We start from the raw sequence: 144,179 nt of genomic DNA, 5'->3' as shown, positions 1-144,179 counted from the left end.
GAACAAAGGCAGTCCGGTTCGGCTTTGTCCAAGAACTTGCACTCAGTCGATGCACCTGGAAGTTGGGGTTTCGCGAAAGTAGAGTCGTTTCCAAACAGATTTTCCACTGGTTTGAAGGCTCCAAGGTTGTGCACAAAATCTTCTTTGTAAGCAGGGGTTCCACCATAGTTACTTGAAGACGAAGTCTTTGAGGAAAGCAGGGCCCTGTTTGTTCCAAGGGTCAAGTTTCTTAAGACTCAAATAGCTATTTAAATGACTAACACTTTCGTATACAGTCGACTTAGTCAATTGTCCAGCTGTAAAACTCCACTGATCAGGTGGGCACAGGCGGGCAGTGCAGTCTGTAAAGTTCTCTATTTAATAAAGTCCTTTAAAAGAATTCTTCGTACGGCTCAATCTCCTTCTCCCAGTTTAACTCTTCTGTTGCCGGCAAAGACTTGGTTGGTTTCTGGTTCCGGTTCTGGCAACAGAGCTACAGGTTGAGCTGTGGCAGCGAGTTTCTAGTTTAGGTGAGAGAAAGAGAGAGAAAGACTGTCCGCTGTTCCTTATAGTCTGTCAGATCAATAGGTGATTGGTCCCTGAGTTCTTGAGATTGGATTTCGGTTTCAGCCCCCAGTGTCCTATTGGAGGGGGGCTTGATTTATGACTGATGTCAATCCATGCCATCTTTTGGAAATGCCGGTTGGCCTGGGTTCGTAGCTCTATGTCGGGATTTCGGCTGTCATCCACTTCAAAGAGCTTTTATCACCTACAGGCCCCTTTCTCCAGACATCTCATAGCAGAATTCCAACCTATTTGGCCTCTTCTCGGTGCCATCCTCCCCAAAACTGTCACTTTGATGTAAACCAGTTCCAAGCTGATGAGTTAAGGAAATCTGATAACTTTGGGGGGGAGAGGTCTTCTTTAGATCAGTGCTTCAGCTCAGAGCCCAAATGCTCTTATCAAAATACACCCAACATAACGCTACAAATTATTATTGTCATCAGTGGCTCAAAGAAAATGGACACCTAAATTTAACACCTGCTTTTAGCTACAGAGAGAGCTGTGTACCATAATATATGCACTAAGATGAAATCAACACCATCAATATATGTATAGTGTATATACAGTGAGGGAAAAAATAATTTGATCCCCTGCTGATTTTGTACGTTTGCCCACTGACAAAGAAATGATCAGTCTATAATTTTAATGGTAGGTGTATTTTAACAGTGAGAGACAGAATAACAACAAAAAAATCCAGAAAAACGCATTTCAAAAAAGTTATAAATTGATTTGCATGTTAATGAGGGAAATAAGTATTTGACCCCTTCGACTTAGTACTTGGTGGCAAAACCCTTGTTTGGCAATCACAGAGGTCAGATGTTTCTTGTAGTTGGCCACCAGGTTTCTCAGGAGGGATTTTGTCCCACTCCTCTTTGCAGATCCTCTCCAAGTCATTAAGGTTTCAAGGCTGACGTTTGGCAACTCGAACCTTCAGCTCCCTCCACAGATTTTCTATGGGATTAAGGTCTGGAGACTGGCTAGGCCACTCCAGGACCTTAATGTGCTTCTTCTTGAGCCACTCCTTTGTTGCCTTGGCTGTGTATTTTGGGTCATTGTCATGCTGGAATACCCATCCACGACCCATTTTCAATGCCCTGGCTGAGGGAAGGAGGTTCTCACCCAAGATTTGATGGTACATGGCCCCGTCCATCGTCCCTTTGATGCGGTGCAGTTGCCCCCAAAGCATAATGTTTCCACCTCCATGTTTGACGGTGGGGATGGTGTTCTTGGGGTCATAGGCAGCATTCCTCCTCCTCCTGAGTTGATGCCAAAGAGCTCGATTTTGGTCTCATCTGACCACAACACTTTCACCCAGTTCTCCTCTGAATCATTCAGATGTTCATTGGCAAACTTCAGACGAGCCTGTACATGTGCTTTCTGGAGCAGGGGGACCTTGTGGGCGCTGCAGGATTTCAGTCCTTCACGGCGTAGTGTGTTACCAATTGTTTTCTTGGTGACTATGGTCCCAGCTGCCTTGAGATCATTAACAAGATCCTCCCGTGTAGTTCTGGGCTGATTCCTCACCGTTCTCATGATCATTGAAACTCCACGAGGTGAGATCTTGCATGGAGCCCCAGACCGAGGGAGACTGACAGTTATTTTGTGTTTCTTCCATTTGCGAATAATCACACCAACTGTTGTCACCTTCTCACCAAGCTGCTTGGCGATGGTCTTGTAGCCCATTCCAGCCTTGTGTAGGTCTACAATCTTGTCCCTGACATCCTTGGACAGCTCTTTGGTCTTGGCCATGGTGGAGAGTTTGGAATCTGATTGATTGATTGCTTCTGTGGACAGGTGTCTTTTATACAGGTAATGAGCTGAGATTAGGAGCACTCCCTTTAAGAGAGTGCTCCTAATCTCAGCTCGTTACCTGTATAAAAGACACCTGGGAGCCAGAAATCTTGCTGATTGATAGGGGATCAAATACTTATTTCCCTTATTAACATGCAAATCAATTTATAACTTTTTTGAAATGCGTTTTTGTGGTTATTCTGTCTCTCACTGTTAAAATACACCTACCATTAAAATTATAGACTGATCATTTCTTTGTCAGTGGGCAAACGTACAAAATCAGCAGGGGATCAAATACTTTTTCCCTCATTGTAGATTGAAGTATTTCATTGTTAGTTATCACATATATTGTGTAGTAATTGTTTTCAATACCAATTAACACTTCATTAAATACTTGTATTATTTTGAGTGTGTGTAATACTTAAGTGATGTGAATGAGAAGTCTGTCTGAAAAATAGACCTGACATTTTCCCATATAACCTTATTGTAACCCTACCTTATATACTGAAACATACTGAAAATTAGAAATTAATAGAAGTATTAGTATTGGTATTAGTATTATATTCTTAAATGACTCTGACCATATAGAAAGTTAATAACATTATTTGGCCCTAAACAGAGTCAAAAACATCTGAAACATTCTTCACCAAACTTACAATTCTTTCTTTGACTTTTTTGCAGATTGAATTTTGGATATCAAATGTGATATACTGCACAGCATAAGTAGACCATAACAAGGACATTAGATTGAGCTTTACAGATAGGTTTCATTGTGAAGATAGATGTTTTGTATAAGTAACCTCTTTGTGCGGGATGCAGCCATCCCATTTATCTCCAAAGAGCAAGCCTCACTGCGGAGTGTGTCTATAGAGTGATAACTATGAGAATCAGTTACTATCCCATCAACAGTTACATAACCGTTATATGTATTAAGATATATTGCAGAGGTAAAAGATAATATTAGGATTTAAAGATTAAACTTGACATGCTTTAAAATATTGTACTGAAAAATAGACCTCAAAGGGTAAACAAATATAGGTAATCCGAAGTAAAACAAAAACCTTGTTTCATCTTTCTTTCGCCACTTTTTCTTACCCCTTCTGCCCCATCATAGAGAATTGCATGCCCCAAATTATTTCTAAATTATGGCCTGCAAATCTCCATAACATTTACTGCTGGTGTCCAAAAGTTGATTTAAAAACAGGTAAATCCAGTGTTGTTTTTCTGCAGTATATGCTTGGCATAAGTGAAGCAATGCAATTCTAAATGACGTTTGTATAAAGCTAATCTAAAAAAAAAATGCATGAAAAGTGGAGTGGCTTACTTGAATTTCACAAGGTAAAGAAAAAAATATGGCCCCTAAAAATTGTGATTTAGTGGTCATATTTGTAATCATATTGGAATAGTCTTGGGTATTTGAATGTCCTTGTGGTATTTAGAACTGAATGGATTGATGCTCAACTTCTGAGTGAGAAAAATGTAACAAATTCTATTGTATCATGAATAAGATCAATGGATACAAAAAGCATTATCGTGATAGAGGAGAGAGAGAAATCATGATGCTATATATATATATATATATACCGTGAGGGAAAAAAGTATTTGATCCCCTGCTGATTTTGTACGTTTGCCCACTGAAAAAGAAATGATCAGTCTATAATTTTACTTGGTAGGTGTATTTTAACAGTGAGAGACAGAATAACAACAAAAAAATCCAGAAAAACGCATTTCAAAAAAGTTATACATTGATTTGCATGTTAATGAGGGAAATAAGTATTTGACCCCTTCGACTTAGTGCTTGGTGGCAAAACCCTTGTTGGCAATCACAGAGGTCAGACATTTCTTGTAGTTTTGCACACATCTCAGGAGGGATTTTGTCCCACTCCTCTTTGCAGATCCTCTCCAAGTCATTAAGGTTTCGAGGCTGACGTTTGGCAACTCGAACCTTCAGCTCCCTCCACAGATTTTCTATGGGATTAAGGTCTGGAGACTGGCTAGGCCACTCCAGGACCTTAATGTGCTTCTTCTTGAGCCACTCCTTTGTTGCCTTGGCTGTGTGTTTTGGGTCATTGTCATGCTGGAATACCCATCCACGACCCATTTTCAATGCCCTGGCTGAGGGAAGGAGGTTCTCACCCAAGATTTGACGGTACATGGCCCCGTCCATCGTCCCTTTGATGCGGTGCAGTTGTCCTGTCCCCTTAGCAGAAAAACACCCGCAAAGCATAATGTTTCCACCTCCATGTTTGACGGTGGGGATGGTGTTCTTGGGGTCATTCCTCCTCCTCCAAACATGGCGAGTTGAGTTGATGCCAAATAGCTCGATTTTGGTCTCATCTGACCACAACACTTTCACCCAGTTCTCCTCTGAATCATTCAGATGTTCATTGGCAAACTTCAGACAGGCCTGTACATGTGCTTTCTTGAGCAGCGGGACCTTGTGGGCGCTGCAGGATTTCAGTCCTTCACGGCGTAGTGTGTTACCAATTGTTTTCTTGGTGACTATGGTCCCAGCTGCCTTGAGATCATTAACAAGATCCTCCCGTGTAGTTCTGGGCTGATTCCTCACCGTTCTCATGATCATTGAAACTCCACGAGGTGAGATCTTGCATGGAGCCCCAGACCGAGGGAGACTGACAGTTATTTTGTGTTTCTTCCATTTGCGAATAATCGCACCAACTGTTGTCACCTTCTCACCAAGCTGCTTGGCAATGGTCTTGTAGCCCATTCCAGCCTTGTGTAGGTCTACAATCTTGTCCCTGACATTCTTGGACAGCTCTTTGGTCTTGGCCATGGTGGAGAGTTTGGAATCTGATTGATTGATTGCTTCTGTGGACAGGTGTCTTTTATACGGGTAACGAGCTGAGATTAGGAGCACTCCCATTAAGAGAGTGCTCCTAATCTCAGCTCGTTACCTGTATAAAAGACACCTGGGAGCCAGAAATCTTGCTGATTGATAGGGGATCAAATACTTATTTCCCTCATTAACATGCAAATCAATTTATAACTTTTTTTAAATGCGTTTTTCTGGATTTTTTTGTTGTTATTCTGTCTCTCACTGTTAAAATACACCTACCATTAAAATTATAGACTGATCATTTTTTTGTCAGTGGGCAAACGTACAAAATCAGCAGGGGATCAAATACTTTTTTCCCTCACTGTATATATATATATATATATATATATATATATATATATATATATATATATATACACTCACCTAAAGGATTATTAGGAACACCTGTTCAATTTCTCATTAATGCAATTATCTAACCAACCAATCACATGGCAGTTGCTTCAATGCATTTAGGGATGTGGTCCTGGTCAAGACAATCTCCTGAACTCCAAACTGAATGTCTGAATGGGAAAGAAAGGTGATTTAAGCAATTTTGAGCGTGGCATGGTTGTTGGTGCCAGACGGGCTGGTCTGAGTATTTCACAATCTGCTCAGTTACTGGGATTTTCACGCACAACCATTTCTAGGGTTTACAAAGAATGGTGTGAAAAGGGAAAAACATCCAGTATGCGGCAGTCCTGTGGGCGAAAATGCCTTGTTGATGCTAGAAGTCAGAGGAGAATGGGCCGACTGATTCAAGCTGATAGAAGAGTAACTTTGATCGAAATAACCACTCGTTACAACCCAGGTATGCAGCAAAGCATTTGTGAACCACAACACGTACAACCTTGAGGTGGATGGGCTACAACAGCAGAAGACCCCACCGGGTACCACTCATCTCCACTACAAATAGGAAAAAGAGGCTACAATTTGCACAAGCTCACCAAAATTGGACAGTTGAAGACTGGAAAAATGTTGCCTGGTCTGATGAGTCTCGATTTCTGTTGAGACATTCAGATGGTAGAGTCAGAATTTGGCGTAAACAGAATGAGAACATGGATCCATCATGCCTTGTTACCACTGTGCAGGCTGGTGGTGGTGGTGTAATGGTGTGGGGGATGTTTTCTTGGCACACTTTAGGCCCCTTAGTGCCAATTGGGCATCTGACCATGTCCATCCCTTTATGACCACCATGTACCCATCCTCTGATGGCTACTTCCAGCAGGATAATGCACCATGTCACAAAAGTCGAATCATTTCAAATTGGTTTCTTGAACATGACAATGAGTTCACTGTACTAAACTGGCCCCCACAGTCACCAGATCTCAACCCAATAGAGCATCTTTGGGATGTGGTGGAACGGGAGCTTCGTGCCCTGGATGTGCATCCCACAAATCTCCATCAACTGCAAGATGCTATCCTATCAATATGGGCCAACATTTCTAAAGAATGCTTTCAGCACCTTGTTGAATCAATGCCAGGTAGAATTAAGACAGTTCTGAAGGCGAAAGGGGGTCAAACACAGTATTAGTATGGTGTTCCTAATAATCCTTTAGGTGAGTGTATATATATATATATATATATATATATGCAGTACCTTTATTCACGTTTCTGTGTCAGTGCCTCAGAGTTTCATACATTTAAATTAGGATTTTTTCCCACTTATATACACACCTCAATTCACACATTTTCAAGAGGAAAATGTTTTTATAAAAAAAAATATATATATATATATGTACATATATATATATATATATATATATATACATATATAAATTAAAAATACAAAAACTGAATAATTGGTCTCCAGCCCCCGAAGTTACTTGATGGAAGCACTTTTGGCAGCAATTATAGCTGGGAGTCTGTTGAGATAGGTCTCTACCACACCTACATTTGATAGTATTTGACCATTCTTCTTTATAAAACTGTTCAAGCTCTGTCAAGTTCCTTGGGGAGTGTTGATGGACAGCAATCTTTGAGTCATGACACAGATTTGCAATTAGATATAGGTCAGGGCTCTGACTGGGTCACTCAAGGACATTACCTTTTTGTTCCTAAGCCACTCCAGTGTAGTTTTGCCTGTGTACTCTGGGTCATTTTTATGCTGAAAGGTGAACATATGTCCCAGTTTCAGCTTTCTTGCAGATGGCAGCAGGTTTTCCTAAATTACTTTTCTATACTTTTCTCCATTCATTTTCCCTTCTATCCTGACAAGTGCCCCAGTCCCTGCCGATGAGAAACATACCCATAACATGGTGGTGCTGAATGAAGGTCTCCCTAAGATGTGTCCAAATGCTTCAATCTGTAGCTTCTCATTTCCATGTTTGTTTATTTATTCATGTATTTATTTGAAGGTAAATATAAATCTAATATTGGTGTCTGCCAAAAGGTTAAGCAAAGCTTGAATGTCATTTGAAGAAAATCAAAATTGCTGCAGGGTGAAAAATAAGTAATAAGCCAAAATCTGTGTGTGTTCTTGGAAACTCATAGCTATGATATAATGATATAATTTGATATCTGAGCAGTTGCCATATAAATGTTTTGGAGCAACCAGTAGATACATTGACTTTTATTTAGTATTAAAACTTGTAGGAAATAATACTGCAATGGCACTTCTTTTTATTTATTTTTATAGAAAATATACTGTTCATGTGCAACCTTATAATTTATTTCATGGACCATGTAACATGTTGTTAAAAACATGTAAAGTTAAAGAAAATGTGGTAAAGTACTGCCTGCATTGTTGTTTTCATGCAAGCATAATCAATCACTAGCATTTGACAATATATCATGCAATTTTGTTTATTGTTACCAAACATGTCTGATTTTGGACAAAACCAATACTTTCACTAATCATTCATAATGTGAAAGTACATTGTAACGTGATATTTGAGATATTAGTGTCTCAAACTACTTTAATTATATAATCCTGCAAACAACTATGACTCTAATTTAATAATTTCCTCCTGACATAATACAAGCTGATAATGATATCTCCTCTTTGATGTCTCACATGCATGTTGATCTCACATGCATGCATTCTGATGAGACGCACATTAGTAAGACTCAGGTCTGCATCTCATCAGAAAACAAATGTGTCACCATGCACACATTTTTATTTATCAGATCTGTTAGACATTTTAGAAGAGGATGAATCAATTCAAGGTGAAACAACTTGTCTTCACACTTCCATATTAAAGAAAATGTAATAGAGATGAGAGCCTAGGGATGTTTTAAGGTATATATTTTTTCATCATTAATCATAAAATTGTCAAGATGGAATGCAAATGCATAAGTTTCCCCTTGCATGCAATATTCAGAGTTAGGGTTATTGTGTGTTTGGTATTAAAAAAGAAGAAGAAGTAAAAAAAGCATGTCTGAACAGTTTGCTTATTATAACTTATTTACCTCACTTATTACAACAGATAGCTGGTATCTTTACAGCTCAAAAATGACATGATAATTAAATCAAAGTTTAGACATCAAAAATACAGTATAGACCAGACAGAGAAGGAACAAAGAAGGAATTAAAGTAAATCTTATGGAAAGTTTTTTAGTTTTTTTCAGAATGTAATATCCCAAAAGATCAAAGAACATTTAGTTTGTGCCCTGTAATTTCACATTTGAGTTCCTCTATGATGACTGTTTAATCAGATTCTGAAATAAATACAGTGCATATGTACACTGCCTTTAGGAATAATTCACCCCCTTGGACTTTTTCACATTTTGTTGTGTTACAACCTGAAACTTTGATGCATTTAGATGGATTTAGTTTCCTTTCGATTGTTAAGGTTTATTAAGATTTGCATTTCATCACATGCCATAAAACATGTGTCTCCAGGTCTATTTAATCATAATTACATGTCCCATTTGTCATAATATTTAATTTAGAATTAACAAGATATAAAGTAAACACACATATGTATTTGAATTCCACTCTAGTTTCCAGTTTGCTCATATCAAAGTAGTTGATTTCAGTATCTAAAACACCACATCTCACATCCAGAAATACCCCTGAACTCTACTATCAGCCGGTATTGTTTAAAAAGTCAATTACAGATAAGAACAGTGCAGTCCCTGAGTACATCACACACATTTCTGAGGACAGAGAAACCTATCATTCAAGACTTGGTAGTGCTTCTGCATTCATAGAAAAGTTTAAACCAGAGAGCTCTATGCTTGGCCTGGCCCGCACTGACATGAGTGACACAGACTCCATGTAAATATGCTGATTACTTAGATATTCAGTGTAAGTCAGAACAGTCACTAAGACTTAAACTATATCATTGCCAGTTAAAATATGCCTCCTACAACTGCACCTTTCACATGCATGTCTCAGAGAAGAGCATCAGTTCGGATTACAACTTCACAGGTGCTTTTATCATAGGCTGTGCCTTTAATTCATTACTTAAAATAGCTTATATATTTTAAGGTAGACATGAAAGATTTATTTATTTCTTCTTGGAGTTTTTGTTAGTTTTGCAGCAGCTGCTTTCTGATGTCCCCCTGCCTTTCTGAACTTCAAGTCTGTCATTAAGACAGGAAGCAACTGACGCCAGCACTGCTGATTAGAAGATACCTTGACGTATATCACAGCTGGGTGATGCGGATCAAATAAAATATATAGTTTTATACAGCAGTGAAGCCAGATGCATACTAAAAGCTAATAACTTACTGTTCTGCATATGGAATATGTTTAGTTAAATTGGGCACTTCACAATAAATAATTTGTGTTTATATTTATATATACATATATATTTACTGGTGCCTTCAAATGTTAAATGTACCTTATACTAATGTGCATGAGAGGGATTCAAAATAATTATAATATCTCCATTAAGTTTTTATATTTTGTTACTACCCATTTCCTACTCTTACTTAATTCTTACTCATTACAAAAATGTTAATGTATATGTCTTTAGACCTACTAGAGTTTATGATGATGATTATTGTTATAATTATTATGTTATGGTGGTGATGATTGTTATTGCCAACACAAAAATCCAATTATTTGTGCATCTACTTAGGTTGAAACTGATTGCTCATGAGTGCCTGGTATTACTTCAAGAACATTTATCTGAGAGACACATAGAGGAATCTACACTGTTATATTTCAGCACTGACTGTCTGGTAATTGTTGTATGTAACAAGACTGATTAGCTGATTAACAATAGCCATTGCATTACAAACCACTACTTATCTCTCTGTTCTTGGCAGGATTGATTGGACAATTTCAATGATTGCGCATGGCTCGAATGCTCAGATTTGTCGAGTAATGACACCATGTTTGAGGGTCTCCACACATCTTTCAAGCTATGGAAATGCTCTGGGATTTTTAAATATTTGAGAGAGAGAAAGAGAGAACATGATATTACCTTTTCAATATGATAAACTGATAACTGATACTGAAACTGATAAGATCACACATGTTAGCTGTCCTGGGCATGGTATATTATGTTACCTCTAACCATAGTTCCTTTATAGAAACATTATTTTGTATTTATATTTTATATATATATATATATATATATATATATATATATATATATATTATTTTTGCACTTCAGTAGCAAATACATATTTTAAATCTTTCCATAAAAAGTAAAATAACATCAACACCACAATTAAATTAATAACTGCACGGTATGCAGAGGAAGCCAAGTTGCCCTCTTGCTATAATCTCTCAGGGATAAAACTTCAGATGAACATCCACAATTTCTATAAATTTATTAAAATATGGCAAAGAACACAAATCTATGAACAACAAAAATGGATGGATGGATGTTCTTCATCAACAATCCTCTAGTTTCTGGATTTGAGAGCACAAGTGTGCTGCCACTAATCTCGATGTACTTCCTCACAAGCCTATTCCTTTGATACTTGAATCTGTTTGGAAAATTAATCTGATTTGGTGGTAATTTCCTGAGAAGCTGTTTCTATATCGACTCTACCGGGTTGCCATGGTTACTAAATGTGTGTGATGTTTTGCCAATCATTTTCAAACCCGATGGAACGATTTATATGTGCACGCTGCAGATTTCAACAATGGGAAAATAAATTTATATATATGTGTATGTGTATTAGTTTTCATTCAGTTTCTTTGGTCATCTATAAATACAAATATTTAACAAAGAAACCTTTAAATATATTTGGCATGCATCTCTTAACAGCTCTTAACATCACTGACTTGCAATACTGAATTAATGCATTGCTTCATTTAATCTTTCAGCACAATTTGTGTGGAGAGACAAGAGTTAGTATGTACACCTAATCACCTGTGAAGCACTCAGGCCCAGGTTGGATAAACACTTAACGCTAAAACTCCAAATATGTTAACATCAGCATAACACATATTTTTGCTTTCTAAGTCATACAACACAAAGACAATAATCCAACTAAAACTGTCAGATTTGTAATTGCTAATGTTTAAGGTACATTTTAGAAGGCCTCCATTTGTCTTTTACTGATGTTACATGGTCTTCAAGTGGTTACATTAGGATCCTGTCTTTTCGTCATGCACTTTTCATCACAAACATTTCATCACCAGTGTCATCAGCAATGTGCATATTCAGTTACAAATTACACAAATCTGTAGTGACGAACTGACACTGGTGATGAAATGTACTCGCTGATTAAATGACCTGCTGATGAAAAGTGTGTGATAAAAAGTCGTAGGCCCCGTTATATTATCCTAAAACTTTTAAACAGACATTTTTTGGTAAACCCTTTGCACAGTGATATCTGATATTTTTGTATTATTATTATATCAATTTCATGCACCCATTACAATCAAATTAAAAATATGGTCTTCGAATTTGGTAAACATAACTATAAACTCCTGTTGACTTTATTCTAAAGTTAAAACACACAACATCAAACAAACAACAACAACATTTTCCAAAGTACATGCACAGCTCAGATAGAGGGATCATTTCCAGTCTGAATATGCGGTTGTTTCAGCACAATAGAGAACAAAGTCCCTAAAGTGTCAATAGCAGCTTACATTCAGCAAAGATTTTGGTCAGGCCTAAAAACTCTGAAGACACACTGTACTCTGTGCTTTCCTTTTGAAATCTAAAGTTTCCTAAAGATCTGAAACAGAAAAACAGCAGTTCTCATAGAACCTGTTATAGACAGAAACAGTGTGATTAATTCACCCACCTATTAGGTTACTACGCACAATAACACCTGACAGCAGGGGATGGTAACAGATAAATAACAACAGGGATGTTTTTCTTCCATGGAAATCTGAGATTGTCAGAACAGTGCCTTCATTGCTCAAAAGAATAGTGTGAGTCTAACATTACTAATACTAATGGAGGCACTGAAGAAAGATTTATGATCAAGCTATTTTAACTATAAAGAATTGTCTTAAAACTTGTTTTTGTTTCTAAAAAAAGTCATTACTCATAGAAAATTTCTCTGTGGGTATTCTGACGCATCTGATATAAATCATGATCGCATTTAACCAAATAATATCACAGAGCTATTTCTTCAAGAGTTTTGATCTAGGGCTATGTTTTGAATTGATGGATATTGTGATCTTGCCAGATTATTTAAATTTCAGAGGGATGTGACTGTTTCATTCTTCAAATGGAGATCAGCAGTCCCTGAAAGCTGTTTCAAATAAAGCGATTCTCTTGTGGTAAATTATTTTGGACATAGAAGCTGATCCTCTGCTATCCTGGACCTTGCGTTTTAGACCCAGTTAAGATGCTGTTTTAATAGTATAGGCTGCATAATAAACACATCTTTCTCTGAACACCCTACGTTTTTTTTTTCCTCTTAATCCATACAAATGTCTTCTAATTAACTACATTTCAGTAGCCATGCTCAGGCAAGCCCTCTGTACAATAAATGTGTTAATGTTTAGGCAAATAAGCTTTTTCCTTTTCCTTTTTTTTAAATTAAATATATTTTCTTAACTCTGTTTATCATTAAATCAGTGGCATGATGCCCCGCCAAATTATTTCAATTTTTCATATTTTGTCAACACCACGTTGAAACATTTCAGTAAATACAATTTATCAAAGATGATCCCTGGGGCGTTTCTAGACTTCAAGTTTTAGGGGGGCTTAGAAACAGTGTCCAGGATCGGGGTTGGGAGGGTGATGACGTTGTTTTGCGGAGTTACTTCTTCATTCTTGGATTCTTTTGTCATATTATTTTTAGGGGGGCTGAGCACACACCCTGAAAAACACTTTGATTATTACATGTTCTTCAAAATGTCATTTGTTTTAGGCATTTTATTTTATCTGGCTTATCGGTGGCAGTTTGAAGCATCGGATATATATTGTGCCAATATAAAGTGGTTTTTTTTAACCGAAATGTCATATTTCTGTGGTAATGTTCTGTTTTTATTAAGTATGCAATCTGTTTAAAACAAAATGTAATTAAATACAAATATATATAGGCATTGTTGTTCATCTCCGGTGCTGTTGTTTTATAAGGCAGTGGCAACGTGTGGCTATAAATGTGTTTTTACCAAAATAGTAAAGCTATTCAATGTTTTTGTGTAACTGGTGTACAGCATAAATTGCTGTCAATCATTTTAAGTTTGGTACTTTATTATTATTTAAGTGTCCAGGTGCTTTACTGCGTTTCAATTACTAAACTTAAGCTGGCAGAGAAGGAAAAGTTATTATTAATACTCACTCCAGGCACAGATGTCTTTGTGCAGTTGTAATTTGTACAATTATTCACATCCTTCACAGTCTGCAGTGGTTTTTTAGTGACATCAGTGCAAGTGTACATTCAGTATTTGCTGCACACATGAATGGCAACAGCACTATTATCAGACATTCAGTATTGGACTGAGCAAAAATGTGTTTGTCCAGCATATCTGCACATTTGTTCAAAATCATTCATACAATAAACATTCAAATCCAGTAAACCTTGGACTGAAATGTTTTTGCTATAGGCCTATCTAACCCTGGTCGTCTTAGCATTTTATATTTGTATGTATTTATCCAATTACAATAACAATAATAATAATTTAGCTAAAACCAACTTTTTGTAAAATTGCTTCAGGTATGAATAAATCTGGAGGGCGCTGTACATTAATAATTAGTACAATGTGGTCTGCTACTGTGGAGATGCAGAAATACAAGTAGATATGACTAAACTCTTATTATTGTTTGTTTTAGATCCTTAACTCTTAAAAAACAAAAAACAAAACAAAAAAACATAAAATATATTATATGTTGAGCAAGGATGCAAAGCAGAATATTCATTTTATTTTTTAAGGCCCTGTGACGGAAGTCTCCCCTGAAGCTGCAGCACCAGTGAGGGTCACACAGGTAGGAATTGGTGATTATTGTTTAAGGTGACACAGTTAAAACTGAAATAGCACAACAAGACCAAATAAATGATTCAGTAATAAAGTGGAACCTTGTGAAAAGCTTTAGTTGCAATTACATTGACTTATTCTTATATTTTGAACAATGCAATGCACACCATTTCTAAAGTAAGGACTTTTTATATATAACAAGTTTAATTGTGCCAAAAGATTGTCTGGCAAGAGATGAATATATGAATGTAGATGAATATATAAGACATAGTCCCACTCCACCAGTGTCAGATGACTGCACTTACACTGTGTTTTGAACCAAGCAAAGATGTTTTAACAGTAACTGGTACCAGTGCCTAGAATACAATTGAATATGTATGTAGGGCAGAATACTTACATTTTAAATAACCTATGTAGGATGTAGTTAAAGCATGAAATACCAACCATCTGCAACAATCATAATTTTCCTGCAGTCCCTCCCCACCCACATTTAGCTGCATGACGCCTCTGATAGGCAGTGGAATAGTCCATTTCCTCTTGCATGACCTTGCTAAGGCCACTGCAGTCTTATCTAGGGATGGTAGTATTGCCTTAGCATTTAAATTATTAAAATGATAGTTACTTTGTGACACTGAATAAACACTTAATTTTCTGCTATGTTGGCCTGATTTCCTATGATTTCCAACCCTGGTCTTGGAGAACCTGCTACCCAATTACTTAGTTGAACTACTAAATTAAGTAATACTTTGCTTACATTTCACTTTTTAAATTGTGTAACTGATCAAATGATGGTTCCCAATGATAATACGTTCCTTATACAATTTCATACTTAAAACCACAACTGTTTAAAATAATGAAAAGGCTCTGATTTAGGAAGTTATTAGTTAAATTACAGATAAATACAGCACAACAGGCATGACAACTAGAGAGAGCTTCAAAGCAACACAGATTCACCTCCATTCTTCACAGTGAGGATGACATTCTCCTTCACATAAACTTTTTCTGCACAAAATATACTGCTGGTGTGCATGCATAAAAACAATGGGTTTGAATTAGCTATAAAACATCTGAATTATTCACAAGTCAATTGAAACCATATTTTTGTGGACTGTGAAGCATGGGGGTGGAGCTGTTTTGCAGTTCTGGTGCCCTTGTAAGAACTCATGGGTGGATTGTTTCCAAAATATACCAGGATATTGTATTTAATAAATCTGGCATCCACTGTCGTATTTTATTACATTATTTGATTTTATAAGGCTCAGTGCTTAGGTAGACAGCTAGGGGACCCACATTTTAGTCAGTAAGCGGAGCACAGACTGAGGAGAGTTTGGATTTTAACATTTCTCTGCAACAATACAACTAGAACAAAAACCAGAAGTCACAGAGATACATCCTAATCTAAAAGATTAAGAGTCCAGGGATCCTCAGTAAATTACTTGGCAAAAACATTTTGCACTGATCTATGGACTAGCAAGAGAAAAACACCCAAGATGGAGTTAGCTTCCCACAAATGATCCCAGTAATGAGACCAACAAAGCCGAGCCCCTGTCTTCCTATTTCAAAACTTGGGAGCATCATCTGGTAATCCTTGTTTGTGAAAAGCAGTATTTGAGATCAGAAGATGTGTGAATTAAACACTGCATTGATGGGTTATTTCACATTATGTCAACACAACAATACTGAATAATAGGTTAATTCATTTGTGTCCATGCTGTACTTTCAAGGCCATCTTTGATGCTTTTCAAAAACAATAAATTATATTGCTCAGCTTTACAAAGCACCCTTATCTGATCCGCACATATTTGAACATGCAATGTGAAAGTAGCCAGAAGTGGATTGAACACCTGCCCTATTTAATATGTAGCCTTGCAGGGATACGGATATTTGTTTCATATTCACCACTACGATTTAATTAAAAGGAAATGTAAAACGATTGTTTATTCTATGCAATAGCAACCTTTATTAAATGTTTTTATATGATGAAAACCATGATAAATTATGATACCAACTCTTTATCTGTCTAAATGGATGATTATGAAGGGAAACTGGCACTGTTCCTGCAATTATGGTTGTATGCGTCTTTGCGTGTTGCTGTAGTGTATAAGTAAGATGTATAGCACTCTTCTAGATCAATTCTATCATATAAACAACTTTTAAAACTTTAAAATGTAAATCTTACCAGATAATAGCAGATGTCAAAAGCCAGCTAGTATGTTCCTTTGCGGTTTCAGGATGTGGTCTATCATAACTTCCTGGATAGTGGAAAAACTATAAAAGCACTGGATACACAGTACTGTGCAAAGGTTTTAGGCAGGTGTGAAAAAATGCTGTAAAGTAAGAATGCTTTAAAAAATAGACATGTCAATAGATTATATTTATCAATTAACTAAATGCAAAGTGAGTGAACAGAAGAAAAATCTACATCAAATCCATATTTGGTGTGACCACCCTTTGCCTTCAAAACAGCATCAGTTCTTCTAGGTACATTTGCACACAGTTTTTGAAGGAACTGGGCAGGTAGGTTGGCCCAAATCTTGGAGAACTAACCACAGTTCTTCTGTGGATTTAGGCAGCCTCAGTTGCTTCTCTCTCTTCATGTAATCCCAGACAGACTCGATGATGTTGAGATCAGGGCTCTGTGGGGGCCACAGAATATCGCAGCATTGAGGAGACCATTCATTCTGACCAGATCCCCAACTCCATTTGCAGAAATGCAGCCCCAAACTTGCAAGGAACCTCCACCATGTTTCACTGTTGCCTGCAGACACTCATTCGTGTACCGCTCTCCAGCCCTTCAGGAGCAAACTGCCTTCTGCTACAGCCAAATATTTCAAATTTTGACTCATCAGTCCAGAGCACCTGCTGCCATTTTTCTGCACCCCAGTTCCTGTGTTTTTGTGCATAGTTGAGTCACTTGGAGGTCTTCCATGAAGGTCACTTCTGACCAGACTTCTCCGGACAGTAGATGGGTGTACCAGGGTCCCACGGTTTTCTGCCAATTCTGAGCTGATGGCACTGCTGGACATCTTCCGATTGCGAAGGGAAGTACGCATGATGTGTCTTTCATCTGCTGCAGTAAGTTTCCTTGGCCAACCACTGCGTCTGCGGTCCTCAACGTTGCCCGTTTCTTTGTGCATTAGCACCTGTTTAGTGTAATTGTTTAAGCATACACCTGACTATATGCCTACAAAATCCCTGACTTAGCATGTGTACCTAGAAGAATTGATGCTGTTTTGAAGGCAAAGGGTGGTCACACCAAATATGGATTTGATTTAGATTTTTCTTCTGTTCACTCACTGTGCATTTAGTTAATTGATTAATATAATCTATTATCATGTCTATTTTTGAAAGTATTCTTACTTTACAGCATTTTTTCAGATCTGCCAAAAACGTTTGCACAGTACTGTATCTTCCCCCGTGAGAAAAAGGTTCTTGCCCAGAACAGGTTAATGTATATGTATTTGCAAAAATAAAGGTTGCTATTGTGTGCCTCTTGCAAGGAGAAGACATGCCCTGTGGTTATTGTAATATGGATATATGTGCATACGGGATGCAAAGAAATATAGCCACATAAAGCCAAATATGATATATTATTTTTATTATTTTTTAGCACACTGACATGCTATGGCAGCACAATGGACAACACCACTTCAGGTTTATTTATTGAAGTGGAAGCTGAAATGTGATGCAAGAGATCATATGGCAATAATTCAGATCAGCCAGAGTCTCCTGAAAGCAAATGCAGGAGTCCCAGAGCAGCTTCGATGGTGCGTGCAGCTAGCTGGCATTGGAGAGCAATTCATGAAGCAGAGCAATGAGAGAAAACTCCCAGCCTGCATTTTAAAACAAGTCCAATACTGGCTGTAGTGCTGAAGTTTGCAAAAAGGCATAGTACCAGTATATCATACTGATGATTTTTCACAGTGCAGTTGCCACAAGAATTAAGTGCTCCAGTATCTTACAGGCAGACAGCTACCTCAACAACAATAAAACACATTCAAAACTTGTCTTAACTAGTATGATATTAATTATTAAAGTTTTAAACTGATCGAGCACAGGTTAAAGGTCATAAAGTATTTTATGCAGTATTGATGTTTATAATACATAATTTTTAAATCATATTTCTGGATGAGGTTTTACTGATGTTACTTTAGATATATAATTATATGTGTTTATTCTATTTAATCCTGTCAGTCAAAATTTAAATTGTACACAAGTGATGTGTGTCATTGCCTAAGTAGCCAATAATGTATAACTCTGCCATCAAAATACAATTTTTATACTGTTATTGTAACTGATCAAAATAAATAACTATGGCTTCTGTTCCTCAAGGAACAAGCGCATATTTTACACACAAGTTCCTAGTATGTACATACTGTAAGTTATGTGCTGTAATTTAATACCAGACTCAGAACACAACAAGCAGTTTGTATAACAGGCTCTCAGTTTTGTCACACAAAAACCCTTGATAACATCTAGAAAACCCTTCAATTGTCTAAAACTAAGATGAGAACAAAGCAAGTACAACTTATGCAGCCAGTGTTAGCTGAATGCAATCCCTGCAGACACACAGGGGACAACTCCTCTCTACTTCAAAAGTTTAATAATTAACAGTTTAGAATTTACAACCAACCTAGGGCAGAATAACTATCAACACCCAGCACACTTTTACTTCACATTTCACAGAAACTGAGTTCATATCTTCTGACTCTGGAAGGTTATCCAGTTCTCATCTTGTTACAATTGACTGCAGGGAGAGGTGTGTGAGTGTAAAGCAATTTTGCAATAGAAACATTCATAGTTTAAACCCATTCAATATTGTGGTAGCCTAACCTGAAGCTTAGAATACTGTAACATTTCAGTTGTTAGTTTTTCATTAATTGATTAATAATCATGGATGGGGTTACATATCCAACTTTGAAGCATAAAATGGATAATTGTACACTACTACATGTCCACATTATTAACATTCAGTTAGAGTGAATACTGTCATTGGTAAAGTTTTTATTTGGAAGTAGAGATGGTTGTGTCCTTTGATTGTGCTGTACGACATGCCCGTTTTCTTAATTTCAAGATGATCAAGCAACTAGGGATAATGTGTGCTTTGTTTACGGATCACACGTCTTTCAGTTCGTTACACTTCAGGATTGTCTGGACAAGAATCATAAGATTCACCACGTGATTTTGTGTAAGACATTATAATGTTTGCTTGGTCGTGCATGTCTGTAGAAGCATCTTCAAGCGATGGCAGCAACAGTCTGACATGAGTGGCTTGTATGGAGAGTTCTGAGGAAGGGTCTAATTGTTTCATTGTAATATAATGGCTCTGACATAATTACAGCAATGCCTTGTTTGAGGACAGATGTCAACATATTTATGCAATAGGGTGTTTCTTCTATCAACATTATCACCTCTAATAGTGAGGTATTGTGGTAAAATATTAAATTGCTTTGGAAATCCTAGAAAGGAAGATTTTAATCTGTTTCATATGACATATGTTAACATGCATGTGGATAATTATCTATTTTTAAAGTTATACAAGTCTTATTGTATATTTGTCTCTGCTCTCTCTCTCTAAATAACACATGATAATTAAGTTTTTATTCCATGTATTATCAGATACATTAAACCCTGAAAAAAAAACACCGAAGACAAATTTTACAATTCTGTTGTAATCCCACAAATAAATGTGTTATTAGTAATACTCATTATTCACATAAAACTAGCATAACACTTAATTTTTTAAATGCTGGCCAAAAATCATTTACTTAGTATTTGTGCAATATGACATTTTGCATATTAATGATCACATAGAGATGAAGCTTTGTGGATTAGATGTTAATTCACAGAACTGGTGTCATATATAAATCTTTTTGTCAAGTGTGTCTCCAAGTATAGTGACAAACTCAGAGCCAAAGCAAGAGATGGCTTTCTCTCATTTGATCTCTTTCCAGCTCATTGAATGCTCTTGAAATTTACCCAACCAATTATTAAATTGAAATTACTAAAAAGAACTGAACTGACAATTTCATGTTTTTTAGTGTATGTTTTTGGGTGTGTAGGTATGTCTGTTATGCCTCAAGAACTATTGTTTGGTTTGGCTCACATTGGACCTGGCATTTTATTTTGGGAGATGATGTCACCCTTAACATTGTGCTCACCTGCTGATGTCTGCTTACAGGCAGTGGCAGTCAAAGGGTCAGGAGCTTTTCCCTGTGGAATGTCTCGAAATGCAAAAATGAACAAATTCTGCATAAAAGTTCATTTTTAATAATGATCCGTCTTGTGCGTGTTTCTTACCCCTGGATTTGCAGAACGTGATTGGTGCAGTCCTTATCTCTGAGCATGGGAGGAAATGTTCAAACCTTTCACGACTTCACATTATTCCATAAATTAGCTAGGAGAGTGGCAGTTTTGATTTCTACAGGAAACACCCTCTATTGTTCAGAACCAGCAACCAACACCCTCAGAGATTTCAAAAATGTTACGCCAAGTACCAGCTTCAACTTTGATTAGCTTTTACACTCAGTGCTTCCCTTCCTACAGGAAGGCTGTGTTCTTTGGTAACATGATTGTGCCAATTCCCAAGGAGTTCATTAGTCTGTATAACACATTTTTTAATTTTGAATTACATTGGAAGCATTTATGTTCTTACTTAAACTAGAAATGGCATTTGCATTGCTAATGTAAAGCCCATTAATTGAACATACATTTGAACTTATGGCTTATTATATGTAGATAGAAATGTTGGTAAGTTTAACTAAATTGTGTCTTGTATCACAGCCTGATCAAATTAGCCTAATACTTATTTTAACTAGTTATTAGCAAAATGATATTCTTCTAAGTTGGCATGTAAGTCTTGGATAATGGCGTCTGTTATAAGATTTATCATAATTTTCGCTCCTTAGAAGAGGGTATTGTTGGTATTTGCAATCTAAGCTTCCTTAAACCTGCTAAACACCTTCTTCAGTCTGTCTAATTATGTCTTGCAGTACAAACAGGGATCTAAAGGGGGGTTGTGGAAAATGCTCTGTTTTATGAAACGCTGTCTCCCAAACACCAAAAAAACATTATCACAGATTGTATTATGCTGGGAAATGGGAATATAATTCTATTGAAAATACTTCACACATTTAGTTTTTGGGAAAAGTGCTGCTAGTAAGAAATAGGCTGACTGATTTAAAAAAGTGTTTTGGATTTTGTCTTTCTAAAACTAAGAAAACAGGAATACTTTTCACCATACCATTTCTTTTTATTTTTTAGGAGAAGTGAAATAACCCAATCTTTTTGGAATCGAAATCCTTTGTGCTTTTGGCTGCCCTTCAAAGACTATTACTTTACAGGTCACATGTAGGTCATGTCCTAGCAGCTTCCTTTGGTTAATTACTTACTTAACCATTTCTAAGATATAATAATAGGCAGGTTTTAGAATATTAGATTGTGTAATACTCTTTGTTGCCATATTTAAATTAAATTGTTTACTAAAAGTCTAAATTCAGCGTGGGTGGCTTCTAAAAAGTATAAAAAAGTTAACTAATTAAAAAACAAGTGACGTCTATATGAATTTCCCCATGGAAGACAAACTTGAATTGGGGTTGTTATGTCTAGGAAAGATTCTATTTGCAGGCCTCCCGATCTGTCATTACCTGCACTGTTTTTGGAATCCACTTCAATCCCTGCTTGCCTGAGGGTGAAAGAAGAAGGCTTTGTTTTGACAGTCTGCGCAGACTGCCTTTGGTCTTATTTATCTCCTTTTCTTCGTTGCCTTACCGTTCGGCAGTATATTGTAAATATTGCACCTACATCAAACAGATTATTTTATGTGCTACCACTACTGCAGTGGTAGGCCCATCACGTCAGTTCGTTTAAAAAGCCATAATTTATTTGAGTGTGGGTGTTTCAGTCTGTTTTAAGTTACACCTATTAGAGGGATTGGATTTTGAAGGCAAGGCTACAGAATCTGTAATGCGGCAAATAATTGATTAGGAAAACTACATAATTGTTACCTACATTGTGGTCTCCTTTTTGAAATTTAGTTGCATTACAGTTAAAGTTGCTCTTTATTTTAAGATTTGGCTTAGATTATTTTATTTAGAAATACAAATTAAATAATAAAGTTTAACATTACAAAGTATAGAATGAACATGAATGAAGTTTATGACACTACAAAATAGTTTTGTCATTTTGATCATTTCTCAGCTCAGACAGAAAATGGCTAAAAGTGGGGGTAACAAAACACTAATAATGCAACAAAGCATGTTTCTAATGGTTGCTTTCATCATAACAGTACATTTTATAGTTTTTTCTTTCTTTTCAGTACCTGAAAGCTTCAAGATAATTCTACCTGTAATCTTTTTTTGTTTTTTTCTGTACAAGTACTTTCTCATGCAAGTGAAAGTCCACTTATGGTTGTAAAGCCAGTGGCAAGGGGAAGACTGACTGCAGCTCATTAGTGATGATCACTAAATCCTTCTAATTGCTTTTGCACACTAAGAAAGATTAGTTGTTGACAGGTGTTGAAATGTGCAATGACTTCATACTTTGATTGAAATCTGAATAATTAAAAGGATTTCTAAAGATGTATTAGTTCAACAGTGCAAACAACATGACAAAATGGCATAGAGTCCTATGTAATTGCATGACAAGTCTTTAAAAACTCATTTTCACTATTTACATAAACATAAAGAGCTCAGTAAAACCACAAAACACATTTTTGAAATCTGTTTAATCTTTTTCTTTTTTTCTTTTAAAAAAATTGGCAAGTTTATGTTATGAGTGGATACAAGTAAAAGCAAGAATAATACCAGATATTAGTCTACAAAATACATAAAACATCAATTAGAAAATGTTAATTAAATGTGTGTAATAAACTTACTCTACACCTCATGTAACACGGACAGTAAAAAGTGGTAAAATTAAGGTTTAGGATTGTTTTGATGGTGCACAAACAGGATAGTTTAAATACAGAATTCAGTTATAAATGTTTTGTTAATATAATTACTTTTGTTTGGCATTATGCCTTACCTTCAGGACAGAGAACTGTGTGTGAAGGAATTATTTGTCAATATCGCCCGAAATAAACAGTCAAGCAAAAATGAAAATTCTTCAAAATCCTACCACAGGCTCCAATTCAATTCAAAATATTTTCATATTGTCATTTGAAAAACACTATCAGATATATTTCCAAAGTAAATCATGTATTGAGAATAGAACATTTCAATTAAAATTACATACTACTATGACTACTGCATGCCATATTTGAATTGGATTTTTTGATCTACCTTGCAGCTACAGGTAGAATTGTATTATAAGTATATCATTTGTATTATCATATATTTGTTAACCTTCAAAAGGACAGGTGCAATTCCCTTATATTTCTAGTTATATAATTTTAGTACCACCTTTAGGGCATTTGTGTTCTCATTTTAGAATAAAGAATACATAGACTGTGGACAAGTGAAGGCAGGATTAAATTGTTCTTGTTTTTCACATCTATAGAGGGAATATTTTAATTCCTGCAGACTCAGTCATATAAACCCCAGCATTAAGGAAAAAACCTGTAAATCCACACAGCAGGTCTCATGCCATCTGTTGTCTGGGAAAATGTGGTCCTAATATTTAGCATTTTTATATCACATTAAAACCATTACTGGTTTCATTCCTGATATTGACAGTCTTTTTATTTTATTGTAATGCATGTGTTGAGTAGAACTCTGTGAGCCAAAGGTATACATAGTGTTAAACTACATTTTAAATGTTGAAATCGTACTGGCATATCCCCATAATTAAGTTAATCTTTTATTTGTGGAGACAGAGGCACGTGGCTGCTTCTTCACTTTTTGGAACATCAGGGACCCTCCATACCCTACATACATATACTATGCAGACATTTTAATGAGGCTTGGAATGAGATCCCAAAAACCCTTAATCCGTCTGGGTTAGCCCACACCTCAGGAAAATCCACTGTGGTTGGGAATTGAATCTGACAAAAATTGCAAAGGATACAGTGTGGGATGAAAATGCGACAATGTATATTCAAGTAGGATATAGCCCAATGACTGGAAAAAAAAAAAAAGTATTTATTTTTGCAACGAGTATATGAAACTCATTGACAGACTCCTCACTTAATATTAAGTCTAAGGCAAGTTTCACAGTTTATAAACTGTAGCTTGTGATTATAATATGGTTTAAAGCATGTGTCTACAGCTGTGCTACACAAACCAGTTATTTTGGCATTGTCATGCTGGAGGCCTGAGTTACCGTCTCTTCTGGGGCTCACAGCAGCTGTAAATCTCTAATAACATAACTTGTTGTAAGTGTCAACAGAACAGAAAACTAAAATCTTAAAGAATTTAGATTATATCGTATAAAGTTCATAACTGCCATGGTACAGTTACAGTTTCCTATTATTTTCACTTATTGGTGTCTTATTGGTAAAAAAAAGTAAGTACAAAGAAGGTTAGTTGAACATTATTTGCTGAATAATTAAAATTATGTTCTCTTTAAAAATCACAAACTGGAAAAGTAGTAGATACATATGATTCTGACTCAAAACTCAAGTACTGTATCTTAAAATGAGAGAAATTGAGTAAGCCATTATAGACAGCATACACAGGCAGGCACAAAATGTGTTGTAGGAATTCAAATACTTGTTATTGAGCTGATCTGTGGCCTCCGATTACCCTGTGATTGCTTTCTCTCTATTTCAGGCAGTAGTCGGCTCCTTTACTATTTTAACCATTAATTTGTATAAATAACTTTTTACATACATACTTTCAGTTTCAATGTAGTTTAAATATATATATATATATATATATATATATATATATATACACTCACCTAAAGCATTATTAGCAACACCTGTTCAATTTCTCATTAATGCAATTATCTAACCAACCAATCACATGGCAGTTGCTTCAATGCATTTAGGGGTGTGGTCCTGGTCAAGACAATCTCCTGAACCCAAACTGAATGTCTGAATGGGAAAGAAAGGTGATTTAAGCAATTTTGAGCGTGGCATGGTTGTTGGTGCCAGACGGGCCGGTCTGAGTATTTCACAGTCTGCTCAGTTACTGGGATTTTCACGCACAAACATTTCTAGGGTTTACAAAGAATGGTGTGAAAAGGGAAAAACATCCAGTATGCGGCAGTCCTGTGGGCGAAAATGCCTTGTTGATGCTAGAGGTCAGAGGAGAATGGGCCGACTGATTCAAGCTGATAGAAGAGCAACTTTGACTGAAATAACCACTCGTTACAACCCAGGTATGCAGCAAAGCATTTGTGAAGCCACAACACGTACAACCTTGAGGCGGATGGGCTACAACAGCAGAAGACCCCACCGGGTACCACTCATCTCCACTACAAATAGGAAAAAGAGGCTACAATTTGCACAAGCTCACCAAAATTGGACAGTTGAAGACTGGAAAAATGTTGCCTGGTCTGATGAGTCTCGATTTCTGTTGAGACATTCAGATGGTTGAGTCAGAATTTGGCGTAAACAGAATGAGAACATGGATCCATCATGCCTTGTTACCACTGTGCAGGCTGGTGGTGGTGGTGTAATGGTGTGGGGATGTTTTCTTGGCACACTTTAGGCCCCTTAGTGCCAATTGGGCATCGTTTAAATGCCACGGCCTACCTGAGCATTGTTTCTGACCATGTCCATCCCTTTATGACCACCATGTACCCATCCTCTGATGGCTACTCCAGCAGGATAATGCACCATGTCACAAAGGTCCAATCATTTCAAATTGGTTTATTGAACATGACAATTAGTTCACTGTACTAAACTGGCCCCCACAGTCACCAGATCTCAACCCAATAGAGCATCTTTGGGATGTGGTGGAACGGGAGCTTCGTGCCCTGGATGTGCATCCCACAAATCTCCATCAACTGCAAGATGCTATCCTATCAATATGGGCCAACATTTCTAAAGAATGCTTTCAGCACCTTGTTGAATCAATGCCACGTAGAATTAAGGCAGTTCTGAAGGCGAAAGGGGGTCAAACACAGTATTAGTATGGTGTTCCTAATAATCCTTTAGGTGAGTGTATATATATATATATATATATATATATATATATATATATATCTTTTTGGGAAGGAGAAATTCGATAGCCCTCCAGCACTGGACAGAGCCCATTGATCCCTCGCTCCGAAGCCGCAACCGGGAGAGCGTCCCCGCGCCATGATCACCAGAATGCATCACTATCAAGTGAAGGAGCGAATCTTACGTCCCGAGAGCATGGTGCCCTTTCCTGCAATGGCAAAAGAGTGCACATCTTCCCAGATTTCAGCTCTGAGGTTTCGAAACACCAGGCAGCTTGTGGAGGGGTGAAAAAACAACTTCACGATACGGGCATATGGTACAGACTGCTACATGCCGCACATCTCCAGATAACCTTTAACGGAGCCCGATTTGTATTCAACACCCCTGAGGATGCTGTGGCTTTCTACAACGACCCCCCCTGTGTACTTATGTGTGTAACATTTACCAATAATACTACTATATATGTTTTCTAGGTCTGCAAACAATGTTTAGTGTTTCTGTAGGAGCATGAGTATTTGAATGTTACTCAACCTGTGCAAGATGCACATTATTGTTTTTGCCGTTTTTTGCTTGTGCATACATCTCATTTGGGGAGGTGTTATGAGGGTGGGCAGCTCCTCTTTCGTAGGAGCAGGGGTGGGACTAACAGGGTTTCTTTATTTATTCTTCTCTCTCTCCTGCCAGTACACAGACACCGATATGTCCCTTTCATTTCAATGGTACAGTACTCAGAAAGACTAAATGTTATTTTATCCACTATTCATTTATCTTCTTCTCCCTTTTATAAATGGTGAATGGAAGGGTGTCTTTGGGGGACCACCCTGTGAACCTTGTAACTTGGAATGTCAAAGGGCTTAATCACCCAGTTAAAAGAAATAAAGTATTACACCATCTTTTAAATTTTAAAGTATAGCTTTCCTCCAGGAAACTCACTTTCGGTAAGCAGTTTCGCATTCGTAGGGGATGGGTGGGGCAGCTGTTCCACTCTAAATTTTACACCAAGTCCAGAGGGGCAGCAATACTGAAAGATATCCCTTTTACTGCCAACCAAGTAATCACTGATTCTAATGGAAGGTATGTGATCATGACTGGTAATCTCTTTAACACCCCTGTGATTCTGGCCAATGTTTATGCTCCCAACTGGGATGATGATCAGTTAATTTCCAAATTACTGTCCTCTTTTACCAGACATTCACACCCACCATTTAATTCTTGGAGGTGATTTTAATTGTGTGCTAGATCCTTGTCTTGATCGCTCATCCACAAAATCTGCCCCTCTGTCCAAAACAGCTTTAGCCCAACGTTCCTTCCTTGACCGGTATAAGGTAGCGGACCCATGGAGATTTATGTTTCCTACTGCTAGGGACTATTCTTTCTTTTCCTCTGTACATCACTCTTTCTTCTGCATAGACTATTTTCTGCTGGACAATAGGCTTCTTTCATTGGTTAAGTCTTACTCCTATCACAGCATTGTGATTTCTGACCATGCTCCAGTTTCAGTAGAGCTTTCTTCTCCTGGTAGTTATTTTTCTCATAAGACATGGCAGCTCAACCCCCTTTTACTTTCTGATGGAGAATTTGTTTAGTTTATTTCTTCTGAAATAATCTAGATATTCCTACTATCAACCAGCATTCCAGATTTGCTTTAGAGGAACCAATCTCTCTTCCAGAGATAGAACAAGCAATCAAATCCATGCAAAACAACAAATGCCCTGGTCTGGATGGATTCCCTGTTGAATTTTTCAAGAAATTCTGTTTTACTTTCCCCACTGCTTTTTTCTGTTTTTAAGGAATCATTCTCATCAGGACTTCTTCCTCCTACACTTTCCTAAACAAGGATCCTCTCCACTGTGGCTCATATAGGCCTATTCCTTTACTCAACGCTGATTTTAAAATCCTCTCTAAGGTGTTGGCCCACTGTCTCTTTAATCTCTTCAGACCAGATCAGGGAAGAAGCTTGTTTTCTAATTTACGCAGAATATTTAGTATCATTTACACTTCTTCTTGTGTCTCTTGATGCTGATAAGGTATTTGATTGCGTAGAATGGAACTACCTCTTTTGCCACACTTGACAAATTTGGTTTTGGTACTAATTTTATTTCATGGATTAAGTTGCTATATTCTTCTCCATCTGCTTCTGTTTGTTCTAATAATGTGCAGTCTGAGTACTTCCCTCTCCATCGGGGGACTAGACAGGGTTGCCCTCTTTCTCCATTACTCTTTGCTGTGGCTATCAAACCTTTGTCTATCTCTCTCCGCCAATTGCAAGGATTTGATGGAATTATACGAGGGGGTCAAGAGCATAAAGTATCTTTACATGCAGATCTTATATCTTCCCTAAAACATATTTTATAAATTTTGGACCAATTTGGAAGACTCTCTCTGGTTATAAACTAAACTTACCTAAAAGTGAACTCTTCCCCATTAATACAACCACCTCACACCTATCCTCTATGCTCTGTCCTTTCAGGAAGGTGTCTGGCAGTTTCAAATACTTAGGCATATCAATTACACCTGCATTTTCTTCCCTCTTTAAGGCCAACTTTTCCCCTTTGCTTAAACGCAGTAGACAAGACTTTTTTCGCTGGTCTGCTTTGCCCCTGTCACTTGCGGGTCGTATCAACCTGATTAAAATGAGTGTGCTTCCTAGATTTCTGTATCTTTTCTAGATTATCCCCATTTTTATTTCCAAAAGTTTATTTAAATCTCTAGACAAAATTATCTCATCATTCCTTTGGGGGAATAAAGTTCCTCTGACCCAGCCTGTGACAGATGTAAACAGACTCCTGCATCTTTAATCCACATGTTCTGGTCCTGTCCCGGGTTGGTTACACTTTGGACATGTATTTTTAATTCTTTCTCCCAAAATTTCCATTTAAATATTGATCCTAACCCACTAACTGCAATATTAGGAGTTTTGCCAGGAAATACAAACCTGACAAAACCTCAATCTGATGCCATAGCTTTTGTGTCCCTAGTAGCAAGACGCCTTGTACTTTTGAATTGGAAACAGGCTGCTCCACCCTCCCATTCACATTGGATCAAGGAGGTTATGCAACATCTCAAATTAGAGAAAATTAAATTTTCATTAAAAGGTTCCGGGTTTCATAGGGTATGGTCACCTTCATGGGCTTCGCTGTGTCCCAGTAAAATCTCAAGTTTGAGTTTTAACAATTTACTTTATTTGTCAGTGCATTCATTTACATTGATAATCCCAGAAAAAATAAATGGATCTAAATGCAATGCAGTAACACAATCAATGCTTGTAAAAGCAACGCAGTTTAACCAAAAACACAAACTGATGCGTGCGCACAGAAATCCATGTCCGCGCGCCTGTGTGCTGCTATAATAGTATCATTGTGTAACATAGAAGAATACAAATGTGCAAGAAAGTTCGCTCTCCAGTTTTGTTCTTTGCATATACAGTGTATGCCTTTTATGCCGTAAAACATGTTGAGAATGTTCATGTACAGTGTGTTAAAGATACTTAAATAAATATTTTCATATAGATTAATATCTCTACATGTTTACCCTTCCCAGTACTTGTTGCAGTGTAGGAATAGTGGGTTAAGCAAGGGAAGTTTGTATAGTGCATTGTGTTGCACACTTCTTGCATGCAGCAGGCTTTCAAGAAAAAAAAAGCGATATGAGTAATGGGGGGCCTGTGCCCCAGTAAAGCTTTATGTCTAGCAATGCCCCTGTTCACCTTTCAGTACTTTAAGAACTTGTCTATCCAAATTTGGACATAGGTAACACATTTTTTGTGCAGGCTTATTTATTTACTTATTCAGGTTTTTTTTCTCTTTTTCCTTAGTCATCATGTATTATGTGTTTCTGTCCATTTATGGAACTTGATTTTGTATTCACTTATTTATGAGTTAATCTTTATTCATTTATGTATACTTCCATATGTTTAACATTACTTTCTGTTTTAAGCTGAAAAACTAATAAATATATATATGTATTTTTTTAAAAAAAGTTTGCATAAAGCACAGCTTTTTTTTAATACTTCATTGCAACATTCTTCTTGTTTTTCAATATGCCATGTGTTTTTTGTGCTTTACTGTTTCTTAACCAATATCAAAAAAGGTTTGTTGTGAGTGTTAACCAATCAAAAAGCACTTTTTTTGTATTGGTAAAAAATAAATAACCCGTCAGTTTTAGGAGATGGGAATGGCAGCATGCTAAAAGTAATCAATAAATGAGAGTGCTTTTAATGGACTCAAATGAGGGATGTTTTGAACATTTTACTGCTTCTGAGACCAATAAAACTTAATTAAGCATTTTTTATTTCTTTTTTGTAAACTTTTAATTGGACACAACTTTGGCTGAGAGAAGAGGTATATAAACAAGTTGTCAATAAAAGTTGTCGTGACACTGTAAATCAAACATTGAAAACAAGGTATTATAAATAGCTACATAGCACTTATATCCCGGAAAACCCGCACCCATGGACATTTCAGAGCTTTCAGATGGCAACATTTCCCCACTAGATTATTTTTTCTACAAATGAATATTATGTTTCGAAGGCGAATATACCATTTATTTGATCGGAAAGTACAATAATTATTATTTGTGTCATTAACATTAGGCGTTTGTATACATGGTGACGCCCTATGATTCCAGAATTGTGTAATGTTTCCTTGCTAATCCGGTTGTAAAACAACAGCCACCTTTATTTCTTGCAAATGTAACACGGAAATCTATAAATAAAAGTAATACAATGTGTGGTGCAGTCATGTCTGTTTTAGTTCTACTAAACACATCTACAAATGGAAAGCATGAAATAGTGTCTTGTGTCTGTTTTAGCAGAGCCAGCAGCGCATCCGCGATTACCGAACCTGGGTGAGAGTGAGCGTCTCAGTGAGCAGTTATATCTGAAAATAAATAAAGTACCCAAAGTTTGTTATTACTGGAATTGCATTATTTGTAGTTTATTTTTAAAAGGGTAATGTTGAATTAATGCTGTCATTTTATCAACAACTTTCCATTAAATTCATTCTTCAAAATTGCCTATTTTTTTTCCAATTTTCAAAATTTTCCAGAATTTGAATTGATCTGTTTTAACAATTTTAGCAATTTTACATTGAGTGCTATACATTTTATACAATATATTGATTTTATTGATAAAGAAAAATCGGAAATCGGCTTCCCCCCCCCCCCCCTTTTGTAATTGAATTACTCAAGTTACTCCATGAATAACAGCCCTAGAAATGTGTATCCTTTATTATAGGCTACATTAATAGTATAGTTTAAATAAGGCCTATATTTGATTAGTCACTGATTATCAATATAATTATTTTGCTATATATGTTAACAATAAAGAAACTTCCTATATGTACAGTTTTTTGTTAATTTATTAAAAATCTTATTTTTCTTCATATAAAAGTAGTCTTAAAATAGATCTGATTCATTTTGTTCACACTACATATGATGCATATGCTAAGTAGGATACATATAATTTTTAAATTCCTTTAAAACAAAATTAACAAATTACTGATTTCATGCAAGGTTGTCTGAAGTTATTATCTTCTAAAAATGTGGTTTTGTGAAGGATTTGTGAACACACTCTTTATGTATGAAGTTACTAATGTAATATAGCTTGCATTCAGGAATATCATTTATGGGTCATGGGCTAGATGTACTAAGGGATTGCACATGTTTTAACAGTCGTAAACCTGTCAAAAACAAGTCAGAAATGTTGGGTAACGTACTAAACCAGCACAATTACTTTTTGTGGTTTAAGAACTGTATTGCGCAAATAATTTGTCTTTGCCATTAAGCCATTAATTCTGGGCATTTCTGTGAAAAGTCACAAAAAAATTGTGGAGATTTGTGCAAATAAGGTGTAAAATTTATTTAAACTAGATTTAGGCTGTGTTTGAATTAATTAAAATGCAACTATGAAGTACATAATGAAGGGTGGACGTTGGTGGCCATAATAAGAGGGGTTTCAATCTGTAGAAAACATAAATGATCCTTCAAATTTGACCATGTGATTGTCTATTAAAAATGACAAATATGCTTTGTTACTCCGTATATTTGAGAACTTTGGATCCTGTCCTCCAATTTTAACACATAATAAAAATTATAGCAATATAGTGCACACACAAAATGACAACATGAAAAGTGTAAATAATAAAATAAAATTCAAATAAATGGTATCTACAAGAGCAGAATAATTTTATACTTAAATATACTTGCATCAGTTAAGAATGGCCAAAGCATGTTTTAAACAATTGCACTCAGGCAATGTAGGAAAAACACCGCAACCCTACCACAATATAAAAAACATATTAGGAACAAGTAAAGGTTCGTCAGCAACCACACAATTATTGAGCTACTGTAAGGTCTAAAAGATTTTCCCTATCATCAGAATGTAGAAGTTGCTACTCAGCTCAGTCTAAATGCCCTCACAATAATATAGCTAATATTTCAGCACGAAGCAGGACAGGACGACAGGGACGTGGATGCAGACAGAAGTCCCCCCTGGACCCCTGCGGTGAAAACTGACAAGCTCTCTGCCATCTTTTAATCCGGAGAGACGTTTCTTTAATTTAAAGATGTGATATGACAGTAAACAAATTAAGCCTAAAATCTTGTGTGTATTTAAGTTGCTTAGACTTCATTTCCCTTAACTTTCAATGCTAAAAAATATATTTTTTGTTAAAGACCAGTCATCTCCATAATCAGTGAATAACATGGCATTTGCAGCATTACTTACAGTATAATTAAAATTATTTGTTTTTCACAGTGGTCGGGCCTTGTGGAGTTTCCAAGCAATTAAATGCAGAATATTGCTAAACATAACAAGTGCAGCAGGGGCATTACTTAGAATTATTATTGTGAACAAACTGAAAAAACTTGTATGAAATTAATTGTTTGCTTCGCTGATTGATTTGAATAGTCATGAATGGGTAGACTACATCTCATTAAAGTTATTGCACATGAATGGACTGGGGGATAACAGTAGAAAATGAATAAAAGGCTGTTTTTTTATACATCTCAAGTTCAGAAATTATTCCTTCATCTTGAAAAGGTTTATTTTGAATAATTATGGAGCCAATGGCCTTGTCCATTGGAATACATTGTGCAGTCTTTGTGCAGTTGACATATGACTAGAAATATAAAGAAAATCAAGTGTGCTAGGTAAATGGCAATAAGGGCCATCGCCATTCACATTTTTTGTTTTTCTTGTTAGGGCCGTAAATCTATTTAATTGACTAAACGTTTAAACCCAGAGTTAATCGGACATTAAGCCACTTATACGGACAAACAATTTATGTTTCAGTAATTTTACATTTGTATATTTTACTTGCATTATTTTATGATGCACATCATCGACGATAATCTTTTTCATTTGCACTTTGCGTCTCATGGGGGCGGAGGCACATTTCCCACTCAAAAATTGCAATATAAGTACATTATACATGTATACTACTTTTAGCTGAAGTTGTTCTGAATCCATAGCTACAGAAAACATTGTGGTTCATAGCAAAATAATGTTGTTTATAAGCTACATGTCTAAGTCTCTGTCCTCTAGGCTCACAGCTGTGGCTCTGGTGCAGAGTGAATACCACACCTGAGTTCCAGGGCTCTCAGAGGGTCCTCTGGATTGGCTAGATATTCATAGAGTCACGGTCTGTGATTGGGTAAAAACATATAAGATCCCTAGGGCAGATGACAGACCATAGTAATGTCCTTTCCATTAGTCGATACCATGCCCATGTTCTGCAGTTGCGCATTGGATTGCAAATGCCAGGAAAGACTCAGTTAACAAACTGCACATGGGTCTTTTCAGCCAAATCTCAGCTATGCAGCTAAAAAATAATGCATGTCTCCATCACAAATCGTTTCCCCTATCATGCCTCAATTTAGGGTAGAAAGGACAATTTGTCACTTTAAAAATAAAAAAAGTGTAACAAATGTGTGTTTTCAGTTATTGTTGTTTGTGGATGCTCCGTGGCAAGAACTTCAAGTTCACTATTTGTTAAAAACAAAAAACTAAAAATGATCATATTATCAAAACGCTGGATCCCAGTAAAGCATCCTCTCCTATCATAAACATACTAAATCATTTTACAAACCTAAAATAGCCTACAATGACAGAATTAAGATGACTGTGATAGGAAAAAATGCCCAAATGTATTTTATTGTTTAATGGTCAAATTTAGACTGACACTTTATTCTCAAAACACTTACTCCTGGATGACCGAAATTACACATTGTATTTGACAGATAAAGCTTTACCCATATAAGTTTATATATTTTTCAATATGTTGAAAAATAAAAAGTAGCCCTTTATGTCTGCAGGTGATACACTTGCATTGAGGTTCAGAGACAGTTGCTATGGCAATGTGTTGATGCTACAGCTGTGATCTACCTGACACACTTGCACAACTCGTCATTTTAATATCGCCCAACCCTACAGATGTAGAAACATGAGGAAACACACTCTTCTTTTTGTCAAGTTGGGTTTAAACATATGCTAAATTTTTTAAACTAAAGTATTGTTTATCCCCATTTAATATTTAAACATTTATACTCTTACAGCCCTACTTTTTGTTCAAGTCATGTATGTGTAAATTAAACTGGTTCCAATTACATTAGTTATATAAAGCATTCCAGTGATTTGTCAAGGGTGTGAATACTTTCGACTGCCACTGTATGCAGGTCTGTATAGCTATACACACAATTATATACAAATGATAAGGGACTTCAATTGTATTGATAAGTAGATAATGTGAGACAGCAAGCACTATGCACTTTTCTGTGTCTTACATTCTCGATCTTTGAGTAGTATTTGCTGAAGCAACTTGAAGCATGGGGAAAAATGACTAATCTAGAGCAAAGGGATTGTATACAGATTGCCATCACATAATCAAAACTCATATTCGTACAGAAGGTTTAATTAGATCTCTTTGTTACAATGATATAGATAAGGTTATATCATTATCTTTGGTATCTCAGGTTAATTGCTTTCAATAGGCTAGGCCACAGTTTGTCCTTTCCTTTTGCACTAGCATATGTGCAGGTGACCCGTATATCACCCTGCAAAGCCATTTGGTGATTATCAAGATTGCAGTTGAATGACACTAGCTTTATCTAACAGCCTGTCATAGCCACTTAATCATACAATGATATAATCTTCCTACCATTGGATTTATTTAGCCTTAGGCTGGGACAGTCTTCCACACAGCTGCACAAAGCATGTTGGATTAAATAATACCTATGATAGTCCCTCTAGGACCAGAAATAAAAAAGCACGACTGTGTATTTACCTGGTATACCACTGACAGTTATTGAATAAAAGAGGCTCTGGGTGGATAAAAATGCCCAAGGTTGGCGGAACTCTTATGAAAACAAAATTATGTCACAACCACAGAAGAAATATTACAGTGGAAATGAGGCTAAATGAGAACATTCAAACTACTCATCATCCATATGAGAAACATTGTTTTGTTTTCCAGATCCACCTCTGAAAGTTTACTTTTATTAGCTTAATTATAGATGTCTTACCTCCGCCATTTATCACCTTTTCCACAGGCCTGAATGGTTTTCCCCAAACATAATCATGGCTGTGATAAAAATATTTGATGCGGATGTATTACCTCATCTAAAGTGTTCACTACACTGGGGTCAAAGTGGAATTTATAACTGAATTTCCGCAGTCAATCTCAGTCTCAATAGATGTCAATCTCAGCCTTTCGTTTTCTTTTTTTTTCTGGTGATAAATGTTGGTCTGTTGTTGACTTTCGAGTGTGGTCTAAAGGTAAATTACAAGTTGTGCAAAATAAATTATACCCATCGGTGTACAGAATACAGGGTGCACAGTGTTGCCTGAGTCAGCTCATTTTTGATTGAGATGTTTTTGACTCTCAGTGTTTTCTTTTAACACTTAATGCATTTATACTCATCATCATTATTTTTGTATTTTTAAAATTAATCAAAGTGCAAGATATTGACTTCTTAATTGTAAATTCAATTACTATAAATTAGGAGGCTGCAGGGACATCTAGGGCATAGCAGTTGAATTACAACTGAAAATAAAGTCTCAGAAAACACAGGGCCCTATGCATAACATAGCAGCACTTTACATTATTTACAGTGAGAGAACTATAGAAGTATACTGTGCTTTAGGCTTTAGCACACATTAATAGCATATTTACAGTAATACATTTTCAAGGTTACGTTTAAAATAATACATTGAAAAGTTAAGATGAAATAAAACTTTATTTATTTTAGTTCTTAAGTCTTGTCACAGGTTCAGTTCATCCTAAACATGTGCTATGGGATTTAGTTCAAGAAAATAATAATAATTTCATACGTCCTCAATAACAAAGGGACAATACACTTCTGTCTAAAGTGTTACATTTAATTCTGCAGGAAATGTGATGCTTTAAGACCTAATTATTAATTAATGGCAGAGGGTGCTTTGATCAAATAGTTTTGTTGAAACAGTGAATACTGCAAACAGTCAAATAAGTACAAACAGTGAAATATCAAGACTTTACACAGATAAATAGGCAATGTTCTAGTCATTTCAATAAAGCTTACAAGGCATTACCCGTTTTACGCAACAAGCTGTGGTTACATTTTAATAGCAATTATACTGTGTACGGTTTGAGTAATTTGGTTAATTAAACAAAACAGCTGTGTGTTATGAAGAACGCACGACTGATCCAAATAATTATTATTAGAGGGGCACTAAAGGCAGAGCATTAAACCCTCAGCACGATTACAGTAATTTTCGGAGTGTGTGAAGTCTAAAAATGTGTTAATTGGTACAGCTGCCAGAATATAAGGAAGCTGATTTGTTTGTTTTTTGGGCGGTGTTGTTTTTTTCAAAAATCTAATGACATCCAATGCAGTTTATGTAAACTACCTTTGCTAATATTTTCTTTTAAACAAGACAGCCTGGCCTTGTGTTCCTTTTATCTTTTCCTTTTGTGTTTATTTGCTCCCTTCAGGGATGGCACAGTGGAGAATATTTATAGTTCTTTCTTACAGGAAATCACATCTATTTAACCGCTACAGTCCATCTGGTAATGTAATTGCTACTGAGTTAAATACTTTCCAGTATATCTTTCAATCTGTCTTTAAACTATCACTCCACACTGATACTATTCTAGGTGAGCACACAAATATAGAGTGTAAGAAGTTAAACTTAGCCAGAGGGGCTGATGAAAAGTACATGCTGGGACAGTGTGGTCATGTACAACATCTGTATGTGCATAGCAGGGTTAAACTCAAACAAGAAGAAAGTCGTGAGTCAGCATATTTGGAAAGCAATGCTAACTTATTTTATTTTTGAAATACCAGTAGTAAAACCAATGGACACCATCTGTGACTGGACAGAGAATACAATTTAATTAGAGTCACCAAATATTGTATGTGATTGACATGCCGATGTGAAGGGTCTTGTTCCAAACTGTTGTAGTTGTAGAGACAGTTTGTAAAGAAGTTGGAGACTTTGCTTTAACCTGGCAAAATGACTGAACATACATTTCTGGATATTTGTGGTTGTTTTGTTTACATTTGTATAAGGACACACCTGTGTACCATCTGGAACATCAGTGGGAAGGGTGTTTCCAAATTGCTTTTTAATTTACTACTACATAATCGTTATACTTCCTTTATGTTTGAACTCTATGAGCCAGGTTCACAGAAATACACAATATTGTGTTTTTGTGCTGCAAAAATAAGGATGTGAAAATAGCAATTGTAAAGAGTTGTGATGGCACTCTAACACAAATTACTCTTAACTACATAGTGTTCTGAATTATGTAGGATTTATCAGTAGTTTTGCTTTGTTTTCTCGAAGTGTGATGTTCGAGATTCAGCTGCACAAATATTTTTCAAACAGTGATAAATCCACAATACCAAAGATCCTGTTAAAGCACGCAAAACTGAATGCTCATCCAAATACATTTCAGTATCTATTTATTTTTTTTCCATCTGCCAGAATCCATCTTGTAATTATGTATCACAGATGGTCTGTAAAATAGTTTTTTTTTTTTTTTTGCATTGAAGATTCTGTATTGATTTGAAAGAAACATTCACACACCAAACATCTTTTTATGTGTTTGTCAACAGGTCATTGACAAAATGTTAATTGAGCTGTGAAGTATAATTGTGCAGTATTTATTATTTATTCCTTAACACATCGCAATCAAAACAAGTAAGTGGACTTACTTACTATGGCTAAGTTGTTATTTTTGTGCTAATGCTAATAAGACCAATTCAATGTTCCTGGAAGGCTCAGTTTGTTACATTGTTGTGGTAAGACAAAAATGCTTTATATTCTAAAAAAGAAAGGCAATGAGGTAGTAAGACACTGCACTCTTTACTGACTGATATTTTGTCCCAATAAAAACTGAGCTGATAGTACTGTACACTGAGAATTTACTAACTGATTTCTGGACCTGCTGTATCTCACCCAGTAATGATCCCTGTACCCTACCGATGGTACAGTATACTTTTAGTTATGCCTTTAAGCTTTAATGCCTTTTATACCACAACATATGTTTCTTTAAAGTATTTCTGGTTACCATGTGGCTCAATGCCCTGTTTTTCATGGTTTTATTTCTAGATATGTATTTTTAAAATGTAATGTATTCATCATGGACTATTTATTGATGTATGTTTTTTTTTCATCACAAGCAATGTATTTATCACAAAATACATGTATGATTAGTTCTATTGTATGTATGTTTTTAGGGAAGGGTTTAAAGATACCAAATGTTACATAAAAAAAAAATAATAAAGAATCGCACATTCTCTTTTGTAACCAACAATAGTGGAAAACCATTGGAGATTATACAGATTTATTGTACTTCTTCCAGTTGTAAAGACCTTGTCAGAACACAGGTCTGGGGGTTTGTTAAAAGGAGATATGAGCTAAATATGTCAAAATATTGAGAATTGTAAAGCAGTAACTCATCCTGACATTTATGTATTGAAAGGTCAGTATAGATTTAATCTGACATCTTTGCAAAATGAACTCTAAAGATGCTTTTGTCCTGTAAAAGGTTGTGGACACCTCCAGTGATGTTTTTTTTTTGCAAAACTATGAAAATCCTATAGGGATCCCTCTCTTTCCTTTCATTACTGCAAGGGTGAAATTTAGTCAAGCCTTAAGTAAACAACTATTTATGGAGCTATCTATTTAATTATTTATTTTTTAACTACACCGTGTAAATATATATTCTTTGTATTCTAAAATTAATATTTTACTGGGTACAAAAGCTTAACAAAACGTGACACAAACCAAGAAAGGTATTCAGATGTAGATCTTCGAGAAATATGCAGTTTAATCTGAAAGGTATCTCCTGATCTCAGTTCAAAGAAGTACTGTTATGACACATGTGAAATGTGAGTTCATTGTGTCCATTGTGCTTTTGTGTGACTGTCAATTCTGTGCCATTATGGTTCCTTGGTGTATGTTTTTGCTCTTAAATAAGGTTAACAGATTAAATAACATAAGAAAGGTTTTGTACGTGCAAAGAGGCCATTCAGCCACTTTTACCCAGTAGATTAATTTTGAATGCTTCTAGCAGATCAGCTTCCATAGTGTAACACGGCATTTTGTTCATACAGCTGCCAGCCCTCTTCTCTGTACTGAAATCCAATGTTTTACATTTCCAATTAAGCTTTCTGGTGTTGTTTTTTGTGTTGAGTGTTAAGTGCAAGTCTAGGTTGTCTTTGTAAATCGCTTTTATAATCTTGATCAGATCTCTCCAGAGTCTTCTGCGTGATATGGAGGCTATATCTGGTATCTTTTCCCTGCACTCGTCACAGTAATGCAGTACAATTTATGGAACATGGTAACCAGTACAGAACACAATGTATTGAGAAGTTAAGAAAAACATCTCGGTCCAAAGATTGAGACCATGTTGATATTCTGTGCACACTGATCTTAGCTCATTTGTCACACAGCTTGGATGAAAGAGTGTGTCTGCATTCAAATTAATACTTCAAAATACATTTTCGAGAATAACTGCCTTTACATTGTTGATGACAGTATGAGGATCAACATTTAACAGCTCATACTGACTCCAGTCAGTTAATTCAGGGTTATGTGATGTAATGCTAGATGGCAGAAACCAGAGACTGAGCCTCATTTATCAGCCCTTCAGGCGACACTACAAGACCCGCAGAATGACGGTGAAGGTGGTAACCAGCTGCTATGGGCTTCTTGGGAATGGTGTAGGAAAGCAAGCACACCTTTGTAAGGAAAAACTATGTGTTTAGAATACTTTTAACACAGTAAACAATATAGCATGTGCATAGATAAAGCAGGAGGTCTGTTGATAATTAATGTTTTAACTTTCAATAGAAGGCTTCTTTGAACTCAGACTTGGCCGTAACTTGTTCAGTTGTGGTTATGTTATTTAAAATAATCCAGTGTGCATTGTACAGAGAGGAAAGCATTACGGAAATGCATTGCCTCAAAGCAAAAACAAAAACAAAAGCACTGATAGGATTTCCAGTGGTGTTGCTCTATTGATAGCCAGTCGCTATTGTGACTGAGGGGATAACATCTCTCTCTCCTGCTGGGCTGGTGTTCACTTTGTTTCTGTACGTATTTTTTCCTAATTGAAAAAAACAATGTTCTTGGTAACACACATGTATGAATCCATAGTTTATAATACCTACATTATTTTCTGTATTTGGTTGTTTATGCAGGAAGGAAGAGTCAAACTATATATGTGTTTGAGAGCAATTGTTTTCTTTGTTCTTTACAGTTTTGTCTGCTGTGTATTCTGTTGGGGTTTTAAATTTCGTTTCTTCTTTTTAATAATGTAAAGGTCAGCCAAAGTTCCCAGGAGCAGAACAAAGAAAATACCAGCATTTCATTTTTGCATTAGACTCCAACAATCGCTTAAACAAACTGTTTTAAAGACAACCTAAAGAATAAATAAATCTCTGTAAATCTGTCTGCAAACACAGCTTAGCCCTGTATTTCACTTTAACATAAAGCTTTCATTGTAGGACTTGAGAGTTTTTCTCATTCCTTTTCTTAAAAACCCTGATGTGCTTAAGGTTAATCTCCTTCAAAGGACAGTAAATATCATCCTCTTCAATATGCTTCCGGATTCTAAGTAAAAAAAAAAAAGTAAAACATTTTGACTGGAAAAACAAAGTAATGAAGTGAGCAGGGTTAATAAAGTATGTGCTAACTGAATCTATAAACTTGAAGTGTTTCTATGTCTTACTTTTCTTATTTTCAAATTGTATAGTTATATAGATATTTTAGGTTAACAACCTGTTAATGCATGACGAAAAGTTAAATAAAAGACAGACTACTTTGCATGGGACATATTTTTGTCATTTTGTTTCAGTAAATCAAATTAAAAAGGAAACAAGTAGGAACAGATGAAGTGAAGCAAATTCCATATCGGAAATATGATCTCTTGATTAAGATGAACTGAAAAGACTTCCTGAAAAAAAAAAAAAAAAAAAAAATCACCCAGATTGTTTCTATCTCTTTACAGTGTATGCATTTAATTACACAAATGAACACAAATAAATCATAATTTATACCAAGTTAATTTGTGTGCAGTCCTTAATGTATTTACTAGTTCAATCAATCAATCAATTTTTATTTGTATAGCACCCTTCACAGGGTAGCCACAGTGCTTTACAGACTGCTAAACATACATCAAATGTACAGCAAAATAAAATAATACATAAATAACAGAATAAAGTAAAAATAACATTAACATTAACATGATCTAAAATAATATAATTTAAATAAATGTACCATTTGGCATGGAGGAGAGAAAAACAAAAAACTCCTATGGATGGCATGTAGGAGAAACTAAATCTCTGGGGGTCCACAGCTTAGGGCCTAGGCATAATGATTGCCTCCCCTCCAGGTAGTATAGTTGTTACAGCAGCAAAGAGATCAGAAAGTTCTTAATTGGTGCTCCTGGCTGTGGTCTTCCCTCTGGTGGGGGCCTCTCGCTGGCCCTCAGGGGTCAGGGGTTGGACCATCAACATCCGTTGGGTGGCAATGGCTCATCAGACCTTGGGGTGTGGGTGCCTCATTAGCCTTCCGTAATGGGGTGCCCCTGGGGTGGGTTGTGCCTCGTCAGACTTCCACAGTGGGGGACGGGGTGCCTCATTGGACCCTCAGAGGGGTCTGTTGCTGGATGACAAAAAGACAGTTGTGCTCAGATACTGGTCATGCAATGCAGGACATCTCTAAAGACAGTTGTGCATTGCATGTCCATGGCACACCGGCAGCACTATGGGCTAGAAAAACAGAGACTAAACAGATGAGTCTTCAGACGTGACTTAAAGACAGAGGGGGCATCTCTTACATTGGCTGGAAGATCATTCCACAGTTTCAGGGCCCTATAACTGAATGTTCTACCGCCTCCGGTTTTCTTGTGTATTTTAGGGACCACTAAGTAACCGGCTTCCTGGGATCTCAATGGTTGACCTGGAGTGTTTTCGATAAGGAGATCTTTTAAGTAGGGGGTGCCAGTCCCTTTAGTGCTTTGAATGCTAGAGACTTTAATGTCTATCCTGTAGCGCAGGGGCAGCCAGTAAAGAGAAGCCAATACTGGAATGATGTGGTCATGTGTTTTTGTTTTTGTAAGAATTCTTGCAGCAGCATTTTGAACTAACTGGAGTGCAGAAATATCTGTTTGTGCTGCATGACAGAATGGCATTACAATAATCCAATCTAGATGTAACAAATGCGTGTATCAATTTCTCAGTGTCATGTAATGAGAGAAATTGTCTTAGTCTAGAAATGTTTCTAAGCTGAAGGAAGGAAGATCTCAACACATTCTGAATGTGTGATTCAAAGAATAGATTAAGGTCACAGATGACACCCAGGTTTTGTGTCATCTCCTTAGGGGAGAAAGTAAAGTTATCATTACTAAGTTTTATCAGTGTGTGATGAACAGTTAGATTTCTGTCCCCTAAAATTAGGACCAGGGTTGGGGTCAATTCAATTTAAATTGAAATTCATGGGCTAATTCATACTCAAATCTTATACTTTTCTGAATTGATCAATTCCAATTTGAATTCTTAATGATTCTTGTAATTCAAATTCTAATTGGAATTTAATTGGAATTGTGAATTTTTCAGTCTTTGGAATTGGAATTGAATTGGAATTTAGACATTTTAAGCTCAAATTGAATCTGTAATTGTAAATATCTCATACTTCAGAATTTGAATTGGAAAAGATTTTCATGTGCCTTGTTTTAATCATTTTACCATTTTACCCTTTTTAATCCATTATGACTCCTATATAATGATGTCTTATCTTTTCTAAAACTATTTTATTTTGTAAGCATTGTGTTTTCATCACATTTTTCAATGATTTAGACAATATAATGTTTACAAGACAATGTTTTATTATTAAAATTACAGGCAAATGCTTCTCAGCAGCTTCTCAGGTCAATTTTGTCTGGCCTCCTAGCAACTGAGGAATTTCTATTATCTGAATCTCAGCCAATGAGCTCCTCAACCACCTAACAGACACTCATACAAGACATTGTCCTAGTCCTGCCCTCTTCTTGGGAAGGATATAGCAAAAGAACCATCTCAATTACTTGCAAATACCCACTGTTCTAAAACTACTATATAAGGACCTACCTTGCTCTCCTTGTTTGTTGGGTAGAAGGATTGTGGTGGTTTTAACTTGGACTGTTACAGAGAATCCTGATGTTGTGAACCTGGACTGGCTGAGGCTGACAAACACTTTTACAATGTCATAGAAGCCTCTGGTGTTTGATCACTTTGAAAACTTACGTGATGGTAACAAAGAAGGAAACCGATAAGGATTAAGGAATTGGTGTGGGAGAAATATCGAATTGGAATTGAGTTTGCAGAATGTATCTGGGTTTGGAATTGAGCTAGCAGAATTGATCTGAATTTGGAATTGAGATTAACTGAATTGAAAAGAAATTTAGGAAAGTGTTTTGGATAATGAATTGATTTAAAGGGATAAAGAATTGAATTGGAATTGAATTAGTGGAATTGACCCCAACCCTGATTAGGACTTCCATTTTATCAGAATTAAGCATAAGAAAATGACTTATCATCCAATTTTTAATCTCGGACAGACAGCAGATTAGTGTTAGTATGTCTTTGGTATTGTTAGGATTTACTGACAAATATAATTGTGTGTCGTCTGCATAACTGTGAAAGTTAATATTTATGTCATTGAATGATACCACCTAAAGTGAACATATATAATGAAAAAGTATAGGTCCGAGGACTGAGCCCTGTGGTACTCCGAACTTAACCTCAGTTAAAGTTGAGTGGTTTTCATTAATCTGTACATATTGGTGTCTGTTTGACAGATATGATTTAAATGATGATAGAACATTGTGAGACAGGCCAACAAGGTTTTCTAAGCGGTGTATCAAGATTTGGTGGTCAATTGTGTCACAAGCCGCACTTAAGTCTAGTAAAATAATACCAGTGCTGTGCCCTGAGTTGTATTAAATACGTATTATTTTTTTTCATAAAGATGATTACCAGTTAATTAATGATTATCAGATTATCTGCTTGCAATTGGTTTGCAACTACTTTCTCTAGAACCTTAGAAAGGAAGGAAGGTTTGAAATAGGTCAGTAGTGTTTAAGTGAATTAGGGTCGGCACTGGATTTCTTAAGAAGTGGTTTAATTACAGCTATTTTAAACGATTTGGGACCAGATCCTGAGGATAAAGAGGCATTAATAATATTGTGTAGTAGGTGAATAATTAATAGCAGAAATTCTTTTAGTAGTTTAGTGGGTATAGGGTCTAATGTACAGGTTGTAGTTTTAATTTTATTAATTAAGGAGACTAATTCCTGATGATTTAAACTGTGTTAAACAAGTCCAAGTTAGGCAGGGACTGTGAAGGACTACATGCATCAGATATAGTATTTGTGTATGTTTCCAGTTCTATCTGTTTTCCAATGCTGTTAACTTTGCTATTGAAATGATCCATAAAGTCATTGCAGGTGATATGATCGGGGGGTAACCTCTGAATGTTGTACCTGTTGATTAGTAAGTGTTGCTATTGTGATAAAAAGAAACATGGGTTATTCGTATGCGTCTCTATTAAATTAGAGTAGTAGCCAGACCTAGCAGAGGACAGGGCCTGCTTGTATCTTATTATCATTCCATGCATGTGGAAGACCTTTAATTTTGATGCTCTCCATTTACGTTCATATCTAGGGCATTCTGTTTTAAATGAGCATGTGAGCTCGTTAAACCATGGTGAGCATTTTGTTGGTTTTATTAGTCTTGTCCTTAATAGAGCTACTGTGTCTAAAGCTGTGCTTAGGGTATTGTTTAAATGATTTAATAATTAATATAGAGATCCTGTTTTGATAAAGGTATCATTAGGTAACAGAGTAGTACATTTAGGAATAGCAGTAGGATTTAGGCATGAGTTTCTGTGTTCCTCTCCTGTGTGTCTGTTGCTACTCCAAGCAGCTCAAATGTAATAAGGCAATGGTCAGAAATCATCTGGTTTTGGGGTGATATTATTAGGTTGTGAATCTCTACCCCACAGGTAATAACTAGATCTAGTGTGTGACTGTGATGATGTGTTGGTCCTGACACATGCTGAGTGAAGCCTACAGACTCCAACAGGGATAAGAAAGTAACAGTAAGGGGGTCCTCTTTAATGTTAATATGTATGTTAAAGTCACCCAAAATAATTAGTTTATCATGGTGTATGGCTAAGTTAGATAGAAGATTACTAAAATTAGGCATAAAAATGGAGTGGGGGCCAGTAGGGGCTAGTTGTCAAATTACTTACTAGAAAGAATGCATACCTGAATCTTTAATGAGTGTTGTTATCAAAAATGAAAGCAGTTACAGAAAAGTAGTACTTTATGTGTTGTTTGTTCACGTGTAAACCAATGAGGTTTTACATACAACCAAATGAAAGACCTATCCTGCAGGTACCTATTATTGAGATAACATCAGCTAGTTAAGTGTTTGCTTGATGTAAAATATACTTGTGTCTCTGAACTTGAATGCCAATTTCTGGCAGGAACTACTGTTGGCTGAAATCTCAAGGGGAATTTTATTTGTGCCCCAGTTTCAATAACAGCTGTTTTAGTAGATGTTTCATTATTGAGTACTGAAAAACATAATAGTTCCTTGAATTAAGTTGATGTTAAGTAGAATTTGGTTTGCAGACTTTGAATACTGACTACTTTATCTGAAAAGCATTTCATTTGAATATTAATATAACACAAGACCTATGAAATTCATAAATAATATTGCAGATTTATTTAAAATAAAATCACAAAGACACCTTCCACTGAAACTAATTCTTATGATGATGGTTATTATATTAAAATGTATTCAGGTTATATGCATGTGTGCTTTTATTAAAGTAAGAATTTGCATCTAAAAAGCTGTAATAAGAAACTAACTCTTAACAGTCATAAGCTAGCCTGCTATATATTATATTATTATTTATTGACATTATAATAGTAGTATACATTGATCTACCTACCTGCTTTAGTTTGTGTGAAGCTGCTTTAGAGAATTAGAACAAAACATGTGACATTTTGATGAAAATGTTGTGCAGTCCCAATACTTGCATATGATCAGAACCTACTTCACAGCTGTCAGACAGAAACATATCAAATAACAGTCATAATAACTTTCTGTCTTTTAGTATAACATGAGATGAGGGGGGGAAATCATTAGTATTTCTAACATGAAAGTGAGTGCATTGTGAACAGAGCAGCATTATCTATAATTATTATCTTCCTTTAGGAGAAGTCTACCAACATCAATGCCATGCATGTAGATGCAGTATATAATTACAAGTTTTACTCCCAGTAAAGTAGACCAGAAAAGGTACCTTCGGGTGAAATAAAAGTTTATATAAACTACAATGAAATGTTTAAAGTTGTAAAACATATGAGTTGAAGAATATTATAACACATATACAGATAGTCTACTCTAATTAATTCCTATTATACTACTACTGTGTCTCTTATTTTAATATCAATATTCCATTTTAATTCGATTGAATGTCTGTGTTTTCACAGGTGGGTGACATTTTCTGGAAACTGAAGTAAAACAGTAAATTTCTTTGTGAAACTCTGCCCTGGTTATTGAAGCCCAGAGAGATAGAAGGCTACTTCAGCAAATCCAACCTCACTCAGCATTGGAGAAATTACTGTTGTGCTTTTTCCTAGAGAAAATAATGAGACTTTATCAAGGTTGCATTTATCACGTCGGGGGCTGCACTTCAAAGCCTTTTTGTGCTACTCAATTCAGACCAGAATTGTGTCTCCAATCTTGTATTTTCACATTTACACATTTACAGAGGAAAACAGGTTGTGATGTAGAGCAAATCATTGTATGCATGCCGTTGAATTGGTTGTCATACAAAAACAATGATAAGTAAGATAACTCAAATGTTCTTCTTTTAGAGAAATAAAATCTCCATGAAATGTCTGTGTTAAAAGTTCCATTTAAGATTGCTTTTGCAGCTGTGATATGTCTTGGAGTCTCTTAATCAAACTTGAATTCACATCCACCCGTCTGACAGGGGATGTATGCCAGAACAAGAGGTACATCATGAACTTTATTAAGCTAGGAACTTGATGTCTATGGAAGTTGTAGTTTGATCTACACACCAAGGTAGTTTTGATCCACATAAAATATTAAATAATGTATTGGACTCAAGGTAATAGAAGGTTTCTCCTAGGGTTTGGTTCTCATTTAAGGAAGTGTTTTGCAGTAATGCGATTGCTCAGTTTTCAATTTTCCACTCCTTTTCACACCTGCTTTCATGCTTTTAGAAGCATGATTTCCAAGATGATAAATGTTTTACTCAGACTTGTTCTTAACACAAAGAATAGGTCTGGAAATGATTATGCTATTTCTTAATAATCACCTCTGTAAGCATCCTTTTTCCTTTATGTTTTTAATAATGGATTATTAATAATATAATATCGACATAATCACAATTGAAGTCCAGCTCACAGCACACGGCCTCATCGATGCTGTACTCATGTCCTAGTGGCAGCTGTGACACATTCACTTTTTGTCTTTTTACTCCTTCTTCAGCCTTTCTATTCTGATTTAGAGTTATTGGCCTCTTGGCACACTGAGAGCTCATAGCTTTAACAACTTTGAATAACCTGCCAAACACAAACTAAAAGCGCAGTATTTGATGGCATTTTTACAGATCTGTATGCCCTCAGCAATGTGCATGCATTTTTTCAACACTGAATTCAATGCACAGTGCACCCTACTAATCTATTTAATTGTTTGTTATTTTTCTTCATCAGTCACTTATATGACTTTACTTAAAATAATGTTACCTGGACCTTTGTGTTCACCTTCCTGACACCTGACATCAGAAGTAACTGTACATTTTGGGAGTATTAAACTTGCAGTGGGGCACTCCTGGACTATATTTTTCACTAAAGAGAATAAATGAGAACTTCAGGCAGTGAACGCTAAAGTGCCTCTTAATCCCAAATGTCAGAGGGAGCACAAGTCAATAGTCTATTATGTTGTTAAGAGAGAAGGTTAATGGTCTAGTGGGAGATGAGGCAGATTCGTGCCATGACTCTTACGAAAGGTCAGGCTGATTTAGTGTCACTTTGGATATTTTATTTAGAAATCCACCTTGTAATGTGGGTATGCAGCCCCGAGAATGTTGACTTGCATGGGCTATCTTTCAAATATTCTTTTTAGGCCAGTTCTAAAGCACAGCTATTTTTTATGTACTGTCAACAAAGCGTGACACATTTTATAGCCTTCTTGGTAGATAAGATGCAGTTTGTGAGGTGAATGTATGATGCATGGTTCTGCTGTATATATGTTTGTACATCAACTCCCTTAACCTAATATTTAACTATATTTTTAAATATATGTAATGTGATTTTCCATTGATCTATTTCTCCTTCATTTATATATCATAAAAAGTTTTATTTGTTTTGATTGTTGATATGGAAATGGTAGGGATAAAAGTGTAGGTTAATCATGCATTCCAGTCAGGGAATGTGTGGCCATTTTTGCATGTAGAATGACATCATTTACATTTTGTGAAAAATCTTTGGTAACTCAGTCTGTACTTAAAGTATAGTGTCATAGAATCATTAACTAAGGAATGTTAAGCACCTGGAATGACTGTGTGACAGGTATTGTATTTCCCAGCTAATACTAGCTTTAAAAGCTATTTTTATTATTACTAGTAGTTTTTACTGATGTTCAGGGAGCACAGTTTTGGTGGGAGGTAGTGACAGTGCTTTTGTCAGATGTGTTTTGTCCACTAAGATGCATTATCACTCAGACCGATTCATTGTGTTCATTTATTCATTATATATATGATGTAAGTAAGAGTTTTACATTTTCCTCAGGGATAGACAGACATGCCCCTTGAGATGTATCATACATTGATCGCAATTCCCAAAAATGATTACACATCTTGTTGAACAGTGTTTCCAATTGTTGGTCATTTCCACTGAAGTACCTGAATAGGCTACAATTATATCAGCAATGGCTTCAAAATGTAATCTTTATCCCTTATTTGAATACAAGCATTTTTAAATTATCAGATTGGAGTCTTATTTCTAAAATAATTTCTATGAACAGAATATTTAAACATATAGGCTGAAAGTAATTTTTTGTCAATTTATTTAGACGTAACTTGCTCTGTCTCTTTTTCTCCAGTTCAAAGGTTGTAAACTACATGCAAGCAAATAAGATTGGTGATTGATTCTCTAATCTGTTTGTCAGGATACATCCGCTTTTAATCTCTTGTATTTAATAATTATTGAGAGAAAGGCTTCGACCACATATAACAAATGGACTCTACTGTGAATTGCAAACTTGTGCCTTATGTCATTATTTATAAATAGTAGACAGCAGTCCTTGGCAATATTGTGATATACACTCACCTAAAGGATTATTAGGAACACCATACTAATACTGTGTTTGTCCCCCTTTCGCCTTCAGAACTGCCTTAATTCTACGTGGCATTGATTCAACAAGGTGCTGAAAGCATTCTTTAGAAATGTTGGCCCATATTGATAGGATAGCATCTTGCAGTTGATGGAGATTTGTGGGATGCACATCCAGGGCACGAAGCACCCGTTCCACCACATCCCAAAGATGCTCTATTGGGTTGAGATCTGGTGACTGTGGGGGCCAGTTTAGTACAGTGAACTCATTGTCATGTTCAATAAACCAATTTGAAATGATTGGACCTTTGTGACATGGTGCATTATCCTGCTGGAAGTAGCCATCAGAGGATGGGTACATGGTGGTCATAAAGGGATGGACATGGTCAGAAACAATGCTCAGGTAGGCTGTGGCATTTAAACTATGCCCAATTGGCACTAAGGGGCCTAAAGTGTGCCAAGAAAACATCCCCCACACCATTACACCACCACCACCAGCCTGCACAGTGGTAACAAGGCATGATGGATCCATGTTCTCATTCTGTTTACGCCAAATTCTGACTCTACCATCTGAATGTCTCAACAGAAATCGAGACTCATCAGACCAGGCAACATTTTTCCAGTCTTCAACTGTCCAATTTTGGTGAGCTTGTGCAAATTGTAGCCTCTTTTTCCTATTTGTAGTGGAGATGAGTGGTACCCGGTGGGGTCTTCTGCTGTTGTAGCCCATCCGCCTCAAGGCTGTACGTGTTGTGGCTTCACAAATGCTTTGCTGCATACCTGGGTTGTAACGAGTGGTTATTTCAGTCAAAGTTGCTCTTCTATCAGCTTGAATCAGTCGGCCCATTCTCCTCTGACCTCTAGCATCAACAAGGCATTTTCGCCCACAGGACTGCCGCATACTGGATGTTTTTCCCTTTTCACACCATTCTTTGTAAACCCTAGAAATGGTTGTGCGTGAAAATCCCAGTAACTGAGCAGATTGTGAAATACTCAGACCGGCCCGTCTGGCACCAACAACCATGCCACGCTCAAAATTGCTTAAATCACCTTTCTTTCCCATTCAGACATTCAGTTTGGAGTTCAGGAGATTGTCTTGACCAGGACCACACCCCTAAATGCATTGAAGCAACTGCCATGTGATTGGTTGGTTAGATAATTGCATTAATGAGAAATTGAACAGGTGTTCCTAATAATCCTTTAGGTGAGTGTATAATATATAATCCGACATCACCTCTACAAGAAAAATATCCATATTATAACAAAATAAATAATCCACCCCGAACAAAGTAACACAGTAAACACTTCCTCATAGCAGGAGTAAGGTTGCTGGCTAACTGAGTTATTAAATTATCGGATTAACTGAATACAGCTGATTAGCCTGAATTAGTTAAACCAGCTGTGAGGAGTGGGGGCCAGGTCTATAAAACCCCTCCATAAGATGGCCTCTGTAACCTCCTTTCCTTCACCAATATGGCTGTTCTTCAACCACACCCAAGGTAAGTCTTTGTGTGTGCTCTTGTCCTTACTAACCTAATTAACCCCTTGCGAAATATGCTTTGTAAGAAATCACATTAAGGTTTGCATTCTTATGGTCTATAATTGCAATATCAATACCTAGAATGATAATGCCAAATGTGTTAAACAAACAAACAAACAAACAAATAAATGAATGAATGAATGAATGAATGAATGTCTAATAGAGGGATGGGTCTTGCTCCATCACAACTTCCAATAGTAATATGCTTCCACTTTTTTCCCCAATAGGAATATGTTTTGACATTATAATTTTTTTCTTTAATGTGGGAAGTAGTTTTTACTTTGTATTGTATTATTGTATTAAAATACTTTGTAATTTGTATAATTTTTTTGTCTGCAATCCCATCATGGATGTCTAGGTGACTCATTTTTAAGTAATGTATTGTTTAAATAAAACCACCCCTATCTTGAAGCCTTCATGAGCCTAAGAGAAACTGAAGATAAGATGGTGCTTCATTCGGCACATTGACATCCCACATTCTCTGCCAGGATGTTCACAGATCTTTTCCAGCTCTAAATCTGATTAGATATTTACAAAATGTTGAAAAGAAACAAAGATAATGTTTCAAAGGAGCACCATGAAGTATTCTTTGAAAACGATGTGAATCTAAAGGATGACATTTTTACTTCCTAGCTCAAATGGCTTTTTCTCTCATGTTTAGTTTTATTGATATATTTGTTTGCTTGTTTTTCCATTTCATAAAACAGTGAAAAAGGATTCTGGAAGACAAATAGAATTTACAACCACAATGATTCTTCTGAAGTACCTTCTATACTAAATTGCCAAAAAGAGGAGCTTTCAGCCATGAATCATGGTTTCAGTAATATTTACATACATTTAAAGTAAAAGTATTTTTTTCTCTGCAAATGTCTTGAAAGGTGAATAAACTCCACTTGATTTTTTTTTTAATTATGAATGTGAGAAAATCATTTGCTATCCTGTGTGCAATATGTGGGTGTATATGTATGTATATTTTGTGAACTGAATTAATCTTATGTATTTGAAAATAAAAAAAAATTAAAAAGCGGAAAAACTAATACGAAAATAAGTTTAATGATACATTAATCCCATTACAGTTAAATCTGGCAACATGTAAATTTCACGGACATTAATGCCTAACAGTTTTGAAATCATATTATTTTCAAGTCTTCAGAACTGCAGACTACGGAGTGGGCTAAAAATTGAAAATCTTCAAGAATGTTTGCTGCATCATATGTCTTTCAGATGTCTTCTCTTCTTAAAACAACATAACAGCATTTTTAAAGCTTTTATACATTAGGTGATACGTGCAGTGCAAAACTTGTCCATCAATTCCAAATTGCCTGAGAGCCTGGTAATAATTTTCACTGTCTTATTTCAGCTTGAGGGAAATGCAAATGACTTTAAGCCAGTAAAGCACCCCCAAGAGCAGCAACAGCCGCTGTGCAGCCCCGAGGTGAGATTGAAGAACACACACCAGTTGGTGAGTAAGTCAGCACAGAAATACACTACATCATTGTTACACGACACAAGTTATCTTTCATTGCTTACTTTTCTAAATCCCAGCCCAACCCCACCATTTATTTTTAATTTGAATATATATAATTTTACTGGTTTAGCTGAGCATTATTTTGATAGCAGTCACAGAATGTCAGATTAACACCAACTGTATCTGCTAATTATGTCATCCCCTAAATCACTTCTGAGGATGAAGATCATGATGATTTTTTTGTGCTTGGCTATTGGATAGATGCATTATATTTTACAACATCAGCAGAAGGATCATTTCCTGTCCATCGTAAGACATGGTAGTGCAGTGTGAAGAATAGTGGACAGGAGCATATTGAAGTAATGGTGAATAGAATGAGTGGTGAAAACCCACTGCAATCTAAGGTGGTGTTAAATAACCAGGATGATGCTGAAAAATGAACACCTCAGCCTGTGATGTTGGCCAACATTCAAATTTCCATGAAAACGTCAGGCGGAAACGAGAGCACTGATTAAGAGAAGCGTATTCATGATATACTGAATGCAGAGGAAGGAGAAGGAACACAGAGTAGTGAATGGGGGATGTGTAAACTAACGGGAGAACGAGCTGATTCGTGTAGTAGATTTGTTTAAAATACATAAATACAAATTACAGAGGAGATAAAGCTGATGGTAGAAAACATGTATTTCCAGTAATACATCTACTGGGGATAAAAATAGTTGCATAGGAAAAAGATACATGAAAGAAAGTAAAGAAGAAATGAGAGAATGTCAGAGAGAACATTAGGGAATGCTATAAAGTGGTGATGCTATAAAGTCTTACAACGAGAGGCACCTACAGCACTGTGGTTGCTATATAATAATGTGTGAACACATTATATGGCTGCATATTGTTTCTGCTTGTATAAAATGGTGATTCACCTACAGTGCCCTCAGGTGGGGAAATTATATATTTAGAAATTCCATATAAAATATAAAATAAATGGTAAAACAGGGATTTGCTCATAAAAGCAACAGTTAATGTCCAAAATAGGAACAATGTCAGTGGATAAATATGAGCTGATTTTGAAAGCTTAAACACCCATGTTAATGAGACTCTTGGGACTACCTCTCCACCTAGTGCTTAGGGGCTTAGAGCGTGATACCAAAGTGATCTTCATTTACAGTAATTAGAAAGATCACAAGAGCAGATAAATATACAAGGTCAAACCCCTCCAGGATTTGATGAATACATGTTTAAAGTTACAATAAGGTGAATAATTTATTGCATGCTTTATATATTCAGTGAAATAGGCGTGAGACAAATGACTTGTGTAACAAACATTTAGCATTTCTTAGCCTTTTAGCCTTGGCTCCTGTTGCTTTTTTTATTCACCAGGATTTTTTGCATTTTGAATTTCAGTACTTATATTTTGTTAAGATGTATTATTATTATTGATTGTGTTAAAGCACTTCCTTATTAAAGAGATTTAGTATATCAGTATAACTGATATAGCTTGTCTCTTTTAGTTTAAGATATTTTGGTTCTGGATTTTGAATTTAATATGAAGTAGAGGTCTGTAGTTATTGTAGTTGTTGACACAAAATTCAGGATTTTGAATTTCTACGCAAATCATTGTTCCTGGGAAAGATATATTATTATTAAGTATTTTTATTATAATTACTATTGAATACATACATTCCTAAATATTGCAAAAGGTGTCAAAGTATGTTTAACCTTATTTGAATGTTCAAATACTAAATCATAGTTTGTGTATATGCTTTTTCATATAACACTTACAAATTGCTTGAATGAAATAATCTACTGTTTCCTATAATGGAGAGTGCAGAATAATAGCCAATGTTAGAAATTAATAAATACTATTTAATTTATTTTGATTAGGTATAATAGTCTGAGTTAATACAGTATAATAGCCTTAAATGAGAGAGAGGCTATATTACTTCTAAAACTAATACAATTACTACAGTTGCTAATACTACTGTACTTCTGTAAGTGGCACTCCATGATAAACCTTGTACAGCATCAAAAATTAATTAATCAAAGAATATATATACAATGAGCTTCTCCATATGAGGTCAGGTGGCATTTTATGATCAATATACTGTCACGTGTTACAGTCTAAGGTTATAAAGTTCTCTGAAAATGAATGTATCACCTATATAACTTGCTTCGTGCTGTATTCTCAGGTCATTTTCTTAGCTCATGAAAGTGGCATTGAAAGAAAAAAAATGTGAAGGACCTTAAAGTCTTTCTTTACACAGTACCTTATTTCTGTTGTCCCTGTTTTCAAGAGTCCTTTAACGAAGCTGATGAACAAGTTCTAGGGATATCCCCAGCTCTCGCTCATTTGTCTAATGAAGGATCGGGCTGTACTTTAAACAATGTACTCCTAATCATCCCTCACAAACTGAGGCCTGGTCTGAATCATCTCGACTGACCTTCCCAATCACTTGTCTCCAAGATGGAGTGATATGGGGTGCAGATGTAGCACACTACACTGTAATCTGCGCATGATATATTGAATGGCTCATCACTGCTTCAACAGGGCAGATAAATAGATTTCTGAAGGGTCCACGTTGCAACATCAACATAATGTGTTTTAAATGTTTTGCCTGACAACATAAATCTAAAGAGCCATTCCAAGCAGACTGACATTGGCCAACCTATGAAGGGGATGATCAATTAATTCCTTTTTTTGGGCATACAAAAGATGAAGCATTTAATCTTGCAGCCACTTGAGACTTCATGCCTTTAAGTTGTTGAATGTAACATCAGTCAACTTTGAATTACCATAACATTTTTAGTAGCTTCCTTTTGGGCATGACCGAGCTTGCTGGCTTCTCACAGGAACAGCTGCTGACAGTAAAGCTTCCAGTACCTGTATTTAGCCAGAGATGACAAAACCTGGAAATATGTGCTGCGTAACAAGAGGCTCGATATATGGAGTTTGAAATTGTGTATGGTCATCAAAAAGAGGTTAGCCTTAAATACCACTCTCTGTTTTCAAGGCATCAAAAAAGCTACTTTGGTCAATAATTCCACCACAGTGTGTGAGTAGAATTAAAATAATAAACCCCTACTCATAATGATGAATCATCTCCCTCTCCCAGTTCTCCAAGGAATCTTTTATGTCCACATCTGTTAGCTATGCTATAAATGCATGTTTAAATAGTGAGACCAAAAATAATACTTTATGACTAGAAAGTCAACTTCAGAAGGGAGTTCAACACAAATAAAAATAGGTGTATCAAACATATCAAAGAAGCCAATGCAATAATTAGAGCATGTATTTACAAAAACGAAACAAATTAAGAGAACTTTTAAGGCAACTTAAGTAGTTTTTCTGTTGTAATGCCATCTGCTGGTGAGAGGAGGTATTGCATCCTGTGGTTTACAGCTACAGAACAATTAGCTTTTTTTGTTTTTTAAACTGGACATTGGACCCTACCTTATGGTCCACAGGTGAAAGTCAATGTGTTGGAAAGAAGCATAGAACTTAATTCAGGGACATGTAATGCTTTATTCTTTAATAGCACCAAATACCACAATATTGGGGGAAAAAATCTGTATGAAAATAAATGAGTTAAAATAGTCTATTTTCAAATGTAAATATTACAGGTGACCAGGTGCCACATGTACTACAATCCTTGTACACAATGTGTTTAGTACTTATTATTAAACTTATTGTTTAATCTCTATATAGTCCAATGTTCTGGCTAAACATAGTCTGCTTGCAACTGGAGAGTGCTTTTTTGCAATAATATAATTTTATATTTTTCTTCCCTTAGTGCTTTAGATCTTTGTATCTTTAGTGCTCTGTATCTACACGACCGGTCAAAAGTTTTAGAACACCCCCATTTTTCCAGTTTTTTTGAAATTTATGCAATTTCCTGTCTCAATGTACTCTGAAATTAAAGCATAGAACAAATAAACAACTGGAGCTAAAAAATAAATTATGGAATCGTATTGTTTAACAAAATTTAACCCCTTAAGCTGACAAACCACTCTGGTACCCTTAAAAGGCCACCAAATCTGTGTGTTTCTCTTTAATCCCATGTGTACTCTTCACTGTTGTGGTGTTTGCATAAATTTCAATAAAAAATTGAAAAATGGAGGTGTTCTTTTGACCAGTAGTGTATATAATATGCTTTCATTTGAATAATAATAGTATAATTAGAAACTATTTATTGTATATGGACATATATATGATGAGCATTATTATTATGAACTTCAATATAGAGTCATTCACTCAAAATGCAACTAGTTTTCTTCACATTCCTAAAATAAATAAATGCATAAATAGAGCCCAGACCTAAATTACACAGGTGTAATTCTCTTTAATGTACTATGAGTGAAAAGCTGCACTTTGTGTTAAAAGACTGGAAAAACTGTATCTGCACAGTATCAGTTAGATGAATTATTGAGATGTCTTTTACCAAAAAAGTAAATAAGGTAAACATGACCTTCAACTGCAGTGATGCTGTAATAATTATATTTAAAAGCTGCTTAAAAAGGGGGGAGGATTTACGCACTACACACTGTTTATGGTTGATCTGGCTCTATTTTAAAGTTATATCAGATATATGTATTTGATCAAACCTATGGCAACTGACATGGTTTTGTGATGAGCAGGAAAAGTTCAGGTGAAGCATTGCGCTAAGAAATGCATAATTTTGTGATCTTGCTTTTCAAAACATGATTCATAACATGAATCATTTCAGGGTCTTGATGACTCATAACAGGGACTAACGTCACATATCCTTATATGCTTCAATGTGTCATCCCTATATAATTACCCCTTAATGCGATGCTATATTATCATGTAAACATTAGTTATTTTTACATTGTTTATCTGGTAATGTGATTTCTTTCTTTTGTTTCTGTTTTAAGATATTACTTGGTTCATAATCCCCTGAAAAATAGATGCACAGTAATCTGATAACTACCATTTAGATGTATATATTCTAAAAAGAACTAACACTGTAATATATTGTAATAAATTGTTGACTGGACTATAAGAAATCTGTTTGCCGTGCTGGAAAGTCGATATTTTTCTGAATACCTCACTGTGTAGGCCGGTGGCAACAGTACATCTGTAAAACTGGCTTTATCTGTAAAACCCAACTGATTTTAGCACCAAAACACAAGACCTCAATGAGCAATGTGTGCTTGGAGCAATCCTAGTCAAATAATTGTTCAACCCTAATTATAAGTTCAGTCAGAGGTGGGCTCCAGTAGCTCAACAGTATATATTGTCATCACTTCAATTCACACCAGCTGTTCTCATCTCGCAAAAAATGAGACAAAATCGACCATCTCGGCAGGACACAACCTGCTCCGTTCAGGACTGCTAGGAAATTCCAGTCGCTTGCAAATTGAAAATAATAATCAAACCACAGACGCATACAGGCTGCTTAGTTGCAAATGTAACAACAACAACAACAACATCAATATCAATGTTAATTATGAGTCGTGGGAACTTCCCTTTGAGATAATAGTCTAGAATTATTATTATTTATTTCTTAGCAGACGCCCATAGCCAGGGCGACTTACAAAACATAAGAGCATTATAAAAGTGCAATAAAGTCTAGAATAACCATTCATTTGCTTTCTGTAAATATTATACAGTAGTCATAAGAGGAGCTTCAGTAATTGCAGTGCTTTTTTAAATTACTGACTGGTTTACAAAAAGAAAATATTCCTTTTATTAAGCTAGTGAACATACATATTTAAAACTACTATCAAATATAACACATGTATTCACAGGAATAGTCCTGATATATATGAAATTATTAATATTAAACACTATTATATTAATGTTTTATAAATTAATTATTCCACTAAACAAAGATCCTGACTACATTTTAAGAGATGGCTTTATTGATGTCTCTCTTATTGCGTGATTCATTCTTAATATTTTAGCCTGATCCTACTTTAGTTTTTCATCAAAGACAGGACAGCCAAGGGCTAATGTGAAGCACCTGAGCTCAGCTGTCCTTCTCCCACTCCAGAACAAAGTACACAACACTCTCCTGCATTACACAGACTGGTCTACTTGTGCCTGGCATTGTGAGATCTACCAGCTTTTCAACATTGCTTCTTTTCCCACCACCTGTGGCCGAGATAAAGGTTAAAAAACATGCAGGAGACAAGGCCCTGATCAAACTTGGTTGTCATTAAGGTCAACTGGAAAGCAAATAAACTTCCTGAAGAGGTGTACTAACATACAATGCATCAGCCCTTTTTGTGTCATCAATGATTTAGGGAACAAACTTTTTCTGCGTTGTCTAACATCTCGGTTGTGTGTCATTTTATTTTGCCTTAACCAACTGATTTTATGTATGAGAGCACTCCCCACTTTCATTGTACATGCTTTGTTAAAAAAGAAAAGAACAGTAGCCGCAAAAAAGAAGTATGAACTGGAATCCCAGAAGAACAAGAAGTTTATACTTTAAGAACGAAATGGAAGTTCTTGAAAGGTGAGCATCTGTTTGGTATTGGTTCTCAATTGACACAAAGTTCTGATTCTTTGTAAATTCAAGTATGTGTATTATTGGGTTTATTTTGTATATTTAATGTTGTATTTGTGAAGTATATTTTGGGATATTTGTGTTTATTTTGTGTAAATATGATTAAAATGCTGTGATTTCTATTTGCTGGAACCCATTCTTGATTATAAGCTTAAGTGCTCATTTGGCATCTTTTTGTTTTGGGCCATTTGTCATTGACGCAAAACAGATTTTTAAATATTGTTTGTATGTGATAACAAACAAAACAAAGCCCTATGATACACTATATACACCGATCAGCCATAACATTATGACCACCTGCCTAATATTGTGTAGGTCCCCCTTTTTCTGCCAAAACAGCCCTGACCCGTCGAGGCATGGACTCCACTAGACCTCTGAAGGTGTGCTGTGGTATCTGGCACCAAGACGTTAGCAGCAGATCCTTTAAGTCCTGTAAGTTGCGAGGTGGGGCCTCCATGGATCGGACTTGTTTGTCCAGCACATCCCACAGATGCTCGATTGGATTGAGATCTGGGGAATTCGGAGGCCAAGTCAACACCTTGAACTCGTGATTCATCAGACCAGGCCACCTTCTTCCATTGCTCCGTGGTCCAGTTCTGATGCTCACGTGCCCATTGTAGGCGCTTTCGGCAGTGGACAGGGGTCAGCATGGGCACCCTGACTGGTCTATGGCTACGCAGCCCCATACGCAACAAACTGCGATGCACTGTGTGTTCTGACACCTTTCTTTCTATCAGAACCAGCATTAACTTTCTCAGCAATTTGAGCTACAGTAGCTCGTCTGTTGGATCGGACCACACAGGCCAGCCTTCGCTCCCCACGTGCATCAATGAGCCTTGGCTGCCCATGACCCTGTCGCCGGTTCACCGCTTTTCCTTCCTTGGACCACTTTTGATAGGTACTGACCACTGCAGACCGGGAACACCCACAAGAGCTGCAGTTTTGGAGGTGCTCTGACCCAGTCGTCTAGCCATCACAATTTGCCCCTTGTCAAAGTCGCTCAGATCCTTACGCTGCCCATTTTTCCTGCTTCTAACACATCAACTTTGAGGACAAAATGTTCACTTGCTGCCTAATATATCCCACCCACTGACAGGTGCCATGATAGCGGGATTATCAGTGTTATTTACTTCACCTGTCAGTGGTCATAATGTTATGGCTGATTGGTGTATATACACACACACACACTACAATCTCTCTTTTTAATCTTCCAGCCATAGATGAGACCCCCACTAGAGGGAAGTCCATAGACCGCAGCACCATTTAAAAATCTTTCTGATCTTCACGATGCTTGTTTGATAAGTTATACTGCCTGGAGGGGAGGCAACCATTAGGCCTAGGCCTTAAGCCATGGACCACCAGAGATTTGTTTTCTCCTATAATGGTTTGTCATCCAATAAGAGATTTGCTTTCTCTCCTCCTTGCCTAATGGTTTGTTTTGTTTATTTCCAACCCTTTTTTAATTGTTTCAGTCTGTAAAATGCACAGTCACTACTTGAAAGGAAGGAAGGCACTATACCAAATAAGAAATTATTTGTGTGTATTTATATATATATATATATATATATAAATATTATATATATATTTTGTCTAGCAGCTACAGAGCATTTTACAGATTGAAACAATTAATACAAGGTTTAGACTATGTATGTGTGTATATATATTGCCGTCAAAAACACTATAAAGAATCAAGGCTTCTGTAAAATCATTCTATCTATATATTAAGTTGTATTCATTAATTTGAGAGAACATTTTTTAATTACTATTTTCTATTCAACTCCTAGTGTTACTGTTGCTATTTACAGCAAAAACTGCCTGAGTTGTACAATATATCAATGGAAAAATCTGAATAAAGGTTTTCCAGGGGGCAAATAACAGTGCGTACTGAATTCTTTTTTGACACGCACATGTTTTCGACATCTTTGTATGCTTAAGGAAATGGAACTATGCAGCAAAATGAGTTTGCTACCAGGTTACAGGGAATGTCAGTTCAAAGTCAGACCGACCTTTCTCGAGTTAAGACTAATCCCTTAACATCTGCCTATTTGTTTAGTAATGTAATACATCCAAGGTGGGATATTGCTTTCATACTCTTTAATACTCTGCTTGACATAAGATCATACATGACTTGCATACTTCCAAGGTGAAGTACCTTTTTTAATCAGATAAAAAATGTGATGAAAACAAACCCAGCTGTAATTTTGTGCCTAATGGATTTACACATTACAGTGATCATGGTTTGTCTGTTTAGAGGACAATTTATGTAGATAATACTGGAAAAAATAATGTAAAATGGAATATAATGTGGTAAAAGAAAGAAACTCGAAGGTGAAAGTAATGTTAAAAAAGCATACTATATACATAAAAAGAAAGGAGATATAGGATTGTAAAAGATTAGCCTTTTGCCTGTCATGAGTAAGCAGAAATGAATAGAAATGAATGGGTGTATTATAGTAAGGAAATGTGAGACATTACATTCAAGACTGTAACAGTGAGGCTGTGAATAACCCCTTTGTACTATGGAAGAGTAATGGGAGGGCAGGACCCCTTTAATAAGAGTGCCGCATTATTATATCATGCCAATGTCTTATTGCAAACCACGAGATTTACGGGCCTCGGACACGCGAGGTGTTAGATTTATCACTTGACTGTGAATGAAGCATGTCCTAGATTCACAGAAACCATATTATTGGAGAAAGTGATTGCTTGGGAAGATATCCTTGTGAAAATAATAGTTACAACATTGACTTTCACAATACATATGGCTGTATGTACATGTCTGTGATGGGGTTAAGATTATGTTTATGTGGAAAGGACTCATATTTTTACAGATTTTTTTGTATCAATTAATTGTACATTCACAAAATGAAATCACAGACATTGTCCTGCAAGCTTCTGTTTCTTTTTCTAATAGACAAACTAATTATCCACAAACCTAATTTATTTGAGACCTACGGAAAAGTGAACACATCAGTAATGCCTTTTCATGAACTCTAGTCACTGAACATCAGTAGCTTTGGTTTCTTGCTCCAGATTGCAATACAGTTCCTAATGATTAAGAAATAAAAATTCAATGTAACCACCACCAACATTTTACAGATTTTCTGAATGATGTAATGGTTGCTTTCTACCAGTTGATGTCGCTGGCATCCTAGTTATGAGCATTATGCAAAGCTCAGCTTGTGGTGAATTATAAAGATATTTCGCTTATACACTACATAAAACCAATACGTTTGCATTACAAATGTCATTTATTTGCTTGACACTAGAATTACTATCTATTACAAGTGCTGATGTTATTATGCAATTTAAAAATGATACTGGCTTAAACCATTTGTTTTAAAATATCAATTAATTCCCAATCTTTACAGAGTATGAAGTGAGTGTTTCCTTTCAGTACATTTATCTAAAGTTACTTTTTTATTATATAAAGTACTTGGATTGGACTATCATACCCAATTAAAAGCAAATGGTGACTAATTGGTATTTTATCCAGAGTAAACTTAAATAGAAGGATTAGTATGATAAAGCGTGATAAAGCTAAATAGCTTTCTTTTGTGTGTAAACTTTGTTCTCATTTTTAATAACTGAGACAAAGTAAGTGATACATTTAGAAAGTGCATTTATTGATTTATATGTAGTGGCAATCAAGTGTTTATACAAGTCATTTCTTTAATTAGTTAATTCAACTGCAATCTGTTTAAGTTTCTCTTGGCAGCTTTCTGAGTTTGTTGCAGACATACTTTAACTATCAATATTCAAGTAAATTAATCACAGAAAAACATTATAATAATAAAGGGTGTGAATACTTTCAAATACAACTATACATATTATATTGAAAAATGTATTCACTCTGTTTAACCATGAAATCACATTACAACAATAACATTATATTTTAATCAGAATTTTAATTAAAAATAAAACATTTCATGCTTCTAGTCCGTGTGTTTTTTAGTTACTCCCCCATAATGGAATATGATCTACAAGGGTTTTCTGAAGCATTGGATAAAATAAGTTTGAGGTTTAGTCCCAGAGCCCCTTGTCTTTGGATTTCTTATTTAGTGTTTATCAGAAATCTCCATCCAGTTTAATATTTTAATACCACTTTAAACCCATGTGAGCTTCAGAGTATTTTTAAAGAGCTTGATTCCAGTGTATGTGAACTGTTATGTTTTGGCCTTTCTGCCTTGTGTTAAAACCACATGCTGTGTTATACTGTGCTGAGTGTTAAAGTATTCTACTACAGAGCTTCATTTGAAATAAACTACAGAAGCTGAAAAAGTAACCATATTGTAATTTCAATACTGAAGGTTCAAATGGACAGTTAGAGAGCGATATGCATGCCGAGTTGATTGCAGCTGAATGGTTTTAAGAGAGAATTAGACCTCATGGAGGCAGGGAATAATGAACAGGTAACAAACCTTTTTTCTGCTCTTACTTTGTTTCATCCTGTGGTCACCTCCCTCACTAATGTCTTTTTATTACAGGCCTAGAATGTAAAAAAAAAAAAAAAAGTTCAAGAAAATTAATTAAGCTATATTATTCAGAATACACCCTTGGGGAAAAAATGGTGAGTGGCACAGATTACTATGAATTACATTTTATTTATGGCTAGCTAATGTCAGAAGAGGTGTTTGGTATTTGATTGCATCGTATTTTGGCAGCTCTACCTGTTGTGCCGAGATGTGATTCAGTCTGTATTTCTTGGCACTTTGCAGAATTTTAATTTCTTTCAGTCGCAAAGGTTTACAGTGTCTGACTTTAACTCATGAAAAGAAACCTTTTCATTTTAGTTCTGCACATTTCTCTCCGTTGAACTTAGCTTAGAAAAAAATAAATATAAACGTAAATAGATGTACTAATATACTTGTGTGAGGACTGGGATGTCAACTGTTCACTAGTAGTTTCCAGAGCTATCAGTATGGTATCACAATAGCTTTGTGAGACACAGGTAGTTCTCTCCTGGAGCCCTGCTTAAACAAAATGCAGCTAATACGCACCCTAATGTGTTGTCTTTGTAAACACTGTTGGGTTTACCTCCAGGTTTTAAGTGGGAGGGAGGAGAAGAATTAGGACAATTTCCCAGGGTCATTAATTGGAAGCAGGATAGGTGTCAAGCTTCTCCCTCTAAATGATAGATAAACACTGGTGCACACCACTGGTCCTCTGTTTACTTTTTGCTCAAGCACCAGGGCATCAACAGGGACCCCCGGAGTCTATCTGGTAAACTAATACAGACACCTGAGGAGTTATCTCGCACGCTGTGAGCAGGCCCTGTCAATCAGTATCAGATAAGACCTGGGAGAGCCTCAAAAAGCTGCGATATAATACAGTTGAAATCAGGTTAATGCAGTGATGTCTTTAATTTGGGTCATACTGTATTAAAGTATAGTTATTCATTGATTATATTGCCCCATATTGTGTTAAACACTGATCCACTGGTGCTCATTTTAACATTTGACGTAATGCACCGTACTTTGGTTCTTAAACTGGGAATGGATTTGTATGTTTGAGTTTGAACCAAAGTATTTGAACATTTGCTTCCTCTGCATCAGACAAATCTCTAACGCTCAAATGTGTAATTGTTCTTGATTGCACCAGAACACGATAACCGTGGCAACATCTCTTGATTGTGACATATCTTGAATTATGCATGAATGAACTACTATAAGTGACTACCTTGTTCAATGTTTTTTCTTAAACACGAAACAGGGCTATAAGATTATTGCATGTATGAGTTCAGTCCTTTTAATTTGTTTTGAAAAGATGCAGTAATTCCAACTGATGTCTGTAATTGTATGGAGCTATGGCACACTATTCTGTAATATTTTAGAAAGTGAATTTCCAAACGGCATTCTCCGTAATAGATGTATAATTGAACCTCCTTGATAGTCTGCCGTGTGTTCACTTTAGTGCTCTGGACACATTGTTATGGAGCTGCTTTGAACTGCACGTGACATGTACATATTTTTTTAATGTGGTAAGAGGATAAAACTGTAATAATAAAGTGACCAAGATTTATTTTGATTAGTTTTCCAAAGGCCTGTCTCTCTTCTTGTCATCACATTTTCAGGAAGAGGGATTGGCTGAGAAGGGCCCAGACAGAGATATGCAGGGTGCTCACTTACAGGAGAGCTTGAAAGTGACATTCTTTTGTTCAGGATCAAATTTTATTGCCATGTGCAGAAGCTGAAGGAAACCACAACCCAGTATATTGCCTCCCACTTAATTATTCTTGCAAATTGGCTAAGTAGCCAGGCCTGCAGCTTTGAAGATCGGCAAAAGTCAATATTTTGCAAGATTACTTTTTTTAGAAGATATATTGTTTGCTAGTCTAAAAACTGTCACATTTGAATAATAAATATATATACATAAATAGATAAAATACATAAAACATTAGCTGTTTGATTTAAAAAAAAAAAAAATCTTGTTTAATGCAAAGCTTAAATGAATGTCACTTCTGAAATCCATATTCTGCTTTGACAAAAAAGTACTTCAGAGCTACGTGGGAAATGTTCTTTGTATGTTACAGCTTCTGTGCTTTCACAAGACTTCCTCAAACAACTTAAGAGAAGTTGGTGTTCAGATTCCCTTTGAAAATGTTTTTTACTGAAAAGATGCTTTATTGTATAGAGCATCTTTTATAGTGATCACAATCTCAAAGGATTAGACAAATCCATTAGGAGGCAGGGGAGTGTAGAAGTATACATTTCATACAATTTTAAACGCAAATAAATAAAACAAATTAAATAAATTAAAATTACTGTATTTTTATATTATATTCTTTTTTAAAACAAAGCTGGGTTGAAGATTTAGAAAATACTTACAAAATATAACGATCAACATTACCAACTTACGTAAATTTGTAACAAAGGTAACAGCTTAGATAAATAGATAAGAGTCCTGTTAAATTTTGAGCGAGGACAGTGTATAACTCAACAGTAGCTGGTGGAGAGAGTGTGGGTATGCCTTGCTATACCTGAAAGAGTGAAGAACTCATAAACACCGAACCGGAAAAAGCCTGGATTCTCTCATCTGAAGCAGAGAACTACTGGGAGTCTGCAGTTCAGTTGAGAATACAATCCTGTGGAGAAGATCTTGAATGTGATTCAAAACAGCATGGGCAACGAATGGAGTCAGGCTAGGGGTGGAGCAAAGTGTTAATACTGCTTGGTAATAGTTATTATTCTGGGAGCTGCATTTTGTACCACCTGGGGCCAGTAAATAAACACTGCTGTAGATCAAGCAGGAGGAGCTGGAATTTTATAATCTGCAAGACAGAGAGATGGGGGCATAACTCTGCAAAGTCTTGGAGATGGTAGAAGGAGGACCTAAGAGAAACACAAATATGTTCAAAACCACATGTCTCCAACATGAATTCTCGATCGTGAATCAGTTGGAATTTTAAAACAATCCATAGTGATTAATTTGTAATTTTTAGTACTGGAACTCATGAGAAATCCATAATAAAATTGGTAGGCAATAGATCAAGAGTAGAGTGAGTGACAGATCCTTGACAGGAGGCATTTGAAAGAGGAGACACCATATTAAAAGCTCACATGGAAGGTCATTTCTGTAGAAGACAATAGGTCTCTCTCGACCCGTGTTACAAGGTTTATCATTGAATAATTTGATGCACGGGGGAGTAACTGGTAAAGAGTGATGCACAGCACAGTCAGCATTGTGGTCTGATTAATTTGTTGAAAAGATTTATTAGATGAATGTCTTGATTGAACAGCAGAAATTTCCTTATTTAAATACTTAACACTGTGTTTTCTAAAGTGTGAGTGTTAAGACGGGTCCAAGAAATTAATCATTCTTGGCCTTGTTTGGAGTGCTTTCCCAAATACAGATGTTTAGGGAGATAGGATACTACATGATATACTTGGAGAGAAACAAACACATTAAGTCAAAATTGTACTGAGACCGCTAGAGTTTTTTTGACTGCAGAAAAGCATTTTTTATTCCCCTAATGATTGACTAATTGAAACATCAGCCGCTGTTTGCCTGTTCGTTTGCATGACATCATGAGAAGTGTCTCTTTCCAAAGTGAAACTGTCTTTCTCTGGAAACACAGTGGAGTGCTAAGTGTATCTTTCTTTGACCCAACCTAGATGTCTTTGAGTGAAAATAAAACACAGATTGAAAAATAAGTAGCCTATAATTGTGATTGAGGCATTGAACTCAGCATGTACGCCTGCTCATATAGAAACAAAAGCATTATAAAATACATAAACTGTAGGAGTGTGGTGTAAATATGTATAAAATTAGAAAATACTTAAAAAATGCAAGTTAACTGCTCAGCTCTTTGCTTTGGTGGGGAAAAGGGGAACTTGTATTAAAGTCTCTCCTGTGGATTTATTAAAGTTATAAGTCCCCCTTTTTCCCCAGATGTGTGACAGCTACCATTAAGTTGTAGTCAGACAGGCAGGCAACAGTGCTGTGGATACCTTTGTTTTCTCGGGGGATAGAACGTCAGAGAGATGCATACTAACAAGAGTGAAAATGGAGTGGATTGAAAACATTAGCATTTCACCCCCAATAAAGAGCCGCCTGCTGAGGGCCCAGCAGCAAGTCTGATTAAGAAGGAGGTGTCAAAATATTTGTTAGGGTCCAGAGTCTTGACTCAGCATGCACTAACAGCCTGCTTGGTTACTCCATAGGCGTGAGCACATCTACAGACTGGTTGTGGGTAACATAGCACAGGCAGCAGAGCACAATCAGGTGCTTTTAATTGGCTTCAGATCAAGGTAGAGGGTTCACCAAGGGGGTCTGGAACCCATCTTAGAGTTCACTGCAGGGTATGGCTTGAGGGACCCAGGCTGGCCTCACATGAAAGGAAAATTATAGTATAAACATATTTTTTAATTAAAGCAGGACTGTATCTGCCTCGGCAAGAAAGTAGCTTTAGCCCTACTATGCGGTCTACAAAAAAAAGTTTGAAATTGCTATGTCACTAACAACCTTCAGAGTGCTGTAGGATGTGCAGCTTTTAATTGAGATCAGCTGCTTGGCATGGATGATGTCAGCAGCAAGTTCCTCAGCGGATTCCACGAAGTGCGCTGTTGTTTACATGCATATTCATTTCCTCTGTCAGACTGACATACAACATAGCGTTGCGAACGTTGACATGTCTTTGAGTGTAGGTACCTGTTTATATAGTCTTGATTATTTGCCACAAGGAAACGTTTGTGTATTTTACTTTTTTGTTTTATTTATTTGTTCGTTTAAGTTGGGCACTTGCAATACATGTATACATACATACAAATCTGTAAACACACGCACAATATATAATTGAGAAAAGTATTCCATTGGATAGGTGTCCACCCCTTTTGTAATAGCAATCCTGAATTAGCTCAGGTGTAAGCAATCGTGTACAAAATGCAACAATGCAGCAGTTCCTGTAGGTTTCCTCTGCTGGGTCATGTATTTCAAAGCAAAGACTGAACCATGATCTCCAATGAACTCTCAAAAGAACTCTGGGACAACATTGCTGAAAGGCACAAATCAGGGGATGGGTATATAATAAATATCAAAGGCCTTGAACATCCCTTGGCGCACAGTCAAGATGATTATTAAGAAGTGGAAGGTATGTGGCACCACCAAGAGCTTGCCTATATCAGGCCATTCCTCCAAACTGGATGACTGACCAAGAAGGAGACTGATCAGAGAGGCTATCCACCAAGTATAAACTCTGGGATTGGAGACTTTTCCAATTAATATATTTGTTTACAGTAAAAATGTTTTCCCCTCAACAGCATGGAGCAAGTGGGAAAAATCCAAATTTGAATGCATGAACCCTAGAAGGACTGACACAGCAACAAAAAAGATAAAGATCTAAATATACCAGAAGTTGAAGACTAACTCTTGCCCTGAATGAAAGCTGCAATCCACAGCTCGGTTTATAGTTCAGTGAGCGAGGTTTTCCTGGTCTCCACTCGATTCAACTTTCCAGTAACTGCCGGAGATGATTTATGGGATTGAGGTGAAGACTAGCAGGTAACAAAATATATTCTACACTGTTGTCCTTCAGCCAACGTGTTTCCCTCACAACTTGATGACATGGTTTTATTTTGTTGCTAAGGGCCCTCACCTTAAACTTCCAGTAATGTTGACAGTACACTGTTGTCCAAAATGTCACAATATATACAGACCGTCATCATGCCTGTCAATGAAACCCTCTGTACGTGACAAATTACCTCCTGCTGTAATCCAGTATCTGCAAAGAGGCTTATTTTATAGTGTATTTATTGGTGATGAAGTGATCAAGTACAGCAAAACATAAAACAGACCAATTTCTCATAATGGTTCTGTAAGGCTCATTATGCAGGCTGTAAAAATAAAACCAGTAGATATGCATGTCTATTGCAGATTACATACAGCTCTAATGTCTGGCCTGAATATTGTAACTGTTTCACCTATTCATTAAGAAAGAATTAACACTACAATCTAGTTTATGACATGAACAATACTGCTTAAGAGAAATGTAAACTTTTATTCAACGCTATAGAGCAACTGAGTCCCTTTTCTGTATCTATATATATTGTAATCCTTTCAATCCATTACTGTTGTGCGTGCCACTACTGGAACATGAAGTCTGACTAAAATAAGGATTCAATTTCACTTATTTAATTTCAAGATCTAAAATGAGACCTTTTTAAAATGTTTATATAACTTTTCTGTAAATTTGTACCTGGAAAAGCAAAGGTACCCTGTGTAATGTCATTTTGTTTTGTTAATGATTAACATCTTAGCTCCCTAATTTGATTGCCCGGACAAAGACGTCAACAGGCTAATGTCTACAATAAGTGTGTGTTTGTTTTTGTAGACATACATGCATGTTTATTGTTGCCTCATCCTCAGCAGTGACAAACGGCACGATCACAGCTGGATACTTCCCGATTTGCATATTCATGAGGCTGGTGTTCATAGCCATTAATGTGTTGACACTGGCTAATGATACGAAACATTATACTGCAATATCATAATCCTTACTGAGAAAATAAGAACTTTATGTGACTCAACACTGAGAAATTAAAAGCATTTCCTTTAATCTTTTCCAGCATAATATATTCTGAACATCTGGTGTATTTATTTATAAGAATTTGTGGTCCTCTGACTTCGCATGAATTTCTTCACTGATATTTTAGTGAAGGCACTAATTCAAGTAATATCCCAGTTTTTGAAGAAACATTGGTCCATTATTGGTCCATACATTTTGAAATTCAGAAACTTGTGAGTTATATGGTTGGATTTTATTTGAATTATGTTCATTTTAAAATGTAATCATCATTGTAGATTAATGATACACTTTGAATGTCCTGATGTCTTAAGATATTGAATTACATATGTGTATCAATTTCAGATAATTTAGAATAGGTTTCTCTCTTTTTCCTCATAGTAAATAAATATAGTATAAACTGCTTTGTGTATTACAAAAATACAATTCTAGTGTAACCTAGTAAGCTAAATAAAAAATAAATCATCATTGTCATTTTAATTGATTGTGTTACAGTTCCTTAACTTTGCTGCATTCTCTAGTGTGTATAAATCCCCCACAAGTATTTCAGATATGGTTTATATCTGAGGTCTAACCACATGCATTAGTGTTAATCTCTGCAGAAGACTATTTACCTGAAATTAATATATATAGTCTCATTGTCAGTTTAGTTTTTCCAGTTTGAGTGCATAACTGTCCATTGTGCTCAAGAAATGTTCCTGACATCCCCTTTAACAGAGTTTTTCTCAACTTGACATTTATTGCATTGCTGAGCACTTAAATGCTTTTTGCTGCCCTGACCTAATGAAACCAATAAAATCTTTCTGCAAGTTATAAATCATTTCAGTTTCCTTTTTGGGCAGAAAAGCCCTTGAATGTTTCTGAATGTTTTTGAATACAACAACAAACTGGATGCAACACAAGTTTCTTTCTGAGATTTGTAATGGTCTTCGTGAGATTAAGGAAGCTTGGCCTCTGAACTAATATATTTTGCCTCAAAGCCGGCAGCTCTTGGGGAAAACATTTCAGTGATGGGTCACAGCTGATGGAAACATCACTTCAATTGTAATTTAGTGCTGAGCAGAAACTGCAGCAAATGTCTTTTGTCTTTGTATTACAATGCTGTAGGAGTTTCCCGAATAAGACACCATCTTAAAATACAAAGAATACATTTAGCTGCAGCAGTATTTCCTAAAAGCTAGAATATCTTAATTACGATAATATTGTGCTCATATACCTACCCAAACTCACAGTACCACAAGGGAAAAAACTGTCAATTAATGGTTAGACTTGTGGGGCAAAACGCTGTACATTTGTTTAGGGTACAAGTTATTTTTATTGCCGTTCAAGACACTTGGCTGCCTAACTTTTAACTGTCAGATTACAGTGTATAAATGTGTGTGTGTGATGTGTATGTATATTATAACATAATGAACAACTACTTTAAATGCCATACAGAATTTATTCCTCATCATGTGTTAACTAATGCAAGACTTACATCAACATACATGTTGGCATGGAGCAATCCAATTAGTGTTAATTGCATGTGACGATGATGACATTTGGGGGCCCATATGTACTGGTACTCTACTCTCTATGCGGAGAGGTGAGTCTCAGCTAGGAGAAGTGGCGAGCTCACAGTCCTCCAAAGCATAAAATCGTTCGGTGTGTCAGTGGGAGGAGGCAGGATGAGAAACAACACAAACAGGAGTTCAGCTTTCTCTCATAGCCAGTGTGAAGAGTATTGATGTTGACAGCCATTGTTCTGTACAAGGCTTGGAGCTGATTTAAAGTATGGCACGTTCAGTGTTTTGTAAACGCAATTCCCAAGAAAGGTGACTTCATGTAACCAAAAACCGTACGATGCTGCCTTCAGTTGATCTGAAGTTCCTGGAAATTAAAGTAAACGTTCAGCACTACTCCGAGTTCCCTCAGTTCCAGGGCACTATTGCCTCCACAGAGTCGAATGTGTGTTAAACAGATCCGCTACATAAAGATTAAGGAAATCCAGCCACACATGAGCTGAACTGTGTACTTCCATCACACTTCTCCTCCAGCAGCCTCCCCCACAGGAGTTCATTTATTAATTGCTTTGGTCAACCTTTCAAGGTCAAATCCATTCTCCAGATGATGGATCTCATCTGTGGTGACCACGGAGAGATGTTTTCTTTCACTTGTGCACGTTAGATAGGATCATTCATCTCTGTATGATCTGCAGAAAAATCGAGCCGCTTTAGAGGAGGAGGGAGTACCCAAAGGGCAACTGATGGCCAGCTAGATATATTGCATGTGATGTGAGAGTCTACATGTGCATCATAATCATTGACAGAAAACAGCGCTGGCTTTCGAATTCCTGCATGATCTCTGTATGAACCATTTTTCTCAGAGATTCATTTGAAGATATGCTTTTTTAATATGTATTTTTTTAATTTACCGATGTTCTCCAAAAAAAAGCCTGGTTAAAGGCTGGTATTTAGATTAGTATTGAATATTTACATTCTAGTTTTACATTATTCAATGTCTTTTAACAAAGGTGACATAATTGTGACAATGTAGTGGCAGGTTTAATTACATTTTTAAACATATAACTTGATATAAATTATATTTTGGTTATAGTTTCAGTCCTTTCTGCTGGTGGAAAGACACAGATTACACTGACAAGACCTAATTGGCATTCTTACAAATACAAATACATATTTCATGAATGGCTATAATGGCTGTATTTTCATAAGGCTATTTTGTCAACTTTTTCAAAGAGGTTCAGTAAACAACTACAGAGCATGTATTGATCAAAACAGATGTATATTTTATATGTTCAATTTCTGCAAGCAAAATACAAAAATCTATTGGGGGTGGTGGTGGTGGGGGGGTTATCTTAAATAACTGTCAGATAAAGCAATCTTACAGAACACTGCCTGTTCTTATTTTTAAGATAAGAGGCCAAACTGATTGCAGATATGCTTGCTTACAGGTTTAGTGAAAGATAATAATGGCACAGGTTTCACTTGTTCCCTTTGAAGTTGGTAACTATACTTTCAGAGTTTTATTTTTTCCTCTCCTTGCAGATCTTAGGAATGTAATTCCTGTTACTATATATAGAAGTGACAGAAATGTGTAATATATATTTTTGTGTTATTATCGTTCAACTTTGTAAGGAATAATAAATTATGCTTTACAGTAAAATATATCACTTCTCTTGGCAGCATGTTACAAACTGTTTTCCAAAATAGATTTTTTTTTTCTTCCCCATCACTGGTTGAAAAGTGCATAGCTGAGTTATTATATCATTTTCCCCAAAGTCTTTCACAGTGAACCTAAAAAGTCACAATCAACCCCAGCCCTTATGATATACTTATTGTTCACATGATAGCTAAACTTGTATGTATTTCAAATCTATTTTGACTGAACTATGTATTGTACATTTAGCATAATAATCCTTTGTAATCTTTAAGATAATAAAACAACATGAAAACATTTCCAGTAATGAAATACCTAATAAGTAAAGTTAAGATTAAGAGACATTTTGCTTGAGGAAAAACATTAAATCACCCAGGATGTTTTCTTTCCACCTGACACTTTTTTTTCTTGGGAGTTCACAATTTTTTTTCACAGTGTCATCCAAATTAAGGCAAAGGTGTGGGTTGATATGTAAATGAGCCATGTGTACGGTCACATACGAAGGTGCTTGATGTTTCCTAATTGTGTTTTTCATGCACAGAAAACATCTACACAAAAAAGCCACAGCTGTCAAATACATTTCACTGTGATGCCTCATATGTGATTTTCTTGTGTAGTGAATAATGTGCCTAATTTATTTCGGGATTTTAAGGGGGAAAACAGAAACTAATACATACATATATATATATATATATATATATATATATGTGTATATATATATATATATGTATATGTATATATGTATATATATATATGTATATGTATATATATGTATGTATGTATATGTGTATATATATATATATATATATATATATATATATATATATATATATCACACACACACACACACACACACACACCAAGCACATATATTTCAGACCTCCAGGGCTGAAAACTGCAGGAGGTGTAGAATGTTTTGTTTTTGTACAAATTTGTGCATTCCATGTATGTCCCCAAGACTGTCTGAATTAAGAACAGTACACTTATCCCTATTCATTGGTATCCAGTACCAATTCATAGCCAAATGGGCACACACTGTGATGCCCTATCTGTTCCATTACATATGTATGTTCTGAAGAGAAGTAACAGGTTAATGAGGATAAACATGTAACTGAACCATGGTATATAGCCTGACAGTGCTTTAGTGGAGAGACAGTATGCACAGTACATACAGTATGATTATGGAAAATACTCAGAAGAGACTTAAAAGTGCCAAAAGGACAATACACAAAAGAACTAAAAAAAAAAAAGAGACCCCGGCCGCTTAAATCAATTATTTTAAGAAAAGCCATGATCCTCGACAGAATTAGCAGGCAAGAAAAAAAACAATAGATGCAAAGACTGTAATGGAAAATATGGCTGCTCAGTTCAATTAATCAAAAAAAAAAAAAAAAGATTTAAAGTTTCCTCTTGCAAAAAAAATAAAAATAACCGAGTGTAATTATTGCTAACTTTGTGTCTATTTACTGCATTGGCCTGTATTTTACATCTGTTTATAACTGGGCAAACTGATTATGCTGCATGTGGTAACAATTCAGTAAAACAGTTTCAAAGAGAAATGCAGTGTCTTTTGAAAGAAATGGAGACTTTAGAATAAAACATTCATACACATGGATCCTATATCATACAAGTCACACTGGAAGTGAAGAGACAGCTATTACAATCCCCAGGACAAGGGAGTTGATATTGGTTTGACCACTTTATCCGCAGTAAACTGGAACTCACAGCTTATGCAGGTACACAGCTATGTAAACACTGTTCTCCATCAAATGTACAATTATCTATAAGAGCATCTGACATTCATTTCAATTTTAATTCAATTAGGACCATGATTCATAAAGACCACTTCTCCAGGAGAAGCCAGGAGATACAATCTTTTGTTAGGGAAGTGATCTCATGGATTTAACAGCATGCTGGTATGAACAGCCACACAGATGAACACAGCAGATATTTACTTTCTCTTGTTTATTTCTGTACAGTTAGAGATCATGTTTTTTGAGGGGATGAACTTCTATTATTCTCATGAAATAGTGACAGACCGAAGACATTTTGATTTATCATAATGATAATAATAATAAAACAAATTGTATCAATGACTGATACTGTTTATATTTGTAATCATTATTTGTGAAATTTGAGTTCCATTTAGTTACCATGTTTCTTGTAAAAGGTCTGAATACCATTACCTATTTACATATTTATTTGTGTGTTTTGCCATAAAAAAAAACGTTCAATATCCAATCGTATCAATATGCTGTATATATATAATGCATGTGTGTTACATTTTGTTGTAGTTTGTATTGAAATATCTTCCCAAACCCTTAAAATAACAAATTAAATTAAGCACTCCAGGGATTAATGGATTCTTATCTTTCATTTGTAGTTTTGACCTAGTGATCTGTATATCCCATCCCAATTTTTTTTTAAAGAGAAAAACTACAGTTTACTGCAGTTTCAGTAGCAGCAAGCCTTTTCATGTTTTTTAACTCCTGAGGAGATAAAAACAGTGTTGAAAATACTATACATATACAAATAGACGATCCTGAAAACAGTTCAGAAAAGAAATGTAAAGACATTTTTCTTCCACCCGTTGCTAAATCTAAATTTGAAGGCATTATTTAAGGCATGTGTAGAAGTAGAATAAACACAGTACAATTGGATAGAATTTCTTCATTTTAATTTTATATTGCAAAAAACAAAACACGCAAAACACTGTTTCTTGTTTGTGCTGCAGCACAAAGACAGAGACAGACACAGAAGAATAATGAGCTTTGCTGCAAAGCACACAAATATTTTGTTAGTATGTCAATTCAAAAAAATTGGTATATCCTGAGCTAAAGGACACCTTGTCATTGATGCTGAATCCCCAGTGTCCACCGTTCGACCTGAAAAGCCTGGTATGAAAATACAAAGTTTTGATTAAGAAAATATACTTTTTGAATGTCATTTCTCACTTTATCGATCAGTCACAAAATGTAAAGCAGCATGTACAATGTGTATTATTTTTTATAAAGAGATTAGTGGAGCTGAGTCTTCATGAACACAGAAACTGATCTTTTTGTGTTTAGTTTTCCAAATTATAGTCTGAATTATTGTATCATCCTGTCCATACTGCATTTTGCTCTCGCATCCCCAAAACAAGTTTTTTTTTTAATTGCATAACCCCGATAACAGCAGTTTATAGTCAGTTCACATCAATGTGCTCATTATTATTAATATTATTATTATTGCCACAGCTGCATGTGACCTCTTTCCTCACACAGCCCATGAAATATTAGCCGTGTGCTCCTTGGCTTTCATCCGAAGGACTGCGATGCTGGAGGACCGCCTCTCGAACTCTGGCTTTGTCTCGAAGGCATGTCCATTTGGGGTCGTGGAGAGCAAAGAGTCCGTGAAAAAGTTATTGAGGGAAACGTGGCTGAACTGATTTTGCTGGTTGGGAAAACCCACATATCCGTGCTCACTCCGGGGTGAATGTGGGTATGATGTCATACAGGGAGAGGAGTCACATGGGATCATGCAAGACGAAACCACAGAACCACTCGGGGCTGGTCCCGTCCACAAATTGTTTTGAATCTGTGAGATATAAACAAAGCATCCTATTAATATTTTAATCAACATATTTTATGCATTCTATTTATATATTTCCAAATATACAGCCTAGCCTTCCAGCTGTGTGCTTCTCTGATACCAATGCAGCAGCTCGCTCATGCACCAGTACAGTCCTCATTGTGCATTCAATCTGGGATTAAAAGTTCAAATGTACAAAATAAAGAACTGCCATTCGTGTACATCACTTATTTTGTGTAAATACTAAACAATGTTCAGATATAAAACCAAAACTGGATTGTTGATTTCTGAATTCTCTGGTTATGAGCATTATTTCATGCAAATTAGCAGTGTAATCTCTTAGGTGTTTATTCTGGTGTTTTTTTTTACAAATCTGTGATATGAGTAAGAATAATGAAAGATGCACAGAGCTTGGGTCTGCAGATCAGCCAGACTATGACAGCACTGCAGTTTGGACAGTCAGGACTGCGGTGTCAGTAATGCTGATACCTGCACTCTCTCCTTGCTAGTTTGTCACTGTTGGAAACTATATCTTTCCATAATAGATGGATCTCTCTAGTGAAATGTAAACAAATAATCTGAACTCTGATCTTGTTATCTGACCATTCACTGGACAGGAATGTGAGGTTGTTTCTTATTATTGCCTTATAAAGTTACTAGAAATGGAATGGGACATTATCGACTTAAATTTTTTTGTTCTAATCTCGTTCATCAGGAGGATAGACAGTGAATACCAGCCCAGATTATGTCAAATGACAACATCTTTAATTAATGGTGACTTTCCATTCACCAGAGGCTTCTAGAATAGAAACCTGCCACCGAGTAATGCTATTGTACATTTTAACTGGTGTGTGATCACCCCAAAGGTTGGATTTAATCAGTGACAGATTCCTATCTATGATAAGATGATCTGACATGATGCTTCTAGAATTTTAATATGTTAAATTGTTTCCTATGATACAAAGGTAAATATGTATGTACGTATATATATATATATATATATATATATATATATATCCATCTATCAATAGCTAGTTAGATCAAGTAAGCACCTATATATATGAGAGGTTTGTACTCGATTTTTTCACATAAATGACATAAGCCAGAAAAGAAATTGCTGCATATTGATGTTACACTTTTTTTATTATTATATTTTTTTAAGGGGGACAATGTTATTATTTGTATGTGTATCTATTGTATACATCAAGTACTCTTAATTAAAAGTATTACTGATATTACTTACTTACTTACTTACTTAATTATTTTTTACAAGTATGTTCTATATATACCATCATCATCAGCCTTTGTCCATGAAGGACTTCCCAAGTTTCCACTGCGTATATAAATCACTTAATGGTGGTGTTAAAGAAAACCAATTAGTATTTGAAAAATGCCAAATGCCATTCTACTATCATGTCAAATTTCTAATAGCAAACTGAGTTTTGGCGCACATTCCATATTTCATTTTGTGTAGCCCTATAATTAGACCTATTTAAATGCATCTCAAAGAGTAAAATACAAAATTGGTTTTAAAACCGAACTAAAATGTATGTTAAATATTTATTTTGTGTTTTACAACGTCAGTTTGCCAGAATTATAAAAGATAAAATAATGTTCATTAGTACTCAAGTATATTGCGTTTACATGGCCAGATATACAAATGTAGTTGTTCTTTACAGAAAGCAGCGTTTAAGTCTGAACAAAGCATTTCTAACAATATACGCCTTTGTGCAACATAATACAAATGTGCCTTGGACTAAAAAAGTTACATTGTATTTCAATCTGCATGTACCAATAAACAAACGTCTTTTTATGTATAAAAACGTAACATAATTAGCTTTCCGTATTAATCAATACAAAAATTAAATGTACAACACGAGGTACCGCAAACATGTTAAACTAGAGGCTAAATCAAATAGAGTAAAACACAATGATGACACATTATAAAATGATAACCCAATGCAGGAAAGGTCACAACAAATCCATCACCAGCGACGGCACTATTCATTCATATTTTTTCACTGTCAGTATTACAGTCCCGGGAAAGGGTATTTAATTCGTTTATGGTTAGTTGTTGGTAAGCATTTGAAATGAATAATACATATATTTACCTGCGAATAATTGTCCGCCCGTGGCAGCACCGAAATGTCATAAGTAGCTGCGAAGTGGCTTTTTGCCTGTTGAATCTGCCCATAGCGCTCTCTCTTTCTCCACTTCGCTCTTCTGTTTTGAAACCACACCTAAAGTAAGTCAATAAATGAAATACATAAATGCAAAAATAACCAAATACATAAACCAATAACGCACTTCCCCAGTATAAAATCAATGCACATGCGACACGCATAGCCAGTATCCTACACCAGTAGAAATTACCCTTTTTTATTTATTTTAACGAAAATATACACTTACTTTTCTATCTTTATGATGTTACTTTATTTTTCTGAAATTTAAATAATAAATGCAGAAAAAAAAATCATCCAGACAAAACCAATACACAATATTCGTATTCATAATAATTCTAATAATATAGCGCCTTTTAATACCTGCACTCTGGCTTCCGTGAGTTCTGTTCTCATGGCCAGCTGTTCCCGCACGTACACATCTGGATAGTGAGTTTTCTGGAAGACCTTCTCCAGCTCTTCCAGCTGGATACTGGTGAAGGTGGTCCTGTGCCGCCTCTTCTTGCTGCTGGACACGTTGTTGTCGCACTTCTCCCCCAGGTCGTCCAGGTCCGTCTTCTCGGGCCCTGGTGTCCCCGGCGACCCTCTCAAACTGCAGCAGTTCTCCATGGACCTCCCCAGGTCGGTGTGCAGACTCTCCTCCTCGGATTTTTGCACTCCATAATTTGCTGCGAATTGGACACAACATCAGATTAGCTGAACATGGATGAGACAATAATCTGAAACACTAAAGCATGACAGCTTTACAGGTCTATTAGTGCAACAAATTCAGCATGCAGAATAGGGTTGATTGCATTTAACCTCAAATGACCCTTAAAACACTTAATGCATTCTGACAGAGGGTTGGTCTTGGAGAGCAATCCTCTAAACTCGGCTTCTGCACTTCAAAACAGACTTCCAAACAGTAAACTGTCTTCAATCATATTTGTTATGGAATACCAAACCTACTTTGTGGCGTATGATCTTTATTTTACAGATGCATTACACAAATGCAAACTGCAAATAGAGATCTGATGCAATTGTAAAAGACAGCATGGCATAAATATGCTACAAGTCATTCCTCCTTTCATTTCTCAGAGCTCAGGCCTCCATAAAAAGGGAAATGGCGTGTTGCTGTTTCAAAGACATCCACGTCCACACACATGCATCCCTACATACAGAACGGGTTCGATGGCTTTCCAGAACAGAATATCAGTTTCATTCTGCGAATCGTGTGGTGGTTTTAGTTCTTGTTAGTGACACTAATACTTAACTGACATGTGAATTACTGTCAAAACAGAGAAAAGAAAAGATTAACTAGTCAATCATGCTATGTTTAGGCCCCAGCTCACAAGGCTGTGTAGGCTACATGAAACACGCATGTATTCTAAATATTAAAGAGAAATCGACTAAAGTAGGCCAATCTAACATTTGGAAGTTAAAAGATCTGCAGCAGGCTATGCTAATAAATAAATGAATGCATGAATAAATACCATTAGACTGTATTACACTGGAATTGGATCAGTGCCTTAATATTTCGTTTATTGTGTAATAGCCCAAATAGACGTGCATGCATTTTACTGGAACTACAGGCAGCGATGAAAACAGGGTTACAGCTGTGGCGCAGGTTTGAAAGCAGAGCAAATAATCTGGGGGATTTATAAGAAAACTAGTCAACAACGAAACAAGCGCCACTTTCACCACCAGGACAACACCAATCATCATCATCATCATCATCATCACCATCATCATAATGATGTGCTGTGTTGGAGACATGCATATGGAAGTGTGGCTCTTACCGGGGTGGTCCTCACAGGGAGATGCTCCTGGGTGCTCACTGCTTTGGAGGTGGAAAGTCTGGACGCACTTCAGGGGGGTCTTGTTGTAAAACTGCACGCTGTCCAGGCTCTCCATCCCGCCGGCTCCTATGTAGAAATCAGTGCCTTTAATCGCTGCACTTTTCATGGAGAACTTCTCACTCATATATTCCATAATCCTCTCCAGGCCCAACTCGGAGCAGAAGACAGACGTGGACCCTGCAGTGCCAAGCAGCCGTCTTTTAGCCCAGAGGATCTTTTGTTTGCAATGGTTGTTAATTTATCTCTTGTCTCTTGTCTTTTTATATCCCGGAGCCCAGCGGATCCCTTCAAGCAGCCTCCCAACTGCACTAATGAATATGGAGCAGCTGAAACTCCTCCCAGACAGCAAATCCAGGCCAGGCCAGGTTTAAGTGATAGTAAACCGCTCTGCATCAATGGGAACTATTTCATTGACTTTCACTTGCAGTGTGTGTGCTGACATCGCCCGTAACACACGTGTGCGGCAGGTAATAAATGAGCTGCCTGTGAGACTGAAATACATAGAGCATTAAGACATATACACCTAAACCCTATTAGATGCCATAGACGTGTATTCATTTAAACAGAAGTGCATCCGAAACAGTTTTAATTTAAAAATAAATACATCAAGTAATTAATCAATTAATTAATTGTAAGAAAACGTCTGGCTCGGTAACAATGAAGCGCTTCCATTTTCATGAAATGTATTTGGTTATAATTATACAGTAATTAGTTGTTTTATTATTATTATTATTATTATTATTATTATTATTATTATTATTATTATTATTATACAAAATGTGTATATAATTAGGTAATGTTAATGCTTTGAAAGTGTAACTTAATTTCAGAATATTATTAACCCCGCTATTGTTGCGACTGCTACTAATACTATCATTTATAATAATAATGTGCATCCTGGCAAATTTCAATTTGCGATTATTTGTCCTGATAAATTTATATGTAGTGATTATTACAATGCGTGTTTATTTAAAGCACAACATCATTTATTACCGCATGTGATGGATATATAGTTCAGATTTTACAGGTTGGTATAATTTTTCAGTTTACGGTCGTTGTCTCTTAAATTTTTGGAAACTATTCCAATAAATCGGAACAAACGTGCATCGAAAATATTGATATAGATTTGTTGCATTTGTTTAATGATATCCTAATTTTATTTGCTAAATTATAATTCGGATAAATGGCTGGTTTAAAAAGCAGAAACATGCTCTCCCCTAATAGTCACTCAAAGCAAATATTCCAAAGCTCGCATCGCACAGTTAATCTAGTTTAAAGTTGTATTGTCAATGAGTTTATTTCGTGTCTATTTTTAACAATGCGAATTGGATTTCACAAACTTTACAATGTTGCACGGACGCCGGAGCCACGCAATGATGCGCTTCTTGCACACTGACACCGGCGCACTAATGTGTGTCCCTGAACCAGCACATGCAACATGGCTTTCTGTTATTATAAACTTACATTTCGTTTTCTGAAACTATTGTATATGCATGCTTGCCCGAAATTAATCCGAAGAATAAATAACAAACCCAACCAGCATAACAAATAACTGAAAATCTGTCCATATCCACAAAAGTAAAGCCTATCCTGAGATGGATTTATTTAAATAAAGCGGCCAAATGATGACAGAATATTAATATTTTTTTTTTCTCCATACGAAGTAGATCCAAAAAAATGTTTTGAATACAAACTGGTTTGCACAGTGAGACAGACTTTAAAGACTTATTTATTTGTATTTATTTATACAAATATTAGTTCAATATCCTTATTGAATTTGTTAGGCTAGAGTTATGAATAATTTTCATCACCACTTTTTATTTCTCAACAGCAATTTAAATCTATTTGTTTTTCCATTTAAGTGTACATAATACAAGTCAAAATAGTTTCCCACAATATCGTTGATGTTATATTTAATATGGTAAATTTGATAAATAGATATAAAATATTGATTGCATTTTATATTAAAATAAGAAATATGTTTAGCTATGTATTTTCAATGCTTCAATCTCCTTCTTTACACACAGGCACCTGCCTTCAAAGAAAATATGAATTGCAAACTATAAACTTGTGTCAATCATGTTTTTATCTTTAAGTGAGTGTAAGTCTGTGAATCATGATTAATCTGTAGGTTAGTTTGTTTTGGTCTAGGACATCGTTTTACCATGGTGCTGCTGTGGAAACATTAATTCCCTCTGGATTTGAAATTTCAGATTCCACTAAATACAGATTAGGGTTTTAAACACCCTGCTTATGCCAGAACTGTACATTTGCAGTGACTGCTTAAGACTAGCCCCAAGAGGTGGCTGGACAGGGTTGTGATGCCTTATAGCACAAATATGAAAACCGTGTCAAAAGCAGTGTGATATAGGGCAGCATCTTCCATAATGCAGTCTCTTGCAGAAATACCAGTGGCTTAAACAGGCAGAGGCCCATCTGCTGTGACTATACAGCGGCTGAAGTTGTATCAAACACCATTAAAAACAGAATGCAATGTTTCATTTTGATTAACAAATAGTTCCAGTAGGTCCCTGCGTTACATCCATACATGACCACTGGCGGAGCAAAGTGAATCCCTTATGAAAGTGTTTCTAATTGCTGCATGTCAGGGTAGCATTTGAGTCGCCCAGCGCTGTTGTCCAGTTCTGTCATTGGATCGTTGTCTGAAATAATGGACATAATATCTGCACATGTGCGTTTAGTTGTGCAAGTGAAGGCTGTTGGGTTGGGGACATCCATTCTGCAGTCCTGAAGTACATGAGCAGTTGTCATGTGGGCTCTCTTGAAGTAAGGAATAACCTAGTTAATAGTGGACGGCAGCCTACGCAGTGCGTCGCATATTTCCCTCAGGCTACTATCAATATCCTGTTGGCCAATAACTATCCCCAATACTCATAATACTCAAAGGTCATCAGTTCTCTAGCACTTCCTTTTGCTGACCCGATTGTCTGCAAACTGAGGCTTTTCCAGGGCTGTACCTGTTCTTTTACTGTTATTATTATGTATTACTATTGATTTCTTGGCAGACTTACAATTGACATGGTTCTTATAACTAACAATCATGTTAATTTCAGATGTCTATTTATTTATCAGTTCACTATACAAAAAAAAATATCCTTTTATTCCATTGTCATTGTTGTTTGAGAAAATTGATACAAAAAAACTACCCAGAAAGATTTTATTGTTACTATTATTATTCTCTTTTCAACAAAGGACAATAACACCCAGTTTTTTGTTTAGTTATTTGGTTATCAAAAGTATCAGTAATTATCAATCTGTGCATTGATTTTCGACTTGCATGACAGTCCTGTACTATTACGGTTTTAACTATATTTGATAATGGTTTCTTCTCCAGTTCATATGGAATCTAAACTCCTGAAAACCAGTAACATCAAAAAATACATTTTTCTTTCAGAGATTTGACTATATATAAAGGCTGAACATTTGAATCATGCTTAGTTTCTTTTCTGTCCAAAGATATAAGAGCCATATGATTGAGTTTGATAAGTCTGTCCGTGTTAAATATGTCAGTAATAGTTTATGTGTATATGCCTTACAGTCACTGAAATAATTAAAACAATAATAAACTCCTGTCATAATTTGTTTCCTTCAACCGTTGTAACATAGTTGTATTCCAGCAAGATTGCATCAGCTTTACGTACAGCTTAAATCAGTTTAGAAACTTAAATACGGTCTGAGATTTGTCCAAAAACATAATATAAACTTGAAATCTGAAAGACAAATCTTTGTAGTATTGTAGTCAGAGGTAAGATGACTAAAAAAGACTGCAGCTGCTTTCTGCTGAGGTTCAGCTGCTTTTCTTACAAAAAATCTGCTGCTTGACCACAAAATATATAATAGAATAAGCCTAAAATAGAAAGTGCAAAATTAAATATTTAGAAGCAGGATTTGTATAGTTCCATGTCGTAGATCTCTGTGCACAATGAAGTATTTGAGTAGTATGAGTGATATCCCCCAGAGATGTGTAGCAAAATAGTACATCAATTAGTTATATAAAAGTTGTCCTGATTGCAGGACTGGAAACTTGAGTTCTACGTCTACATCATTGTTTTTCATCTTGACACAATTTCACGATTTCACAACCTAATTTGGTCTCCTGGACACCCTCCTTTAAGATATGAAGAGAATCCAAAAGGGCTTGTTGGCTCCAGGGCAAGAACACTGACATAACTCAAGTGACATCTTTTGGAAAGGCAAGCAGCTTCTAATTTCAGTATTGCAGTTCTCCAAAAACAATACCCTCAGCTTGACAATCGTGTTTCTGTTGTACATCCACAACATTTATAAATAAACACAAGAAGGAAGCCGTCGTCAGAACAAAGAAAGCATGGCATACTTACACTTTGCGTAGATTTGGTAGAAGAGATGAATATTAAAATTGTTATTGTGTAATAACGTGAACCTACTCCCAGGAGGACAAAAGTTCAGTCTCACTTAAAAGGACAGCAGAGTGCTAAGGTTTCAAATAATAACACAGCTTTTAATCATCTGAACTACTACATCATGGGCAAACAGAATGTGCAAGCGTAGTCAAAACTCGTGGTATGTCCATACAGCCCAAACACAAAAGACTATGGTGCAGTAAAGGATAAAAATAAACACGCTACATGCAATCCCTGGCAGGCAGCCATTCTTTAGCATAATATATTTGTTTTTCACATTCATTAGCTTATCAATCCCAGACAACACACCAGCAAATACAAAACATGCCACAGTGCAAAACCACACCTCTTTGTGGTTTCATTAAAATATGTTGTTTTAAAGGATCCAAATATAGTTTAAATATAAGCAAAAAAGACTGACGGTAAAAACATTTAAAACTTAATTATAAAAAACGTAAGCATGGATTATATATATATATATATATATACACACACACACACAGAGTAGCATATATATAAATACATAGGCAATTTAACTACAACGGATGCTTTAAACTTAAATGTGAAACTATGTATTTATGATTATTTGTACATTATGAAACATTTAATCAATGAGTGACAGATACAGATATTTAAAAATATGGGGGGCAATGCAATTTGTAGAGCAGGAATAGGAATAATTGAAGAGGGAACATGAATAGGGATTTTTTCCAGCTTTTCATACGATGGTTTGGTGTAAGGGATTGTGAAGCTTAAAATGAAGCACGCTCTCATCGCAAAATCCTTTATTGTACATTCATTCTGAGGTAAGGACAACAACAGGGCAGTATTCTAATAAAATAGGTTGTTTATTCCAAAGATGTAATTTACTTCTGTATCCTGGACTTGTGTCGTTAGGTTTTCAGACTGGACATGCCCACTATTCCTTCCATATTTATGTAATGCATGTGAAGAACACATTAATTCTATTGCCCTGGTTGGCTGCTGTTTACAAAGCTCTACACAACCATGGATGTAAATTCATTCCTTATTCCTCCTCTCCTTCTATTTTTTTAATTTTTAAATACTACACGAGACTAGCCTGAGGACACTTCCATCTCAACATGCATGATACTTTTATCGGCATGCAATCTTTTTCCATGCACGATTTTTGATTTAAACATAATTAGTACAGTTGTAGTTGGCTGCTAAAAATCCTGTATTTTACAGAAAAGGTCTAAAAAATTGCTTTAATATTATTTATTATTCCTTTTCGTGTAGGAAACCAATAACATTACTGACTAATGATTTGTTTGCATAATATTGCAGATGTTAATGGACTGATTAAAATAAAAGAATGAAGAAAAACAATATTATTATTATTAGTGGTAGTAGTTTAAGATGGTCTTTGTCCAGATTTATTGTTTTTCTCCACAGTAATTTAATCAATGGTAATTATTTTGAATATTACAATTCGTACATTTCAAAGCTTTGCCTCCAGCTGTGTTACATTAAAGTGTTAAGGTACACATGAAGACGTGAAAAATTAGACAATCATTTTCTGTGAATGCTGAAATACCAGTGCTTCACAACATATCCTACAACATCAGGCACGACAAAGAACAAACACTGTACATTTCAGTAAGGCAATATGTCTATTTGTCAGATTATATCCTTTAATTTCTTGATGAATAAAGGTCTGCTCATGACACAGAACTACAAATATCAACACAATATCGGCTGATTTATTTACTTGAACATAAGCTGCCGACATCACTTGCAGGATCTCTTCTTCCCGCCCCCCCATCCAGTACTGAGCTGGGCTGGGTTGTCTCGATATGAAATGCGCTCTTTTGTTGATGGAGCAGATTTTGCTTTTACAGGAACAGGTACTTCTCTCTCTGTAAATTAACCAATAAACAAACCATGTAAATAGAACACACAACCACTGAAAACAAGATGACTTAAGCAGGACATTAACTTATTTAATATTTGCTTGAAGGCAGTTTACAAAAGAATAAACAGCAGATGCAACAAAATAAACAAATAAATAATCACAACCCCGTGTTTACAATACTTGTGTTCTCTCCTGTAGTGCATGTATGGAGGGCCAGTTCAGAGAGATCTTAAACACAGAGAACATACTTTCACTGTCTTTTCCCACAGCTTCTCCTGCTTGTTCACGTGGAAAATACTTCTATGGCTTGGATTTCATTTAATAATTACATTTTTATTACTTTCACACTTTTAATTAAAACAGTACCTTGCTTAGAAAGATTGCACATCATTCGATATATGATTTGCTCTTGTGCCAGGTCTGAAAATGGAGAACTATTACCACTGTGGTCGCAAGCACTATTTGTTTTAGACCGAAACCTTTTTATGGGGTGATTTCTGTGGTCCTGTTCATTTAAAAATCCTTGTATATTCTCGTCCCCACAATATCAAAACAAATTGTTTTTAGCCTTTTTAGGCAGATTATTTCTGTAACTGTACAGAATTGGAGCTCTAGATCCTTAACCAAAGTGGTTTCCGCCGTGTAAGCAGTAAAAATAAATGTGGGTTTGGAAATGCACTTTATGGAAACGCCCCGGTGAGCAGTGAGTATCATATTGCAAAATCTATGATTGGATATGGAATATTTACATAGTTTTAGAGCCTTGACAACTGAGCTTCCCTAACCTACTGCTAAACCTTGATTTAATCCATACTGGTTCAGAAGGAACAGGAATGGACCCATTGCATTTCTTTCTGTCAATTTCATATACTTATGATATATACCTTTACTTATATTTCATTAATACACATAATAGTATATATTAATGGAGACATGGTTGTGTTCATAACCACCAAGATTTGTATGTGTTTTTGTCACCATTCTGGAAAATGTGTCCTTTTTTGTTAAACACTATACTGCGTATACTATATGCTGCGATAGACCCAATGAATTGGCTTATAGTTTTTTACATTACACAAGCCACAATTCGTTAAGTGAGTTATTGACTCTCAGACTAGTGCATAACAGCCTTTGATCTTAAGAAGATTACCTTATATAAAAACGTCATTTTTCTTCCACCCCAGTGAAGGATGATAAGTTGCTTGTTTCACACTAAGTCAGTTCCCTTCCTCGTGGATTTCATTTCAATCATCATCAAAATCTAATTTGTCCTCGTAAAAGTGAACACTGTTTTCTTTTATTGTGATATGCTTTCTAAAAAACTTGTTTAATCTAGTCTCTGGCGTGCCCTCCCTGCCCTTCTCCATGTGTAGCATCTTTGTCACACAAGACCCTGAGAAAAACCTTTGACAGAAGGGCAGTCTTTCTCTTAAAAGAGCCTTTTGCCATTTCCTGCTGAAGCAGAGCCTCCTCGTCGTGTCCTCTGTTTGACCCTTTACCTCCGACAAGCAGAAGGCCTTATTTTTGATATATTATTCAATGGTAAAAGTGTAATTGTTCAGATTATTGTAACACAATATCATATTGAAGTACATATATAATGCAATATATTACAGAATTTTGATGAATTATTCTAAATTGACCCTTTAAAGTGCGCTCACATTAGGGGTTGATATGCCAATCATTATGTCAATCATTGCTTTTGTCACTTCATGCCAATATTAGAAAGCATGCTGGGAATTTTAACAATATAGATACATATCTAAATCTGTATTATTATAGGGATTCATTTGCATTGCCTTGATCAGTGCTATTATTGATTTATTTCATACTATAACACATTGTATTTAGACTTTTCTGTAATTGTGTTCTGAACCTCTCAAACTAACTCATTAGGGGGCTTGATCTTTGTATTTGTTTTACTTGTACAGTGTTTAAATATACTACACTATAAATTAACACTCTTGTGCCTTGTGAATATGGCTTGCAATTGGCAATTAAGTCTTTGAGAGATTGTAACGGGTTTTAAATATAGCAAACTGTTACTTCCAGTTCCATGTGATAGAATACATTCTATTATCTGTATCGTATCAAATACTAATATGGCAAAAAAGCTAAATAAAGACCAATTTACACTTAAATGTATTTAATATTAATTTGAAACAATTATGCTATGTGCTAAATCATATTTCTCTAATCTGTTTAATACCTAATCTATTTTTAATATTTTTTAATATTATAACCTAATGACAAATTAACTGATGTTGGGAATGTTTGACATGGTCAATGTTTAACCAGTATTCTCTTTGTTAACAACAGCAACAATAATGGTAATTATTATTATTATTATTATTATTATTATTATTATCAAAACTAAATAAATAATCTTTCAAGTCTATCACTTAATACTAGCCAGAGTATATCTTTAAAACTTTAAATCCATAGGTACATATAAGCAGTATATCATACAGTTTCAGTTTAGATGGTCAGTTTCGCTGTACTTAGAACATATGTAAAACTTTAGGAACCAAATATGGATTTAAAATGGTCAATCTATGATCTCATACTCACTCGCATGTCCTGTTGAGATCCTACGTGGTTGATTATATTCTTTGCGACCCTCAGTCAAAGCACTGCCACTGGTCACGGACCCAGCCTCTTGATCCAGCCGTTCTCTGCTTACAGGACTTGCCTGGGAGCAGCAGGGGACAACAGACAGAAACATAAAATAAAATATGACACTTCTCCATGCAGCTCACGCTACAGCACTAAACAAACAAACAGTGCTTTCATGTAACAGGAGGTCTTCGAAAGACCACACGTCTATTTATAGCTGTTAAATATAACATATGCAAAATATGTTTTTTATGAAATGTGTTAAACAATTGAATAATAATGAAATAATTTTAAAAATGAAATCTGTGTAACAAAATAAAATGGCATTGAATGTTTTAGGTGAAAAGCACATAATCCAAAAACAAGGCTCCCTTTTTCAATTGTGGCCATGTCCTTCTGACTGAAAACTAAAATCTAGTACTTCAGACCTTCTACGACACATCTATCATTGCTTGTCAATCTATTTACAATGTAGTTTCAACAGCACGTGAACATATCTTGGGGATGCTGACTAGGATCAGGAAATTTGTTGCCAAAAAATTGGTGCTCTTTGTAAAGAAGCTTAATATTTACCATAAGTTGAACTCGTCTGCCATTCAAGACATCAGGGTCAATCTCTGGTAGAAAACGGTCACTGTAAGGAAGTTCACACATGATGATCAATGCCTGGGGTAAATTAAACTGTTCTACACCCAATCTTTGATTGCAGATTTCCAAAAGAAGCTTCTAGCAAGAAAAGTCAGTGGGTGGCTTTCAGTGATTGACAGATAAACTTGAATTCCTTGTCTCAATTCAGAATAAGGTTTACTCTTATTTACCTAACTAATACATAAACAAAAGTTAAACTGCATTATTACATTATTCTAAAAAGGTGATCTTGTTATTTTAAACACATTTCATATTATCAGTGGACTGTTATATACTGATTACAAATAGGTGTATGTATCAAGGAAATTATCATTCAAGGTATAGATTGTGCTCTACAGATTTACTAATTGGAATAGGCATTAAATGATAAAGCATGATGTTACTCCTTTCTTACATTAGCCTGATCTACAAACCCATAATAAAGTGTTATTACCTTTTTAAAATGGCCTCATACTTATCTTAAAATAATCAAAGCAATTAACAAAGTAATGTTTGATAGCATCTACGACATTAGTCTAGCTAACAACAATACAGTGAAACATGGGGTTCTCAAAGTAAAAAAATCACTACATTTGATTTTATTTAAATTATCATTTTAAAACACAAAATCTAACATTTAATTAGTCCAGTTTTGCTAGATTTCCTGAGCACCATTTTGTAGGGATTCATTATGTGAACTTGGCAGGGAATTATTATTTTTGAAACAGCACATACCCAAATATGAGAGAGAAAATGAATGGTTACAGTATGAATTCCAAGGCTTTTGTATTGATATCCCCCTTTTTAATCTCCAAATAGAGATGTTGGTGAAGTCCTAATTAAATGTTCGTCATTGTCATTCATGAGGTCTGTGCTCAAGAATCTCAGCCTAAGTATGTAGTTTGAAGGAAATAACCTCACCTTCTTATGCCTGGAGAACTTATGTCAGCGTGTACAGCTTGTGTGTGCAGCCACTGGTATGTTAGTTCCTTACTCCTCTCTATTTGTGTGTCTAGTCTTGTGTCAGAGGATGCAAATTCTTCTTCCCGAGCTACATTTAAACAAAACAAAGAAGCATTAGTGCTTACAGTTATACATTTTATTTGTTAATACTGTTAACAGTGTGGGCTCTCTTTAGTAGTTAAATTATTTGGTTTAATAAAACAATAAAAAAAAAACATATTAGAGCGCATATCTTTACACAATTAAGTGTTTACATGTCAAACATTGATTTCTGGTTTAGCAACATGTGTACCGGAACCACTTACCATCTCCCTGTCTTGAATCAGTGACACATTATTAGTCTCAAAATGACCCACAGGGAACATATGTACTGGATTCCATAGTATATGTGCTTTATACTGAAAAATAGTGAATACATAATTTTAAGAAATATTTTAATATGTTATCAGAGAATTAGTTTTTTTGTGTTAAAATTGCTTTAATTATTAATAGCACATTATGTTCTATTTTTTATGTTATCATTTAAACTCCCTTATTACAATATTCAGGAATACAATTACATACTTAAAAGTACTTATCACTGAAGTTGAATAATCGCTAACAATAAGAAAACATCTTAAATCTTCATTGTATCCTGTGATCCTGTAGTTTAAAGTGACAGCATCCCCTCCCATTTTCACTCTCCTGTTATTTTCTACTGTCATCCTGACTGAAGAGCTAATGTACAGCAATCGGATGTCTTCCAATCTCATGATTTTGTAACCTTATATCTGTGACAACATATTGCTGTTGCATTGTTTTTAGTTAGATTAAGACAAATTTAGACAGCGTTCTGTAAGATCAAGGACCTGACAAAAAAGGTGACATAGTAATAACACACTTTCATAAATGCATTGTTCTTCCTGTGTTGATTTGATGTATAGTTTTCAGTTACATTACAGTTTAGTCTGTTGATTTTTATTTCCATAACTTGCAGTTAGATGTAGTGTATGCATATGCAAAATCCAGTGAGTTTAGTTCTTACACGATCTGTTCGTGATTTGTATCTCAAACGATAATCCAGCTAAAACACTTCTTTACAAATATATATTTTAGATAAAAATTGAAATATTGAATGGTTGTTAAATATTTTAAATTGAAGCTTTTGAAATGTTTGCTTTTTACACTTTGATAACAAATAAATGCAATGATTTAAAGATATGTAAAACAGGTCAATATTATAATATTAGTATTTGACATAATAATGCTGCCAACAGATAATACAACTAATTATAACAATTATTTTGCAAATAGCTAATAGTTATTAAACATCCTTGCTATTGATAATGAATAAATACAAAGAGAACGAAAACTGTAGAAAGGAAATACTACATGGTGTCTGAAGGGTTTTATATATAGGTTTACATAAGTGTGCATATATAGGTGGAAAACCAATCTGTTCTAGACAGCTCAATAGAACAGTGCTTTAATAAGACTTCAAACAAGGAATCATTTGATTGCTCCTTTGGTTTGTGCAGTGCTATATGATGCATTATTCGGGATTCCAGTGTAATGGATTTGAACACGGCTGCAATGAAAACAGAGGATTTAGTCCCATCATTTCTGGAGGTCTGTGTTAATCTACAATAGCAATCATATATATGTCATCCAGAAGTCAAGCCTCTCCTTTCTGGGGGACTTCACAACCAACAGAAGAACACAGAGCAATTCACTCATAGAAACTGCAAATCACCCATCAATAATGACCTGTGACAGCCCCATGAAGAAACTAACTCATCATTACATAAACAAATCTGTTCAGTTTACAGAAATGTGAGAAATGCATCAGACGATTTACAGCCATTTCCTACTAAATAAAAAACTGAGTCATGCATCTCTGCAGGCTAAATTAAAGAGAACTTAAAGGCTGTACTTGATGCTATTGAATTTCAACTGTATACACACGTACAAACATGCTTAGATACACAAGGATTATATATATATAATTTTACAAAGTGTCTCAAGATTAAACGCATACCAGATAAGTGGAACAAAGCAACTAACATTCTCATTCACAAGGAGACAAAGATAACATAGTTCCATTAATCTCATCCCCACATTCTCATCTTATACAAAGTATTTACAAATATATTAACCCATCGCATTCAAGACACCCTGGACTTAGCAGGACTCAGAAGTGGATATAATACGATGGATCATATACAAGTTTTACGAGAAGTATTGTAAATATGAAGAGAATATGAGCTTCCTCTGTGCTGGGCTTTGCTGACTAGGAGAAAGCATTTGATTCAGTTTATATACAAACTCAGTCACCAGAGCTCTAAGAAATCAAAACTTTGAGGAAACCTATATAACTTTTATTAAATATATGTATAACTGCTAATCAACAATCTGATTCCATGACACTGTCAAGATCTAGATTTGTGAAGGAGAACATCAAGGAGACAACTCCTCACGGCAACTCTTGAAAAAGTGTTCAAGACTTTGGACTGGGAAAGTTAAATGGAGCTTATTTAAACAACTTACAATTTGCTGATGACATCGTCATATATTTAAAAACACCTCAAGACCACCAGCTTAAATTTCAAGCACTTCAGATGCAAGCAAGAAAACAGGAAGTAAAATGAACCTGTATAAAACCAAAATAGATCTACGGATATCGCAGAAGTCAAAAGTTATGTCTACCTTGGATAACAAATAAACAGATGGAGATATTATGGAATGAATGCAAAAATTTTACAGAAACTGTGAACAACACAAAGAAACATGAAAAGATGTCTGCTTGGTTGACATGGAAAAGAGAAACTGTAGACTGAAGCAAGTGGCAACATCTTGGGGAGCCTTCATCCAGCAGTGGATCGATATGGGCTTATAGTGATGGTGATGACTTATATAGTGCATATATATATATATATATATATATATATATATATGTGTGTGTGTGTGTGTGTGTGTGTTTGTGTATGTATTATGTAGGCATTTTTAAATTAATGAATTCACTTACACTCTCTACCATAAAGATACTGGTAGTACATATGAGAGTGGGCAGGTGTGGGTAAGAAAACACATTCCAGATAGAGGAACGTTACCTCTCTGATCATACAATCTCAACTGAACTGTTGATGAAGGTCCCACACATTCTTAACATATTAATGGTAATGATTAATTGTACAGGCAAGCTTCAGTCCAGTAGCAGCACTATCCTCCCCCACCTCTTAAGAAGACCAGGAGTCATGCTTGTTAAGTAGAGTTCTCAAGGGTATCATTCAATCTTGGGTCAGTACTGAGGCAGCAGGAGTCATGTCACGATATCAGAGAATGAAACAATTCAGGGCTAGTCACTGACAGTCAAGAAGGTCAAGTCTTGCAGCAATTAACTCTTAAAAAGGAACGCATTGCCGGCACTTTAGAATACCTCTTCTGAGCAAACAAACCAAGGTCATCTATAGTTTAATATGACTCGGAGGAAACAAACATTGAAGTTTTCTGAATATACTGTTGATCCTAGTGTGATGCAGAGATAACCTAGAGTTCTGGAAGATAGTTCTGGAGATACAAGTAGGTTTTTGCATTTTGAAAACTGAAAATTTTAAAATGTCAGGAAAGGACAAATAGGTAAATCTGGTCTCTCTTCAGAAGGGGGGCACTGAAGGCTGCTGGTGCTGAAAGGCTGGTCAGGATGGCCCTCCCTCCCATGCAGGACTGCTAATAGCACAATTAATGGCCGCTTAATATCTGAATACACACTCTATACAGACAATTGTGGCGTACATTTGTGTTAAACACTAATGATAATATTTCTGATTACTGTTTAATCTGTAAAGTTAATTGAGACATATCGATACATACTTGTACCTCTTTTATTAAGCCTTCATTAATGTCTAGCAACATAACTGCAGAATGGAAATTTCCAGCTAACAAGATATTATATAAATGCATTGTAAAAATAAATAAAAACATTCTGACACTTAAAATAAGCATTTTCTAAAACTTGAGTTGCCACTGTATAAACACCCTTCAAATGTTTTAGATCCACTTTGCGAACCTTTCAAAACAAATTGATTGTTACATGAATCAGGCCTTTTGAATAATTGCTTAGCTACTCCCTTTTGAAACATGCTGCTTATGAGCAGTCTGAGCATTTCAATGCTGATCTGTTATTCAGTATTTTTGGACTAGAACTGTATTAACAATGTTAAAAGTTGTTTGGGATTGTGCAAATTGTAAGATTGAAATTTAATTGACTTTACATCTTAATTGGTTTCAAATATCAAGACAAGCAACACGTATCAATCAATATGTATTTCATACCACAAAATGCATACTTCCCAAATAACTTAACCTGTCTAGGAATGTGACTGGTCAATTCCACTGTCCAACACAATACAGATGATATCCAATGTGCAATACAGAAAAACAAAGCAAGGCAAACTGATATTAAACACTGGAACTGATGTTATAATGAAATACAATAGTAGATTATAATGTTGCTTTGTTACTAGTAACAAGTTGGTGTTTATTCCATCTCAAATGCTTACAATGTGCTTACAAAAAAGGGTTAGAAAATATTGTTTTAGAATTTACACATTTCAAATAATGTATCTCTTCATAACTGAATAATTGCAGCCTGCTCACACCACATTTCAAAACATTTAAATATAAAATTATTTCTAAAACACTATTTTGAGCTTTTAAATAAAGCTAGATTCACTAAACCAAATATTAAGAAAATAGAGTAACAAAATTTAATATTTTGTCTCAAATACAAAAAATATGCCGTAGCAGTACCAAACAAACAAACAAAAAAAGATCCAGACAAAACATTATTTATTTTCAGCAAGTGTATTAGATACACATTTGTATTTAAGACTACAGCTTTAATTAGCAATCTTAACAAAAAAGGTCAACATCTCCAAGAATGGACTGTCTCCTGCCCTGAGCCCTGGGTCGAGACCTCCTGGAAAGGAAATGGCTATCTGGTCATGCAACGGTCATAGACAGACGCTGCAAGGCTTACTAGAATATATATAGTTACTGAAAGTGAAAATAAGTCTTATTGGAAAAAGTAAATCTTGTGTTTATGACACACAAACAGTTGTGCCTGCTTTTTCAATTACATATAAGGTAGACGTGTTTACAAACTAGCCTACTGCTTGAGAAACAAAAGCTCCTACAATTTCAGTATTTAGAAAGAACTTGTTAAGATGAATTAATAATATGAGGATCAAGCATGTCAAAACTCAACCACAAGCAATGACAGATTTTAAAATAACTGGTCCAGGATTCTGACATGCATCCATTATTTTATTTTTTCGTGATTTTAATAATTAACTGCAAGATTATATTGAGCTATTCTGGCATCATAATATTCTATTACAAGAAAACGTGTGAGTTCACAGTAATATCTTGAATATTGTAATAATAAAGTACATTGTTAATATTTATTTATAGACACTTAACATGCTCTACCACTCAGCACACACTAGGGAAGGAACTTGCTATGCTTATTGTATTGCATTTTACAGTTATTGTATTTATTGTATGTATTGTATTTTCTAATGCTTTGGAAAAGTCACTCTGGGTAAGGGAATCTGTTCAGAAAAAAACATAATACATGAATTCATGTTTCTAATAGAGTAATACTTAAAGAAATTTCACTAGTTTGCAAAAGCATTTCTTTAGGATTTCTATAATTATAACTATAATGTGATGCTACCCTGATATATCTGATTAGTATTATTTAGCAGAACATTTTTTTCTGACTAGACAATTTAAAACACTACGCTGCAGAATTGTCCATTCCTAATCTCCGTACCTAGCAGTTCACAGCTTTTGCTGAGTGACTGAGATCCCTTTAGGACCAACCACATATCTTCTCTTGCCCACAGCTTTATACAAGGAATGTTTTAATATTAGTCTAATTTAGATGATTGTAGATAAGATGAGGTCTACACTTGTGTACCATTTGTCTTTCTGCCTGTGAGAGCTAGTGGTTTGGCTGGCTTTCCTTATGTCTTTATTTTGTTGTCAGAATTCACCCTGTATCAGGTAAGAGAGCACCTGAAGGAATAGTCTAAATAATTCATGGACCACATCCTTTAGTGTCAGAGTAACCATGTTATGCAGATTACCATAATATTGTGTTCACTATTAATTTTATATCAACAATTTAGGCTAAGCTTAGCTTCCTTATTTGTAAAATCCTGATTTATTTTTCATAAATCAACTTTGTGCCACAGGCACAAGATCTGTTTCATGATATAACCATGTTTTGAGTGAATTATATTCAACCAACACGTACCTAGATATAATATTTAAGCATGATGTTAAAAATGAATGAACAAATATGTTGAGGACTTCGAACTGTGATGTAGACAGTACTTAACTGTAATAACACCTCCTCGCTCCTCAATAGACCTGGACGTAGGACAACAGGCTCAGTTGTGCCTCCTGATTGGATGCATCTAGGGGGAGCCACCCTTACTTGATCACTCTCATTCTCTGTGAAGTCTTTGTGAGTCCGTATAGCAGGAAAATGGCAGTTCGTCATTTTTAATATGCAGTAGACAGGTGATTTTATTAAAGTGTATCACATTCAGTTTAGGATCTGCAGAATCACCTTTATTTGAATCTGTTGGTTTGTTTATTGACCAGTAGTTAGAGCCCTGGTCATGGGATACAGTGACAGAGAGAATCCTCTATAATTGCAGAGAGATGGGAAGATGGACATTCGTTCAGAGAATCACAGCGGAGACGAGATGGAATTGTACTTGGGGAAAAATGTACTTCAACAAATATCAAATACATCAGTCTCTTCACAAATAATAAACACAAATGGTAAAAAGGCCTTGGTTAACTAATAAGTTGGTGAAATTATTAGGTAGTATATATAATCTACAATTAAATTTACCAAACATATACTAGGGCCATTGCCTTTCATTATTTCATTATTTCACTGCCAGTAACACATATGTTGAGGTGAATTGTTTAATTAATACTGCATGAACAAAACATCTATATTCAATTGAATGTGAACAGTGCAGTTTTATAATATTCCTTTACACCACACACCTCAAATATTGAAGATGCTTCCCTCATAATAGAACTCCTACAACATTTTTGCATATCTGATCCAATGGCCATAAAATTCCTACATGATATCCAAGACAGAATCAGCCTTTTAAGGTACCATATAAATATGTATATACAAGCAGTCTGTCACATAAAAATTGCTGTTTAAATACATAAATATATATGTACATATCTATTTTTTCTTTTCCTGTTTGACGTACTTAAAGAGATGCCTTGTTCTACAAAGCGTGAAGGAGACTAAATATAACAGCTGATAGCCAGGAGGTTGGAAAATTGGGTACAGATTTGACATTTTTTTCAGATTCGGTTTATAATCAAAGATAGGGCCTTAAAACTGTAACTGAAACCTTAATACGTGCACAAGAATGGCTCCTGCAGCCTTTTACAGCTTTCTTTGAGCCCTGATGTTGTGAACTGGCTTTGCACTCTGCCAGCAGAGCCGCTCTGACCCATGGAAGGCACTCTTTCAGATCAACACTGCCTCGGGCTGTACCGCTTTCCCCAGCAAGTCTTACATTTCAGGCATCAAGTCGAACTTCTTCTGGAGATGATTAACCCAAACCCATGACAGATTTTTTCCAAGATATCTAACTCGGTGTGTTTATTTTATCCTGGCTCTTTTGTGGATGTACTGGACATGAGTAACCTACTTGAAATGGCTATCGGTTTACATGTGCAGGGGACTGGTAAGAAGCCATGAAAGTTTTCAATATGAGAAAATATTTCCTTTCGCTGATCTCTATTGTGAGGCAGGGTCTACACTGGCAAATAAGGAGAAAAAGCAATAATGACCCCCCTATTCCCAAAACCAGTCAGGCTGAAAACGAAGGCCTTTTTTCAATTTGAAATTTAAACATTTCAAGTCCACCTCCCTTTAGTAAACTCAATTTCACACTTACGCAGTGAGGCAGCTCCTTATGATAAACAAACGCTTTATTTATACCTCCAACATATTAAATCAGTTAATTTCTTCAAAGTACAAAGTAATTTTAACAACACATGAAACTCACAAAAATGTACATAAAAAGTCACTGTTTCATTAAACAAAATTATAGTGATCTTTACTACAACTAGTGTTATGGAGAGTATGATTTCAGTCAGACAAATATTGCTCAGCACTACATAAAAACAACTAAAACATATGTGAAGATATTGCAGTAAATTGCTGAATGAGGGTGGACAGCACACAAAGCAGATTTTATGTCTTCCGAGCAATACAGTTTCTTTGTGAACTTGCATTAAAACACATAATGTTTTCCACTTTTGTTGCATTCTGTGAAACACCTGTTTTAAATAGTTTTAAAAGAAAACTCATAAAATGCAGCCAAGAGGGAGTGCCTGCAAAACAAAATACCACTGTGCAAAACGGCTGGCTATGTCAGCAAACACATTGCACTAAAATGTAAACATATTTAGTAGTCTGAAATACATGAATTGAAGGGTGGTATGTCCTTGTACATACAACTTAAATGATATATCTGTTGACAATTTAATGACTTGCGTTTCATGGTTAAACCTACCTTTAAAGTAGTCTGTTTTTTCTGGAAAGATTTTCTTTTGTGGCTTCACGGGGGCATGTTTATTTTCATTTTTCTTGAATAATGCCAGACGCACAGCTGGGTCTGGCCAAGGAGAAGAAGAAGATTCAATCAGTAAAAACATAGACCTTTTGAACAAGGTATGTATGGATAATAGATATGTTGTGACAGAGATTGAGTATCACTGAAATTTGACTAACTAAGTGGAAGCAATAACTAAACTGCTGTCATGTGCAACATAATACAAACACTGTCTCACATGGCACAGCTTTCATTCTATTTGAAGTGAAAGTTGGAGTTCGGGTATAAAATTGTGACATAAATAAAGATGACTGGGTTTCTGGAATTAGAGGCATGTTCTTAAAGATGGGATCAAAGCCATTTAAAGTCAAGAAGCACCTTGTATTATTGCTCCAATATTTAATGTGGTGATGTAATAGCTGCTTGATTAGTGTGTAATGTTATGATATGATGAAAGGTTTTCTGGTTATTCCAGATGTTAATTGAAGTGGGATACAAGACCAAAAATAGACATTTCCTGCAACAGCCCTTAAGTAAGAACATAAGAAAGTTTACAAATGAGAGGAGGCCATTCGCCCAATCGTGCTCGTTTGGTGTCCGTTAATAACTAAGTGATCCAAGGATCCTATCCTTATACATAACAACCAGGAAAAGTTACATTATCTAAAATACATACAGCATTGAGGGGTTAAGTTCTTGAATTATACCGTGGATATCAAAACTGTATTTGGTCTTATAGGAAATAAGGGGTTAGGGGAATCGGCCTCTGAAATATGCATATATACTGTAAGAAATTGAAATTGTACATAGACAAACATGAGAAATAAAAGTAATGTAGTACTCTACTGTATAAGAAAAGGAAAGTTATTCAGAGTTTATGAAGAGCGCATTACACTATCCAATATGGATGTTCTCACAGCGAGAATCACGGCCTCACTGTGAGGCTGTGACTGGGACAGAAACGTGAGTGGGTGTAGGGACATCCATCATGATCTCACCAGTGCATAGAACTGAGCATTTAATACAAAAATAATGATAATGAAAATGAAAAATCATCGCAATCTTCCGCATCACCATGAAAACCTGTGGATAATCAAAACTGGACCCCGTATTGTATAAAGCAGATACAAATATAGATAACTAAATATAAATTGTGTTAACCAAACAAGGGATTAGTGTACAAGTGTCTGTTTATTGACAGATAAGGGATTTGTTAAGATGATTTTCCTTTTGAAAAATTACCTACCTAGCTATTAAGATCAAAATGATGTGTTAATGTACAGTTATTTAAAGGACTTACCAAGCTTTCTTTGGTTCTGTTGACTCTTAGACTTCATTTTCTGCGCTCTCTTTATCATAAGTTGAGCAGTATAGCTGTCTCTTAATCCCCTGTGAACAAGATGTCAGACATCATAAAGCTTATGGAAATAGCTATGAAGTGTATGTTACGTGCAGATCAAGAGTTAAACATTTGGTCTATTTTTAAACATCTTTAACAGTGTAAATGGCAATATTATCATATTATGCTTTTGGGATTTCTAGGAATTGGCTTATCTAGCATTCAATATAACACTCTTAAATGAAGACCATTATAGAACAGAATTGCTGTTGCCTCTTGTCCAGACATTGTGCAGTTTGTAGCACTGTTCCAGATGAAGAATATATAGTAACATGCCAAACACTGTAGTATGAATCTTTTTATATGCAATCAAAAATGATTTATCAAAAGATATCTGACATCATATTTATGTTTAATTTATGTACAGACAATACAAACTAAATGCCCAGTGTTGGCCACTTGGCAAACCAAACGACAAGTAAAATCCCAATGTTAGTTGCTGTCTGGCTATGTTTCCTGAGGAATATCACTCAGTTATTTTATTGTTATGTTTAAGAGTGTGTCCCTATCTTTCCTGCATTGATTGCACAGTAGAGATATAATTGATAGGTGAAGATGGAAGATGAATAGGCTTTTTATTTGCTGTTAGTGTGACTGAATGCAAATACACACATTTCAGTACATCATATTCAATATCAGTACCAACACAATAGTACATTTATTTTCAAAAATTCCACCAATGATTCACGGTATCCTCAGTTAACTCTTGATTAGTAATTTGGAATTTTGTCAGTTACATTCAAATCCTCAAAACAATTTTAGTATAATTAAAAAAACCTTTTACTTACCATTCTTCTAATATTTGCTCTTTCTTCCTTGATGGAGGAATCGGTTTGGCTCTTGAAGCTGCTGATTGCGCTCTACTACATAAAACAAATCATTGAAGATATATGAAAAAACAACAGAAAATATTATTAAATTATTCATATGTATATATGTTAATGCATATTATTGGTCAACAAACAGAAGAGATCTGAAACTGTATAACAAAAACAACAGAAGGAACAGACTGGGCTAATTAAACCTGCTTCGAGAAACTCATGCAAGCATAATTTAAATTGATACTCTGATACAAAGGGAATACCACTTCTGGTTTGTGGCTATAAACTTGGAAATGCTAACTGTCTTAGCATTGTTTAGAGTACACATGTGTTCTTTAAACTGCACATCTGTTTTTGAAAACACGTGTGCCTTTTGTTATGTTTTAGTTTTATAATTTATACTATAGTTTAAAACTTTTTTTTTTTTTAACAAACAAAACAGCCTCTTTGTAAAAGAACCACTGTAAGAGCAATATAAGGTAAGGGACTCCTTTTTCTTAATTTCTTCAAAAGACTATTGTAGATATACAACTGTCATTCTCCACAATGCTAATGAGTTAAATGTACAGCATCTCAAGTAAGAATTAATACACAAGGTGTTAACTTATTATTTGGGCAATTATATATAGATTGCACAAAGCAATTAATAAACAAATCAATCTATGAATTGATTATATTAAGTTTCCCTAAATCAATCTGGTGTTGATGATGGATATGTACTGATACCTGCTGCTACATTCAGAAGTCTGTGATGATGAATATTGCTCTCTGGTTGGTGTCTCTTCATTCACTTCACTTGACCAGGCTTCTTTTGGCTTCCACAGTAACCCTGGTTGACTTTCTGTTGAGGCTTGATAGTTTGGAGGCTGTTATATACAATGCAGTTAAATAAAAAAGTATCATCCATTAACAAATTTCTTTAGCTTCATTCAAAATGTGCAACTTAATAATACATGTATTACCTTTTCAACTCAGAAGAGCTGAGTAATTATATTGTAGCGCTATGTGTTTAGTAAGCTGGAGTGGGGAGGGTATTGCTGCCCTTGGAAAAGTTTCCCACACAGCATGGCTAGTTAATGTGCAGAAGAATTACAAAAAAATCATTTTTATTTTTACTCATACTTAATCAGCAGATCCTTTTAGCCACCCATTAGTTTTGGTGTTGTAGTTATAAGATTAATATTTGAATTGGCTTGTCAAATATGTGGTCATCCACAGGTTTATGTTTTGTGGTCAATGGTCTTTATAAATTACAAATGCAGGATACTGTATGACAACTCTATTATTGAATACAAAACAGCAATGCAGCAAGCTGTTCTTTTACACAATATGAAGAGCCAGATTCTTTCAATCACATTAAAGTTTAGAAAATATTATATTGTCTTGTTTTTTTTTTTTTTAATTAATGGTAATAGAATAGTTTAATTGTAAGCATATTAGCAAATTAAAATATATACAAGGGAATAGATAGACACAGACAGATGGATAGACAGATACATCAACAGACAAACAAATAAATCATTCAAATAATACAGTATAGAAAATACATAACTGGTAATGGACAAAGAAAATCTTATTTCAATGAACATGATATATGTGCATGCTTACAATTACCCATTTTAAAGAATAGCCTACTTCTGGATTCTGAAGTTGATTGTATTTTCCTTTATTAATTTTAAACAAAGTCTACACTCACAGCTGCAGTAGATCACTGTGCTGCTACTGTGATGTAAAGTGCTGAAACGCATCCAAAGTAAAGAAGAAGAAGAAACGAAGAAAAGGCCCGTTGAAAAATGACATCTGGTGATGCAGAGGAAGTGTGAGGCTTTTTAAAAGTAATTGTGTTTTTCAAGGTAATAAATTTAAGTATTAATCACAGCAGTACCATTTATCCTCCAGGAATAAAGCGAGACTGAAGAGTAAGAAGTTTCCATGCTGTTACCTTTGGCCAGTGCAGCTGCTCTGACACTGGCAGGGTTTTGGAAGAAAAACTATTTGAATCCAGGGTTCGCCAGTACTTCTCCATAGCAGCCTGTTTATAAACACAACAAGGAACAAAATCTGTAATAATGGTACAATAATTTCATAGATAAATAAAATGTTATAATAATAATATTTATAATAATTGTCATAGTAGTAGTAGTAGGAGGAGTAAACACCTTACCTTACCTTCATGATGTTTACTCTTCATACATCAGAAACTGTACTAGAATTAACCATTCATACTTCAAAGCACAGTAAAAATCATTTGAAAAGCAAGGTAATCTGAGAGACATGCTTTTACATGCGTCGCACTAGTCTGGCATTCAATATGAAAGACTGGTCTATATCTGCTTTCTTACAAATAGTTCAACTCTACATTGGAGATGACATGTTAATGTTCTAACAGAAATACATTTCATAACCTCAGATCGTCTCTTTCATAAACCTACCCAGCACAATACAATGATGCAGATGCAGATAATCAGTTACTTATGGTGGTTGTTATAATCATTCATACATTAGATTTCAGTTTTTGTTTTTAAAATATATAGTAATATTTGTTCTAATATTATATATATAGTAAGTAATATATAAATAAATTCAAGACAATCTGCTCTTGTGACATACTTCATGGTGATTTTCTTCCTTCTACTTAAAAGCAAACCCCAAACATGACTTCTTAAATCACCAACAGGTGTGCAGAAATGTTCATCAGTATATACATATCAATAGCTAATACTAGCTAAAAAGTGGAAACCAATTAATATGAAAGCATTCTGTACTGATGGGACAGGAAGGCATGCAAACCTGTGTCCTTAACTGTACCATGTAGCAGACGTATCCAACAATATTTACATGTTAACAGTCAGATCAGTATAGACCTGCCGATTGTTCTTGATGAAATGGAAATTAAATTACAGACACACATTAGTGAAAGAAAATACATTAAAATAGGGGTGTACACCTATATATTATTGCATACTGGAACTTTTGGAAATTGATTTATTAATACTTGGTTTTAAATAATTCAGAAAAGAATGGAGGCTAATATATAATATTTCAAAATCCCAGGATGCATTTTTCTTGTCCTTTCAAAATGTAGGTTCGTGCATGTAGTAAATGAATATTAAAGCCTTTATTGTGGATGGGTAGCATTGTTTTGATGTGAATGAATAAAATATTGTAAATACAATGACCAACGTTACTTTTTTGGTAATGGGGCACAGATTAAGAGCTCAGCATCTAACACTACATACCTCATCAAATGCAACTTCATCCATATTCATTTCTTCAAAATCATCATCCATCTCATTGACTTTAACAGCGGCAAGTGCAGAATGCAGCTTCTTCCGTAAAACATAACCCTTCCAAGTGGCCTAAAGGTAAAAAAGGGTTGTAGATCAAATGTAAATGTAAATATTATATGTTATCCCATTAGGAAGATAAAACATGTTAACCTTACATTAATTGCTGAGTGATCTGTTTTCTGAACTTTGCATGACATCTCAAGAAACAAGACAAATAGGAACGCCAGAATACTTCTAAATCTTCAAATTCCCCACGGAGAGACTTCACAAGTAAGCAGAAAGGAATCTTATAGCTCCCACTACTGAAAACCTGGGTCATCTAATTAATTATTTTACAAATCCTTATGGACCTATTAAACTGAGTGAAGAGAGAATAAAATATTTCTGGAAAAGTTAAATGTCAAGTTGCATGTTTTCCAACTAGTATCAAGTACACAGGAATACACAGAAAATGAGGCAATAAAACACGTATATCCCCATATTGTAAAAAAAGCAAAAATTAAAGGAAAGTCACAAACACATCAGAGAGACATGCTAACAGTAACTAACATTTTTGTAACTAATTCATATTTGCTACAAAAAGTGCACAAGCAAAATTAATGTTTGCTATAAATAGTGCAGAAGAAGTTATTCTTTACAATTTTGCAGATACCATATCAGATGTATATATCAAATACCCAAAGTAAAGGAGGAGTTGTAGGGATTATATATTTTACAAAGGTGATGCCCTCTGCAGTAGCAGTTTTCTGCAGGTCACTTTGGGGAAACGTGTCTGGTCTGCTACATGACTAATTTATCATTTTGTAATCAAGTAGGGTGGCCATCATTAATGTCAGGGCGCTATATGTACCAGTTTAATGTACACAAACATAAAATTACATTTATTAATTTAATGACACACAACATTTCATAATTGTAGTAGTAGAGTATTCATTTCTGCATTGAAACATGAAGGTTCCTGAAGGTTAATAAGTGAGACCAAATATCAAAGAAATAATATTGTAAATCATAAAATTAGCAATATTTATGTCTAGTTTGACTATAATGCCTCAGTAAATATACTTTTATACTTTTTTATAAGTGACAAATGTAAGTGATCTAGATTTTCCTACCTGAATGACAGTTGCTGCCTTTTCCGTATCCATGCATGTCTTTTTTGAATTTTGTAAAGAGCATTGGTTCAACCGGTTGTTCTTGCAAATACAGTATTTTCTCCAAGCTGACTGTATCACCATCGCTGCAATGTGTTGGGCTGAGCGCCACTGATTTCTGCGGCACAGGTATCCTCTCCAGTAACTCTGGATACGCACCACTGCCATGCTTTTTAAAACAGAACTGTAATGTTAGTGTCACTGTGCATGATAGACCATACATTACCAACAGCTAAAAACAATATCTCAATGTGAATGAATGCCAGCATTCATGCAATTACACACCTCCAACCCTGATCTAAAACACAAGATTTCTCTATTAATTCCCTATAATGACATGCTGTGTTAAAAATGTTTCAAGGGAAATGTCAGTGCTTTTTTTGTTTCTTTGTTTTTATCTACAGCGCCTGTTTAGCAAGAGTTCTTAGTATTTTCTGCTTTACAAGACATTACAACAAAATGCTGTACAATATATAATTACAAGAGAGGAAATGTCAGATTAAATTACTTTGATCTACTGTCTGCATACATGTGAATGAGTTATGCAAATAAGCCGTATTATATTACAGCATTTTGGAGCTGAATTTCACTTTCCATATATATATATATATATATATATATATATATATATATATATATATATATATATATATATATTTTGTTTCCAGTGGAAACCGTTTTATAGTGGTATCATTCATTTTAATTGTTAGCTGCTTCATATTACTTTAATGTTTTACTCTGTGTTCTGGAATTCCTTTGAAGATTAAGAAACAGAATTAATGTACCTACAATTTAAATGACAACAGTTAAAGTGTGTGTAATTTCCAATTCAACACCTAACTTTAGCTCAGTGATATGCCTTAACCTGGTAAGTTAAGTAACTTATATAAAACTTAATATCACTTCTGCCCCAAAAATAAAATTAAATAAATTGTTTTAGTGAAATGCTTGATACCGACCTATTTGAAATATCATGAATTTAAACAAAGAGAGTATATATTGTAGTTTAAAGTCATCTAAGAAGATTTCTGTAATGTCTTCTGGTCAAATCATGCAGGTTCTATCAAGGTGTGATTTTCTTAAATTGTTCAGTTATGGTTTGCATTTTAGGCATTCAGGGAGTTTAAACAAAATCAACACGTGTAAACTTTTACTTTTTAAGGTCTTTGCTTTGATGTTGATGAAGGTGCCTTCCGTGCAGCATTGCAGAGAGCTGTGCTGCATGCTTTTGTTGGGGAGTAGCTGTATAACTTTTGCCCTTTTTGTCTCTGGGCTCATTCTCTTTACTTTCCTCACTGGTAAAGGCAGAACTTCCTGCATTTACTCCTAATATCTCGGCTTCCTGGTTCCCCTGATCCTGGACGGCAGTGTACCAGTTGACTGCAAGCTGAACTTGGCTTGGAATGATCCATCGTTTAGAAAACTCTTCGGGGTCCTGGTTATTTTCCTTGGCTTGACTGATAAAAGGGATATTGTGCTGATGCCTGTCACTGGCTCCTTGCATCAAAAGGTTGTCTTGAGCTCCTGGTTCATCTCCATCACTGATGCTCATGTCCCCATATTCATGAGCATATCTGTGTTCATCAGCCAGCGCTTTCAATTCATCACTTTGCCGACTTATAGTCACTGGGACATCCAGAGGACAAAGAACACTGCTAAAAAAGAAAATACACTGTTATACAATATTTCATCACCATAGTCAATCTATTATATTAAATATTGTATTCAATTGTACCCAAAGCTTTTAAGGTTTAAGATAATTAGTAAAAACTGAATTTAAGACACTCCTAAAGTACTTGTTCTGACGTTAAAGTTTATTTCAATTTTAATTAATGTTAAGCTTATTTATTTATTTGTTGTTGTAAAAGGGCAGTTGCTAAAGGAATCCAACAGCTTACACAAATCCTTACATTCGTGATTCATTTAAAGACACAAAGGTCTCAGTTTCTCCTGTAGGTCATCTAATCCATACACTATGGAGTCGTCAATTTGCCCACAGGGAAAATAAGGATTAAAGAGCAGATTACCAAAACGCCTATGAGCAACAATTGCAAGGTCTATGAAACATCAGCAGAGTAAGTCAATGCACCCCCAATCTATCTTTACTAAATGTGTTATCAAACTATTGCTGACACATGTGATTTCAGTGGACTGACCTAAAATCAACATGTATGTACATACATAGCGTGGCTCAAAAATGTGTTCACACCTGATAGAATGTAGAAGCTATTAAAAATACTTAAAGCGGACATCAAATACTAATGATTCTCTGGGGCATGAACACTTTTAGTCATCGATACAGAAAAGTGGATGTTCAGCATATGATATACAATTTGCTTTATTTGTAATTATAATAAATGCTTATCAGTGAGACAGAAATGTGATGAATTTGAGTCATGTACAGTCCTCTAAATAGGCAGTTTGTACATTAGTAAGCACAACAAATTTCATTTAGTTCGGGGGTTTTGTGTATCCCTAGAATATGGCTGCATTTCACACAATGTGTCTTTTCATGGAGAGAATTGAAATAGTACAAAGAGTGCTAAAGAGCAAATTATTCTATTAGCAATGGTAAGCTCCTCCACCGTGCCCATCGACCTCTGCAGTAATCCCTACTCAGATTTAGGTCAAGTGAGTTGCCCTAGGTAGTGCAGGTCAAAGCATCTGCCAACCGTTCACAATACTAGCCCTATTCAAATCCTCTGAAAAGATTATCCCAGACACAGTGCCACAGTATTCATCAACCAGATACCTGCTAGTTCACCACTGGGTCAATAAGCCAATCATTTACTATATTTAGCATCTGTGTCTTGCAACATGTTTCTACTTTAAAAATAATAATAATAATGTCAAGATTGCTTAAATTTGCCTTTTGTTGTCATATGAAATGCAAATTTGACTTGGCATTGTTAGTTAAAAGCATATCACTATTGAATTAAAGTAGGATCACTTCGTACATATGAAATTAATCATACTCAATTATGTATAATGTATTTTAAAATCTGAATACTGTTCAATAATTAAAACTAGAATTTAACTAGAATACAACTAAGAAGCATGTAAATAAAAACAACAACAGCACCAACAACAGAAACCTAGAAGACACTTCCAACACATCTCAATGACTGGCCTTGTAAAGCAACATTTTCCAACAATGTATTGTTTCCATGTGGTTTTGACATGACAGTTTTTGGTCAAATGTTGAATCTTCACAATTATCTGACACCAGTAACATTATTAAACCTTAAAACCATTAGAAATATGTTCAGCAGTGTTGGTAACCAATTAAAATAAATAAACAAACATATTTATGTAGGCATTTGTAGAATTCATAGATTGTTTATCTTGTGTGTAAACTATGTGAAGAACATTTTGAATGGGCTGTGCATTTAAACCCCTATTTTAATATTTGCTATACACTCACACTGAAGTCCTCAAGACACAATCTGTTTTTAGATCTGTGTGGCACTGTGGTCTAGACTTTCACCTTTTTAAACTTTTATTTGACATCAGGTCAGGTCAAAAGTTAAATGATGATGGTGGTCTCAACTTAGTCCCAAAAGCACCATTGTCTACATCATAGAAAAAAAAAAAGTATATATATAAGAGAATATGGCTAAAATTAATATGATTGTAGTGTTCTATTCAAAAGAAACTCTGAACTGAACTGAACTGCTGTGGAGAAATGCTTTTCATCTTTTCCAAAGTATAATTTTCAAAGGTCAGGGGGATTAAGCCAAAATGTCAAAACATTGCATAACAACTTTAGGTTTACTTGTAGGTGGTCTGAAAATATTCAAAGCCTAAACTGACTAAGTAAAGCACAATAATAATTGTAATGCTTTATAGTCACGGCATGAAAATATCCACATTTATGTTTTAATGTGAAAATGTTGTTGCTGTTTATAAGAAAGACACTATTGCTGTGCTGTTAACTGTCTACGGCAGTTATAAAAATGCATACACTTTTTATTTGAGTAAATGACAAGCAATCTAACATCTAGTGCATTTTAGTTATATTACATATTTCAATTACCATGACTATTCTGACATTACCAATAACTTAACTGTTTCTATCACTGCTTTACATCACCACCACAATACACCCAAAGAAATGTAAGCAGTACTTCAGTGTTTCTAAATCTAGCATGATCATCTTCAAATCTGCTAAAACTGTCCAGTTAATGTGCACAAACTACTGAAGCTAGAGTAAGTCTTGTATAATATCTGCTCATCGGGCACCTTCTGTGTAAAGCCATACTTTTTGATTTATTTGAACAGAAAGCGGGAAGTGGCGCTTTTTCATGGGTGTTTAGCTAACAATTGTAAATATCTTTCCAGCTAGGACCTGAAACAGTTATGTTCTGTATAAAATGCTATGTTACACATCTTGTGAAGTTTAACTTCCGTGGTCCTCTCCATACTAACCCCCCAAGATTTTAAGGTAAGCGAAAGCTGAAGAATAATACTTACCGACGTTCACTATCATGTCTTTTAAGCAAGCGCTCTAGCTGCTTAAGCTGGTCTTGACAGAGTGCCAAGAAACTCCCTGGTGGTGGTCTGGTGCTTCTGTCTGAGGGAGATACTTGTGTCGAGTTTATAAACTCTTCATTAATCTTCTTTAAGCCCGGCAAAATCCCTCGTACAGAAGACCTGAAGAAGTGGAAGAGGGAAAACTGAAGTTTTTCTTTTTTTTTCATGTTTGATAAAACACCCTTTTTTCATTTTCTGTGATAGTGTTTATTCATGTGGCACAGAATGCATGTTTACAAAATTCTCAAATATCATCTTAACACGTAAGAGAAAAAACATAAACAGAGCACTTTAATATTGTGTTTGTTTTTTAAACCTGACACAAACGCAATCCTGTAACTTGGTCAATTATTTGTTACGCTTATATCTTGAACATTTCAAATAGTGATACTTTGATGAAATTTGACTATATATATTAGTGTAGATTTCACTTATTCATTTGTACCCCACTTTATGTTTTGAAAATGTAATTATGTAGTAGGCATTGTCCAGATCCATCAGATATATGCCATCAAAACGTCTCAAATCATCAGGTCTATCATGTATCAGTGCAAGTCTAGCAAACCCTCCAACCTCTTTATACTTCATTTTTTCTCTTAAAAGTGTTTACTTTACACAGATGAAACCACTTAAAATCTTGGATAAAATATATACCAAATTTGACATTTAGGACCCCAGAGAGTCAACAAGATTTTCTTCAATACAGAACAAAAGATTTTGTTTGAGCCCGATGCTCTCATGGAAGAAGTATGTGATGACATGGTGCACAGATTAAAGGCTAAAAGGGTATTTGGGCTTCAATCCATGACTGGACTCTAGGTTGGCAGTCAAGCATTATTTGTTTCAAAATGTTACGGTTTAAAACTTAAGCAATTAAATCTGGGCAGTTATTGGTGGCCTTGATGTAAACTGAAAGTTCAGCTGTAGGATATTATGACATGCACCCCCATGCCTTGGGGTAAAGACATGCTTTCAAATGGAATCTAAAAAATCTGTATATAAAAATAAAAATCAAGCCAAGATGGTGAAACCGGGCATTTACTACAAGCAGCTACTTTATTTTACAAACTAAAATTAAGTACTCATTTTATTTCCACTAATAGTAATGCAATCAGAAAAATATACAATTAGTTGTACAATATTACAATAAATTGTTAACTTATCATGACTTCCCAAACAGACATTATTTCATACAACAGTTCATAATCGGCTAATGATAGAATTTGAATCCAGCTAGGAAACTCAAATGGAAATAGCATAATCCTCAATTACATTAATCCTATAGTCATAGCTGCTTCTTTAAGTTCAATCATATATTCATTGTGCCAAGTGACAACAGTTGCATAAACTCACAGCAGTTCAAGTGATGAATTTATACCTCAGTCTACATAGCACTGTACAATTTATGTATTATATTTGTGCCTATTTTTAGCCTTATTTATATTTTATTACGGAGAACCAAAGTCTTGATATCTCCACAAGAGATATAATATTGCAGTCTCAACACGAATACTAGTAATGGCTTCACATGGAGTCTATTACAAGTAAATAGTAATTAATAAAATAAAATAAATAATAGAAAAAATGCTACGGAGAGTTCAATAATCCGAGATGAAAGTATCTTGAAACAGAGTGATCTTAGCAGTGCTATTCCCAGCTGTGTCCTTCGTCAAGAAGGAATGAACCTATATTTCATTCAGTGAAAACTTCCTTGAAAACACCGTTGCTTAAAGAGGTTCAATTAATCATCACAAAGTGGAATGCATTCCTCTTCATGAGCTCAGACTGCTTTTAAAATATAATACTTCGCAATATTCTTTAGTGCCTTAATTTAGGCAGTGTTATCACTGGCCAGAGATGAAAGTGTCGGTTGGATCGGGAAATACTAGAGCTAATTCCATTGTTGGCATTAAGGGTTATGCAAAGTTCAATGGAACATTTGGCCTATGTTTCAGTCAATGGTGGAACCCACAAAATCCCTATGTAGAACCAACACGTATTTCATTTTGTTTTCAGGATTAGTATTAGCCAGGTCATCCTGAAAGGGTACCTTTCAAGTAATGAAATGCAGATAAAAAGAACTCACTTCCCTATTTGACAGTATAGTTACAGAGGGCAATACCAGTCCCACTAAACCTGAGTCTATATACAGCTATGAAACTATTTTAACATTATGCAGGACTATAGAGACTGTCATTATAATTATAGCATACTATACAAGTAAAATGTAAAATAGTCATGAAATGCATAGTTTATTTAATTTATATAGCAATGTATATAAACCTTATTAAATATATCTATAACAATCACACATCAACAATTCAACAACACCAAGGCACAGACGAGATCGGGATCTGCAAAGTAGTAAATCAGGGAGATACAATATGTCTAAAACTATTCACGGCAACACTTGAAGAGGTGTTTAAGATTTTCGACTGGGTAGAAAAAGGAATCAAGATAAACAGAGCATAGGCATTTGAACAATCTATGATTTGCCAATGACATCGTCATCTTTGTAAAAACTCCTGAAGACCTGCAGCTTCATAATTCAAGACCTCTCAGAAGCAAGTTAGAAAACCAGACTCAAATTGAACATGAGGAAGACCAAAGTCATGTTTAGCTTTGATTGGTGTAAGAAAATTGAAGTAAATCAATGGATATCGAAGGTGTGTCTACCTTGGACAGCAAATCATCACAGATGGAGATCTTATGGAAGAAATCAAGAGAAGAGTGAAATAGTGCATTTGGAAGAAACAGCACACTGCTGAAAGGAAATCTGCCCATTTACCTGAAGAGAATAGTATTTGATCAATGCACTACCGGTGCTCACGTATGAATCCTGTTTACTAAATGCAAAGATGTTACAGAAATTGTGGATGACTGAAAACAGCATGGAAAAATGTATGCTTGGAATAACAAGAAGAGATAGAAAAACAAATAAATGAATCAGAGCATAAACAACAGTATGTGACATCATCAATAGAGTGTAAAATGTTAAAATGGCAATGGGTCATTCTATTTGCAAAAAGAACAGACCAAAGATGGACAAAGGAAGCTATCGAATGGATCCCAAGAGAGGAGCTAGGATAAGACCAAACAAAAAATGGGAAGATGAAATAAGAAGCTTTGCTGGTGTGACCTGGAACAGAAATGCTGTACAGTGAATTAAATGGAAACAATTTGGGGAGGCCAGTGGATCAATTAATTCTTATGATTATATTACCATCACCTTAAAATAATATATACAATTAATATTTTACCCTTACCAGCTTTACTATTTGAGACAATAGTTTAATTATAAAGAACAGTAAGAAATAAAAAAGCCCTCTCTCTCCAAAAGAGGTCATTTAAGATACGTTTGGAAATGCTCACAATATCTCTGAATATGAAGCTTTATCAAATGCTGTTTCCTGCATCAAACGGTGAATCAAGAGGATAAATATGCATTGATTATTGCAGAATCATGAATTTATTGAAATATATGATTCTCTTTTAAAAGTTCAATTTGATTTATTTTTTTACAGTTTCATTCTTGAAAACCGCTGACAAAACTATGGGAATATAAATGAAGGGCTTCAGACGCCCCCTTGTGGCAAGTGCATACAACTTTCACAGTAGTTTTATCGCTTTCTATAGATATTTTGCCTGAAAATAAAATGGAGAGTCGATTATTCATCTTAAATTAAAAAGTTATACCTGCATATAAATATAATAAACATACAATTCAACATCAATTATGTCATGAATTGGTTACTAATTACATTTAAAAATCTTCAAAGAATATTCAGCAAAATTAAATTAAAATGAAAAATGAAAATGCTCCTAATACTCCTAATACAGTAGAATTATTATTATTATTATTATTATTATTATTATTATTATTATTATTATTATTGTTCATGATACAGTTAAAACATTCAATATTTAGTTGTTTGGTTTACAAATACAATGATGTTATACATTTGATGAAAATACATTGAATAATTTATTTAGGCGGACATTAAATCAAAAGTTTGACACCCTCGCTAATCTCAAATTACAAACCTGTACTCAGTTGTAGCTACCTATTACGTTAAAGGAGATTTATTTATATTACACATAAGGAAACCCACTACCATGTACTGTGTTATAATTACAATTAGTGGGAAGGTCAAAGTTTTGATTTAATCACAGCCTCAATGTATGACAGATTTCATGTAGGATAGTTTAAATAAAAATATTTTCCATTACCTCCAATTTGTTTCTTGTTCAAAAGGGTTTCCGATCAGGTTAATCTCTTTAAGACTTAAACATCCCTCAAGACATGACTGGATATCGCTTAGTTCTGAAATAAACAATTAGTCATAGTAACACTCTGCTGCACAGTTGGGACTAAAACGTTTTAGGTTTTGAGAGAAAATAGATCTGAAAAAGTTTTAAATAAAATAAAAATGTGCTGGTAGTAATGATGTCATATATACATATAAATACCTAGAAAACAGATTAAATTAAAAAAAGTAAATGTAATTCAAATATTGTTAAGTTGCTGTTTAAAAACAAATGTATTTATAATACAGTGCTTTACTATATTTTAAATAAGATATGGAATACAAGTTACCTGAAAGGCAATTATGACTGATATCAAACTTCAACAAAGACACAAAGTCTGAGAGAGGTCCCAAATGAGTCAAGCTGAAAAGTATAATAATGAAATAATTATATATATCACGATGACATAATACAAAAGACATGATGTTAGAGTTATACACTTCTTGATGAGTATGTTTTTACTCTGCTGTCATGTGTTATAGTATTCTGTCACTCTGAATTCCAAAATAATGAACTGGTCAAATTAACAGCCTGCACACAAACATAAGATCTATGCCTATCCTTTAACATAAAAAATATTTTGCTAACAAAATGGTCAGTATCTAATTTGAAATGGAAGAATCAGTGAACAAAAGGATTTGGAAATTAACATAGAATTCAACACTGAAATGAATAATATGATAATATTTATAGTTCACCTGTTTCTTGATACTGAAAGCATCCTGAGAAGTGGAAGCCAGCAAGCTGATAAGCTCTCCAGTGAAACAATATTATTGTCATCCATATACAACTCCTTCATCAGCACATGGTTTACCAAACTGGGTGGCTACATTAAACAAAAGATCATCATGAATCCAGAGACTGATTTAAAAACAAATCAATACATTCCATTCAACGCTATTAAATGCATCACATTTCGGTGCAATTTAGTATTGTAAAATTAAAACAGACATCTAGAAAGACATGATTGCAAGTAAGTTTTGATCATTCAAATATTATGAATTAAAGTCATCATAGGATAAAATACATGATATCATTCCGGAATCATATTACCTCTGTGAGATTATTTCCCTGGAGCTTCAATGTAGTGAGCAGCGCACAGTTGTCTAAGCCGTCGATATTGTTGAGATGGTTGTAAGCACAATCAAGGTACAAGAGAGTAGATGTTTCCTTTAAGCCTTTAGTGCTGATTAACTGATTATGGTCGATTATTAGTGTTTGGAGCTTCTTTAAAGATTCCAAACCACCTATGATATAAAAAAGCTGCATTAATCCATAACAACACACAGCAAGAGATGGAAAACAAATGCATTTACTTCTGATACAATGTTACAATTATTGTGAGAAAGATAGACCTATATCTATAAGGTTCAACTTTAATTTAGACTAGCTCTACAATAGGTTTAATACTTTAATGCAGATACATTTTTAAAATAATAACTTGCTAGGTCATCTAGATAAAGTAGTAAACTAGATTAAACTAGATACTACAAAAACATACACTTGACTACTGGGTAATTTAAAGTGAAAATGGTAAGAAAAGCACAGTACTAGAACAGTATCCCTATTTAATCACTATCAAAACCATAGAGTTAAGGATATCTACCCCATGTATTTTCTTGTAGAACAATGGGGAAGTTTACATGCAGTGTTTTTCACTTGCAAAGTGATGGTGCGTGTGCACGTTTGGCCCGAAACCTGGACAGAATCAGGCTTGCAGCAAAAAAATTTCCCCAGAGCAGGACAGGGTCAATCCCAAGTATGAGTAAATTATGTAAAAATGAAAACATGGGAAAAATACACCCATTTCCACATGTAAACCCACATTTCACATGTAAATAATCATATACATCCTTAAATGGCCACATAATAAAAGTGCAAGATAACTGGATAAAGTAAGTTGTTGATGGACATTTCATGATTAACAGGTGGTGTATTTCAGGTTAATGGCAATACGTAAAGATTTTTTTTCTTTTTTCTTTCCTATTATCATTAAACTCTCTATATTGCTGTGGGTCTGTTGTTGTTCAGTACTGTACATCGTGTTTTAATTCTAACTTTATAAAACACTTCTATTCACGGCTTGCAGCTCCAGCAGTGACATGAAAAACCACTCGGGTAAGATCAGTAAAACAAAGTATTAAACAATGCAAGGTACAGCTGCACTGTTTAATTTGAACTCGTTGTCACATGACAGCCATGGATTCCAAGACGTAAGCATCTTGAGTATTATTCTCACGCATGTAAACCCCCTTTCTGGGATTTCCCTGCAAAAACAGCATGAGAGCTGTATGTAGAGCTTATTTACATATTCATTCACTCCTTTGCCCTTAATTTGCATGACCTTGTGTAAACAGCAGCTCCTCCTGAGTGCAATAAACTCATAAAGATCAACATTTGTATAAACCAGAGGAGATTCTTCCTTTTCTTACACAAAGCAATATTGCCACCACATGGATACAAAGTGCAGTTGCTAGTCAATGGGAAATTCAAGAATACATGAAACTGTTTTGTCATTAACAGTACAAAAAGATTACTCAGTGTCATGTTTAAATGTGCATATTGCATATTATTTTATAAAAGATTTGATAACATTTCAGATTAGGGCCTGAAACTTGTTAAAATGCCAGGGTTTCCCCCAGAAATGTATAAAACAACATCAACGCTTAAACTGCTATCACTAATATTACCAAATATTTGATAAGTACTTTTACACATATTTGACTCATATTAGCCATGTATAGAAGAACATAAATACATATATAAGTGCATCCTTACTGATGCGTGTGATGTGGTTGTGTGACAGTTCCAGCACCTGCACATTACTGGCTGCTTCCAAACCATGAACAGATGTCAGCTGATTCTGATTCAGGAGAAGGATTTCAATGTTATCCAGATCCTGACAGTTAAGGAACTGGATTGTATTTTCCTAAAAAAAAAATATAGAAAAGAAACAATAACTATGTTGTAGTGAAACTCATATCAATAAGATAATTTGTGCAGAACTGATTCACATGCATGTTAAAGCAATATTATTAGACTTGGAAATATACATGTTGAATGTACCTGTACATCAATATATTTTAGATCTTTGCAGCCACTGAGACCATCTAAAGCTGTCAAGCCACACCTTCTGAGACTCAGCATTTGCAGTTTCGTACACTCTGACAGTGTAGACAGGCTGCAGCCAGGCAAGTCTTGAAGTGTTACTCTTGTGACCTATAATTAAAATGTATAAACACAACATCACAGTGACAACACAGAAAGGCATGGTTCTACACATAGTTGTTGTCAGCTACTAATACAATTATCGACCACACAACAAGAAGAAAATGTAATTCTGGTTTGCTGGAACGCATATCTCTGTATCAACAGCCAGGATTAAACATTACTAAAGTTGGTAGGAAAATTCAAAAAGTAATTAAAAATGACGTGATATAATACTAAAGTTGCAAAAAGCTTTTAACAGTAAATCCTGTGATGCATGCACATTATATCACTTGGAAGGAATGACTTATTCTTCAAGTACCTGCTTCAAAGAAATCCAGTCACCAGATTGAAGGATAGTCTTTGTACTCAAGGCAGGCAGCTGCACCGCTGAACTTTTTCTGATCACTTTCCGTTTCACCACCTGCATCCTCTTATGCTGCATGGATATCTGAGACCAGGGAGTGCAGGCTTTCATCCACGCCAGCCTCTTCTGCTCAGTACCGTCAGGCAAACACATCTGGTGTGATGGAGAAGTTGTGTCCGAGACCGTAACACTTTCGTAATTAACTTCACTTTTCCCGTACGGTCCTGGTTGACAAGGTGACCCAAGTACAGCTTCATCTGTGCAACAGAAACTCCCATTCTCCTGCAAAGACTGGCCTTTAATGCTGGTGACACTGTCCATCTCTGTTTTGTCTGTAAAAGGTGGACTGCTCTCAGTGTTACAACTTACTAAAGCATTTGTGATTTTAAGAGATGTTTCCACATGTAAATCAGACTGCTCTTTATTTGTTTGCTCAACAACTCTGGTGTCACTACCTAAACAACTTGAGACTTGCACCAGCGTTGTAGAGTGTGTGCACTTTTGTCGAGATATTGTACTAATTTCATCAAGGCGTATAGCAGCACTTGAATGTTCACATTTCATTTGTTTCTCTTTGAGTAGATCCTCCTTTTGCTTTTGCATCTCCTCATTTTCACTTTTCTTCCTGAGCTCGTCCAATCTCTTCCTCTCCATCTCTTCTGCCCTTCTCTGTTCCTCCCTTTTCTTTTTTTCTGCCTCCCTTGCCTGTCTTTCTTCCTCCTCCATCCTCAGTCTTCTCTCACATTCTTCCCTTTGCTTCATTTCTTCCTCCTTCCTTTTTCTCGCTTCTTCCAACTTCAGTTTCCGCTCCCTTTCCAAGCGCAGGCGGTCCTCTTCCTTGGCCTTTCTGTAAGCAGCTTGTCTCCTCTCCTGCTCCTCCCTCGCCAGCCGCTCCGCGACATCTTTCTGCTTCTTTTCTTCCTCTTCTCTAAGTTTTTGTTCCTCTATCTTTTTCCTGAGCCTCTCCTCTCGTTCCCTCTGCTCCTTCTGCAGCTGCAGCTGTAGTTCTCTCTTCCTCTTCCTCTCCTCTCTCTTCTGGCTCAGGACGAACGCGGTCTTTTTCAGGACCAGGAATCGTCGGACTGTAGCCTGGATTCTTATTGCCGCTCTGCACTGAATATCTTCTGTTCTCTTTCTTTCCATGGCTTGTTGTCTTTCAAAAGCTCTTTTCTGCTCGTCCATGTGTTTTTGCAAGTGTTCGATCAGTTCCTGTACATCAAAGCAACGGGAAACGTTAGAAAACATTTTTAATTGGAGATCCTATAAGTATAGGAAAGTATAAGAAAATAAAGTAAATGCAGCAAGCCTATAAATCATTACAAAAATATGTTTTTATACATAGAGAATATGCTTTTAAAATATAGTTTTTAAAAATATATAGGCATGCATGCATAGCTGTGAATGTATAACAAAGGAAAGGGACAAAGGCTCAGTCTATCTCTAACTATATTCTTGTTATAAACTTAGCATGTTTTAAAATATAATGTACCCAATAACTGTTTTTTCTTTAAGTGAAGAAATAAATACCTCTTGAGTACGTAGTTCCTGTTGTGTTTTTTCATATTCCTCTTGTGCTTTTGCTTCCAGTTCAGCCTGCCGTTTCTGTGAATAAATACCCTGGGTGAATAGAAGGTCAGTTCCAATGTTCCAAAAGTTACACTATTTAATCAGTGTTACAAAAATATATCTAACATAATATTTTGCTTTTTCAGTGGAGCTTGGTCCTTTAAAATTCCAACAGCACTTGTAATATTAGTCCTCTATCCCTGCTAGATAGCACTTATTATGCTTATTATGCTCCTCTCGTTCTTGAATGTTTTCCTCCTTGCTCCCTTTCCCGTAGCCCTCGTCTGTAACCCTACATCTTGACAGCACTTAGCTTTCACCGTCCAGGATGTAGGAAGTCTCTTACTGTACTTGTGTAAATTATAAATTGAATTTGTAAAATGTATTATTTTGAATTGCTATGTTTTAGCTAAGTTGAATTTGTAATGATTGATGCCTTGTACTTCTCTGTATTTTTGCACTTATGTTGTAAGTCGCCCTGGATAAGGGTGTCTGCCAAGAAATAAAAATAATAATAATAATAAAATATAAGGTAAAGGGTTGGACTTATGTTATGCTTTTGTCTGCATTCGGCAAAATGTTAAGAATAAGAAATGTAGGCCTAGTCGATATCTCAGTGGCAGAATGGGTTGATTAGAAAATATTCTGATACCAATGTCTCAAATTTACTACTGCGCATTTATGACACCTTCCCATTCAGTTGTGTCATTTGTGTCTTACCATATTTTTATCTTCTAATTTTTCCAAATCCTCTTCAAACTTTCTCTGCTTCTTTCTCTCTTCCTCCTCCCTTTGCTCTTTCTGCTGTTGGATTTTCTTTTCCATGAGCTTCACAGTCCTGTTCTCTTCTATTTCTTTCAATTTCTTCTCCAAAAGCTCCAGTTCCCGGTGACATCGTGTCTCGGTTTCTACATATTCAGTAGCCAGAGCGTCCTCCAAGTTCTCTAAAAATTGTATTTATTACAGGCTGTACATAGTTGTGGGACTACTATAATGTTTCAAAAGGTTATTAGAATGGGCAGACCAATCACTGTAGAACTTTATATTTCTTTTTTAAAACTACACATTTTTCAATTAATATTTCTAATCCATTTGTCATTTCAATAATAAAGGAAACATTAAGAGGAATCCGGTCACTAAAAAGGATCTACAATATTAGTAGAAATATATCATATAAGCCATAATTGTCCTCCTTCTTCTTCTTCTCTTGCTGGTTTAAATGTCAATTCTCAAAAACCAATATCTGAATTCAATATCTTGCTAAATGTGGGTGCTCCCTCAAGTGGCAGGCCCTGATACTGCCCTAGACATCATGGTTGTGTGATTAAGATCTTCCTTCCCCTATAAAAACACCTTCTTATCCAGACAAATTTAAAACTAGTTCTGCTCTGAAAAGTAATTATACTACATACCTTTCTCCTTACCAGGGATGTTCTCCTTTACTTCATCCTGTGATGCCTGTTGAAGATCAGCTCTACTCAATGTATTCAGGGCTTCCTCTTCCTCAATTTCACATAATATCTACATTAAAGTAACAAAGCAGCCAATTAATGTAGTGGCTGATTAATACTAAAACCTTCTATTTAAAAGTGAAGTTATTCTGTCACATGTACAGTTGACATTTTGAAAGCATGCAAAACACCAGCATGGAAAGAGTTTCAGAAAACTGACATAAAAAAATATTAGACCTTTAAATAACAATGCAGTCTAATTTCTAATCTAACATGATGGTGATACTTTAATTTGGTGTCATTTCATTTTAAATTTTCATCTCAAAGCCAAATATGATGGTTGACATTGAAGTTTTTTTTTTTTTTTTATTCTTTAAAACTGGTTAAACAGATCTTGTATTTTATCACATTTCTTTATGACCAAAAAATGAAAGACATACTCGCTCTTTTAATCTGATAGGGTCCTCATGGTAATCAGAGGCCAACTCCTTCAAAAGATCGTTGCTGTAATCTGAAATAACTCCATAACTGTCTTGATTGAAATCATCTGAAAAAGTAAGAAATACACCTAGGAGTCAAATTAAGCACATGCTCAAAACAAAAACAGAAAACATGTCACGTCATTGAGTCTGTTCAGAGCACATATTTTGATCATTTAAAAAGAACAATGATTATTTCAACAGCACATTTGAGGCTATGCATATAAGTAATATTTGACTATGTTTTGCAGATATTAAAATTGAGTGGTTGTGGCTATAGCATCACAATCATCAGTAGCCTAGTTGCTTTATCTCACCACAGTATGTTTCCTCTAGATCCTGAAGAATAAGTTGTTTAGCATGGTGTATCCTGTTTGTAGACGATTTCAGACATGAGAGCACTGACTCGGGAATCTCGTCAGGGATCTAAGAAATTAGCAAATATAAAACATGCAGTGTTGTCATGTAGTATTATACTATCTGCAATGCTTACTGTTCCTACACATACTGAGAGTGGCTGTATATTTTTATGGGGAATGAATCGAAACCATGCTGGAATTCAAATCTTTGCACATCATCAAAAATTCATCACCTCCACACAATCCCCACGCAGAAGGGACAACAAAAACACCCCCCACACACACAAAAAGGTTAAGTCTTTTGCTATGAAATGAATATAAAAGAGAGAACTCACTGGATCTTCATCAGAAATGCACTCATCTTCGGAGGACGAGTCTAAGTCTTCAGTGTCTGAGCTGTGAAGGCAGATCTGGCCCAGCTCTTGTTTCATGGTTTCTTCAAAACATGCGTTGTCCATCCTTCTCGCTTTGTGCTTTGTGAAGAGGGCAATACTGACAGCACTGACATTTAGGCTAATTCTGTTCAAATACAAAAACAGCCAATTATATTGGATATGCAATGAGGCACACTAAATTGTAAGCCTTGTTAATCTTTTTTATTTTATATTGGTTTACTATAGCTTAATGATTTAACCATATGCAGTGCTTCAGTGATATAAGGGCTGGCAGTAAGCAGGAGGTGGAACTTCATAACCGGCAATGTAATAATAAGATGTAAATAATTAAGTTGTGCTTAAGTGCACAATAATGAGAACTAAATGACATGTAGGCCTCGTTGTTGTTGTTGTTGTTGTTGTTGTTGTTGTTGTTTTTAAATACACGACACGTTTAAAGACATGTCGCGAACACTGAATGTATAAGCGTCCCTGCTGATGTGAAGCTGCAGCTTTCCTTACGAAAACAAAAGCTCTGCGATGACAAGAGCTAATACGTTGTACAATGTATTTATTTAGTCGTATAAAGCAGTTGTATATTCTCAGTAACAACTTGTGTTCACAGCAACCATCATTCACTATAAAGCTGCAGCATAAAACGCGATGTGTTTTATTTTTTATTTTTATATTAACCAAACGAATCGTTCTAGTCCTAAACTATGTATTTATTAATAAAGCGGAATGCACCTGTAACGCGCAGCTTCCAGTCACGACACCTCCGCGTCCCGCTGCCATAGCAACAGCAAGCCGTGCCTGAACCCAGTACGGGAAGCGTATAGGGACAAACGGCACAACAACAGAGCAACGAACGCTGTGAATTGTCCAGAAGGTAAAGATCAACATCTGATCAAAACCCCAGATAGATAGGCTTTCTGTCTATCAGAACTGCCTGGCCAATGCAGATGTTGGTTGTATTTCAGCCAATTAAATGTATGCACTTGAATGCACAATACACATGATACCTAGGCAGGATATCAGATGATAGTCAGATATTTGCATTACCACGGATGTTTTGGTTATGCTCTCCACGGGGCAAGAGCCCAGCTATTAAGCAGCAATATCAATGTAGCAAAGCTTTAAGTTAATGATAATTTATTTCAGTGAACGGGCAACTGTACAACCCAGTTGTCTCGGAGTCAATGTGGGTCTACTTGACAAATTAAAGATTAAACGGGTTAACTCCTGAATGGAGCCTATGCCCAAGTGGTGTGACTGGCATTCAATTAAAACATGATTGAGGTTTGGACCCAAACACAATGCTGACCTCCCCCATACTCGTTGTTGGCCTTCTTTTTTTATTCTTTCTTTACAAAAGATTACCCCAGTACACTAGCGTGAGCGTCAGGTGTGTTGAATTTATTTACTGTGATAAGAAATGAACATAACCTATATTACACATCAAGAACATTGCACATCAAGAACACAAGATGCTTTTAATTATGCCAACTAAGGTACCCACTACGTGTCCCAAGATATCCCACTGTATACTATTTAGCAAAATAAAGTTGGTTAACCTCTGCATTTATCACAAAAGATAATGAATGCAATTATCTTTCAAGCATTGTGTAATAAATTAGCTCTTTCGTTAATCATTATTTACTTGGCCTGTATAGTACATGTTAGATTGAATAACCACCAACCCAACTCTAAATTATGCTGATCAGCACTTCCTGTATTCTTCAATAGAGGGCAGTATAATTATACTAAAGTTGAGTAAAGTTGAATAGTTCACTTTCACTTGCCATATTATTGACTGAACTTCACTAATTCCTGCAGTGGTTTACACTTACAATTAAGTGGGTTTAAAAGCTATCCAGAATGAGACATTCTTAATTGTATTAATTAATTACCATCCCCTTTATAATGTCTAAATTAATATAAATGATTCTTAAGATTATATAACTAATTATTATAATGCATTGGTATTGGTAAAACACTGTCAAACAAACAGCCATTCTTCACCGGAATATATTTAAGTACAAAATATTTTTGTTGTTGTTGAATTTGTTTTTGTCCATGATACTGAGACTAAGCTTAAAAACCATATAGTAGCCTAACCATCACATCTTTGTAACTTAATACTGACAAAAATATAACATGCCATGTACAAATAAATACATTACCTACACACACTGCTAATCATTAATGAAAATAGATAAATACTAATGTACCATGAAATACACATTTGGAAAAGGTTGTTTATTGCTGAGTGATCAAGTGTACAGTACAAATATTAAACCTGCACCCAAGAACTCAGAACACAGTTTTTTCCCTTTATGAATTATGTGTTCAGTAACAGTAATATGTAACACGTGAATTATAAATTATTTCCTCCCAGTTTAATTTGTGACTGTGTTATAAGGAAATGTTTTAAATAAACAAATAAAGTGTGTGAAGCACATGTGGCCTGACTGTAAACTATTAACACATAACCAGTAAGGAAGGTATAATATGTACTTTGGAACTATTGAACCAGGAAAGACTTTACAATGCAAATCCAGGACATAGAGAAGGAAACCTCAGAAAAAAGTGTATACAGGTTATGGAATATGATCAGTAGGACGCATTATATGTAAGTACTAAGTGTCTTTGTATTACTTAGCCCTATATTTGAGTCTTTTGGTTTTTATAGCCTATAATGTTAATTATATATATATATATATATATATATATATATATATATACAGTGGGGGAAAAAAGTATTTGATCCCCTGCTGATTTTGTATGTTTGCCCACTGACAAAGAAATGATCAGTCTATAATTTTAATGGTAGGTGTATTTTAACACTGAGAGACAGAATAACAACAAATAAATCCAGAAAAACGCATTTCAAAAAAGTTATAAATTGATTTGCATGTTAATGAGGGAAATAAGTATTTGACCCCTTCGACTTAGTACTTGGTGGCAAAACCCTTGTTGGCAATCACAGAGGTCAGACGTTTCTTGTAGTTGGCCACCAGGTTTGCACACATCTCAGGAGGGATTTTGTCCCACTCCTCTTTGCAGATCCTCTCCAAGTCATTAAGGTTTCGAGGCTGACGTTTGGCAACACAAACCTTCAGCTCCCTCCACAGATTTTCTATGGGATTAAGGTCTGGAGACTGGCTAGGCCACTCCAGGACCTTAATGTGCTTCTATTTGAGCCACTCCTTTGTTGCCTTGGCTGTGTGTTTTGGGTCATTGTCATGCTGGAATACCATCCACGACCCATTTTCAATGCCCTGGCTGAGGGAAGGAGGTTCTCACCCAAGATTTGACGGTACATGGGCCCGTCCATCGTCCCTTTGATGCGGTGCAGTTGTCCTGTCCCCTTAGCAGAAAAACACCCCCAAAGCATAATGTTTCCACCTCCATGTTTGACGGTGGGGATGGTGTTCTTGGGGTCATTCCTCCTCCTCCAAACACGGCGAGTTAAGTTGATGCCAAAGAGCTCGATTTTGGTCTCATCTGACCACAACACTTTCAACCAGTTCTCCTCTGAATCATTCAGATGTTGGCAAACTTCAGATGGGCCTGTACATGTGCTTTCTTGAGTAGGGGGACCTTGCGGGCGCTGCAGGATTTCAGTCCTTCACGGCGTAGTGTGTTACCAATTGTTTTCTTGGTGACTATGGTCCCAGCTGCCTTGAGATCATTAACAAGATCCTCCCGTGTAGTTCTGGGCTGATTCCTCACCTTTCTCATGATCATTGAAACTCCACGAGGTGAGATCTTGCATGGAGCCCCAGACCGAGGGAGACTGACAGTTATTTTGTGTTTCTTCCATTTGCGAATAATCGCACCAACTGTTGTCACCTTCTCACCAAGCTGCTTGGCGATGGTCTTGTAGCCCATTCCAGCCTTGTGTAGGTCTACAATCTTGTCCCTGACATCCTTGGACAGCTCTTTGGTCTTGACCATGGTGGAGAGTTTGGAATCTGATTGTTTGATTCCTTCTGTGGACAGGTGTCTTTTATACAGGTAACGAGCTGAGATTAGGAGCAGTCCCTTTAAGAGAGTGCTCCTAATCTCAGCTCGTTACCTGTATAAAAGACACCTGGGAGCCAGAAATGTTGCTGATTGATAGGGGATCAAATACTTATTTTCCTCATTAACATGCAAATCAATTTATAACTTTTTTGAAATGCGTTTTTCTGGATTTTTTTGCTGTTATTCTGTCTCTCAGTGTTAAAATACACCTACCATTAAAATTATAGACTGATCATTTTTTTGTCAGTGGGCAAACGTACAAAATCAGCAGGGGATCAAATACTTTTTTCCCCTCACTGTATATATATATATATATATATATATATATATATATATATATATATATATATATATATATATATATGGTGAAGATACATACACAATGTTTCCACTTGTTTTGATCTACATCTTCTCTTTTCCATAAAAAGTTCCACAAAGTTGATTGCTTTATGATTTTTCATGTGTTCATCTTCTAGGTCTTTTTTAATCTCTTGGTATCCATTCAATAGCTTCCTTCATCCATCTTTGATCTGCTTGTCTTGCAAAGTGTCCAGGCCATTGGCATTGTAACATTTTCACTCCTCACATTATATATATATGAGAGAGAGAGAGAGGATAGTAGGTCCTGTTTACAATAAACATTCAATAATGGTAAGAATAACACAATGTAGTTCATTTGAATCTTATTGTTTCAAAATACTTGATAAGAGATCCTTCCAGTATTCAGAAATTATATAAATCATCTGGAAATATAGCTTCATCTCCTTGTCTCTTGACAACTGCCATTATTCTCTATTGCATAAAGGAAGATAGATATTGAATACTTGGGGTAGAACTGAAGACCACAGAACAACAAAACTGCAATTCTAAAATGCGTCCAGATACGTCTGTAGGATTGCTGACATTACAGACTGAAGTGCATTTAGTCTTAATTAACAGTTTAATGTATACTAGATAATTTGCAGGAAGTATAAATCTTCTAAGGTGCTCAACATTGATAAATGAAAGCATTACAAATGCTTGAAACTCTTTTTCTTGAGCAGCATAAATCAATATAAATAAAAAACAGTAAATTAATAAAGTGATAGGCAGGACCCTCTCCAACTCATGGTGAGCACTACAGCCATGTTTACTACAATGTTTATCTGGGGATTATTCTGAGAAGCTATGATCTATATTAATGTTATGATTTTAATTACAGGCACTGTGAAAACTGAAGTCAAAACCATGAAAGTAGAAGACAGGATATATATTCTCAGATACTTTCTAATGCTTTTCAATGGATTTTTCTTGGTAAGATGCACAGAAAAACTCTAATGCCAAACAGTACAAGCACAGGGTAAAATCCCATTCTAGAACATTTCCTCATTCCATGGTATCAGATCCTTGTGTTATATTTCCAAACTGGGATGTGAAAGATATATGAAAAGGTAATGTCTGCATAGTCTAGATTCAGTTTACATAGTAATATATTAAGATGGAATGTAATATGTTATATACATATTCAAGAGGGCTATACAAATGTATTTAATAGTATTCCATTAATTTCTCTATAACCTTGTATTTGTTTGAATTAAGGTACAGTATATTTTGTCTCTTCGGAATTATCATGTAACCATCGGTGTTGTATTATACAAAAACGTTTTCAAAAGGAAAACAAACAAACAAAATTTATATTAAAACTTGGTAACTAAATTAAATAGCTAAGGGATAATCTGGATAAAATCTGAATTATTTAGATTCTAGGTGTCACTCTGATGGGATCTGGTCTTTGGATTTTTTTTGACAACAACAGTTTCATCACATTGATACGTAAGTATGTGAAAACATAAACATCTACTGATTCCGTCAGTGTAAAAGATGTCTCTGAAAGTCAGTTGATTCATTTGAGAAGAGAAGTTGTAGAGAAATTATAGAAGTGATTATCTGAAGAGCAGGACTACATTATTTTAAATCAAGAAACTAAGTTAGATTACAAAATGTATTCAATTAAAGTGTACTGAGCCTTTAGGAAGCCAATTAGATGTTTCTTTATCAATCTTTATGGCCCTGGGATTTAACCAGAAAGGTTGAAATGAGTTCAGTGTTCCCTGTAGAGATCTGTGATGAATAATGGTATTCAAACATGTGCTGTTGTCCATCTAAAATCTTTGCAAACCATGTGAGAGGTACACATTTCCTCATTATGACTATATATTTTATTTCACATGCAAATATGTAATTATGTCTAGCCTGTGCCCCCTTCTAGACGTGTATTTTACCAATCCAGGCCCAAATAGAGTAATTTGGAAAACATGACATCTGTTGCCGTCCTAGGCACTACAATCCAGACACAAAATTATAATTGGACTGCATATATGTGATGTAAGATTGTCAATCTAAAAGATGTTGCCTGTGTTTTACTCTTGATTTTAACCTGTCATTTTGTACCCATAGGAGATAAAGGCCAAAACATTGATCCTGTGGAATTTATTGCAACGTGTCTTGTTCTAACTGGCCTCATAATTGTAATTGTCTGCATCCTGGCATGTGTGGGTGCTTACAAAGAGATAAGGTGTCTTCTAATATTGGTACGTCTCACATGTATTGACTAAACCCATTTTAAAAAGTGCAATAAAACTAAAATGTTCCTTGATAAGTCAAATCAGGTGCTTTATGATGTGTAACAGTTTCATATGAGGTGTGTGTGATTTATTCATCAACATAAATGGTATGTTTTGCTTTTTTGTTGTTTTCAAGCTGTCAATTACTGGCCTTAATGTCGTATTTATTTATTTTCTTAGCCCTGAAATGTTTCAAACATGCCACACTTCCATATGAAGAGCATATGACCTAAATGTGGATATAATATAATTATATATAATATTTATATATAAAATATAGTTTTGACAAAATATAATTGTAATACTTTGGACTGGCTTGTTTTAACACCTTAATTGATTAAATTAGTAGATTTGAAATGAATACACACAGTATTTGTATTAACCCATTAATAATACCTAGTTATTTTGCTTTTTCAGTACATGAGCTGTTTGGTCATTATATTTACTGGCCAGCTTCTTGTAACAATAGTAATATTGAGCAATACAAATAGGGTAAGTATATAATTTTTTACACTTAAAATGAAAAATCTGCTTTTGTACTAAATCCTCTTATTTCTGGTTCCTTCCCACCTTTTCAACCATTATGTACTACATACATTTAAAACCATTTAACTAACTACTAACTACTGAAACAGACAGAAAGCAGTTATTTGCACAATGAGGTTCCCAATCAAATGCTTACCTTTAAATGTTATGTGATGCTTGTTTGTTTGGTTGCAAAGTACCACAAAAAGGCTTGTGCAAAAATAAAACAACAGCATTTTTTTTTTGTATTAATAGATTAATGATGCACTGGTTAAGAAAGTTGATGATATCATTAAAACATATGGGAATGAAAGCCTTGAAGACACTGGAAATTACAAACATGAATGGAAACTTATGGATGCTGTGCAACACAACGTAAGTATAAAATCTGAACAGGAAAGGTATTTTTTTAAAGTCAGGGTACTATAGATAAAGCTTATGTCACTGACCCACCATAATGTGAATGTAATGTTCATTTTAAATACCAAAGATTATATTGACAGGAAACAATTAAAACCCTACAAAGTGTAAGAGAAAATGGTTCAGAAATTACAATGCACTTGCAACTTGCAAGCAGTTTTTTAAACATTAAATTTAAGTCATATATGTGCTTTCCTAGGGATGGTTAACAAATACACAATTGAATGATCACAAACAACTATTAATGTGTGTCGTGTCTGGTTTCTTGTAGTTGAAATGCTGTGGAAAAGACAACTACACTAACTGGCAACAAAACGACAAGATAGCGTCTGAAAAAGATGACAATATTTTTCCTTGTTCATGCATGAATGTCACAATTTCAGAAATGTTTTGTAACCATACACATCTGAATGAATACCAAGTCTTTAACCAGGTAAGAATTATTAGGTGTTTGTGATGAAGACTGAAAATTTAAGTTTACAATAGATTATATTACACTTCCAGTCAATTAGTTGTTATTCACTAGACATATTGTTAATCATATTTTCTATAATATAAAATCAACAATATTGAAAAAGACATTCATTGTTTGGATGTGTGCACAGTTTTAACTTGTAAATATGACAGTTATGATTTGATGACCATGCAATGAAACCATTTTTTTTATTAATACAGTTTATATAATGATTGTCTATCCTGAGAAAGAAAATCCTCAATAGTGCATATCCCCAGTAATCAGTTCATTATCCAGCGAAAATCTATTATTTTCTCACCCTTTCTCAGTCTTCACAGCTGTTCAAATCTTATGGTTGTAGTCACTTCAATCCCCCATTCACCTCTATATTTAATGTTTTGTGAGGTCATCTTTATCCCTTTTCCACAGACTGATAAGTTTCTGTATCTTTTTTTTTTGTCAAAAGGGCTGTGAACAACTAATGAAAGACTGGCTGTCCAGGAATGTGCTTGCAGTTTTGGGACTTGATTTAGGACTCGCCATAATTCAGGTACTTAAAAAATCTAAGGTGAACCTTATTAATATGTGCATGAAATCAAAACAGTGATGGGAATGAAAATAAATTATTTGTTCTTTGTCTCACAGGTAATTTATTTTGCCTTTGAAACATCACTAAAAAATCATAGTAGGTTCTTCCATTCAGAGTTCCATTAGATCTTGAGGAATTCTCAGACCAGACCAGTGGAACACCCCAGGTTAAGATGACAATGTATAAAAGATGGGCACTTTTATAGCTTGTCCACTGGTCTGATCTGAGAATTCTTCAAGTTTAAAACAGAATTATGTTTCTTTATATGGTAGTCAATCAAGGCTACAAGAAAAGACTAAGCTGAGAAGAATAATTGCTACCAATACTGCGTGTCTATTCCTTTACCCAGTCAGTAACTATATTATTAAAATCTACAATTCCATTAAAATATATAGATACTATGACAAGCATGTTGAAAATTAACTCAGAACAAGGACGGAATTCTAATATTGTTCTAATCCTGTTTTTCTAGGTGTTCCAATTTGTTCTTGCTGTCTATTTGTTTAGAAACATTGGAAGAAGACGACTATAGAACGTCACTATATCACATACGCTTATCACATTTAAGAGGAACAGTCAACAAGTACACCAGTTTTTGTGGACACTGAGCGTAAAGAAAGTGGATACCCTGATTTTATGTCCACTGGGATTTCATATTTGGTTCTTTTGTAAACATGAAACAATCAGTCCATAAATCCATGCACAATAGTTCATGGACGCTTTGGGCTCAATAGGGATTGGAGTGAAACAGGCAGATGAGTTCCCAGGTAGAGGTCAACTCTTCAGTTAAGTTCAACAAGAGGAACCTTTATGTAGTTATTAAGAAAACAAATACAACCTGTTCAATTAACACATGTACATAAAAGTAATATACTTTAGGAAGAGCATGCAATGTTCGTGTAAATAAATGAAATCTTAAACACACAGACAAACTTAACCTAAAGTACCTCATTTACAATGGAAAAACTAAAATTGTTTCAAAACTATTGCCTGATCATATCGCCACAGAAATGTTATGGAAAGAGCATGATGGGAGAGTTATGTGAAATATTTAACCATTATAAACATGCTCTGGAAAACGACTGGGAATGAATGGATAAGTATAGGTGGTAACACTATTAAAATAATATGAAGGAATGCTTAGAATACCTTCACCTGTGATAGCTAACAAAAGGGGATATACCGTATTGATGAGTGTGGTCCGCATTAAAATACCAGAAGAGTTTGCTTTATAGAAGGTTGTTAGCTCTTTCAGATAAATCCAATTAAACGGAGCATACTATTCCAAAAATAACCCTGTAACATATGGTATACTGCAGTCCATAATAACATTTTTGAAATTGGAAGATGACAGAAAATATTTAAAGGAACCACAAGAAATTCCTTTGAAAACGAAAATGTTGTGTAGATAAAAGCCATTCTGAGTCACTGAACAGCTTTTATCATGAAACAGAGGCTTTCCTATCTAGCTGTTATAAAGTCAAACTGGAAAAGCTCAGTTTGCTCAGATCCATACGAACCGTTACCAAGTTCAATTGCTTAAAACGGCTCCATCAGCATCCCTTGTCCGCTCATATTAGCGGCAGGCTGCTTGTGTCTTTTGTCAGTGAGCAAGGTGTTCGGATTCATTGTTCAAGTGTACTAAACCCAGACAGAAGCCAGACAGTGCAGGCCTGTGGATTTATATAAAGATTAAAGCATCAATAGCCACCCTAGTCCAAACCAAATTCAAGTTTGGATTGTATTCATGTTTATACTGTCAAGGGTTTTCTGTTACTGCTCTGTAGCTATTGTTTAGCAAAACAGCTTCAAGCGTATCATTTGCACTCTGGTGTTGAGGAGAGGGCTTATGAAGGTGCACCCACATGGAAAAACCGACACATTTGAAGTGTATTGTTAATATTAATTTGATGTTGAGAAGCCTAAGACTACTGGATTTGTTCGCAACTCTATGATCGCATTTCTTGCTTATTGACTGCTTTCTGCTGATTCATTAATTTGATATAATAATTTTAAACTTTTTTTTATTTTAATTTTTTTGCACTTTCAATTATACTCTGGGTACAAGTAATATTAATGAATATGAATGTACTGAATTGCAAATATATATTTTTAATTGCAGTATGCCTATAAAACGTAGATCATTCTTAATGGTTTAGTGATCAAAGTAATGATAGCAAGAGAGAAAAAAAGTACATTTACTTTAGTTAACTCTTGTTGTATATATCTTGTGTGTAGTATTATGTTATAACTGTTTAAGAAAGGCATTACATTACATTCTAAACAAAGTTCCCACGAGAGTAAAGCTGAAATTGCAAATATGATGACGTTTTATATATTTCAAAAATGTTAATTACCATATATAGATAATTAGTTTAGCAAGCACTATGCCAATATAGGGACACAACAATGCAGATTAATAATAGTATATTCATAATAGTACTTTATCAGGTTTAGAAAAGTAGCAGTATCATTGTTATAACCTATAACTTCTTTATACGTCTAAAAAGTAACAAAAAAGTAGTTTGTATTTCTTAGGAGACAGACTGCCAAACATGTTTGCTATTGTAGAACCATTTCCTAAATACTGCTGTTATAACAAGAGATTATTAAAGCTTGGTTGGTCATGAAAGGTGGTACAGAATTTGATCTGGTAGATGTTTGTCTAAAGGGGTTGCATGTGTGGAGTTTGCATGTTCTCCTTGCATGTAGGTTTTCTCTGTGTGCTGTGGTTTTGGCTACTTCAAATTGCCCTGTAGTTGTGTGTGTATATGTGTGTGTGTTGCCCTGCAAAGTACTGTCTTCCCTTCCACAGTGCGCCCTGTGGTGTCAGCTCACAGTGTTGCTGTATCGGAAAAAGTAGCTGGTGATGATGGATGAATGGGATGCATGTTCATTTAAAGATGTTAGCAATCTGTTGGAATTTATGGACTTTGTGAAATATTCACCATATTAAGATGATAAAAACATATTTCAACCAAGGACACATATTTGGGATTCCTAATAAATCCCTAATGCATTTTGTATAAATAATTCACCGTCTCAAATACAAATCAGTGTTATGATGCTGATCTGTAGAGTGGTATGTTTTGGGACTTGCCCTCAAAAGTGCTCATTCTGTCATTCTGCAGTGGTGTCCAGGAAATGTTGAGATCAGCAGGCTTTTAGAAGTTACCACGTAACTGGCATTAATATCGGCAACAAATCCAGTCACTTTATTAAAATGAACTCCACTGGTGATGAGTAATTCAGATTACAGATTTACTGTATCAGCTCATATCATTGTCAGTTGTGAGGTATTTGATAGTCCTTAGAGAACAAACAAAATATCCTGATCTTTTGCATCTGTAGACTAATCAGTAACTGCAGGTACACTGTGTACAACTGCTAAGCATGTCTGAGTGTTCGTGTTGTGCAAATCCTCAGTTTGAGGTACATTCCTTTGTCAGATGACCTGCCGTTGATATTTATTACATGTTCGGTCAGAAATGCAGAAATGCACGTTTGTGATTATCATTTGTTTTTCCAGGGGAATATTAGCACAAACAAATGCCTCTGTCACTACCACAATAAGTCTCATGTTGTGTTATTAATAAAATACATTGTCTGTAACCACTTAAAATGTCAAAGTAGCTGTAAATCTGTTAAACATAACTTTTGGTTTGCCTCAAATTACTGTAATACATGGGCACATTTACAAAAGTTAAATATAATAGGCTTTCAAAAGTATAATCTGCAGGGTATTAATAGTTTTGGAATGCAGGCCATGTGTGTCAAACATGTTTTACCAAATTAATCCTCAATTAAAAGCATTCAAGACATCATGTATAGATTTAAAACATAACGATGCTGGCTGAAAGTGCATTCTTCAGTTTAATGCCAGTCACAGTTGTTTCTTATACCCCTGTTATATTTAGATCAGTCCTCCTTTCTCGCACTTAGACTGCAGCACCCAACGGATTTGCTTCACTGGAGGCTTCAAGCAACCTGGTTTATGGTAATTTAACTTTATGACCATAAAATAAAAAACATATCTCCAGGTGAGAAATCTCTTTGGAATGCATTGTAAACATATGAGTGCTATACAACATAGCTTAAAACAGTTGCAAGTATTACAGGATTACATTAGTTAATAAATTCCATACTAATGAACCTCACATATAAAAATAATTTGATGTATTTTTAGAAATAAACCATTTCTAGTTTGCTTTTAAACACACTATAACTCCGTACTGTAAAACATCTGTGGAAATGAAGACATTTCTGAAGAACAGAACCTCTAAATACTGATAACCCTCATCAACCATCTACTAATCTTTTGAATAAATAGACCCATGATTGACCTGGATGGAGATTTTCTGAAGATATCTGTCACTGTGTCCTAAGTTAACAGACATGGAAAACTGAATGCCATTATAATATATCACTTTATTTTTACGCACAAATACCTATAACACTATACAGCAGGGTGTTTACTGGAGCAATCTAAGTACAGTGCCTTGCTCAAGGGTACAAAAGCAGTGTCCCCCACCTGGGATTGAACCCACAGCCCTCCACTCCACAGTCCAGAGCCCTGAGCACTACCCCACACAGCCCTACAACACTGCTGTGGCCATGCAAGCTCACAGGGAGAACACCTACATGACAAATAACACACTTACAATAATTTAATAATGGAAAACTTCAATAGCCTCAACACAACAGTCAGTTTATCAGTGCAGTTAAACAAAAACAGGATACTTACAAACAATATGGTATAGGTATACCCTGCATAGTGCTTTGCATGCGTAGGGTGAATTACACAATGGACAAGGCTAGACTAGAGCACAGAGCAGGAAAACGATATTGCAACACATATATATATATATATATGTGTGTGTGTAGACACTAAATTTAAAGGTTCTGGTTTAAAGCATTACATTTATTTAATAATAAAGAATATTTAAAGTCTCTAACATCTGGAATACATATGAATATAATGTGTTGACTAAATATTATAAAATGTTCTATTCACAATACAACTATCTTGGTTTGCAATACATTATTAACATTTCATTTTTTTATTGAATGTATTTTGAAAGACATCTATTTATCCATTTGAAAGAGTTTAAGATATACTGTACTTTTACAAAACAAATGGGCTAAAGAACCAACCTAGCTTGACCTTTAAACACAAGTGCCCTTTGTAGTTCAAATCAAAGGTTAAAGAGAAAATTCGATTTGAAAAAGCAACAAGAGGAAAATAACATTTGAAAATGATTTGGATTTGTGTATGCTTTACCTGCATGTTAGACTGAAGAAAGAAATGCAGGCGACTTACAAAGCTTAATTCTGTAAAGGCCCTTAATAGAGTGGTCAAATCAGATTATGTGATCATTCTTTTGTGTGTCACTGCAGCTGGTATATTAAGCAAGCTATTTATGGCTTTCTCATCTCAAACTGAGCTGTATGTCTTCAGACATCAGCATATAAAATATTAGTGATCACCTGTGTTAACATTTTGTACCATGTGAGAATAATGCTCTCCTTTAATGCGTACATTATTTTTTCGGAAGGGTAAGGCTTTACAACAAATGTACAAATGTAACCTTTATCAAAATGTATTCCCATGTGTAAATTCTAGTTGCTCTACTGTTACACTCTTCTATTCTGAATGTTTCTAAGGAATTTTAATACTGGGAGAACATAAATGTAAGCAGTGTGCAACATTCGATGGTATGATGAGCTAAAAAAAGGTATGTTAATCGATTAGCTGACTCTTATTGCTAGTATCTTTGTAAAGATATTTTAATGTTTAAGGAATTTTAAAATACTTCTTCTGTTCTGAGCCACAAACTAGTTATGATTAGTATAAGTATTCATCAGTTTCCTGCATTTTGTATTTGATCCTTTCAAAGTCCTTTATCCTTTCTAGTCCTTTGTTCCACTTACCTACATAGACCAGGAACATCACAAGTTCTTATCTCAGTGCCAGAACTGTCCTTCCCATCATTGACTTTGGCATTCCGTGAAATTATATGAATCAAGCAATAAGTCTTTATTATTGAGTAAGTGATTCAGTGATTAAAAACATTACTCACACTGCTGTTAACAATTTGTGACTGCTACTTAATTGTGATGTCAGCTTCAACCAAAACCTATGACATAATGGAGTGTGCTTAGACTGGATACTTCACAAATAAAACTAATATGGTTAAAGACTTGTGTATTCAATTTCGAGTTTAATTATTAATATTTTAGTCAATAACATGATAAAACATCAACCTGATATTTACGTAAACTTGATACAGTAAATGTGAATGTAAATAGTATGTTTCCGCATTTTTGTAGATGAAACTATATACAAAATTAGTTAATTGTATTTAGTAATGGAATTTTGTTGAAGACAGCTGATGGAGAGAAAGATAAAAGGCAGCCTGTGTCATTAATATGCACTATGAGGTTGAGCATATTGTATACTTTATCTTACATAGAACCATAAACAAACTTCCCTGTTTATTATGGAATTGTAACTACATTTTTGCAATGTTGGTTCATTTGCTGAAACACTCTGCATATTTTGCATTGATTAAATAAGTACTCATAAAGTTAAAGTCATCCTTGGAGATTATAATGAAGAGGAATAACATCTGTACATTGCTAAGGCCTTGCTTGTCTTCCTTGTCATTGACATTTCAACATACAACCCGAACAGCACCGCGGTGTCACGTTGCGAAAGCCAAGCATATCACATGAAGTATTTAGAAGGCAGGTTTAGACGCTTGTCACATGTGCTTAGTGTTTCCTTTGTTATGGCTGAATAGTTTAAGATATGACATTTACAGTCTTGTGTTAAAGTAAATACCAGAATTCAAGGCTTAATTGAATTACATTATGATTTAATGTCAGCAAAGACATTCTAAAGTAAATAGTTTTGGTTTAAACTACCAATCCCCCACAAAGTATTTTGATATTTGGGTACTAAAGTTCAATCTGTTGATCTTAATAAAAACAATGTTAAGAATATAAACCTGTATTAATAAAAGTTGAAGATAACATATATACTGTTTTATAGCAAAAAGGTAATGTTTTGGCTTAGTATTGTAAAATCTAACTATGTTCACAGGTGGCTTAGTAATCATGTCTTACCCATTGATGATGATGATGATGATGATAATTGTTTTGACATGGTGTATGTTATCTCATTGTTTATATTCACAATGTGCAATCACACAAACTCTGCGATGTGTAAAAAGTCCCAAAACTTAAATCGCAAATGCATACAAATTATTGCATATATACACCGATCAGCCATAACATTATGACCACTGACAGGTGAAGTGAATAACACTGATAATCTCGTTATCATGGCACCTGTCAGTGGGTGGGATATATTAGGCAGCAAGTGAACATTTTGTCCTCAAAGTTGATGTGTTAGAAGCAGGAAAAATGGGCAGCGTAAGGATCTGAGCGACTTTGACAAGGGCCAAATTGTGATGGCTAGACGACTGGGTCAGAGCATCTCCAAAACTGCAGCTCTTGAACACACAATGCATCGCAGTTTGTTGCGTATGGGGCTGCGTAGCCGCAGACCAGTCAGGGTGCCCATGCTGACCCCTGTCCACTGCCGAAAGCACCTACAATGAGCACGTGAGCATCAGAACTGGACCACGGAGCAATGGAAGAAGGTGGCCTGGTCTGATGAATCACGAGTTCAAGGTGTTGACTTGGCCTCCAAATTCCCCAGATCTCAATCCATCTGTGGGATGTGCTGGCCAAACCAGTCCGATCCATGGAGGCCACCTCGCAACTTACAGGACTTAAAGGATCTGCTGCTAACGTCTTGGTGCCAGATACCACAGCACACCTTCAGAGGTCTAGTGGAGTCCATGCCTTGACGGGTCAGGGCTGTTTTGGCGGCAAAAGGGGGACCTACACAATATTAGGCAGGTGGTCATAATGTTATGGCTGATTGGTGTATATGCCACTTAGTTTCAACAATGTTATTACACAGGATTATTGACCAAAACATCTGAATACAGCATACCAAGCACATACCGAATTTACTTCTCAGCTTGTGGCTCATTGTGACATTAACTCCTAAACACAGAATTCTTTATCTCCAGCACCAGCCCTGAGATAGGGGGGCTTGCTTAGACACAATCAATAATTATATCTGCTTTATATTGCTAAAACACTGTTCTAATTGATTGTGGCAAGTACAATAAATAAATAAATACCACGCAGCACATAATTGCTGTCAAATGCATCCTGTCATGGAAGAGGATTCGACTTCCTTCACCCCTAGCATTACTATAAACCTGGCTGATGTTCGTCACATGGTGAGTTGTGTAACAGCTACAAATGTTGTGTCCTTGTGGGCCCTCCAGTACTTTGTAGTCATCACATGAGATATGGCATCAATGGTGAACTATGTGCTATCCTCTGACAAAATCACAAACGCTGAAATCTTGACATGCGCCATGTGACAAGATGCTTACAGAGATGGTGTGTAAATTAGTCAAGGCAATAGCCATTCTATTTTCATTGATATATATATATATATATATATATGATTAATTTGGTGTTTCTGGCCTTTTGTCCCATTTTATTTGGAATTATACCATACCTCTGATTAAACTAAATAATGTACTTATACTACCTGCACATTTCAGTGTACTTTGGATATTTGGTTCAATGAATGCCTATTTCTGGAATTACAATGAAACTCAATTAAAGTATTTTATGGTTACATATTGAGGGCAATTCTTTCACTGAACCATTTTGTGAGCATTTAATGGATATTCTGTTAAGACATTTTATGATATTTGAGCCATAACAAAAGTTAAATCCCTAGATTGATCACACTCAACTGAGCAGTGGTAAATCGCATTGAAGCAGAGGGAATAACTCGAAAATTAAAGCAGAGTACAGCTAACCTGAAAGAGATTTAAACAATAATCCAGATTTTATGCATTTCACACTTCAAAAGCTTTCAAGATCACAGAAAGGATACATGACATTTAACATTCTCTCTAGCTGATCAAAGCTAGAGCTCATAAACTCTTACACTTATATAAGAGTCATTGGAGACAAACTAGAAGTAGGAAAGCACTTCACACCACTGTGCAAGGGCATTATACACATTAATGACAAAAAGCAATCAACAGAAGCCATTCCTATCTAGATGATCCTCATGATTTGTCATGAATCCAAAATAAAAATATATATTAATAAATACTTCTTATTGTGAACAAAACACAAGTTATTACTGAGTGTGCTTATCACCTTGATGTTAGAAAGTATAATCCTCAGGTCACACATTTTCCCAGAAATGTTCACTTATTATATACTTCATTATAAACTTCTTGAGAAAATGACATTCATGTTGCAACCACCATAACTAAAATATATATATATATATATATATTTTATAGTTATGGTGGAAAAACTGTGTATATATATACACTCACCTAAAGGATTATTAGGAACACCTGTTCAATTTCTCATTAATGCAATTATCTAACCAACCAATCACATGGCAGTTGCTTCAATGCATTTAGGGGTGTGGTCCTGGTCAAGACAATCTCCTGAACTCCAAACTGAATGTCTGAATGGGAAAGAAAGGTGATTTAAGCAATTTTGAGCGTGGCATGGTTGTTGGTGCCAGACGGGCCGGTCTGAGTATTTCACAATCTGCTCAGTTACTGGGATTTTCACGCACAACCATTTCTAGGGTTTACAAAGAATGGTGTGAAAAGGGAGAAACATCCAGTATGCGGCAGTCCTGTGGGCGAAAATGCCTTGTTGATGCTAGAGGTCAGGGGAGAATGGGCCGACTGATTCAAGCTGATAGAAGAGCAACTTTGACTGAAATAACCACTCGTTACAACCGAGGTATGCAGCAAAGCATTTGTGAAGCCACAACACGTACAACCTTGAGGCAGATGGGCTACAACAGCAGAAGACCCCACCGGGTACCACTCATCTCCACTACAAATAGGAAAAAGAGGCTACAATTTGCACAAGCTCACCAAAATTGGACAGTTGAAGACTGGAAAAATGTTGCCTGGTCTGATGAGTCTCGATTTCTGTTGACACATTCAGATGGTAGAGTCAGAATTTGGCGTAAACAGAATGAGAACATGGATCCATCATGCCTTGTTACCACTGTGCAGGCTGGTGGTGGTGGTGTAATGGTGTGGGGGATGTTTTCTTGGCACACTTTAGGCCCCTTAGTGCCAATTGGGCATCGTTTAAATGCCACGGCCTACCTGAGCATTGTTTCTGACCATGTCCATCCCTTTATGACCACCATGTACCCATCCTCTGATGGCTACTTCCAGCAGGATAATGCACCATGTCACAAAGGTCCAATCATTTCAAATTGGTTTCTTGAACATGACAATGAGTTCACTGTACTAAACTGGCCCCCACAGTCACCAGATCTCAACCCAATAGAGCATCTTTGGGATGTGGTGGAACGGGAGCTTCGTGCCCTGGATGTGCATCCCACAAATCTCCATCAACTGCAAGATGCTATCCTATCAATATGGGCCAACATTTCTAAAGAATGCTTTCAGCACCTTGTTGAATCAATGCCACGTATAATTAAGGCAGTTCTGAAGGCGAAAGGGGGTCAAACACAGTATTAGTATGGTGTTCCTAATAATCCTTTAGGTGAGTGTATATATATATATATTAATATATATATGTGTGTGTGTGTGTGTGTAAACCTTATAACTACAATTAAATCATCATCATCATCATGGCACATTCTATATAAGAAAATTCTTGATACCATTTTAAAATGTATGGATCATACATGGATGTAACTTTTCACAGTACCTGAACAGAATGTGTTGTGTAATATGAAAATTGATTAGCATGCATATTTAATTCCACTCTGGTGTCATGGTATATTGATAAGATTCATGCCTAGACAAATTCTTTCTTTACTTTTTGAAAGTAGGTTGTACATGATGGCATCACACTCTCAAATGAATAACTTGAATTACAATTCATGCCAAAACTGTCAACTCAATTTCTTTTCAGACTATAAATAGCTTAACATATTGCATCAGCATTATAGAGTACCTATGCATTACCTTAGGGGGCATCAATGAGCCTTTTTAATAGTTTCTGAATTTCTTTATATTTAAAACATCACAGTTTTATAATTTTATGCGATAATATCAGTTTATTGGGGGAAATTGTAAAATAGTTGTGTCTCTCTTTTATTATCAGGGGAAATTATTTAAATGCACATGGAAATGCTGAAGAGGTGGGTGTATTACTGAACTGGAATGGGTCATTATAGAGGTGACTGCTCTGTCTGATGCAATCTCTCTGATGTATTACTATCACTTCTCTTTCTGAACCTTCACCTATTACTTATTGTTTCACACTTTTTCACAATCATTTAC

At 35.4% G+C, this 144,179-nt stretch overlaps 3 protein-coding genes across 4 annotated transcripts; 1 reads left to right on the top strand and 2 right to left on the bottom strand.

The window, feature by feature from the left end:
- The first annotated feature begins 51,822 nt into the window (after positions 1 to 51,822).
- Positions 51,823 to 138,961, top strand: LOC136771840 (tetraspanin-19). 2 transcript variants are annotated; one of them, XM_066724382.1, is made up of 10 exons: positions 51,823 to 51,910; positions 53,312 to 53,413; positions 129,385 to 129,476; positions 129,923 to 129,995; positions 130,620 to 130,753; positions 131,204 to 131,278; positions 131,567 to 131,686; positions 132,003 to 132,164; positions 132,652 to 132,735; positions 133,247 to 138,961. In XM_066724382.1, exons 3-10 carry the CDS (start codon positions 129,411 to 129,413, stop codon positions 133,304 to 133,306), a joined length of 774 nt encoding a protein of 257 aa, XP_066580479.1. In that variant the 5' UTR covers positions 51,823 to 51,910; positions 53,312 to 53,413; positions 129,385 to 129,410; the 3' UTR covers positions 133,307 to 138,961. The 2 variants fall into 2 exon arrangements, with proteins under 2 accessions (XP_066580479.1, XP_066580478.1); XM_066724381.1 differs by lacking the exons at positions 51,823 to 51,910; positions 53,312 to 53,413 and adding an exon at positions 126,705 to 126,786.
- alx1 (ALX homeobox 1) lies at positions 76,786 to 81,935 on the bottom strand. Its single transcript, XM_066724506.1, has 4 exons — positions 81,654 to 81,935; positions 80,239 to 80,543; positions 79,807 to 79,935; positions 76,786 to 77,701 (listed from the first exon to the last, which is right to left on the bottom strand). Exons 1-4 carry the CDS (start codon positions 81,844 to 81,846, stop codon positions 77,381 to 77,383), a joined length of 948 nt encoding a protein of 315 aa, XP_066580603.1. The 5' UTR covers positions 81,847 to 81,935; the 3' UTR covers positions 76,786 to 77,380.
- lrriq1 (leucine-rich repeats and IQ motif containing 1) lies at positions 86,194 to 124,956 on the bottom strand. The gene is made up of 27 exons (XM_066724265.1): positions 124,902 to 124,956; positions 124,116 to 124,299; positions 123,739 to 123,847; positions 123,383 to 123,489; positions 122,904 to 123,012; positions 122,212 to 122,435; positions 121,453 to 121,527; positions 119,881 to 121,134; positions 119,418 to 119,570; positions 119,130 to 119,280; positions 117,405 to 117,598; positions 117,050 to 117,177; positions 116,641 to 116,714; positions 116,274 to 116,367; positions 111,984 to 112,163; positions 108,665 to 109,165; positions 107,472 to 107,679; positions 106,309 to 106,428; positions 105,012 to 105,101; positions 103,796 to 103,935; positions 103,037 to 103,111; positions 102,150 to 102,238; positions 100,811 to 100,912; positions 92,157 to 92,286; positions 91,182 to 91,242; positions 90,564 to 90,684; positions 86,194 to 87,996 (listed from the first exon to the last, which is right to left on the bottom strand). Exons 2-27 carry the CDS (start codon positions 124,236 to 124,238, stop codon positions 87,869 to 87,871), a joined length of 4,740 nt encoding a protein of 1,579 aa, XP_066580362.1. The 5' UTR covers positions 124,239 to 124,299; positions 124,902 to 124,956; the 3' UTR covers positions 86,194 to 87,868.
- Positions 138,962 to 144,179: the final 5,218 nt, after the last annotated feature.

The sequence above is a fragment of the Amia ocellicauda genome, chromosome 15, assembly GCF_036373705.1.
Source record: "Amia ocellicauda isolate fAmiCal2 chromosome 15, fAmiCal2.hap1, whole genome shotgun sequence".
In the NCBI taxonomy this organism is placed as follows: domain Eukaryota; kingdom Metazoa; phylum Chordata; class Actinopteri; order Amiiformes; family Amiidae; genus Amia; species Amia ocellicauda.
The sequence above is the reverse complement of the archived record's forward strand: the minus strand, read 5'-3'. Positions and strand labels throughout refer to the sequence as shown.

Bases quoted from the DNA above. Each gene is read 5' to 3' on its own strand.
- alx1 (XM_066724506.1), bottom strand. From the start codon at position 81,846: ATGGAATATATGAGTGAGAAGTTCTCCATGAAAAGTGCAGCGATTAAA. The intron at 80,544-81,653 runs GTAAGAGCCACA...TCCAATTCGCAG, and splicing joins TCCCTGTGAGGACCACCCCG to CAAATTATGGAGTGCAAAAA. The intron at 79,936-80,238 runs GTATTAAAAGGC...GACTTACTTTAG, and splicing joins TCACGGAAGCCAGAGTGCAG to GTGTGGTTTCAAAACAGAAG.
- lrriq1 (XM_066724265.1), bottom strand. From the start codon at position 124,238: ATGGACAACGCATGTTTTGAAGAAACCATGAAACAAGAGCTGGGCCAG. The intron at 123,848-124,115 runs GTGAGTTCTCTC...CTAATTTCTTAG, and splicing joins GCATTTCTGATGAAGATCCA to ATCCCTGACGAGATTCCCGA. The intron at 102,239-103,036 runs GTAAGTAAAAGG...TCTTGTTCACAG, and splicing joins GAGCAAATATTAGAAGAATG to GGGATTAAGAGACAGCTATA.
- LOC136771840 (XM_066724382.1), top strand. From the start codon at position 129,411: ATGAAAGTAGAAGACAGGATATATATTCTCAGATACTTTCTAATGCTT. The intron at 129,477-129,922 runs GTAAGATGCACA...TGAATTATTTAG, and splicing joins TTTTCAATGGATTTTTCTTG to ATTCTAGGTGTCACTCTGAT. The intron at 131,279-131,566 runs GTAAGTATATAA...TTGTATTAATAG, and splicing joins TATTGAGCAATACAAATAGG to ATTAATGATGCACTGGTTAA.